At 41.9% G+C, this 144179-nt stretch overlaps 5 protein-coding genes and 1 non-coding gene across 14 annotated transcripts in view; 2 read left to right on the forward strand and 4 right to left on the reverse strand.

Annotated features, from left to right (window-relative positions):
* The first annotated feature begins 10992 nt into the window (after positions 1–10992).
* LOC120051021 (clavesin-1-like) lies at positions 10993–26893 on the forward strand. The gene is made up of 5 exons (XM_038997603.1): positions 10993–11381; positions 11770–11944; positions 18568–18678; positions 19215–19447; positions 26812–26893. The coding sequence occupies exons 1-5, from the start codon at positions 10993–10995 to the stop codon at positions 26891–26893; spliced, it is 990 nt and encodes a 329-aa protein (XP_038853531.1).
* Positions 26894–27573: 680 nt separating this feature from the next.
* LOC120051019 (aspartyl/asparaginyl beta-hydroxylase-like) lies at positions 27574–81052 on the reverse strand. 5 transcript variants are annotated; one of them, XM_038997599.1, is made up of 22 exons: positions 80799–81052; positions 72120–72365; positions 70036–70104; positions 44444–44512; positions 43581–43678; positions 42717–42780; positions 42484–42516; positions 40506–40559; positions 40257–40355; positions 40045–40092; positions 35297–35338; positions 34689–34774; positions 34478–34564; positions 34096–34246; positions 33674–33810; positions 33290–33388; positions 32062–32151; positions 31698–31835; positions 31296–31431; positions 31050–31141; positions 30647–30780; positions 27574–29957 (listed from the first exon to the last, which is right to left on the reverse strand). In XM_038997599.1, exons 1-22 carry the CDS (start codon positions 80836–80838, stop codon positions 29807–29809), a joined length of 2163 nt encoding a protein of 720 aa, XP_038853527.1. In that variant the 5' UTR covers positions 80839–81052; the 3' UTR covers positions 27574–29806. The 5 variants fall into 5 exon arrangements, with proteins under 5 accessions (XP_038853527.1, XP_038853526.1, XP_038853529.1 ...); XM_038997598.1 differs by lacking the exon at positions 80799–81052 and adding an exon at positions 76115–76256; XM_038997601.1 differs by lacking the exons at positions 43581–43678; positions 80799–81052 and adding an exon at positions 76115–76255 and having other exon boundaries at positions 42717–42758.
* Positions 47584–55858, reverse strand: LOC120051018 (uncharacterized abhydrolase domain-containing protein DDB_G0269086-like). Of its 2 annotated transcripts, XM_038997596.1 has the most exons (3): positions 55401–55858; positions 50649–51169; positions 47584–50603 (listed from the first exon to the last, which is right to left on the reverse strand). In XM_038997596.1, the coding sequence occupies exons 1-3, from the start codon at positions 55486–55488 to the stop codon at positions 48843–48845; spliced, it is 2370 nt and encodes a 789-aa protein (XP_038853524.1). In that variant the 5' UTR covers positions 55489–55858; the 3' UTR covers positions 47584–48842. The 2 variants fall into 2 exon arrangements, with proteins under 2 accessions (XP_038853524.1, XP_038853525.1); XM_038997597.1 differs by lacking the exon at positions 55401–55858 and having other exon boundaries at positions 47584–51695.
* On the reverse strand, positions 74144–74217 carry trnae-uuc. The gene has a single exon. It is a non-coding gene; the product is annotated as a tRNA-Glu (tRNA).
* Positions 81053–84787: 3735 nt separating the features above from the next.
* On the reverse strand, positions 84788–95096 carry LOC120051022 (WD repeat-containing protein 48). Of its 4 annotated transcripts, none has more exons than XM_038997608.1 (19): positions 95034–95096; positions 92513–92653; positions 92024–92099; positions 91236–91318; positions 90902–91031; positions 90391–90479; positions 90086–90187; positions 89617–89841; positions 89214–89288; positions 88914–89016; positions 88188–88285; positions 87983–88090; positions 87791–87887; positions 87581–87673; positions 87331–87436; positions 87104–87191; positions 86894–86970; positions 86523–86715; positions 84788–86425 (listed from the first exon to the last, which is right to left on the reverse strand). In XM_038997608.1, the coding sequence occupies exons 1-19, from the start codon at positions 95079–95081 to the stop codon at positions 86330–86332; spliced, it is 2028 nt and encodes a 675-aa protein (XP_038853536.1). In that variant the 5' UTR covers positions 95082–95096; the 3' UTR covers positions 84788–86329. The 4 variants fall into 4 exon arrangements, with proteins under 4 accessions (XP_038853536.1, XP_038853534.1, XP_038853535.1 ...); XM_038997606.1 differs by having other exon boundaries at positions 90086–90208; XM_038997607.1 differs by having other exon boundaries at positions 92024–92102.
* A 40720-nt stretch (positions 95097–135816) lies between these two features.
* Positions 135817–144179, forward strand: part of LOC120051023 (sodium channel protein type 4 subunit alpha-like) — a 158403-nt gene continuing 150040 nt past the window's right edge. The window contains exons 1-2 of the mRNA XM_038997609.1: positions 135817–136083; positions 139335–139453. Coding sequence (XP_038853537.1) covers positions 135817–136083; positions 139335–139453 — 386 coding nt within the window. The remainder of the gene's footprint in view (positions 136084–139334; positions 139454–144179) is intronic.

Consider the following 144179-nt stretch of genomic DNA (forward strand, 5'->3'; position numbering starts at 1 on the left):
GCGAGTATTTCCTAGCCACCGTGCTTCTATATCTGCATTGCTTGCTGCTTGGGGTTTTAGGCTGGGTTTCTGTATAGCAATTTGTGGCATCGGCTGATGTAAAAAGGGCTTTATAAATACATTTTATTGATTGATTGCAGCATGAACTGACATGTTGTCCACCCAATCAAAGGATTGGATAACTATTCTAGTACTGAAACCATAAACTACAGCTAGCTAGCACTGCAGTGTATACAATGTGGTGAGTAGTTGACTCACAAAGAGAGAGAAAGACAATAGTTGAACTGTTTTGAACAAATTAATTTGATAGAGCGATTGTCAATTTATTTTCTTTTTACTTTCAGTTTCACTTACTTAGCACGCAAATGCAGCTAGCTAGTTTAGCCTACTCAAACACCCTGCTCAAACAGAGGGATGCTATGTTAGCTAGCTGGCTATGACTCTCCAACACAACACTGGAACACTTCCAAGTCAAGGTAAGCTTTTGGTATTACTAATTTATTACCACTGGGGACTGCCGGTGTCACTGCTTACTGACTGTACACTGTAATGTTACTGCATGATTATAGGGGGTTTACTAATGTGTTAGTTCTATTAGCTATGCTGACTATGACATTACTTTAGCTAATATGGTGACAACAATGTAGGCTGTGTGTTTGGCTTGCAAATGTTTTTTCGCCTGGTCACATGCAGCTGATGTGTTGTGCTAGTCCAAAAGGGAAGGGAAGAGGTGAGAGGAGAGAGCAGAGAGGAGAGAGTGCATAGATGCGATAAGGAATACAACGTGGCTGCTATGAAAGTGAACTGTGTTAATGAGTGATCAGGGGTGTATTCATTCTGCTGATTCTGTTGAAAAACGTTTCTTAAATGGAATCAAACAGAATAAATGGGGATAAACATACCTGAATTTGTCCAATAGAAACTCTCGTTTGCAACTGTTGGACTAATGATTAAACCCTATTTCAGCTAGTTACAGGCAACAGTGTGCAAGGCTGTATTGAATGTCACTGTCTGTCCATGTGTCCCTGTCTGTCACCTTAAATTTGTTTCTCGACCTGTGTGCACCTACAGTACCAGCCAAAAGTTTGGACACACCTACTTATTCAAGGGTTTTTCTTCCTTTTTAATATTTTCTAGATTGTAGAAAAATAGTGAAGACATCAAAACTATGAAATAACACATATGGAGTCATGTAGTAACCAAAAAAGTGTTAAACAAATCAAAATAGATTTTATATTTGAGATTCTTCAAAGTAGCCACCCTTTGCCTTGATGACAGCTTTGCACGCTCTTTGCATTCTCTCAAACAGCTTCAACTGGAATGCTTTTCCAGCAGTCTTGAAAGAGTTCCCACATATGCTGAGCCCTTGTTGGCTGCTTTTCCTTCACTCTGTGGTCCAACTCATCCCAAACCAGCTCAATTGGGTTGAGGTTTGGTAATTGTTGAGGCCAGGTAATATGATGCAGCACTTCATTACTCTCCTTCTTGGTCAAATAGCCCTTACACAGCCTGGACATGTGTTGGGTCATTGTCCTGTTGAAAAACATATGATAGTCCCACTAAGTGCAAACCAGATGGGATGGCATATTGCTGCAGAATACTGTTGTAGCCATGCTGGTTACGTGTGTCTTGAATTCTAAATAAATCACAGACAGTGTCACCAGCAAAGAACCCCCACACCATCCACTTCCTCCTCCATGCTTCACGGTGGGACCCACACATGGAGATGATCCATTCACCTACTCTGCATCTCACAAAGACAAAAATCTCACATTTGGACTCCTCAGACCAAAGGACAGATTTCTTCCGGTCTAATGTCCATTACTCGTGTTTCTTAGCCCAAGCAAGCCTCGTATTATTATTGATGTTCTTTAGTAGTGGTTTCTTTGCAGCAATTCAACCATGAAGGCCTGATTCACACAGTCTCCTCTGAACAGTTGATGTTGAGATGTGCCTGTTACTTTAACTCTGTGAAACATTTATTTGGGCTGCAATTTCTGAGTCTGGTAACTCTAATGAACTCATCCCCTGCAGCAGAGGTAACTCTGGGTCTTTCTTTCCTGTGGCGGTCCTCGTGAGAGTCAGTTTCATCATAGTGTTTGATGGGTTTTGTGACTGCACTTGAAGAAACTTTCAATGTTCTTGAAATTTTCCGCATTGACTGACCTTCATGTTTTAAAGTAATGATAGACTGTAATTTCTCTTTGCTTATTTGAGCTGTTCTTGCCATAATATGGACTTGGTATTTTACCAAATAGGGCTATCTTCTGTATACCACCCCTACCTTGTCACAACACAACTGATTGGCTCAAACGCATTAAGAAGGAAAGAAATTCCACATATTAACTTTTAACAAGGCACACCTGTTAATTGAAATGCATTCCAGGTGACTACCGCATGAAGCTGGTTGAGAGAATGCCAAGAGCGTGCAAAGCTGTCGTCAAGGCAAAGGGTGGCTACTTTTCCGAATCTCAAAAATAAAATATATTTTCATTTGTTTAACACTTTTTTGGTTACTACATCATTCAATATGTGTTGTTTCATATTTTTGATGTCTTCACTATTTTTCTTCAACGTAGAAAATAGTAAAAATAAAGAAACACCCTGGAATGAGTTTGTGTGTCCAAACTTTTGATTGGTACTGTATATTTAGCTATAACAAACAAGAAAAAACATGTATCATCTGCTATAACAATACAGTGACTCAAAAACAACCTTCAAATGGCTACATCTTAGCTAGCTAGCTAGTCAATTGATAGGCACACTGTGGCTAACAGTAGTTTGTTTACTAGCATAAAAATGTGTGTATAAATAGCTGTACAATGATGAAAATATGACTAAAACATTGATAACTTTTTCAGGAAACATAAGGAAATAAATACTGTGCTCACAGTTCTTGCATTCACGCACATTGAAGGATATAACAGTTAGAATAATAATAATAGAAAACCGGAGATTCTCTGCACAGACACAGTTCGGGAGCTGAACTTGGGAGTTAGGCTAATTAACACTGCAAGCTCATGCTCTGTGAAGTCATCTGTCACTCTTAAAGGGACAGGCTTTATTAAAGGTCAATTAAACCGAAATGAATATAGAACTGTCTATTCCAATCAACAAAAATGCTGTAGTTAATGATGTTGTGTTGTACTGGAACAAACTATAATTTAATGGGTTAAGAAAAAAAGTCCAATAGGAAAAAAGTACTCCAATAGGATTTTGATAAAGGTGAGACAAAATCCTACATAATTGTGAGAATCCTATGGGATTCTATTGGAAAAATCAATAATCCTATGGGAATATTTTTTGCCAGGGACATACCTATCCAGGTCAATACATTACTTTCACCATAATTCAAGATATGCAGCAAAATATTGGTAAATTATTGCAATAAATTCTAGTTTAATTCAGGGGTCAGGGTTTAGGTAGAAGGTATCTTGGTTTGCAGTTCCAGGGTTCAAACTTTGGTAGATGGTGTCTTGGTTTGCAGTTTCAGGATTCAGGCTTTGGTAGATGTTGTCTTGATTTGCAGTTTCAGGATTCATGCTTTGGTAGATGTCTTGGTTTGCCATGCTGGGTTTCAGATTTTCATAGGTTTCCTAAAAATCTATGGAAATAACGGGCTGTAAAATAAAGGGTTACAAAGAAAACAACATTTTATGAAGTATTTTAATGGTTTCTCTATTCTATTCTCACCCCTTCAGTTTTTCCTGTGTATGTGTTTTATTTGCTAGACTTCTGTCTGCTGGGAGAGACCTACCCTGTAGAAGTGAGTGTGTGCTCGTAAGCATGCACATATGTATGTGTGTTTCCATGTGTAAATACCTTGCTCCTTGTTACATTTCCATCTGTAGACTATTAGCAGGCTGACTACTAGCAGCAACACAGCCAGACTCACAGTCACCAGTGAGATACTTAAAACTGAGTTACCTGAAACTGAACACGAGAACACAAACCAGTTAGCACAATCAAATAGAATGCACAAATGTGAATGAACCTTGATCGGTTTCAAAGTAACTTTTACCATTCCTAGAAAATATTTAGCATTGAAATACTCTCATGTACAAACCTCTTTCCACAGTGAGCCTAATTTGAATCAGTTTATCTAATCATGATCATGATTCATGAATCATGATTCCACTCCACACAATTATGTCCCAGCATCCTCTAGGTTCAGGTTATCAATGGTCATAGTGAAGACTCTTCTCTCTGTGTCGTCATATAGTGCATATCTCCCTTTATAAGTCCATACTGGACTTTAATGAGAATTTAAATTCCGTAATCTCCTTTAAAGAGGTACTTTGGGAATGCCTCAGAGTCCTGTTCACAAGTACAGTTGATGTGAGTGTTTCCTCCCTCCATACCTCTCCATGTGATGAACCCTGACCCCACTGACCCCAGCTACACAAGGAACACACAGAAACACATAAGGTCCCAATCAGATTATCAGTAATGTAACTTTGTCTCCAACGACATCCTCCAAACCATGGTGGTATGACAGAGGGACTTTCTTAACAGACATTTTCTGCACTTCAGGGTGTCACACTGAAACAAGCAGGGTCAGACACATTTTTTTAATGAAATATATACAGTATATATTATATATACAGTATATATTAAATATGTAATAAATATATATAGATTTTTTTTACTGCAACGCCAACCACAGGAGCATTTAGGAGCCCGCTCTCAACGAGTGTAGACAGCCTGCTGCTGCAGGCTGTTTTTAAGCATTCTTATACAGTCGTATGAAAAAGTTTGGGCACCCCTCTGAGGCTGCATAATAATTTACTCTGTCGTCACAGAAAATGATCACAGTGGCATGCCATTCATTTTCTAATAAAAGCTGAGTACTGGGGTATTGTCCAGACAAAGATGTTTAGTGTAGCAATATTAAGTTGTATGAAATTAAATCAGATGTGAAAAATAGGATATGCAAAAATGTGGGCACCCTTGTCATTTTGTTGATTTGAATACCTGTAACTACTTAGCACTGATTAATTGGAACACACAATTGGTTTGGTGAGCTCATTAAGCCTTGAACTTCATAGACAAGTGCATCCAATCATGAGAAAAGGTATTTAAGGTGGCCAATTGCAAGTTGTTGTTCTCTTTGACTCTCCTCTGAAGAGTGGCAACATCGGGGGCTCAAAACAACTCTCAAATGACCTGAAAACAAAGATTGTTCAACATTATGGTTTAGAGGAAGGCTACAAAAAGCTATCGCAGAGATTTAAGCTGTCAGTGTCCACTGTGAGGAACATAGTGAGGAAATGGAAGACCACAGGCACAGTTCTTGTTAAGGCCAGAAGTGGCAGGCCAAGTAAAATATCGGAGAGGCAAAGGCAAAGGATGGTGAGAACGGTCAAAAACAGCCCACCTCCAAAGACCTACAACATCATCTTGCTGCAGATGGTGTCACTGCATCGTTCAACAATTCAGCGCACTTTGCACAAGGAGAAGCTGTTTGGGAGAGTGATGCAGAAGAAGCCTTTTCTGCACATGCCACAAACAGAGTCGCTTGAGGTATGCAAACGCACATTTGGACAAGCCAGCTTCATTTTGGAATAAGGTGCTGTGGACTGATGAAACAAAGATTGAGTTATTTGGTCATAACAAGGGACGTTATGCATGGCGGCAAAAGAACACAGTGTTCCAAGAAAAACACTTGCTACCCACAGTAACATTTGGTGGGGGTTCCATCATGCTGTGGGGCTGTGTGGCCAGTGCCGGTACTGGGAATCTTGTTAAAGTTGAGGGTCGCATGGATTCCACTCAATATCAGCAGATTCTTGGGAATAATGTTGAAGAATCAGTCACAAAGTTGAAGTTACGCTGGCGCTGGATGTTTCAACAAGACAACGACCCAAAACACTGCTCAAAATCTACCCGGGCATTTATGCAGAGGAACAAGTACAATGTTCTGGAATGGCCATCCCAGTCCCCAGACCTGAATATCATTGAGAATCTGTGGGATGATTTGAAGCGGGCTGTCCATGCTCGGCAACCATCAAACCTAACTGAACTGGAGATGTTTTGTAAGGAGGAATGTTCCGAAATACCTTCATCCAGAATCCAGACACTCATTAGAGGCTATGGGAAGCATCTTGAGGCTGTTATTTTAGCAAAAGGAGGCTCTACTAAATATTGATGTGATTTTTCTATTGGGGTGCCCAAATCTATGCACCTGTCTAATTTTGTTTTGATGCATATTGCACATTTTCTGTTAATCCAATAAACCTAATTTCACTACTGAAATATTACTGTGTCCATCAGTTATTTGATAGATCAAAATGAAATTGCTGATCCAAACACCCAATTATTTATAAATGGAAATCATGGAAATTGTCAGGGGTGCCCAAACTTTTTCATACGACTGTATTGGTACGGTCAACTGCAAGGCTCAGGCTGCATAAGGCTTCCACTGCTACTCTATCAAACTGGACCAGAGCTGCTCATTTTGGACTCTATCCAACTCAATCTGTAATATTTATTTATTTATTTAACAACTCCCCCCTTTTGTTGAACATGTCAGTTTGTGTTGATGTTTTTTGTTGTTGTCAAATCCGTAAAAAAATAAATTTACAAAAAAATACACAAAGAAAAAGAGAACTTACCTTTGACTACCTCCAGTCTGATTTCTGTATCGATGTCTGTCAAGGTTCTCCTCACTGTGCACCAGTATGCCCCAGCGTCTTCTAGGGTCAGGTTGGTGACATTTAAAGTGAATAATCTTCTCTTTGTGTCACCATACAGAGAGAACCTGCTTTTCTCAGTGTGGCGAACACCACATTGAGTTTTAACTACAATATCAGAGTAGTTCTAGTAGTTATCGTACCCACGGCCATAGTAGCACCTGATCTCTGCCTCTCCTCCCTCGTATCCAGATGCAAAGATCCCATCCATAATAGACACACTCCCCACAGCAGCTGGAGAGAGATCACAAGTTCACATCAGACACACAACTGCCCTTTAGTTACTAGCTGGTTCAGCACAAAGAACAATAAGTGAAAAGCAACAGCAAATCTAATGTGTTTAGCAACTGACAGTGTCCATTCAGTGTTCTTCAAATAAGCTTTACTGTATGCTCTGTAGATATGATGATGAACTCACCAGAGAGGAGGCTAAGGAGCACACTTTGAAGACTTTTCATGATGAACTGCTGCCCTCAGTTTGCCTAAAATGACTTTAAGCTGCTGTCTCCTGTATCTCACCAGTTAGGGTTAAGGTACTCTTACTTCTTCTTAGTTAGAGTAGGTTTCAAGAAATAAAATCCTATTTTGAAAAATGGCACGTTTGAAGTCTATTTGGAATTGACTTCATTTAAATGGAATTGACCCTAACTCATGATTAGATCTATATGGTCCCAAGTAGACTAACCTATCCTATATACTTTAATAAAGTATAGTATGCTTATTCTGGCATTGTACAATAGGCTATAATAAGTTGCATTAGGCCAAGTGAAAAGGCAAAGATTATAGGCTTATTTGTCAAATGTGAAAAAAAATCCACTGTGCTTGAACTGGACATGGGATGCGAAGCGCGAGTCCTTCAGAAACCATATTCTAACCAACTGGGCGCAATTGCCGAGAACGGAACTGATGGAGACTACGTACATGTTTTATTGGAGACTTGAAAAGACCAATTGGATGAGAATAGCCTATGGTTTACGTCGTGAGAATGGTGTGATACTTTGCGGCACACGGAATTAAGCACCGCGGGGTGATTCCCCACCTCTGTGAGTCTCCATCACTATATGTTCTCAGTTTGTCTCGTATTCGTCCTCCAGGCAGAGTGCGTACAACCCTCATCGAAGCAGACCCAGCCGCGCATGGCCGCCAATCTGTTCCGTTTATGGGGCACAGCATCCTTTCAGGCAGCCTACACCGTAGAATACATTCAGACAACGCAGTCCTTTAGGCTACAGGATTTCAAATATTTTTTTACTTGATAGCCTTTCAAGGAAATATTATATTTTTCTTTATTTACGTTTTCCTTGCCAACTGGATAAAAATAGGCTATATATTATTTATTGAAACCCCTTTATGGCCAGTATTTATAAATATCAATGGAATAATACTTCTGCTGTGCAGTCCTGCGCTTCATCGGATACCTGGCTGGTTTTACAGGGCGTGGTGTTCATGTAAGTATTTCATTTATCTCAATGTGGATTTATAGCATTTGTATATAAAAAGTGTTTATCAATATGTGGCAGGTTTTCTTTGGGGTATATGGCAGTTCGTCCTGATTCACATTGCGGTCGGTGCGGTACGTCATGTAACGCAATTAATCCGTGAACGGCAGATGGAATAGGACTTTATGTTATTGAGCAATGGCATAATATTTGGCATGTTATTCACAATTGTATCTCTGAATAGCAACGGAGATGAGGTAATGTTTCATAAATAAATAAACAGGGAGAGGCCCTCGCAGCGTTTGACCCGTAATTGGTGAGCGTCACTGTCACCGAGAACCTGCTTGGACCAGCAGGCAATCTAATGTAATGGCATTCGATTGGCTATGTCAGTCTTGCTAAGTCAAATGTAAAATTTAAATAAATAGCAAATAACACCATTGTGATTTTATTTCCGATTATGATTATTACTATTAAATAATAATTATATTAATAACCTCGGTATACAGTGCATTCGGAAAGTATTCAGACCCCTTGACTTTTTCCACATTTTGTTACTTTACAGCCTTATTCAAATATGGGTTAAAGAAAATCCTCAAATCTACACACAATACCCCATAATGAGAAAGTGAAAACAATTTTTTATAAATGTATAAAAAATATTTAAAAAACAGAAATACTTTGTTCCATAAGTATTCAGACCCTTTGCTATGAGCCTCAAAATTGCGCTTAGGTGCATCCTGTTTCTACAACTTGATTGGACATGATTTGGAAAGGCACACGTGTGTCTATATGAGGTCCCACAGTTGACAGTGCCTGTCAGATCAAAAACTAAGCCATGAGGTCGAAGGAATTGTCCGTAGAGCTCTAAGACAGGATTGTGTTGAGGCATAGATCTGTGGAAGGGTACCAAAACGTTCCTGCAGCATTGAAGGTCCCTAAGAACACAGTGGCCTCCATCATTCTTAAATGGAAGAAGTTTGGATCCACCAAGACTCTTCCTAGAGCTGGCCGCCCGGCCAAACTGAGCAATCGAGGGAGAAGGGCCTTGGTCAGGGAGGTGACCAAGAACCCGATGGTCACTCTGACAGAGCTCCAGAGTTCCTCTGTGGAGATGGGAGAACCTTCCAGAAGGACAACCATCTCTGCAGCACTCCACCAATCAGGCCTTTATGGTAGAATGGCCAGATGGAAGCTACTCCTCAGTAAAAGGCACATGACAGCCCGCTTGGAGTTTGCCAAAAGGCACCTAAAGGGAAATAAGATTCTCTGGTCTGATGAAACCAAGATTAAACCCTTTGGCCTGAATGCCAAGCATCACGTCTGGAGGATCCCAGGCACCGCTCATCACCTGGCCAATACCATCCCTACGGTGAAGCATGGTGGTGGCAGTATCATGCTGTGGGAATGTTTTTCAGTGGCAGGGACTGGGAGACTAGTCAGCATCGAGGAAAAGATGAACAGAGCAAAGTACTGAGGTATCCTTGATGAAAACCTGCCCCAAAGCGCTCAGGACCTCAGATTGGGGGCAAAGGTTCACCTTCCAACAGGACAATGACTCTAAGCACACAGCCAAGACAACGCAGGAGTGGCTTCGGCACAAGTCTCTGAATGTCCTTGAGTGGCCCAGGCAGAGCTCAGACTTGAACGCGATCAAACATCTCTGGAGAGACCTGAAAATAGCTGTGCAGCAACGCTCCCCATCCAACCTAACAGAGCTCGAGAGGATCTGCAGAGAAGAACTGGAGAAACTCCCCAAATACAGGTGTGCCAAGCTTGTAGCGTCATACCCAAGGAGACTCGAGGCTGTAATCGCTGCCAAAGGTACAAAGGTACTTTTTTATTTCAGTTTCTTCTTCTTCTTATTATTTTTTAAACATTTCTAAACCTGTTTTTGATTTGCCATTATGGGGTATTGTGTGTAGATTAATGAGGAAAACAAACAATTTAATATATTTTAGAATAAGGCTGTAACGTAACAAAATGTGCAAAAAGTGAAGGTGTCTGAATACTTTCCGAATGCACTGTATTTTCATAATATTTGGGTTTTTCACAGTGCAAAATCCATAGCTGGTAGGCTTATTGTTGGTTGGGAAAATGTACTGCCTGTTATATTTGAACTCTGACCTGATGACCATGCACAAGAAAATGTAGCTCATGGGTTTGTCCATGATGTCAGCAATACCCGCCTTCCCAACTTGAACAGTGTATGTTGTTGAAATGGTCAGCCCTTATGCATTTCCCAAACCAGGGCCCTGTTCGACTACTTTAAAAATGTAACCTTTCTTTGTCCCTTCCTTGGAACATTTACTGATCTGACCTGATTGGATCTGTGATAGATATAAAGTGGAACAAATATTTTCTCCTATCCAGTTGTGTTGGATCAGTGCTTAGCCAATTGGATTTATTAGGATCCCCATTAGCCGACGCCAATGGTGACAGCTAGTCTTACTGAGGTCCGACATATAACGAAAAAGACATTACAGACAAAAGACTTTACAATTTACATACATTTAAACACATTAACATGTAATGTGTGTGCATCAATCAGTTACACATACATGTCAGTACATACACACAACAAGTAGGCCTACTCTAAAGAAGAGAAGAAGGAAGGATGAATGTTTTTAGTCTACTGGTGGACCAGTTACTCTAAATCTTCCATATCTTTTCTTCATAGGCTAAACACTACAGGTGACACAGTTCAGGAGGTGGTGTACTGGAGAGACGCGTGTGCCGGTGAGACGCCACCAAAAATGTACAGAACAGAAATCAAGACTGTTTACTAAGGAGATCTCTACAATAATATTTAGCCAAAACCCAGATATAGAGAGAGTGTGAACTTGACTAAAGCCCAAAAAATGACTCACTTGCAAGCGGGCCTGAGCTCCGAGACCACAGAGAAAGCTCGTCAGGAGCTCAACGAGAACCCTGACACCCTCCATGCGGACATCCAGCAGGTGCGCGACATGATCGTGACGCGGCCCGACATTGGCTTTCTGCGCACGGATGACGACTTCATCCTGAGGTTTCTGCGGGCGCGCAAGTTCAACCAGGCAGAGACCTTCCGGCTCCTGGCCCAGTATTTTCAATTCCGCCAGCAGAACCTGGACATGTTCCAGAGCTTCAAGGTTGACGACCCGGGAATCAAGAGGGCTCTGATGGACGGCTTCCCAGGTGTCCTGGAGACCCCGGATCAGCATGGCAGGAAGATACTCATCCTATTTGCTTCCAACTGGGACCAGGGAAGGTGAGTGCATAGATATTTTAGTAGGCACATTTGTCTCACTGAAATGGCTTCTTTGTGGTAATTGTTTCATTAATCAAGTAAACAATTGTACTGTAGCTACTGATCGATACTGATTTGATAGAATACTTAAAACATTTAAATTTGAAACTAAACAGCGAAACAACAACCACTCTCTTGCCCAAAGACTTTACTCCGGCCCTTTTCTGGCCCACTCAATGGTCAGACCCAGCAGACCCGGGACAGAAATAATTGAATTATTGTAATAGTCTTGATACAGAACAGTGCTGGATTGTCCTGGATTGAACTATTGTAATAGTCTTGATACAGAACAGTGCTGGATTGTTCTGCATTGTATCCCAATCTGATGTATCTTTCTCTCTCTGTGAAGGAGCTCTTTCACAGACATCCTCCGAGCAATCCTCCTCTCCCTGGAGGTTCTCATAGAGAACCAAGAACTCCAGATCAACGGCTTCATCTTGATCATCGACTGGAGTAACTTCTCCTTCAAGCAGGCATCCAAGCTCACGCCCAACATTCTCAAACTGGCAATCGAAGGCCTGCAGGTAGGCGTGACCAGGGTTGTGTTCAGTATACATTAAACAGAACAAAACGGTCTGAAACAGAGTGAGGCGCTACAGTATCTGAACATGTCCAATAAGAAATGCTACATTTCATGTTGCTATGGCGTGCCCTAATGATCACCACCCAGCACTGACTGGGTTGAATCGATCCAAAGCAGATAAATGTAGCTAAGTAATCAGCATTAAGGTGAATTAGATCATGGTTGCATTGTGCAGTTGGATTGTACTCTCTTACCTCTATAATTGGTTAGCTGTAGAGAGAAAATGTGGAAAGTGATGGGTATCATCAGCACCTATTGTCCTGATCATATAAGTGCCTGTTCTGAATGTTGAAATGAAGATGGATTTTATGGTTTAATGTGTCTCTATGCTCTGGTCTGAATATTCAACCCAAGTCTATTCCACTGGATTTTTGGACAATTGCAATTTGACACATGCAATATGTGGAGCCATCACACCACATATGGCCGATTCTACAGTTAACGTTTTTATTGCATAATTTCAGGGTCCTTCTTTATCAGTTCTAAGGACAGATATAAATAGACAGTATTCTGCCTTGCAGTGCATATGACTACCAGTAAATAAAGATTACTCGACAATATGACGATAGTAGGCCTACATAAAGATGGGATGTCCTGTTGCTAAGTAACAAGGTAAAGCACAGTGGTTAGTGTATGCCCTGATCTCAAATGCTATGCTACTCAGACACTGAGTGATGTGGACACATTATATGGGCCGATCAGCAAGCAGACAGTGGAGATATCAGGGAATATGCTTTTTTGTCTGAATTTCATTACAAAATTGTGTTGTGTAATAGAAACACCAAATGCTTATGGCTTATGAGGGAATTATTTAGCAATGGCAATAAGTCAGAGACTGTACAATCAACTGGGTAGTAGTTTACCTCTTTGCATAAAACTATACTGAACAAAAGTATAAACAACATGCAACAATTTCTAAGATTTCACTGAGTTACAGTTCATATAAGGAAATCAGCCAATTGAAATAAGTTCTATATGGATTTCACATGACTGGGAATACAGATATGCATGTTAGTCACAGATCCTTGCGACATGGGGCTGTGCATTATCATGCTGAAACATGAGGTGATGGCGGAAGATGAATGGCACGACAATGGGCCTCAGGATCTCATCGCGGTATCTCTGTGTATTCAAATTGCCATCGATAAAATACAATTGTGTTCGTTGTCCATAGCTTATGCCTGCCCATACCATAACCCCATTGCCACCATGGGGAACTCTGTTAACAACGTTGACATCAGCAACCGCTCGCCAACACGACTGTACTGATCACGATGGGAGACAGAGAACTGGTTTCAAGCGCAGGGCGCAGCAGGCGTTTATTTGTAAAGGACCACAGGAGGAGGCAGGTAGCTGGGACCAGGGGCAGTCAGAAGGTTATACACAGGGGGTCCGTAAAGGCAACAGTACAGGCAGGGAAAAGGCTAGTAACGTAGTCCGGGAGATCAGGCAATAGGTTGATAACAGGAAATCCAATAGGCTAAAGTACAGGCAGGGAATAGGCAAAAGGCGTCGTTAGTGAGGCAGGCAAAAACTATCATACACGTGAGGATTAAATTACGGGGAAAAACAGAGCTCCGAATGGAAGTGTGTCACAAAACAAACAATACCTCACAATGACGGGGTGCAAAGAACTGAACTAAATAGTGTGTGATACTGACATACAGGTGTGTGAACAGGTGATCAGAATTCAGGTGATTGGGATCTGGAGAGTGAGATGCGTTCAGGGGATCTACGTGTTTGAGAGTGTAAGTTGGAAGCAGACATTACAACGACACAATACACGCTACGCTGTCTGTCATCTGCCCGGTACAGTTGAAACCGGGATTCATCCGTGAAGAGCACACCTCTCCAGCATGTCAGTGGCCATCAAAGGCGAGCATTTGCCCACTGAAGTCAGTGACGACGCCGTACTGCAGTCAGGTCAAGACCCTGGTGAGTAAGAAAAGCACGCAGATGAGCTTCCCTGAGACGGTTTCTGACAGTTTGTTCAGAAATGTTTATGTTGTGCAAACCCACAATTTCATCAGCTGTCCGGATGTCTGGTCTCAGACAATCCTGCAGGTGAAGAAACTGGATGTGGAGTTCCTGGGCTGGCGTAGTTACACATGGTCTGCGGTTGTTAGGCCGGTTGGACGTACTGCCAAATTCTCTAAAACCATGTTGAAGCAGCTTAAATCAAATTAAATACAATTTTTTTGTCACATACACATGGTTAGCACATGTTATTGCGAGTGCAGCGAAATGCTTGTGCTTCTAGTTCCGATGGTGCAGTAATATCTAACAAGTAATCTAACACATTCACAACAACTACCTTATACACACAAATTTAAGTAAAGGGATGGAATAAGAATATATACATATAAATATATGGATGAGCGATGACCGAGCGGCATAGGCAAGACGCAATAGATGGTATAAAATACAGTATATACACGAGATGAGTAATGCAAGATATGTAAACATTATTCAAGTGGCATTTATTAAAGTGGCCAATGATTTCAAGTCTGTATGTAGGCAGCAGCCTCTCTGTGTTAGTGATAGCTGTTTAACAGTCTGATGGCCTTGAGATAGAGGCTGTTTTTCAGTCTCTCGGTCCCAGCTTTGATGCACCTGCACTGACCTCGCCTTCCGGATGGTAGCGGGGTGAACAGGCAGTGGCTTGGGTGGTTGTTGTCCTTGATGATCTTTTTGGCCTTCCTGTGCTGTAGGTGTCCTGGAGGGCAGGTACTTTGCGCCCGGTGATGCATTGTGCAGATCACACCACCCTCTGGAGAGCCTTGCGGTTGTGGGTGGTGCAATTGCCGTGCCAGGTGATGATACAGCCCGACAGGATGCTCTCAATTGTACATCTGTAAAAGTTTGTGAGGGTTTTAGGTGACAAGGCAAGTTTCTTCAGCCTCCTGAGGTTGAAGAGGCACTGTTGCGCCTTCTTCACCACACCATCTGTGTGGGTGGACCATTTCAGTTTGTCCGTGATGTGTACACCAAGGGAACTTAACACTTTCCACCTTCTCCACTGCTGTCCCGTTGATGTGGACGGGGGGGTGCTCCCTCTGCTGTTTCCTGAAGTCCACGATCATCAACTTTGTTGATGTTGAGTGAGAGGTTGTTTTCCTGACACCACACTCCGAGTGCCCTCACCTCCTCCCTGTAGGTTGTCTTGTCGTTGTTGGTAATCAAGCCCACTACTGTTGTGTCGTATGCAAACTTAATGATTGAGTTGGCGTGCATGGCCACGCAGTCATGGGTGAAGAAGGAGTACAGGAGGGGTCTGAGCACGCACCCTTGTGGGGCCCCAGTGTTGAGGATCAGCGAAGTGGAGATGTTGTTTCCTACCTTCATCACCTGGGGGTGGCCTGTCAGGAAGTCCAGGACCCAGTTGCACAGAGACCCAGGGCCTCAAGCTTAACGTTGAGCTTGGAGGGTACTATGGTGTTGAATGCTGAGCTGTAGTCAATGAACAGCATTCTTTCATAGGTATTCCTCTTGTCCAGATGGGATAGAGCAGTGTGCAGTGTGATGGCGATTGCATCATCTGTGGACGTACTGGGGCGGTATGCAAATTGAAGTGGGTCTAGGGTGGCAGGTAAGGTGGAGGTGATATGTTCCTTGACTAGTCTCTCAAAGCACTTCATGATGACAGAAGTGAGTTCTACGGGGCGATAGTCATTTAGTTGAGTTACCTTTGCCTTCTTGGGTACAGGAGCAATGGTGGCCACCTTGAAGCATGTGGGGACAGCAGACTGGGATAGGGAGAGTTTGAATATGTCCGTAAACACACCAGCCAACTGGTCTGCGCATGCTCTGATGATGCAGATAGGGATGCCGTCTGAGCCGGCAGCCCTGCGAGGGTTAACACGTTTAAATGTCTTACTCACGTCGGCCACGGAGAAGGAGAGGGAGGGCCTGCAGTCCTTGGTAGCGGGTCGCATCAGTGGCACTGTATTATCCACAAGCGGGAAAATAAAGTGTTTCGTTTGTCTGGAAGCAAGACGTCGGTGTCCGTGACGTGGCTGGTTTTCTTTTTGTAATTCGTGATTGCCTGTAGACCCTGCCACATACATCTCGTGTCTGAGCCATTGAGTTGCGAATCCACTTTGTCCTTATACCGGCATTTCGCTTGTTTGATTGCCTTGCGGAGGGAATAACTACACTGTTTGTATTCAGCCATATTCCCAGTCATCTTTCCATGGTTAAATGCGGTGGTTCGCGCTTTCGGTTTTGTGCGAATGCCACCATCTATCCACGCTTTCTGGATAGGGTAGATTTTAATAGTTACAGTGGGTACAACATCTCCAATGCACTTCCTTATAAACTCACTCACCGAATTAGCGTATAAATCGATATTATTTTCTGAGGCTGCCTGGAACATTTCCCAGTCCACGTGATTCCGATTAGTCAGACCACCGTTGAATAGTTCTCGTCACGGGTACATCCTGTTTGAGTTTATGCCTATAGGACGGGAGGAGCAAAATGGAGTCGTGGTCAGTTTTGCCAAAGGGAGGTAGAGAAATTAACTTAAATTCTCTGCCAACAGCTCTGATGGACATTCTTGCCGTCAGCATGCTAATTGCATGCTCCCTAACAGGGATGTAAACACATTTGTGCACAAAATTTGAGAGAAATAAGCTTTTTCTGCATATGGAAAATGTATGGGATCTTTTATTTCAGCTCATGAAACATGGGACCAACATTTTGCATTTATATTTTTGTTCAGTGCATATAAACTCAGCAAAAAAAGAAATGTTATTTTTTCAGGACCCTGTCTTTCAAAGATAATTCGTAAAAATCCAAATAACTTCACAGATCTTCATTGTAAAGGGTTTAAACACTGTTTCCCATGCTTGTTCAATGAACCATAAACAATTAATGAACATGCACCCGTGGAACGGTCAGTAAGACACTAACAGCTTACAGACGGCAGGCAATTAAGGTCACAGTTATGAAAACTTAGGACACCAAAGAGGCCTTTCTACTGACTCTGAAAAACCCCCAAAGAAATATCCCCAGGGTCCCTGCACATCTGTGTGAATGTGCCTTAAGCATGATGCAAGTGGGCATGAGGACTGCAGATGTGTCCAGGGCAATAAATTGCAATGTCCATACTGTGAGACACCTAAGACAGCGCTACAGGGAGACAGGACAGACAGCTGATCGTCCTCGCAGTGGCAGACCATGTGTAACAACACCTGCACAGGATCGGTACATCCAAACATCACACCTGCGGGACAGGTACAGGATGGCAACAACAACTGCCCGAGTTACACCAGGAACGCACAATCCCTCCATCAGTGCTCAGACTGTCCGCAATAGGCTGAGAGAGGCTGGACTGAGGGCTTGTAGGCCTGTTGTAAGGCAGGTCCTCACCAGACATCACTGGCAACAACGTCACCTATGGGCACAACCCACCATCGCTGGACCAGACAGGACTGGCAAAAGGTGCTCTTCACTGACGAGTCGCGGTTTTGTCTCACCAGGGGTGATGGTCGGATTCGCGTTTATCATCGAAGGAATGAGCGTTACACCGAGGCCTGTACTCTGGAGCGGGATCGATTTGGAGGTGGAGGGTCCGTCATGGTCTGGGGCGGTGTGTCACAGCATCATCGGACTGAGTTTGTAGAACTTGCAGGTGCCTTGGTGGAAGAGTGGGATAACATCTCACAGCAAGAATTGGCAAATCTGGTGCAGTCCATGAGGAGGAGATGCACTGCAGTACTTAATGCAGCTGGTGGCCACACCAGATACTGACTGTTACTTTTGATTTTGAACCCCCTTTGTTCAGGGACACATTATTCAATTTCTGTTAGTCACATGTCTGTGGAACTTGTTCAGTTTATGTCTCAGTTGTTGAATCTTGTTATGTTCATACAAATATTTACACATGTTAAGTTTGCTGAAAATAAACGCAGTTGACAGTGAGAGGACGTTTCATTTTTGCTGAGTTTCTGTTTTAAAAAAAAAACGCTTTCACAAAATGAAATCTTGCGAGACTCATAATCTGCTGAATGATTCAGCCTTTGTCTTAATAACTGACCCATAAGCCTTGTATTTACATGGTTTTGTCATGGGGATTGCATTGTTGATGCTACACCGCAATCGTTAAAGGTGTCGATTACAAGGGTGGAAGGGGCATCCCCAAGCAATGCACTGTAGCAGTATTGCACACTGTAGATGGCCAGCAGAGTTTTAAACAGCAACGGAAATCCTCCTAATCAGTATCTTGGAAGCTCTGTCATGATCTTGCGCTGCTCCCCTTTGTCCCTTTTGCTGCAGGGTACTGTACTGTTCTGTCCAAACACCTCTTCAATAAAATAATGAATACCATTTAATTTAGCTATAACGATAGAGAAGGACAGAGGAACTGGCTTAGCCTACCATTTTACCATATTATTTCATATTAAGATTTTAACTTTTTTTAAATTATTATGCTATGGTATTTCAAGTCTCTATTGTAACTAAAATAATAGAGTTCAAAGCAAGTAGAGTTAATGAAACAACCTATGAAATCATACTTTACTTGAGTATAACTCAACCTATATTCCCCTCCCTACTTCACTACAGGACAGCTTCCCTGCTCGCTTCGGTGGGATCCATTTTGTGAACCAGCCCTGGTATATCCACGCCATGTACACCATCATCAAGCCTTTCCTCAAGGACAAGACTAGGAAAAGGGTAATTGTCTTTTTCACTACTTCAGTTACATTCTCTGTGCCCCACCATTTTCTCTCCACCCCTTTGTAACTGTTGCAGTCATATTGAGTGGTTAAGCTCAGGGCTGGTAGAGGTGGAACACTACTGAGCTGACAAAGCCAGATAGAGAGATGTCATTAAATATCTTTGCTAGTTGAATAAAATGTAAGTTTACACAAAGGGGATATATCATTTAGTCAGCACTTATAGAGCTAAGACGTAGTAGGAGTATTTGAGATTCACATATTTTGGGGTAGTTTCAACCTAATCTTTTCCTCAGGATAGTGCAGGTTAGATTAATGGGAAAACGAAAAGATATTTGTAATACAGCTTCTAGCGTCAAATGTTTGAAGGGGTGTCTGATGACACTGGTTAAAAATAAGAAGTAAGAGAGTTATGAAACGTATTGGCCAGGGCTCCCTTGAATAAATGTGAACACCAGATAAATAAATACATTAAATAAACAAATGTGAATACAAATTTAAATAAATCAGATTTTTAAAAATTCTTCCCAACAGATTTTCCTCCACGGGAACAACCTCAACAGTTTACACCAGCTTATCCTACCCGATTGTCTGCCGTCTGAGTTCGGTGGCACGCTGCCGCCCTATGACATGGGCATCTGGGCACGGACCCTCTTAGGGCCCAACTACAACGACGAGACGGAGTACACACTCACCTACGACGCCCTCCATGTCAAAGGGAGCTATGGTGGCGGAGATAAGGAATGTGCCAACAAACTTATGAAAAGGTGAGCTACAGAAAAGGTTGCAAAATTCCAGGAATTTTTCTGATGGAAAATATCCATCGGAATATATGGGATTTGGGGGGATATAAAAGAATTTGGGTAATATTCCCCTTTTTGCAACACTAGCTATAGTATAGTAATGCAAGAAGTTAACAAAAAGCGAAACAGAAAGTTAGAGAACACAAACGGATCAATCCAGTGTCTCGCTGACATTCTTCTTCATTAGTATCGACCGATTGTTTGAAGTCTGCCAGAGCAATTACGCAGTCCACAGACTTTCAGATAATGACCTCTATGGGGCTGACCACTGACCAGTGGCTAGTGTGAATCCTCAGAAATACCAATTTTAGTCTGAGGTGATCATTAGGCCTGAGTCTTGCCCACTACTGTCCACCAAACAGCTCACTCAGTCAGAGAGCCACTGCAGTTTGACATTCACCCCCCCAGCTAAAAAAAGACATTCCTTTTAGGTTCAGAGCTATTCGAAATTGTACCCTTTTACAAGTTAAAGGTTTATCTATAAGAGACTGAACATGAAAACAGTATACAGTATTGTAGATGGATTCTTTGTCCTCAAGCAAAGGGGAAGGTCAGAGAGAGAGGGAGAGAGCGAGAGAGAGAGCAGTCATTAAAATAGACAAACCTCCTCCACGGTAGCAGGCCGCATGCACTACTCTCTTCCTCTGCAATCAACAGAAAGTCATGTAGGATCAGGTCTCAGGAGAGCAGGCTTCTCGGAATTGATATAATTAAAAAAGCACTTAAGAGACCCTCTCATTGACCCCGGCCAGTGTCTGCTCCAATCCCAGGGATCCCCAGTCTCATTTGTTTGCCACGCTCCCACTAATTAGGAGCCTAACCCAGGGGACAGCATCTGGAGGGGACGGGCCTGGATGGGGGATTGGTGCAGAGAGCATGAACCTCCCTCTCATGATGGATAGGATAGATGAGGACTCCATCTATGTGGCCAAGCTTTAAAGTCAAAATTGACTATATTGTGAAAGTGTATGAGTACAGAAAGTATCTTTGAGGTCTTAGTTAAAGGTTAGAGGTAGGCACATGGTCAGGAGTATGGTTGAGTTTAGGGTTCATTTTCAAATCAGATTTTTTTTGTTGATATCTTGTCGTACTGGTGATAGTGACAACCATCGATAAGGGATACTGGGAACGCTTGTGTGTTATTGGTCATCTGAGATCGTCCTCAGAGCATCCAGTGAAGAAATACCAGCCGTGATTGTTGACATGTCATGAACCTACTGATGGCCATGATCGGATGGCTAAGGCAGATTATAGACAATTGGGTCGATTGTGGGTTTGTTGAATATTCTTAGTGTTTAGTGTTGTATCAGATCAAGGAGGTTGCATTAGCCTTTGATTGCTGCTGTTTCACTTCAGTGTGGAGTAGGGCTGGGCGGTAAACCGTACTTTACTAAACTTCTAAGATAATTCATAAAAATCCAAATAACTTCACAGATCTTCATTGTAAAGGGTTTTAACACTGTTTCCCATGCTTGTTCAGTGAACCATAAACAATTAGTGAACATGCACCTGTGGAACAGTCGGTAAGACACTAACAGCTTACAGACGGTTGGCAATTAAGGTCACAGTTATTAAAACTTAGGACACTAAAGAAGCCTTTCTACTGACTCTGAAAAACACCAAAAGAAAGATGCCCAGGGTCCCTGCTCATCTGCGTGAACGTGCCTTAGGCATGCTGCAAGGAGGCATGAGGACTGCAGATGTGGCCAGGACAATAAATTTCAATGTCCATACTGTGAGACACCTAAGACAGCGCTACAGGAAGACAGGACGGACAGCTGATCATCCTCGCAGTGGCAGACCATGTGCAACAACACCTGCACAGTATCGGTACATCCGAACATCACACCTGCGGGACAGGTACAGGATGGCAACAACAACTGCCCGAGTTACACCAGGAACGCACAATCCCTCCATCAGTGCTCAGACTGTCCGCAATAGGCTGAGAGAGGCTGGACTGAGGGTTTGTAGGCCTGTTGTAAGGCAGGTCCTCACCAGACATCACTGGCAACAACGTTGCCTATGGGCACAAACCCACCATCGCTGGACCAGACAGGACTGGCAAAAAGTGCTCTTCACTGACGAGTCGCGGTTTTGTCTCACCAGAGGTGATGGTCGGATTCGCGTTTATCGTTGAAGGAATGAGCGTTACACCGAGGCCTGTACTCTGGAGCGGGATCGATTTGGAGGTGGAGGGTCCGTCATGATCTGGGGCGGTGTGTCACAGCATCATCGGACTGAGTTTGTTGTCATTGCAGGCAATCTCAACGATGTGCGTTACAGGGAAGACATCCTCCTCCCTCATGTGGTACCCTTCCTGCAGGCTCATCCTGACATGACCCTCCAGCATGACAATGCCACCAGCCATACTGCTCGTTCTGTGCGGGATTTCCTGCAAGACAGGAATGTCAGTGTTCTGCCATGGCCAGCGAAGAACCCGGATCTCAATCCTATTGAGCACGTCTGGGGCCTGTTGGATCGGAGGGTGAGGGCTAGGGCCATTCCCCCCAGAAATGTCCGGGAACTTGCAGGTGCCTTGGTGGAAGAGTGGGGTAACATTTCACAGCAAGAACTGGCAAATCTGGTGCAAAGCTGGTGGCCACACCAGATACTGACTGTTACTTGGTCTGTTACATGTCTGTGGAACTTGTTCAATTTATGTCTCAGTTGTTGAATCTTGTTATGTTCATACAAATATTTACACATGTTAAGTTTGCTGAAAAAAAACGCAGTTGACAGTGAGAGGACGTTTCTTTTTTTGCTGAGTTTATATACCGGTATTGATGCACGGACCGGTTTGGTTTTTACTTGACCTTCTATAACGGTATTTGAATGTTTGGTTTGTTAAATGTGATACGCCATGTGTAACGTCCATTTGCATAGTTCACTCCGCTACTTGAGTCATCCCTCTCCACTCTCTCCATGCCATTTTCAATAGACCTAGTCCCACCCCGTCACTCAAGGAGCGCAGTTGTTGACCATGAGACACGTTCGTTCAGTCTGCATGGTCAATGCAGCACATGCAACAATGTTGATGACAACAATGTTGTTTCCACTTTGATCTTAATATAAATCCACAAGCGTTCTATAATTATAATATTAGTTTGCAAACAGCTAGTTTGTATTTTCTTAGCAAGTTAAGCTAAATAGTGTTAGCCACTAATGCTAATCACTAGTTAGCTGGCTAACTAGCTAATAAAAGTACTGAGTCAGAGCAAACGTAGCTAGCTTATACAGCCCTTATACCAGTGCTGGTGGAGGCCTAAATCAGCATGTTGTTTGTGCAACAGTATCCTCGAAATCAAAGAGGAATAGGAAAAGCATGAATATGTTGGCTACATGAATAAAGATTTAATGTAGCCAAAGATTATAGGGTCCCCTAGGAAACACTGAACATCACTTTGGTTCCTACCCTGTCACAATAACTCATCCATGACATTTTCATTCGTTGTCATGTCAAACAACACTGTATTCAAAGTAGCCCACTATTATTTATATTTTAACTATAGAATTAGAATTTATATTATAGAATTTCCTCTTTTGTTCTCTATTGCTACTCAAGCAAGTGGGATTCTACCAACTTTGCACTACTCTTACATGGAACCCAAACCGGCTGCGCGCGTGCGCCATCTAGCGCCATCGCGCATACATTTATTTTGTCCCCCCACACCAAACGCGATCACGACACGGAGGTTAAAATATCAAAACAAACTCTGAACCAATTATATTAATTTGGAGACAGGTCAAAAAGCATTAAACATTTATGGCAATTTAGCTAGTTAGCTTGCACTTGCTAGCTAATTTATCCTATTTAGCTAGCTTGCTGTTGCTAGCTAATTTGTCCTGGGATATAAACATTGAGTTGTTATTTTACCTGAAATGCACAAGGTCCTCTACTCCGACAATTAAACCACACATAAAACGGTCAACCGAATCGTTTCTAGTCATCTCTCTTCCTTCCAGGCTTTTTCTTCTCTTGACTTTATATTGCGATTGGCAACTTTCATAAATTAGGTGCATTACTGCCACTGACCTCGTTCGTCTTTCAGTCACCCACGTGGGTATAACCAATGAGGATATGGCACGTGGGTACCTGCTTCTATAAACCAATGAGGAGATGGCAGAGGCAGGACTTACAGCGCGATCTGCTTCAGAAATAGAACTGATTTCTATTTTAGCCCTTGGCAACGCAGACGCGCGCAATAATTGAATAACATAGATTTCTGAATTTATTTTGCCATGCTCGCGCACGCGACGCGACGGTGTAGTCAGCCTGTTAGGGCAACATACAGTATATCCATTGTTTTTTCTCTCTCCAAAATTGCTCAAGCTCAATACATTTGGTTGGGGATCATTGTTGGACAGCAATATTCAAACAATGTCTTTGATTTTCAAGCAGATCTAAGTCAGGACTGTGACTAGACCATTCAGGAACACTCAATACCTCTTGGAACGCAATTCTGGAATGAACATTTATTTAATTGTCCCGATGAAAAATAAAACACTATCCCAGGTTAGGTATCCAGAAGACTGAGACAGGGTTTCTTCAGGCTTCGCTTCTGGGCTTTCCTCAGACTTTTTAACCCATAACAGGATGCCTCCACCACAATACTTGAAAATACAGAGGATCAACAACATTGCATTCACTATACATTACTGGCCTGTATGACAAAGTGAAAAGAAGGAAGCCTTTGTTAAAAAATCCACTCCAAATCAACCATTCGGTTTGCCACAAGGCCGTTGAGTAATACTGCAAGACAACATCAATGCAAAAAGTGAAATCTAAGCAAGCCTAAATATCTCATATTGATTGATAATTCACATTATTATTTTTTCTTATCAAGCTAAATTATCTAACATCAGTGGCATGTAATTCAACTCATTTTAACCTAAAAAAGGCTTAATACATGTAATTTATCTAATTTCAAGATATTTTTCCAGATATTTTACCTTAATCATTAATCAAAGTAAAATATTTGGAAAATGTAATTGAAAGAAGGTGTGAAGACATACGCAATAAAGACATTTTAGATTTATTATGAATTAGGAGAATATTATAGAATGTTTCTTTATTTTTGAAAATGTGGAGTAGGTTGTGTAGATCGGTAGGAAAAAATCTAATTTAATCCCTTAGATTTAATTTTAAAGCAGCAAAATGTGTAGACTTTCACTAGGTACTGTATGTAGTATAGAATTACAGTTCCATATACATGATCTGTGAAGCATCTATAGTGAAAAAATATATAAACGCTACACGCAAAAATTTCAACGATTTTACTGAATTACAGTTCATATAAAGAAATGTCAATTTAAATAAATTCATTAGGCCCTAATCTATGGATTTCACATGATTGGGCAGGGGCGCAGCCAGTGGGTGGGCCTGGGAGGGCATAGACCCACCCACTGGGGAGCCAGGCCCAGCCAATGTTTTTCCCCACAAAAGGGCTTTATTACAGAAAGAAATACTCAGTTTTATCAGCTGTCCGTGTGGCTGGTCTCAGATGATCCCGCAGATGAAGAAGCCAGATGTGGTCCTGGGCTGGCGTGGTTACACATGGTCTGCGGTTGTGACGTTGGAGGCGGTTTATGCTAGAGAAATATCATTCAATTCCCTGGCAACAGCTCTGGTGGACATTCCTGCAGTCAGCATGCCAATTAGACGCTCCCTCAACTTGAGACGTCTGTAGCATTGTGTTGTGAGACAAAATTGCACATTTTAGAGTGGCCTTTTATTGTCCCCAGCACAAGGTGCACCTGTGTAATGATCATGCTGTTTAATCAGCTTCTTGATATGTCACACCTGTTAGGTGGATGGATTGTCTTGGCGAAGGAGCAATGCTCACTAACAGGGATATAAACACATTTCTGCACAAAATGAGAGAAATAAGCTTTTTGTGAATGTGGAAAATATCTGAGATCTTTTATTTCAGCTCATTAAACATGGGAGCAACACTTTACATGTTGTGTTAATATTTTTGTCCAGTATACAGTATGTACGCCTGGTAAATGGTTTATGGAGGCTTCATTAAGGCTAATGAGCTATACATTATGAAAAATCTGAATTGGGAACTTTCACTGGCATATAAGCATTTCATTTTGAAAGTTGCATACATGTGCACGAAGTATACTAAATATTAGGAATCCCTTTCTAATATTGAGCTGCACCCCCCCCCCCCCCCCCCCATTTCGCCCTCAGAACAGCCTCAATTCGTTGGGGCATGGACTCCACATGGTGTCAAAAGTATTTTGAATAGGAATACTGGCCCATGTTGACTCCAATGCTTCCCACATTTCTGTCAAGGAAACTGTTGAGCATCAAAAACCTACTACCATACCCTGTTCAATGGCACTTTTGTCTTGCCCTTACACCCTCTGAATGGCACACAAACAATCCATGTCTCAATTGTCTCAAGGCTTAAAAAGCCTTATTTAACCTGTCTCCTCCCCTTCATCTACACTAATTGAAGTGACATCAATAAGGGATCATAGCTTTCACTTGGATTTACCTGGTCAGTCTGTCATGGAATGAATACATGTTCTTTATGTTTTGTATACTCAATGTATATATTTGAAGCAACATTTGAATGGGTAATCATGCAATGCAATGCAAAACTCATCATCACATCAAATCTGAAAGATATTAAACTAAGCTAAATTTGGAATATCTAAATCTCAGTAGACAGAAGGACATGTTTGTGCCACTCTCTCTTTCCTTAGCAGAGTGAGCTCTGGGTAGGCTCCATTTTAATCTGCTGGTGATTTTAATCAGTGGGCTTACAAGGGGAGATGAGGGGAGGGGAGCGCTAAGCTCCCCCACTGGTGTTAAAGCGCTCTAAAAAGCACAGCACAGAGCAGGGAATCAGGGATTTAGTCTAGCCTGATCCCCATTGGATTGCCCTCCTCAGCTGGACTGTTGAGCTCATCTTTAATGGACCAGTCATAACCTAGCATATTATGAGTACTTCCTGGTAGCTAAATGAGACAATAACACAGGGAGGCTTTGTGTTGACGCATGGATATGAGTTGAGAGGAGTATTATGTCATGCATTTTACCATTGGTAGTCAAATGTGTTTTTAGGATATAAAACAGTGTGCTATTTTCCTAATCTGGATTACCCCCCAAATGGTTGGTTCTCAGTTTATGTTTAGACATAGTAAGAGGGGTGATCCATGTTTAGTCTTGTAATGTATTAGAACCGCATCATGACCACAGATACTGTATGACTAGTTCTCGCTTTGATCAATATTACCCTGGTCCCTGCTAAACGTTCTCCATTATACTGCTGATAGTAATTATCATCTCTTACTGTTGTTGTTGTTTAACTCAGGTCCGAGTCAGCCGTGGAGCCGGGTACCCTACGGCAAGCTGACAGGGACAACACGGCACAGCCACTCCTGGCTCTGGACTGATCACTCCGATCCGTCCACATTGTATCCAAAGCACTCTAATTTGGATTCCAACCCCACTGACTCCAAAACCCTAAACTGAACTTTGAGAAAGTCAAAAACGCAGGCACTGACCCAAAATGGAGACTAAACCCTTGTTCACATGGAGCTGCTGTACTGAAACCCTCTCATCTCTTGACTGTGAGCCAGTGCCAGTTTCAGTTCAGGACCTTCAAAAGCTGTGCCATCCACTTTCACTGGCAAAACTATAGGTCACCAGCCATCCAAATCAATGCCGATAAAAGTAGAATGATTAAACTAATGTTTGTTTTAACAGTACCACTAGGAAACACTGACTGGCCGAGTTAAATTTCCAAAAGCCCCGCAAACAGAATGCCAAACTACTGTATCTTACTGTTTTAGGGGCTGTCGTTTCTATGAAAGTCAATATATTTCAAGATTGTATATTTATCAGGGCTACTGCACTATCAGTGTGACCTCCATCGAACCAAAATGTATTTAAGTCAACTTTAAAAGAATGTATAGGAAATGTATTTTAAGTTATGTGTTGTGTTCATTACGTGTGTGTGTTAGTGTCTCGGTGTGTGTGTGTTCAGGTTGTCATCGAAAATCACACAACGGAGTATAATTTCAAATGAGATTAATCACATTATTGTTACACTATACAAATGAAGCTACCTATGTAAATAAACACAACTTTCTGTTTATATCACTTGACACCATTTTGACCTCATTTTTCATTTACTGAAAAGAAGCTATTCAGTTTACAATTATTCAGTGCAACTAATTACAACATACAAAATAGAATTGAAAGATGCATTACTTACTTGGCAGGCCAAGTTACAACAGATGGAACAGCTCAGTGATTTCAACACTACAAAAAGTGATAAATTCATAACAGAGTACCACAAAATGTGAAATAATTCTCAAACGATGTGGCTTTTGTGAACGTGCTTGATTTACTACCCCATTGTAACTAAGAAACAATTTTGAAGCCAGGAGGATAACTTGAATATGTTATCATCACAACCCAAACAGATAACCCCAAAACACCCATGTCCATGACAGACAGCCACACTTGGGTGAAAAGTTCATCCTTTTTTGGGCAGACAGGATGACATCCAATAGTCCTAACGAATGACTCCGACCCATGGCATTATGATGTGTTTACATACTCCTCTGAAGTAGGAAACGTGGGGTACAATGATGTTACCCCAGTTTCCCACTCGTATTTCCTACCTGTAAGATCAGTATGAGCGGTTTTGGACATCTGAAACAGGTAGCTATGATGAGTCCGTGGGCTTGCCAGGAATTTCTTAGTCCTGAGTTTCTGATTATTCTGATAGCACATGAACTCAGCATAATACCACTGGACTGATTTGGACATGATTTCATTGCTGCGATGAAGCGGATTACCAACGCACATAGAGAGTGATTAAATAACATCTAGAAGAATATGCTTCGGCATTTCTTTTTCCTTTTGAATATCAACACTGGTCAAGCAAAGACCCCTTCTAGTCAGCTTTGCTATACCTGGAATGCAGCAGACCTGGGTGAAATACTTTCTAATACTCAAGTATAGCCTATGTAGTGCACTTTATTTAGCTCGGAGTTCTCCTTTTAGGGACTATTCCATTGTACATGGCAAACTAAATGAAGCGCATTTGAAGTATTGGGAAGTATTTGACATATGTATTTGACCCAGGTTTGGAATGCAGTGTGACAAGACTGGGGTACATTCAACATGCTCCTGCCTAAGTTTTACACAGGTAAATTAGCATTTTATAAAACATTCAAATGTTATGCATGTACAAAATATATCCCTTCAGTAAAATGTTCATATTTGATACATTTAAGAATGTAAATACACAAGTTTGGCAGGACTTTAAATTACAAAGACAAGCCTGTTGAGTATAATGGGCAGTGTGTGTGCTCCCAGGTCAAGGCACAGTTGAAAATATATTGTCAGCGTACAAAAATGTTATTTTTTTTTAACAATATTAATTCTGCAATAAAAACATTCTTGGCATTGTGATGTCCCATCCATTAATCTAAAGTGACATGCAAAAATCATACGAGTGAAATGGAATGACCTAATAAGCAGTGTTTCTGTATTACTAAAAATAGAACCCCCAAAAAAGTAAGAGGCAGATTACTGTATAAAGCTATGGAAGTAACATGAAGTTAATGCATGACCATTACATGCAATAAGAGCTGTGTAATAACCAATCAAGTGTTAGAGAAACAACAGCTAGCAGAGTTTTAGCTAGCTTAGCAACATCTTAACGGGATAGTTTCCCGTGTTACTCTAATCTTATTTGTGTTCTTACCTTACGTTTTTGAAGACTTGAACATGAAAATCATCAAATAACTTTTCTTGAGGAAAGAAAACGATTAAGATTGGGATAAAAACCAGAAATTACATCAGTAACTATACAACATTAAAATCACTAGCTGCAATACTAAAGTTTTGTTCAGTTACCGTTTGTATGTTAGGTATGTTTCAGACACATGGCACTTTGGTTGACTAATGAAAAACAAGAATGCACTTGTGATACATTTACAACACAGCCTATGTGATATTAAACCCACACCTTACCGTAAATCCACATTTTGGCCTAAACACCTAGTTGGCGAGTACCACATTTAGCAGTCAGTGTTCCAAAGTGTCACTAAGGCTTTTTCCAATCTGACAGGGCCTTCAGTAACTCTTCTAGACGGTTCCAAAATGGAGCCCTTGACTGAGCAAGGGCAAGTGTCACATTTGTCACCTTTGACCTAAAATGGCCAACTGTGAAGGAATGGGTGGACAGACAGAGACCAGATACTATGGACCCTTCCGTTCTTATGGGTCAAGAGTGTTAACCCCAGCACTCCAGTAGGTGACAGTCTGTCAGTCATTTTGCCGTACATTCTTTAAATGGGGGAGAGAGTCTGCCGTTGGTACTGGGTGAGCTCGGGGTGCCACACATCCACGATGAAGATGAGCCGGTAGCTGTCAGCGTCCTGCCACACCTCGTGCTCAAAGGAGTCATCAAAGATGAGCACTTTCCCCTCCTCCCAAGCCCTGGAAGAGAACAGCAGAGACCATAGCCTTTGTGTTAAAGCTAGAGTCCTTCATTGAAACAATAAAGTGCCACCACGGCTCTGTGTTGGTAAAAAGCTGAGGGATGGGCCTGGAGAAAATGTAACCACTGTCAAGTTTATAGACAGGGACTGACCATCTATGATATCATAATGATTGTTTAACCATGTTTTGAAGCTATATAGTGTTTGTTTACACTTACATGGTTTACAAACATTGGAGGTAAACAAGCGTATATTTTGGGTTCTGATGTGGTACGACAGTTGAACTAAGCTCACGAGGCATTTATAAGTTCTAATCTTCAAAAATCTATGGGTTTATATCCTTAATTAATGATTTGAAAAGTGGATGTAACAACTAAGAATTATAGCTTTAATGAAGCCACATGCATGAGTTTTTATTTAATGGCAGCTCGTCAAGTTCGTTTGGTATAAAGCTGAGAGGGTTGGGGCCGGGGAAATGTAACCACTCAAATTCGTAGACAGAGCTATGGATGCAAGGACTGACAGTCCACAAAATCGACATAACATATTTTTCAGCTACACTTGGTCTTGAGTGACAATCAAGTACAGAGCACTCAAATGTTCAGTCTTACACTGTACCAAGAACTAACAAGTGGGTGATGTTAGATGTAACAAGGGGATGACGTTGATGGCTGTGGAAGATGTTACCTGGTGTCGTTGGTGCACCTGATCTTGCAGCCTGTCTTTGGGATGACCAGGCCCAGGTGCATGCGCAGGCGACAATTCGTGGGCCCCGTGTGGGGCCAGACGTGAGTACCAGGCTGCATCACCGAGAACTTGATCTGGAACCCAGGGAGAAATAGGTAGGGAGGGAGAGAGAGAGCGAGAGAGAGCGAGAGAGAGAGCGAGAGAGAGACAGAGAGAGAGCGAGAGAGAGAGAGAGCGAGAGAGAGACAGAGAGAGAGAGAGAGAGAGAGAGAGGCAGTCATACACCCAGAGAAAGTGAACAGAGCTGAAATTAAATATGAATTATGTTTAAAAAATGGCCAGGCTGTCTGTCCATCTGTCTGATAGTTGGCATGTCAGTCACGTCTGTGGTGGGGTGACCTACCTGTCCTCTCTTGCAGCCTGTTGCCTCTGGGTAGCGTTCCAACAGGCCACAGGTCTTTGGAACACTGTGGCAGGACTCCCCTGCCTTTTTGCCTGCAAGGAACAGGAGAAGAGAAACAAGGAATTAGAGGCCAGGTTCAGACACCACTAAACCTTTACTTAGGATTATTTTCATTCAATTACATTTAGTGTATTTCTGACATAGGGACTTGCCAGGTGCTAGTTGTGAAGGGTTTGATTGGTTTACCTTGCTGCCAGAGTGTGAACTGGCCCCACTCCCCTTTTTCTCTGAGGTTCTCCTCTTCTGGAACAAAGAGGCCGGTGCTTTTATCTATCACTGACAGGGCCTCGTCTCGAATGGTCCTCCAGTTCCTCTCCAGGGTCTATGACATAGACACACATTATTCATATTATATTATATTCATATTATTCATACTATGGTCAGTCCAAGCACAGCTTTACACCAGGTCAAAACTCAAATGAAGAAGAATTGACTATTTTAAGATGGGAGCCCTCCATGTTTGCCCACGCTGTCACAGAACAGATCAAAGGAAAAGAGAGGACGTGCTCCCTCTAGACATTATCGAACTCCGTGACTATCGGGGAGAAAAGACAACCAGATGAGACAAGTTGTCATCATCTACAGTACCTTGACTAGATCCATATAGCCAGTGTCCTTGGGCGTCCACCATGGCTGGGCTTTGAGACCGTCCACATTGTAGAGAGATCGCTGCCATACGGAGGCAAAGTGACCTCTCTGGTGCCCTCTCTCATACCACTTGTAGGCCTGGAAGAGGAGAAGACCATTGTGCTTGTAGTATTTCAAAACCAACACATTTGAACTCATATTATAAAGTTACATTTAAATACTCTGTTTTATCTTATTGTCAGAGGAAAAGTACTATCACGATAAGTCATACTGATATCATACTCTGTGAAGTTACTACATGTATGTTGCTGTGGAGTCAGTATTGGTGTTAAGCTTGGTGTCGGTGAGTTTGATCTTAACTCACACTGTCGTCTCCCATTCTTTGCAAGGCGTCTCCGAGGTGGAAGTAAAATCTGCCGTCGTCTGTGCCAGGGTCTCCTGATTCCAAACCATCCTGCAGTGCAGAGAGAGGGGTTTCAGTGCAAAGAGAGGGGTTTCAGTGCAGAGAGAGGGGTTTCAGTGCAGAGAGAGGGGTTTCAGTGCAGGGAGACGGGTTTCAGTGCAAAGAGAGGGGTTTCAGTGCACAGAGAGGGGTTTCAGTGCACAGAGAGGGGTTTCAGTGCACAGAGAGGGGTTTCAGTGCACAGAGAGGGATTTCAGTGCACAGAGAGGGATTTCAGTGCAGGGAGGCGGGTTTCAGTGCACAGAGAGGGATTTCAGTGCAGAGAGAGGGGTTTCAGTGCAGAGAGAGGGGTTTCAGTGCACAGAGAGGGGTTTCAGTGCACAGAGAGGGGTTTCAGTGCAGAGAGAGGGGTTTCAGTGCAGAAAGAGGGGTTTCAGTGCAGAGAGAGGGGTTTCAGTGCAGGGAGACGGGTTTCAGTGCAGAGAGAGGGGTTTCAGTGCAGAGAGAGGGGTTTCAGTGCAGAGAGAGGGGTTTCAGTGCAGAGAGAGGGGTTTCAGTGCAGAGAGACGGGTTTCAGTGCAGGGAGACGGGTTTCAGTGCAGGGAGACGGGTTTCAGTGCAGGGAGAGGGGTTTCAGTGCAGGGAGAGGGGTTTCAGTGCAGGGAGAGGGGTTTCAGTGCAGAGAGAGGGGTTTCAGTGCAGAGAGAGGGGTTTCAGTGCAGAGAGAGGGGTTTCAGTGCAGAGAGAGGGGTTTCAGTGCAGAGAGAGGGGTTTCAGTGCAGAGAGAGGGGTTTCAGTGCAGGGAGAGGGGTGTCAGTGCAGAGAGAGGGGTGTCAGTGCAGAGAGAGGGGTTTCAGTGCAGAGAGAGGGGTTTCAGTGCAGAGAGAGGGGTTTCAGTGCAGAGAGAGGGGTTTCAGTGCAGAGAGAGGGGTTTCAGTGCAGAGAGAGGGGTTTCAGTGCAGGGAGATGGGTTTCAGTGCAGGGAGACGGGTTTCAGTGCAGGGAGAGGGGTTTCAGTGCAGGGAGAGGGGTTTCAGTGCAGGGAGAGGGGTTTCAGTGCAGAGAGAGGGGTTTCAGTGCAGGGAGGCGGGTTTAAGTGCAGGGAGACGGGTTTCAGTGCAGAGAGAGTGGTTTCAGGATCAAAAGAGTGGTTTGAATCTGTGGGAGCATGATTGGTTACAGTACTTACCCTGAGGAATGGGATGCTCTCTGCTATCTTATTTTCTGATTTGAGGATGAAGCCGTAATGGACTTTAGCAAAGCCGTTACTTGGTGCAATGGCCAACACCTACCAGGGGACACATCATTTAGAAATCGTCAATTGTTAATCAAACATTCAATCGTGACACTCATTGACATTTCCCTGCTGAAAATGTCACGCTAGATACATTTCATTTACGTGTAATCTTGCAAATTACAATTCTGTTAGTAATGTGTTTACTGAAGCAGACCAGCTGAAGATGTGTTGCAAAGCAAAATCACGACATTTTCAACACATTATTTCCCAGAAAGAAAAGAATGCTTGGAAACCCCAAAGCAGTCAAGAATGGTGATGACTTGGACCACGGCTCACCTCCTCGTAGACCCTCTTGGCGCTCTTGTTGTCTCCGATGAGCAGGTGAGCCACGCCCAGATCGTTCTTCAGGGCCACGTCCTCAGGGAAGATCTGTACCAGCTTCTCCAACGTGGCTAAGGCACCCCTCATACGACCTACACCAGAGAGAGAGAGAGAGAGAGGGAGGGAGTCACAACACACTCTATGCACACAACCACAATCCCCAGTAATCTCAATTAGAGAAAGTATTTCAAAATACTGAATGAATTATATTAAATACTACATTAAATCGAAAAGACAACCACTACAACAACCACTTTACCAAATGACATTAATCGGAGTCGCGTAATGGTCTTCAAACTAAGTACACAAGAAAAATGTACGGTGTAATTTGTGTGTGTGTGTGTAGGCACTCCAGCATGCTTGGCCCTGTAGGTTACCTAAGAACTGCTGACGTTCGGCCCGTTTCTTCAGTGTGGCCTTGATGAGGTCAGGCGTGGCGTTGGGCAGCTCTGACGCCTCCTTGTACGTGCTGAGGGCCTTCTGTAGCATGTCGTTGCTGCGCATCTTCTCTGCCAGGTCATCTTCGGCCTGAACATACATAATGGGCCCCAGAACATTTCAGGCGTTTTCCCTATTTTTACATGGGTGCAATTTTCACCCACTTTTTAGGATCATAGTAAACATTATTTAAGATTTGAAGTTTAGTTAAAGTGATAAACACACTTAGTGTTTAACTTGTTAAAGGGTTAATATTTGTTTAATCAGTTCAAAATAAACCAGGAGAATGGCATGCTACAGTATTTAGACTGTGGTTCTCACCAGGGCTTTCCCATAGCGACACCTTGGACTCTGGGGGTACTGCTGAACTAGAGTGTCAAAAGCCCGGACAGCCTCCTCCACTTTCCCCTGGGTGGTGAAACAAGACATGGGAAACAACAGATCAGCATTGATTCATCCATTTACTTTCAAGATAAGAGCATGTTAATTAAAAACATCACACAGTGTTATAAATAGGACAACATAAGACTACCTTTTTACGTAACTTCTCAGCCGCGTCAATTTCTGTCTTGATCGTTTTCTCAAATTTATTCAGGAGTTTAGGCTTCTTCTTTTTGGCTGAAACGAAGAACAGAAAGTCATAAAAGTGAGCTATTGGGTGTATCACTCAACATGTGTGTGTGGGTGGGTGCAACCTCAGAAAATTACAATGTAGTCTCTCAATGAAATTGCAGACCAAACTGTAATCCCTCTTATTTTCAACTCTAAACGTACTTCCAGATGCGTCACTCATTGTGACTCAGTGGGTAGACATTTAAATGACTGTATTCAGAATGAAAAGCTAGACAGTTTCAGTGGCAGGGCTAGGTGGGACGACACGAATGCCAACTGAGGAGAATAAGTACAATACTACCGTGCTGGGGTGGCCAACCATCCTGGAGAGATTCTGAGTGTGAAGGCTTTTGCTCCATTTCTACACGTAAACACCTGATTCAGCCGATTAGTAGAATAAGTAGGTGTGTCAGAGTAGGGCTGGAACAAAACCCTGCGACAGGCTAGCTCTCCAGCAGGGTTGGCCACCCCTTGCTAATCTAGAAAGCTCATGTTCACCATAGGAATCCATATCAAAAGAACACGTACCTTTGTATTTGAGCATATCCTCTGGTTGGTCCTCTGCATTGCCTGAAAGACATAATAAATGGTCATTCCATGTCATTTCAGCAAGCCATGACACCCACCATCTCTGATTGTTCTGAAATCGTCTCTGTAGTTAGAAACCGATAAGATTAGCATTCCTGCAACATTATTTTGTTGAAATATAATTTGATCTCTGAGAAATTAAGCTAATTGATTGCACCCAAATTATACGATTCATGTAATATTCAATAAATCTAGTACATAACATCCAATTTGGACCACCACATTTTTTAAATAATGAGTAAGACATAAGGATTCCAAAGAAATGGTCAAAAGCCACCAAACGCCCCATGTCAATCTTACCCCAACAACACGTATACAGTATCAGTTCTCTATGTCTGACCAGAAGTATGGAGCTGTGGCTCAGAGTATTGTTTCTTCATCTTATGTGTCCTATGTGTTGTATTCTGATGAATTTGGGAATGTTTTTTTTCCCCTGCAGAGAAATTAGTAATTGAAGTGGTTAGGTTTATGTCCCATCCTACATCCTTACATTATCAGGTTCTGACCACTAGATGGTGCTGTTCCTGCTATTAGTTAAGTATTTCTTAAAGTATGGGTCACAAACCACTTATGTTAACGGTTGGTTGCGAAATGTCAGAGTAAAAACAAAATATTATATATACAGTACCAGTCAAAAGTTTGGACACACCTATTTATTCAAGGGTTTGTCTTTATTTTTTACATTGTAGAATGATAGTGAAGACATCAAAACTATGAAATAACACACATGGAATCATGTAGTAACCATAAAAAAGTGTCAAACAAACCAAAATATATTTTCTATTTGAGATTCTTCGAAGTAGCCAAACTTTGCCTTTATGACAGCTTTGCACACGCTTGACATTCTCTCAACCAGTTTCAACTGGAATGCTTTTCCAACAGACTTGAAGGAGTTCAGACATACGCAGAGCACTTGTTGGCTGCTTTTCCTTCACTCTTGAGGTCCAACTCATCCCAAACCATCTCAACTGGGTTGAGGTTGGGTGATTGTGGAGGCCAGGTCATCTGATGCAGCACTCCATCACTCGCCTTCTTGGTCAAATAGCCCTTACACAGCCTGGAGGTGTGTTGGGTCATTGTCCTGTTGAAAAACAAATGATAGTCCCACTAAGCGCAAGCCAGATGGGATGGCGTGTCGCTGCAGAATGTTGCGGTAGACATGCTGGTAAAGTGTGCCTTGAGTTTAAAAAAATATCACTGACAGTATCACCAGCAAAGCACCTCCACACCATCACACCTCCTCCTCCATACATCACGGCGGTGGGAACCACACATGTGGAGATCATCCGTTTAACTACTCTGCGTCTCACAAAAACACGGCGGTTGGAACCAAAACCTCAAATTTGAACTCATCAGACAAAGTGGTTTCTTTGCAGCAATTCGACCATGAAGGCCTGATACACACAGTCTCCTCTGAACAGTTGATGTTGAGATGTGTCTGTTATTTGAACTCTGTGAAGCAATTATTTTGGCTGCAATTTCTGAGGCTGGTAACTCTAATGAACTTATCCTCTGCAGCAGAGGTAACTCGGGGTCTTCCTTTCCTGTGGTGGTCCTCATGAGAGCCCATTTCCTCATAGCGCTTGATGGATTTTGCGACTGCACTTGAAGAAACTTTCAAAGTTCTTGACATTTTCCGTATTAACTGATCTTCATGTCTTACAGTAATGATGAACTGTCGTTTCTCTTTGCTTATTTGAGCTGTTCTTGCCATAATATGGACTTGGTCTTTTACCAAATAGGGCTATCTTCTGTATACCACCCCTACGTTGTCACAACACAACTGATTGTCTCAAAAGCATTAAGAAGGAAAGGAATTCCCCTTTAACAAAGTTAACACCTGTTAATTGAAATGCATTCCAGGTGACTACCTCATGATGCTGGATGAGATAATGCCAAGAGTGTGCAAAGCTATCATCAAGGCAAAGGGTGGCTACTTTGAAGAATCTAAATCTAAAGAATCTAAATCTTTATTTGGTTACTACATGATTCCATATGTGTTATTTCATAGTTTTGATGTCTTCACTATTATTCTACAATGTAGAAAATAATACCAAAAAAAGAAAAACCCTGGAATGTATATAGATATATATTTTTTATGAACTCAGTCGGGGTCTTAACTTACTGGTTAGAGTTAGAATAGTAGAATACACAAGGTGCAATTTCGAAATTTGGTTGTGCATCAGTACTTTTTCTATTGTTATGTCAGTCACTGACAGTCACTCAATCAGCCATGTCAGCTAACAATGTTTAGATTGGTCAGTTAGTCTAGCCAGTCATCTAAACATGTAGTAATCATGGCTGAATACTGACCGAAAACGCAGGCACTCTCACTCAGATATCATTAACATGGCATACATCATGGAAAAATGTGCCTTACCTAACAGAAGAAACAGCACCATCTAGTGGTCAGAATCGGGTCATAAACCTAACGACAAATTTCTCTGAATAGAAAAAAAAAACATCACCAAATTCACTGAGAATGCATTATATAGGATAAAGAAAAAATACTCAGAGCCGCACCTCCATACTACTTGTCAGACATAGAGAACTGATACTCGTTGTTGGGGTGGGATTGGTGTGGGATGTCGGAGGTCCGTGGGTGGATTTTGACAATTTCTTTGGAAATCTCGTCTTATTTATTATTAGAATTTTGGGGTCCAAATCAGATATCGGGTACTATTTTTATTGCATATTATATGAGTCCTATAATTTAAAATATGAGTCCTATAATCTACCTTCTTATTTATCATCACTCATCAACATTAGAATTATAATTCCTAAAACCAGGTCTCAACATGGATTACACTTGAGGCCCATGCGATTTCCACAGAGTTGGCTATGGCTGCCTTTTCCTGTTACGCTCCTTGCCTATGGAATAGCCTGCAGACTAAACTTAAACTTGAGACTCTTGTCCCCCTTGCCCATTTTAAAAATTTATTGGAGGATTTTTATTTTTGTAATGCTTGTAACTGTTTCAGGTAATGCAGGTTCTTGTGCTGCTAGGGGAATAACCTACGTGTAAATGTAATCTGTTGCTGTATTTTTTTTTGTGTTATCTGTGATGGTTTTGTTTGTCTTGTGTAGTTTCTTAATCATTGTACCTCAACTGTATGTGTAAACATGTATACGCAGGGCCTAGCTGTAAAAGAGACCGTGGTCCCAGTCTGTGTTCCTTGTAGAAATAAAGGTATATATTTTTTTTAAGTCCAATTTGGGTGCAATCAATTAGCTTAATTTCTCAGAGATCAAATTATATTTCCACAAAATAATGTTGCAGGAATGCTAATCTCATCTGTTTTTAACTACTGAAACGATTTCAGAACAATTGGAAATGGTGGGTGTCGAAATCCTCTTTCTTGTGCTTTTTGAGGTGGAATGACCCAAAAGGGAAGAAAATGACAGCTAGAAGAATGCTATGAATGCTATCAACACACAGTAGCAGCGCAAATAACAAATATTAAATAAAGCTTTTCAGATTCATCAAACTAAAGCATGGTTGAAAAAACATTACACGATAAAGGAAGACACATTTGAGCCCCAAAAACACATCTGGCTTAAAAAGCATAATGACTTTCTGAGAAAAAACAAAAGGTTTATATAAAAGATTGGATAGAGAATAAACTAGTGCTCGCCAATTCAGTAACAAAAATCATGACGTCAACAGCAGTAACACTCTGAAATACTAGAAACTTGAAATCGTAGAGGTCTGCTTTTTTCATGACTGTATGGATTGCTCATATTTTACAAATCTCACAGATTAAAATAAAAGTGACGTCTCACGCAACCAGGAATAAACTGAATAAAGAATTCATTTTAGGTTCTGACCTGAGCTTACATTTCAGAGCAGTGAAATGAGAAGAGTGGTTATGTCACAATTTACCAGGCAAATTGGATAAATACCATAGGCCAGGGATCTGTGGGGCTTTTCAAACTGCACCCCACTTTCTACCTTCAGAACAGTGTTTTCCCTACTGCTGTATAGGCAGGGTTACTCTCACCACAACATTGCCCTTGCAGTTAATAACCAGAAGAGGGTGCTGATGGGTCGTATATCAGTCAAGGCTTATTAGGAGAAACTGAGCGACTTTGATACCTAGTCTTGTAGTGTTACACACCACGTCTATTGAACATCGAGACAACTCCACGGTTAAGAGCCAACTCATTTGTGTCAATCAGTGACACAAATGCACTCTCAGCAGCCAATACCACAGTTTCCAAGCGCTTGAGTCACAAATCAAAGCAAGAACCACCCAAAAAGGAAGCCGGAACATTCTTAAAACCAAATGGCAAAACGCGCAAACTCACACAACCCTAGACATGCAGGTGAAGCCCTCCATAGAAATGACAGTCACATAAGTGGCCTTTGAGGTGGCCTTGAATGACTGGAAGCACTGGGAAACGCCAACAGGTGCTATAATTACATACACAGCTATATGTGACAGCTGCATTGAGCCGCCACCACGTCAAGCCTGCCTGTCAACAGCAGCTGTAGACGGCTGATCTGACGTATATAAGGCTACTCTACAAAATAGCCTGGTCTCCATCAGAGTACTATTAGAGTACCTAAAGTCCCATGTTATTTGACTGCCAACCCTAACGGATTTAACTGTTGGCATACGATGTGATTATGTCTGTTCAAATGTTTACTGTGAATAAAGCATAAATGTGTGTGTTGGTAAACCCACCTTCTGAATCTTCCTGTGTTGTTTCCTCCTCTACTGCCACTGGCTCCTCTGCAAGAAACCAACATGCACAGGCAGGTAGGTACAGCACAGTTAGGAAATCAACATTATTCAATACTGCCTTGTTTCAATGAGACACAGGCGCTCTAACTGAGAATGTTCCTTTAAAAAACAATGGTTTAAGACTATGGTACAAGACTTGTTATACTCCTAACCTTTCAGTTCTGGGACGGCTTCATCTTTCAGTTGTGGGACAGCTTCCAGGTCCGGAACAGATTCCACGTTAGCCTCCGGTTCTGGGACTGATTCAGCCTCTGCATTGTATTGCAATTGTAATCATACTAAAGATTTGATTTCAGTGCCATATAAGCATGTTTATATGGTACATGGTTAAGGAGGACTGATCTAAGATAACGCATTGGTTTGTGTGTGTGTGTGTGTGTGTGTGTGTGTGTACAGCACACCTGCTTCCCGTGTCTCCTGGGAGCCTGGCCGGTCAGTAAATTGCTTTGACTCTTCTGCAAGACAAACAAATAAACACTTCATAAATACACTAACTAACTATTCACAGACCATTCAAAACGTCTAATAAACACACTGCAATAAGCTATGCTTACTGGTCAATGCAAGGTCACAGTTAACCAAGACCAGTTAACCAAGGAGAAGGCAGGGAAGGACAGAGTAAAAAACTATGTTTGGCCAATGAATAATGAAAACATACCGAATATCTCACCTTTCATGTTAATGGCATTGATTTCATCCTCTAAACAAATGTCATGCAAAACTGACTCATGTAAGTATGAATGTGCGTATGAGTTACAAACACACATTGTAATATATATATATATATATATATATATATATATATATATATATATATATATATATATATACACATACATACAGTTGAAGTCAGAAGTTTACATACACCTTAGCCAAATACATTTAAACTCTTTAAACTTTTTCACAATTCCTGACATTTAATAGTAAAAATTCCCTGTCTTAGGTCAGTTAGGATCACCACTTTATTTTAAGAATGTAGAATGTCAGAATAATAGTAGAGAGAATGGTTTCTCAGCTTTTATTTCTTTCATCACATTCCCAGTGGGTCAGAAGTTTACATACACTCAATTAGAATTTGGTAGCAGAGCTGGTGTAACTGAGTCAGGTTTGTAGGCCTCCTTGCTCGCACACACTTTTTCAGTTCTGCCTACAAATGTTCTATAGGATTGAGGTCAGGGCTTTGTGATGGCCACTCCAATACCTTGACTTTGTTGTCCTTAAGCCATTTTGCCACAACTTTGGAAGTATGCTTGGGGTCATTGTCCATAGACCCATTTGTGAAGCTTTAACTTCCTGACTGATGTCTTGAGATGTTGCTTCAATATATCCACATCATTTTCCTGCCTCATGCCGCCATCTATTTTGTGAAGTGCACCAGTCCCTCCTGCAGCAAAGCACCCCCACAACATGATGCTGCCACCCCTGTGCTTCACGGTTGGGATGGTGTTCTTCAGCTTGCAAGCCTCCCCCTTTTTCCTCCAAACATAACAATGGTCATTATGGCAAAAGAGTTTATTTTTGTTTCATCAGACCAGAGGACATTTCTCCAAAAAGTACAATCTTTGTCCCCATGTGCAGTTGCAAACCGTAGTCTGGCTTTTTATGGCCGTTTTGGAGAAGTGGCTTCTTCCTTGCTGAGCGGCCTTTCAGGTTATGTCGGGGTATGACTCGTTTTACTGTGGATATAGATACTTTTGTACCTGTTTCCTCCAGCATCTTCACAAGGTGCATTGCTGTTGTTCTGGGATTGATTTGCACTTCTCGCACCAAAGTACGTTCATCTCTAGGAGACCGAATGCATCTCCTTCCTGAGCGATATGACGGCTGCATGGTCCCATGGTGTTTATACCTGCGTACTATTGTTTGTACAGATGAACGTGGTACCTTCAGGCGTTTGGAAATTGCTCCCAAGGATGAACCAGACTTGTGGAGGGCTACAATTATTTTCTGAGGTATTGGCTTTCTTTTGATTTTCCCATGATGTCAAGCAGAGGCACTGAGTTTGAAGGTAGGCCTTGAAATACATCCACAGGTACACCTCCAATTGACTCAAATGATGTCAATTAGCCTATCAGAAGCTTCTACAGCCATGACATAATTTTCTGGAATTTTACAAGCTGTTTAAAGGCACAGTCAACTGAGTGTACAGTATGTAAACCTCTGACCCACTGGAATTGTGATACAGTGAAATAATCTGTCTGTAAACAATTGTTGGAAAAATGACTTGTGATTAGATGTCCTAACCGACTTGCCAAAACTATAGTTTGTTAACAAGAAATTTGTGGAGCGGTTGAAAAATGAGTTTTAATGACTCCAACCTAAGTGTATGTAAACTTCCGACTTCAACTGTGTATATACAGTATATACACATACACTAACCATAAGGTTGTGTTGCTTCATCTCTACTGTCATCTAAAGGAGAGATATCAAACATCATATTATTTGTTGTAGCTATCATACTAAACACACAGCAGCTAATGAGGCTACAGGTATGGTAAGTAGTTACAGTATGAGTTAGTCTATTTTGTGATTCATTATAAAATATTCTGATACACAATGTAATATCAATGGCTATGTCGTCACTTTTCATTAAGGGAAGATCCAAAACATACCTGGGACAAAATCATCTGATATCGGCGGGAGATGGACAGCAGCTGAAATGACATTGGCAGGAAGCTTGAGGAAGAGGGAATACATTCTTTAAACTGTGTTAAACCGAGTTAATTGGAATTCAAACTATGTGCCTTCTCTAGCCCCATCCCTCAGCATGTTACAAAAACCTTGGTGTTACCCTTTGTTATTATAAAACCCTTTGTTACTGAAATACAGATTGCCCCTTTAAGGTTGTCGCACGAGTTGGTGCAGTTGCCATTCAGCTTTAGAAACGCTCCTGCTGCCTTTTCGGGTGGTCCCTGCTTTTCTTTTTGACCAACCCAACCGCAATTTCTTTTTCCATGTGGTTTTCATGGCCCCCAAATCAACATCCAGGTCCTATTTAACCAACGTTTTTAATTGGAATATGAGAGGGGGCACTGGGCCAAGCAGGTTTATGCAATAGCAGCTTTTGATTGCATTCCCCTCAGGATAAGCCGTCACATGAAACTTAATGGATAATTCTGTAATGAAGCACAGCAACAGAATGGATTTTTTATGAATGGACACAGTATGCATCTCCCCTCAAACTGTTTGCCAACAGATGGGCACATTGGTGGGATAGTGCATAGCTACACATGGAGGAAATTGAACAGCAGTTGGTATGAGCCGTGGCAATATTTACCAGGTGATACTGGCACTCTTTGTAATCTTGGTGGGAGAAGGATGAACAATGTTTTCTCAAGAGGGGTACTCACTATCCTCTACCTGGACAGCAGCCTCAGCCTCAAACAATCCTGCCTCAACCGCCAGTTTCCCCTCAAAAGCTTCCTCAGTTGCATCTTCTGATTTGGCTGGAGTTCCCACTGCGTCCGGACTCTCACCTTCAGGGCCTGCTGCTCCTGTGACGGGTTCGGTGGAAGCTGCTCTTCTTCCTCAGTCCCCTCTGTTGTCTGGATGACTTCCTCCACAATGGGCTCGGCTAAAAGTTGAATTTTACAATCAAAGGATTTAGGCCAAGGACTATATCCTTATGAAGCCATGATTGTCGAAACGCATCGGTCTTAAGGGGGAGTTTTACTGATCTTCAAGATACAAATCACAAGTTACTTTGCTTTTGGACTGTATGTCAGGCAGTGTAGCACAACCCCATCGTAGTTTGTCATTGTAGCTCTATGGGATTCTGCCGGCCGGAAGTCATGCATACGTTTGTCATTGAAATATGTTCCTACCGTGATGGACTCTGACCAAACACCCGCACCAGACCAGAGAATGTGTGTACAGGTTGTGGGTCATTTCATTGGTCCTAATCTAATCCGAGCGCACCTATTCTACCCTTGGTGGCGTTTTAAGATGTTTTTATGATCAACTGAGAATATGTGGTCAATGGATGGTTAGCTGTAGGACAGGACAAATGCCTTTTCTGAAAACAAATAAGCCCATATGCCAAGAGGGTGTCATTTGAGTGACCTTTACAGCCACCCTAACCCATTCTACACCCACTCTAACCGGTCTCCTAAAACCCCCCCAAAAGAAACAATACTGGTGAGGATATGTCCACAGGCATCTTTGACATCACACCCTCATTGTCGCTCACATTATGCATCTGTGTTTTTGGAGTAAGAAGAGCATGTCTGGGTATGTGCTATACGGAAGATAATACCTTGCTATATGCAATGTGAAGGGACATTTAAGTTTGTGGGATTCAGTGCAGGGACCAATCAGTCTCAATAAGGTGTGTTCTTACTTTGTTCTTCCACAGCAGATTCCTCCTTGGCTTCCTTCTGCACCAGAGAAACCGGCCTCTCCTTCACTCCTGTTCGTTTGGAAATGTTCATGTGGGCATGTGAAACATTACGTCAAAAAAATATCCCATTTCTCACCACCACACAGCTCTAGAATTTCCAATCCAAAAAATAACTGCATTTCACAAGGGTATCAATTTCAACTGTCAGGAATATGATTGATTTGAGAACATACATACGGTACATTTTACAAGAAGTGATAATGACCAAAGAGGAAAGAGAAAGGCTAAAAAAATGAAGTAAATAAATGACTGAGGAACATGAAAAGGAAATGAAAGAAGTCATATGAATACAACTGACTTGGGTTTACAGTTTGTTGTAACAGTGCCTGATCCAACAAGTATGGAAATACTTCCATGGGCCATCAGTCCCATAGCAGAATCTATGGCATCTTCAACTCCATGACATTCTGAACTATTAACGCCCCCTCATCGTGTTTGGATTATTGGATGGATATTTTAAGGGGACCCTACACAGTCCTGGCCTGCCATAAGTAATGTCAACGTTGACAGTTAATTAATCACATATCACAGCTGTTGGCAATCTGAGAGAATAGGTCACTACTACTACTCAAGTGAAGAACATATAATACATACAGTACCAGTCAAAAGTTTGGACACACTTACTCATTGTAGAATAATAGTGAAGGAATCAAAACTATGAAATAACACACATAGAATCATCTAGTAACCAAACAAAGTGTTAAGAAAAATCTAAATATATTTTATATTTGAGAATCTTCAAAGTAGCCAGTCTTTGCCTTGATGATAGCTTCGCACACTCTTGGCATTCTCTCAACCAGCTTCATGAGGTAGTCACCTGGAATGCATTTCAATTAACAGGTGTGCCTTGTTAAAAGTTAATTTGTGGAATTTCTTTCCTTCTTAATGCTTTTGAGCCAATTGGTCGTATTGTGACAAGATAGGGTGGTATACAGAAGATAGCCCTATTTGGTAAAAGACCAAGTCTATATTATGGCAAGAACAGCTCAAACAGGCAAAGAGAAACGACAGTCCATCATTATTTTAAGACATGAAGGTCAGTCAACACAGAAAATTTCAAGAACTTTGAATGTTTCTTCAAGTGCAGTCGCAAAATCCATCAAGCGCTATGAGGAAATGGGCTTTCTTGAGGACCGCCACAGGAAAGGAAGACCCAGAGTTACCTCTGCTGCAGAGGATAAATTCATTAGAGTTACCAGCCTCAGAAATTGCAGACCAAATAAAGGCTTCACAGAGTTCAAGTAACAGACACATCTCAACATCAACTGTTCAGAGGAGACTGCATGAATCAGGCCTTCGTGGTCGAATTACTGCAAAGAAACCACTACTAAAGGACAATAATAAGAAGAAGAGACTTGCTTGGGCCAAGAAACACAAACAATGGACATTAGACTGGAGGAAATCTGTCCTTTGGTCTGATGAGTCCAAATTTGAGATGATTGGTTCCGCAGAGTAGATCTACAGATGATCTCCGCATGTATGGTTCCCACCTTGAAGCTTGGAGGAGGAGGTATGATGGTGTAGCGGGTGCTTTGCTGGTGACACTGTCCGTGATTTATTTAGAATTCAAGGCACACTTAACAAGCATGGCTACCACAGCATTCTGCAGCAATACGCCATCCCATCTGGTTTGCACTTAGTGGGACTATCATTTGTATTTCAACAGGACAATGACCCAACACACCTCCAGGCTGTGTAAGGGCTATTTGACCAAGGAGAGTGATGGAGTGCTGCATCAGATGATCTGGCCTCCACAATCACCCAACCTCAACCCAATTGAGTTGGTTTGGGATGAGTTGGACCGCAGAGTGAAGGAAAAGCAGCCAACAAGTGCTCAGCATATGTGGGAACTCCTTCAAGACTGTTGGAAAAGCATTACTGTTGAAGCTGGTTGAGAGAATGCCAAGCGTCTGCAAAGCTGTCATCAAGGCAAAGACTGGCTACTTTGAAGAATCTAAGATCTAAAATATATTAACAGTTTTGTTGGTTACTACATGACTCCATATGTGTTAATTCATAGTTTTGATGTCTTCACTACTATACTACAATGTAGAAAATAGTAAAAAATAAAGAAAATCCCTTGAATCAGTAGGTGTGTCCAAACATTGACTGGTACTGTACATATGAAACACGTTGGGCTTGGGCTACAACATATTGTATGAAAGTTGCCATAGATAGTTATTACTGCTATTTAAAGAGCACACACGCCAATTTGAGGAAATCTCTTTAATAATCAAAGTGGCTTGAGGACAAAAGCTTTACTTATCTGGCATCATTGCAATGTCAGCAATGACACGATTTAACAAAATACACCAACTTCATCCATACTGCCAGTACCTAGTGAGATTTTAGTTTCACCAAAGCAAGAAAAGGCCTACATCATATTATGAAAATACACCAAGGCTGTTTCAAACAACAGACAAACATAAAAACAAAGATTTAGAAAGGTAGTATTTTTTCTGTCATGCAATTTCTAAATATTAACTTTATAGCAGTAAAAAAATACAGCAAAGGTACCATTTACAACTGGTAAATGACAAAAAGAGTACTCCAAGAAGTTGGTATGTTGTTTCAAACAGAGTTTCACACTTGCACAAAAAAGGCATCATCAAGTCTCTAAGAAAAGAAAATGTAGCTACGGCCTTGTTTCATGAGATGTTTCAAGTAATATGTAAAGAAGTGCCCAGGCCATGCTGAAGATTCTTCAGAAAGCAAAAGTAAATCTTATTGTCATCATACAAAAACACCTATCAAGTTAACACAAAACAGTATTTAACCAGCATATAACTGAAAAGCAAGTAAAGAGTAGAAAAACACTAATTTGTTTCAATTCAAAACGAATGAAAGAAAGAAAGACAGCTTATAGGACACATTTGATAGTTTTCAATTAAGCATTAAGGCCTGAGGGGGTGTGGTGTATGGCCAATATACCACGGCTAAAGGTGGATCTTAGGCACGACGCAACGCCTGGATACAGCCATTAGCCGTGGTATACTGGCCATATACCACAAACCCCCGAGGTGCATTATTGCTATTATCAACTGGTTACCAACGTAATTAAAAATAAATGTTTTGTCATACCTGTGGTATACGGTCTGATATACCATGGCTGTCAGCCAATCAGCATTCAGGGCTTGAACCACCCAGTTTATAGCACTCATTGTTTGAAAATCTGTGTGGCAATGCATATTTATGATAGCCATTTGAACTCACTGAGAAACACCTTATACCAGGGGTGTCAAACTCATTCCATGGAGGGCCTAGTGTCTGCTGGTTTTTGTTTCAGTTAAGACCTAGAAAACCAGGTGATGGGAGTTCCTTACTAATTAGTGACCTGAATTCATCAATCAAGTACAAGGGTGGAGCGAAAACCCACAGACACTCAGCCCTCCATGGAATGAGCTTGACAGCTGTGCCTTATACTAACATAAATATTCTGTTTCATTTTCTAATCTAAAAAAACAATCACTACAAGCCAATGAGCATACCTTGTCTTTAGTCTGTATATAATTCAATATCTTTTGACATTATTATGACATTAACACAGAAAGTGATAGGATGATGTTAAAATTTGTAGCAAAGTAAAAAATACAGTAAAACACACAAATGTCAAAATTGCATTTTATTGCATTGTAACTAGTTTCAAAGTAGTGTATTCAGTGACTTGCAGGTGAAGGGTACAGAACGTACACTAATGAAAGAAAGACAGAAAGAAAGACTCACACACTAATGAATGCTCCCACAATTTTAATGAATGCTTCCGCAGGTGTATCTATGGGAGCATTTATCAGTGTGCAGGTACCCATCTTTCTTTAATGATTATACAGTATGTATGCATGCATGTATGTATGTGTATATATATATCAGGGTACATGTTGGACACAAGTGGAATCTCTATAACATGTTATCCGCTGGGTTGTACTCGGTGCATATTTTTCCCAATAAATCAATCAATCATTCGTATTGTATTGTGCCATAAAAATATACCAGAAAGGGGAGGACAAGGCTCTGATTTGTAAGAACCAAAGACCAAAACCAAAGTTGATTATCACAGATCAGCCATAACATATTTAGCATTGGCATGAACGTGATTTAAATTTAGCACCATCAATTATATTGGCTCAATTGTAAATCAATTCCTAGCCCCTCCTCCTTAGACACATTTGTAGATCTGAAGGGGTTGGAAAGGTGTAGCAATATGGCAGAGAATCCATCCAGCCTATCAGAAGGAAAATGTGAAGCAAGCACTGCATTGCTTAGCTCTTTCCAATCCCTTCAGATCTACAGAAGTGCCTTTAGGGAGGAGGGGATAGTTGTCGGTTTTGTAATTGAAGGATCATCATCCTGTGAAGTTCCATTTCTTGTTCACCTTGGTGGCTTTAGGCTTCAGAAGGTCTCTTATAGCCATTATTTTTTCCTTCTTGCTTGTAGTTGTGAAGTTGTTTGCATTCTTCTCTGGCATCTCCTCTTTTGCCTGTTTGGCTCTTTTCTCTTTCACAACTCTCTCCCCATCTATCTTTTCTTTGAGTAGACGCTCTTTTTCTGCTCTCTCCTTCCCTGCCTTCGCCTTAGGTAACTGTTCTCTCTCTATCTTGGGTAATTGCTCTGTCTCAACCTTGGCCTTTGCAGTCTTTTCTTTGACTAAGTGTCCTTTTACCGCTGCTCTCTCCTTTTCTTTAGCAGCTAACTCTTTGGCTTGTTGCTCTTTCTCTGCTCTCTCCTTCTCTGCCCTCTCTTTGGCTACCCGTTCTCTCTCCTTTCCCTTCGGTACCCTTTCTCTCTCCATCCTCTCCTTTTCAGATTCCTTTGCTACCCGTTCCTTCTCTGCTCTCTCTTTGGCAACACGCTCTTTCTCCACCCTTTCGCTGTTTTCCTTTTCCTTCTTTGCGTTTTCCTTGGTTAGCCGTTCTTTCTCCAGTCTCCCCTTCTCTTTGGCTAGCTGTTCTTTCTCCAGTCTCTCATTCTCTTTGGCGGCCCGTTCCTTCTCAATCCTCTCCTTTTCTGCTTTCTCTTTGGTGGCCCGTTCCTTCTCAATCCTCTCCTTTTCTGCTTTCTCTTTGGCGGCCCGTTCTTTCTCAATCCCTTCCTTTTCTGCTTTCTCTTTGGCGGCCCGTTCCTTCTCAAGCCTCTCCTTCTCCGCTTTCTCTTTGGCGGCCCGTTCCTTCTCAATCCTCTCCTTTTCTGCTTTCTCTTTGGCGGCCCGTTCTTTCTCAATCCCTTCCTTTTCTGCTTTCTCTTTGGCGGCCCGTTCCTTCTCAAGCCTCTCCTTCTCCGCTTTCTCTTTGGCGGCCCGTTCCTTCTCAATCCTCTCCTTTTCTGCTTTCCCTTTGGCGGCCCGTTCCTTCACAATCCTCTCCTTTTCTGCTTTTTCTTTGGCGGCCCGTTCCTTCTCAAGCCTCTCCTTTTCGGCTTTCTCTTTGGCGGCCCGTTCCTTCTCAATCCTCTCCTTTTCTGCTTTTTCTTTGGCGGCCCGTTCCTTCTCAAGCCTCTCCTTTTCTGCTTTCTCTTTGGCGGCCCGTTCCTTCTCAAGCCTCTCCTTCTCCGCTTTCTCTTTGGCGGCCCGTTCCTTCTCAATCCTCTCCTTTTCTGCTTTCTCTTTGGCGGCCCGTTCTTTCTCAATCCCTTCCTTTTCTGCTTTCTCTTTGGCGGCCCGTTCCTTCTCAAGCCTCTCCTTCTCCGCTTTCTCTTTGGCGGCCCGTTCCTTCTCAATCCTCTCCTTTTCTGCTTTCCCTTTGGCGGCCCGTTCCTTCACAATCCTCTCCTTTTCTGCTTTTTCTTTGGCGGCCCGTTCCTTCTCAAGCCTCTCCTTTTCTGCTTTCTCTTTGGCGGCCCGTTCCTTCTCAAGCCTCTCCTTTTCTGCTTTCTCTTTGGCGGCCCGTTCCTTCTCAATCCTCTCCTTTTCTGCTTTCTCTTTGGCAGCCCGTTCCTTCTCAATCCTCTCCTTTTCTGCTTTTTCTTTGTCGGCCCGTTCCTTCTCAATCCTCTCCTTTTCTGCTTTCTCTTTGGTGGCCCGTTCCTTCTCAATTCTCTCCTTTTCTGCTTTCTCTTTGGCGACCCGTTCCTTCTCAAGCCTCTCCTTTTCTGCTTTCTCTTTGGCGACCCGTTCCCTCTCTAGTCTCTCCTTTTCTGCTTTCTCTTTGGCGACCCGTTCCCTCTCTAGTCTCTCCTTTTCTGCTTTCTCTTTGGAAAAGGATTGAGCAGCCAGTCTCTCTTTTTCCATCCTTTCCAGCTCTGTCTTCTTTTCTATCCTCTCTTTCTCTAGCTTTTCCTTCTCCAATCGCTCTTTTTCTGCCTTCTCCTCAGCTTCCCTCTGTTTCTCCAGCCTCTCTTTCTCTTCTCTCTCCAACTGCTCCAGTTGCTCTTTCTCCAGCCTCTCTTTCCCTGCTTGCTCATGTGCTCTTCTCTCAGCCTCTCTTTTCTCTTCTTGTTCTCTTTCCTCTCGAAGTTGAGCCTCTAACATTTCCTGGGCTTTTTGGGCCACCTCTTGCCTCTTGAGTTCCAGAGCATTGACCAATTGTCTCTCTTCCTCCTCTTTGGCCAGTATACTCCTCACTTCAGCCAAAGCCATTTCGGCAATTTTTTGGGCTTCAATCTTCTCATGGATCATTCTCAACTGTTCCTTTAATGCTGACTTTAATTTCCTCCCAAGTTCTCTTGTTGGGTGCTCTGGGGGTTTGAAACTTGTTTTAAAGGGCAGTATGTCAACACTCCTATTTCCCACTGCCAGTGGCACATGCCAGGAGGTTTGTTATTATTGTTATGTATGTGCCCCAGTATCTGTGTCTTCGCGATGTCCCTAACGCCTAGGAAGCTCCAATTCAAACTCCCATTAGACAGCTCCGCAATAATTGTTATGTCAAAATATGTTTGTTACTCACAAAATATGGATTTTTGCTGAGCAACTATCTTAATTTACTCCCGTTACGGCCGGTATGCACTTCCAATAAAAAATTTTTTTTTTTTTTTTAAATGTACAAGCAACCGAATAATTGCCTCTTCGGCACTTCCAATGTATTGAGTTGTTGTAGACTTCGACCTGTGCTTGGGGGTAACGAATAGGCTTCTTTTTCTTTTTGGTTTCTTGTACATTTTTATTTAGAACTTTTAGGAAGTACATTAACAGCTGTAATGGGAGTAAATGAAGACTGTTGCTCAGCAAAAATCCACACTGTGACTAAGAAACGCATTTTGACATAACGCTTGCAGAGTTGTCTAATGGAAGTTTGTAACGGCGCTTCCTGGACATTAGAGGAGAGCCGTCATAATCAACGTTGACATCTAACGCACAGATACTGGAGCCTGTTCTATGGTAACTCAAGTCTTATTTGAATTAGTCGCTACCTTTGAGACTCTTCACAATTGTCACACAAATTATTTGAAAATACAACATTTCCCGCCATGTTCATTTTGAAAACATCCAAAATTTGTTGGAGCAGAAAAAACTTTCTGAATTAAATCGGGTTAGGTGTAAGGTTAGCAGTATAGTTAGGTTAGTTTTAAAATCCGATTTCTTGGGGAAATTATAGAAGTTTCAGCTATTCAAATTCAAAGACATCACTCTTGATGCAAGGATTATGGTGTTGAATCAGGTATCCAAATCATGCTGTAATTGGGTATTGTGGTTCTGCCATGACTCTTTCGCGTGCATGCACTTTACCAATCGGCTATCTGATCATTTGAAAACATCTAACCTGCATGAGAAAAGCCATTGATCACTAAAGTGTGTTTACAACATTGCTAATGAAATTTAAGAAAAACTCCAATATGCAGGCTATAGTTCGGTGATGCTTTATTGTAACAACCAAACCAGTGTAGGAAATGTATAGTCTACAGTTATTCAGCCTCTTTTTCTTCTCCCTCCTTGAACTACTTCAAAACGCTCTCTTCTCTAGCCTTTCTTTCTCGGCTTACTCCTGCGCTCTCCTCTCAGCCTCTCCCGAGTTAAGCCTCTAGCATTTCCTGGACTTTTGGGACACCTCTTGCCTCTTGAGCTCCAGCATTCTGGCCAATTGTCTCTCCTCCTCCTCTTTAGCAAGAATATTCTCAGCCTGTCTTTTGTCTTCACGTTCAATTTCCTCCCCCACTTTCTCCTCATTGAGTTCAGCATGTAACATTTCCTCCCCCACTTTCTCCTCATTGAGTTCAGCATGTAACATTTCCTCCCCCACTTTCTCCTCATTGAGTTCAGCATGTAACATTTCCTCCCCCACTTTCTCCTCATTGAGTTCAGCATGTAACATTTCCTCCCCCACTTTCTCCTCATTGAGTTCAGCATGTAACATTTCCTCCCCCACTTTCTCCTCATTGAGTTCAGCATGTAACATTTCCTCCCCCACTTTCTCCTCATTGAGTTCAGCATGTAACATTTCCTCCCCCACTTTCTCCTCATTGAGTTCAGCATGTAACATTTCCTTCCCCACTTTCTCCTCATTGAGTTCAGCATGTAACATTTCCTCCCCCACTTTCTCCTCATTGAGTTCAGCATGTAACATTTCCTCCCCCACTTTCTCCTCATTGAGTTCAGCATGTAACATTCATTGGGTTCAACATGTAAAAGCCGCCCAGAAAGCATGAGGCGGCTTTCTGGGCCGCCTCATGCTTCGAGCTGCAGAGCATTGACCACCTGTCTCTCCTCAGAGGCTCTGGTCGGGCCGGGCTTAAAATGTTCACGCTCGACTAAAACTCTAATTTCCCTGCTATCTTTATTTTCTCCTGATTGAGTATTAATTTCTCAATTTCCAGCTGCAGTCTCTTCTTCTGGAGTTTGAGGACTTCCCTCTGCAGCTTTGCTACTTCTGCATCCAGACTGGATGGCTTGCTTGTCCTGCTATTACAATACATATGACATATTATAGTTGATCAAATAGCCTTAGGACAATAGGCTAAAACAAGGCTGAGATTGAACATCTACAGTTTTCACCTTGTTGCTGCTGGTACTACGTTAGCACATTCCGGGTTCTTTTCTTATTACATGACATCCATGGTAATAAGTGTTAAGAAAACACACCGACCGGACTAGAGTTCAACATGTGAATCAACATGCTGCACATCTTATGGCGGATGATTCCACAACTCTTCATGGAGTTGATTCATCCTAACAACTCACTCCAGTCATTTCAACACCACTAAATCAAACGAATCAAATCACATCAGAAAAACAAGGTTATTCAGATTATGGCACACATTAGTATTAGGATTAGAGGTCGACCAATTATGATTTTCCAACACCGATACCCATTATTGGAGGACCAAAAAAAAAGCAGATACCGATTAAATTGGCCGATTTTTATATATATATATTTGTAATAATGACAATTACAACAATACTGAATGAACACTTTTATTTTAACTTAATATAATACATAAATAAAATCAATTTAGCCTCAAATAAATAATGAAACATGTTCAATTTGGTTTAAATAATGCAAAAACAGTGTTGGAGAAGAAAGTAAAAGTGCAATATGTGCCATGTAAAAAAGTTTAAGTTCCTTGCTCAGAACATGACAACATGTGAAAGCTGGTGGTCTTCAATATTTCCAGTTAAGAAGTTTTAGATTGTAGTTATTTTAGGAATTATAGTACTATTTCTCTCTATACCATTTGTATTTCATATACCTTTGACTATTGAATGTTCTTATAGGCACTTTAGTATTACCAGCCTAATCTCGGGAGTTGATAGGCTTGAAGTCATAAACAGGGCAATGCTTGAAGCACAGCGAAGAGCTGCTGGCAAACGCAGGAAAGTGCTGTTTGAATGAATGCTTACGAGCCTGCTGCTGCCTACCACTGCTCAGTCAGACTGCTCAATCAAATATCAAATCATAGACTTAATTATAATATAATAAACACACAGAAATACGAGCCTACGGTCATTATTAATATGGTCAAATCTGGAAACTATAATTTCGAAAACAAAACGTTTATTCTTTCAGTGAAATACGGAGCCGTTCCATATTTTATCTAGGGTGGCATCCCTAAGTCTAAATATTGGTGCAACGACAGTGCTTATTTCACGAATGCGCTTGTTAAATCATCACCCGTCTGGCGAAATAGGCTGTGATTCGATGATAAATTAACAGGCACTGTCACGCCCTGACCTTAGATATCTCTGTTTTTCTATATATTTTGGTTAGGTCAGGGTGTGACTAGGGTGGGTACGCTAGTTTTTGTATGTCTAGGGTTTTTGTATGTCTATGTTGGCCTGATATGGTTCCCAATCAGAGACAGCTGTTTATCGTTGTCTCTGATTGGGGATCATATTTAGGTAGCCATTTTCCTCGTTTGTGTTGTGGGATCTTGTTCTATGTTTAGTTGCCTGTCTGCACTATTCGTAGCTTCACGTTTCGTTCGGTTGTTTGTGGTTTTGTTAGGTGAGTTTCAGTTGATTAAAATTATGTGGAACTCTACTCACGCTGCGCCTTGGTCTCATCTTTACAACGATCGTGACAGGCACTGCATTGATTATAGGCAACGCAGGACAAGCTAGATAAACTAGTAATATCATCAACCATGTGTAGTTAACTAGTGATTATGTTGGAGATTGATGGTTTTTTATAAGATAAGTTTAATGCTAGCTAGCAACTTAACTTGGCTCATTGCTGCACTCACGTAACAAGTAGTCAGCCTGCCACGCAGTCTCCTCGTGGAGTGCAATGTAATCGCCCATAATCAGCGTCCAAAAATACCGATTGTTATGAAAACGTGAAAATCGGCCCTGATTAAATCGGCTATGCCGATTAATCGGTCGACTAATTTGGGTAATCAATCAATCTTAAATTTCATTATCAATACAGCGTTTTGTCAAGTTTAATAACCAAGAGGGATGCAAGTCAGGCAAAACAATCACACACCAACGAAGTTCACTTTCGTCTAACAACCAAATGCAACATGCTGATACCTTTTGTTCTGTTCTTTTTAGAAGCCACCTCTCCAGGACTCTCATCTGATTTGGGAGAGGAAGAACAGTAATAAAACACCAAGGACATTAGAGCTACTTCACAATAAAATTACAGCCATGGTTGATAGAATTCAGGCACCTTTAAAGCTACAATATGTACCTTTTCGGGCGACCCCATTAAATGCACATAGAAATGTGAGTTATAGATCTGACACTTTGCTCTGACACTCATTTAAAGCAAGTCTAAGAAGCGGTAGATCTGTTCTATGTTCTATGCTTCCCATGCTTAAGTTTTGTTTTTGCATCTTTTACTTTCGGATTTGTACACCTGCTTCGAACAGCTGAAAATACAATATTTTTGCTTTTGTAAAAATCATTGATACACTTGCTTGTTTTGTCACAAACTGAAATTAGGCTAACTATTAGAAGGGCTTCCGAGTGGCACAGCGGTCTAAGGCACTGCATCTCAGTGCAGGAGGCGTCACAATAGTACCTGGTTCGAATCCAGACTGTATTACATCCGGCTGTGATTCGGAGTCCCATAGGGTGGCACACAATTGGCATTTAGGAATGGATTAAAGATGTAATGCGAGTGAGTGAGTAATGAAATGGTTGCATATCCCAGAACCAATGTATTGCTGTGAGGGCTTTCAATGTTGTTCAGATGATGGATATACTTTTATAATGAATTATATGTCTTATTTATTGTCCTATTATGGTGGAACAGTTTTAAAATAAATTATACATTTAATTATTGTTCTATCATGGGGAACTACAATTTTTAAATAAATATATCTAATTATTTATTTATGATCCTATTTTAATGGTACGGTCCATGACCCTATACACCCACCTGAATGACCCAGATACTAAGCAGAAGTCCCTAACTGTTTTATGTGCCTGCTGTAAGCGGTCTGTATGCAGCCAAAATGAGGTCAGAGACCAAGAGCAGCACTGCCCCCTCAATATTCTGAGTCTGCTTGGCAGGGTTGGTCCTGCAAAGCCAAAGCCCCCTAAAGGGAGAGCATACTACACAAGGAAATTCTCAAAGCTGCTAATGAGAACCTTGAAGACCTTGTACCTAGCCGGTGGGGATTCCGGTGGGGTGCCCCCACCCAGGCAGTGGCAGTGCTGGCAACACTAGCTGCAGTAACCCATGGGGAGGGGGTCACACTCGGACATTCAGAGAGGGGGTACATTATTGTGGTGGCACAAAATCAAAGTCTGACTGCATGGAGATGCTTGGGAATATGGTCAATATGGGTGACCGTATTGTGGGTGTTTCAATGAAAAGGTGTACATTTGACCTCCATCATCTAGGATGTGACAATGGTTAATAAAATCTCTCAATTTCTGCCCATTTTTTGCATGGTCTTGCAGGCCTTCTCATGCAGCTGCAACTGTAAGTGCATTTGTAAATCAAGACCTATCTTGAGTTGGGCTCTGGGATGGTGCAATTGTTGAGAATGTGAACTTATGGTTGTGTGGGGGGTATGGGTTGAGTGTGTGTGGGTGTATGTGTGTATCCCACAACTGTTGCGAAGGAGTAAAAGATGTTAGGGACAATAGAGGATGATCCACAGCTATATATAATACAAATCGAGGTGAGGGCGATGGAAATGCATTTGGCAGTTGATCTACTTCAATTCGGTAAATGGCACTGTGTGCTCTTTTCAAAGGATAGATCCCAGTCGGTTCAGGGCTATGGGATACAGGGGGTCGAGGGTGGTCTGCCGGGCATTGGGATGACAACCCAACTCGGGATGAGGAGGGCTTTTAGCAGATGGAATAGTAGGGACCAATTGGAGGTTTACTTAGTAGCAATGCAAATATCATGGTACAGCTATATTGTCACGTTCCTGACCTGTTTTCTCTTGTTTTGTATGTGTTTAGTTGGTCAGGGCGTGAGTTGGGATGGGCAGTCTGTGTTGTTTGTTCTATGTGGGAGTGTGTTGGTTAATTAGCCTTATATGGTTCTCAATCAGGGACAGGTGTTATTCATTTCCTCTGATTGAGAATCATATATAGGTAGGCTGTTTTACACTGTTAGTTTGTGGGTGATTGTCTTCCGTGTCTGTGTATGTTGCGCCACACGGGACTGTTTTCGGTATGTTTGTTCGTATGGTTTTTGTGTAGTCTGTTTTCCCGGTTCGTGCGTTCTTCGTGTTACATGTAAGTTCTTACGTTCAGGTCAGTCTACATCGTTTATTGTTTTGTTAGTTAGTCAAGTATAGTTTGTTTTCGTCTTGTTTAAATAAATATCATGTCATATCACAACGCTGCGCCTTGGTCGAATCACTACTCCTCCTCTTCGTATGAAGAGGAGGAGGAACACCGTTACAGAATCACCCACCAACAAAAGATCAAGCAGCGGTGTAACGGGAGTAAGGGACAGCGCAAGAAGGAGGAATGGACATGGGAGGATATTTTGGACGGAAAGGGTTGCTACACATGGGAGGAGATTCTGGCTGGTAAGGATCGCCTCCCATGGGAACAGCTGGAGGCAGCTCGGAGAGCGGAGGAAACCGGAGAGAGGAACCGGCGTTATGAGGGGACGCGTCTAGCACGGAAGCCCGAAAAGCCCGTGAGTACTACCCAAAAATTTCTTGGGGGGGGGGCTAAGAGGTAGTGGGCCGAGGGCAGGTAGGAGACCTGCGCCCACTTCCCAGGCTAACCGTGGAGAGCGGGAGTACGGGCGGACACCGTGTTACGCAGTAGAGCGCACGGTGTCTCCTGTACGTGTGCATAGCCCGGTGCGGGTTATTCCACCTCCCCGCACTGGTAGGGCTAGATTGAGCGTTGAGCCGGATGTCATGAAGCCGGCCCTACATATCTGGCCACCAGTACGTCTCCTCGGGCCGGCTTACATGGCACCAGCCTTACGCATGGTGTCCCCGGTTCGCCTATATAGCCCGGTGCGGGTTATTCCACCTCCCCGCACTGGTCGGGCGACGGGGAGCATTCAACCAGGTAAGGTTGGGCAGGCTCAATGCTCAAGGGAGCCAGTACGCTTGCACGGTCCGGTATTTCCGGCGCTACCTCCCCGCCCCAGCCCAGTACCACCAGTGCCTACACCACGCACCAGGCTTCCAGTGCGTTTTCAGAGCCCTGTTCCTCCTCCACGCACTTTTCCTATGGTGCGTGTCTCCAGCCCAGTGCCTCCAGTTCCGGCACCACGCACTAAGCCACCTGTGCGTCTCCAGAGCCCTGTACACACTGTTCCTTCTCCCCGTACTCGTCCTGATGTGCGTGCCCTCAGCCCGGTGCCACCAGTGCCGGTACCACGCACCAGGCAAATAGTACGCTTTGAGAGTCCAGTGTGCCCTGTCCCTGCTCCCCGCACTAGCCTGAAGGTGCGTGTCCTTAGTCCGGTGCCTCCAGTTCCGGCACCACGTACCAGGCCTACAGTGCGTCTCAGCCGGCCAGAGTCTGCCGTCTGCCCAACGGCGCCTGAACTGTCCGTCTGCCAAGCGCCGCATGAACTGCCCGTCTGTATTGAGCCTTCAAAGCCGCCCGTCTGCCATGAGCCTGCAAAGCCGCCCGTCTGCCATGAGCCTACAGAGCCTTCCGCCAGACAGGAGCCGCTAGAGCCTTCCGCCAGACAGGAGCCGCTAGAGCCTTCCGCCAGACAGGAGCAGCCAAAGCCTTCCGCCAGACAGGATCAGCCAGAGCCATCCGTCTCCGCAGCGCCATCTGAGCCATCCGTCTCCGCAGCGCCATCTGAGCCATCCGTCTCCTCAGCGCCATCTGAGCCATCCGTCTCCCCAGCGCCGTCTGAGCCATCCGTCTGTCCCGAGCCATTAGAGCCGCCCGTCTGTCCCGAGCCGTCAGAGCCGTTAGTCAGTCAGGAGCCGCTAGAGCCATTCGTCAGTCAGGATCTGCCAGAGCCGCCAACCAGACAGGATCTGCCAGAGCCGCCAACCAGACAGGATCTGCCAGAGCCGCCAACCAGACAGGATCTGCCAGAGCCGCCAACCAGACAGGATCTGCCAGAGCCGCCAACCAGACAGGATCTGCCAGAGCCGTCAGCCAGACAGGATCTGCCAGAGCCGTCAGCCAGCCATGAGCGTCCAGAACCGTCAGCCAGCCATGAGCGTCCAGAGCCGTCAGCCAGCCATGAGCGTCCAGAGCCGTCAGCCAGCCATGAGCGTCCAGAGCCGTCAGCCAGCCATGAGCGTCCAGAGCCGTCAGCCAGCCATGAGCGTCCAGAGCCGTCAGCCAGCCATGAGCGTCCAGAGCCGTCAGCCAGCCATGAGCTACCCCTCAGCCCAGAGCTGCCATTAATCCTGAACTGCCCCTCAGTCCAGAGCTGTCTCTCTGTCCGGAGCTGCCCTTCAGTCCGGAGTTGCCCCTCTATCCTGAGCTATCTCTCTATCCTGACCTACCTCTCTGTCCTGAGCTATCTCTCTGTCCTGAGCTACCTTATCCCGGTGCTGCCCCTTATCTCAACGGTACCCTTTAAATTAAGTGGGTGGAATAGGAGGGTTGTCATTCAGAGGGGAATACGGAAGCTGGGATTGACTATGGTGGGGTGGGGACCTCGCCCAGAGCCTGAGCCACCACCGTGGTCAGATGCCCACCCAGACCCTCCCCTAGACTTTGTGCTGGTGCGCCCGGAGTTCGCACCTTAAGGGGGGGGTTATGTCACGTTCCTGACCTGTTTTCTCTTGTTTTGTATGTGTTTAGTTGGTCAGGGCGTGAGTTGGGATGGGCAGTCTGTGTTGTTTGTTCTATGTGGGAGTGTGTTGGTTAATTAGCCTTATATGGTTCTCAATCAGGGACAGGTGTTATTCATTTCCTCTGATTGAGAATCATATATAGGTAGGCTGTTTTACACTGTTAGTTTGTGGGTGATTGTCTTCCGTGTCTGTGTATGTTGCGCCACACGGGACTGTTTTCGGTATGTTTGTTCGTATGGTTTTTGTGTAGTCTGTTTTCCCGGTTCGTGCGTTCTTCGTGTTACATGTAAGTTCTTACGTTCAGGTCAGTCTACATCGTTTATTGTTTTGTTAGTTAGTCAAGTATAGTTTGTTTTCGTCTTGTTTAAATAAATATCATGTCATATCACAACGCTGCGCCTTGGTCGAATCACTACTCCTCCTCGTCGTATGAAGAGGAGGAGGAACACCGTTACATATATAGACACTCAATCATCATGTTACTTTTTAAATGGTACGTTTACAAACATATATTTTGATAAAAATAATTGAAAGTTGTGTCTCATTATGGTAAGTGGTGAAATAAGTATAGCCAGTTACAATTGTAATGGCTTAGCAGATAAGAAAAGACGATCAGTATTTACCTGGCTAAAAGAGAAGGAATATAATATCTATTGTTTACAGGAAACCCATTCAACAGTTTTAGAAGTGTTTTGGAAAAAGAACTGGGGGGGAGAAATATATTTCTCCCATGGGCAAAGAAATTCAAAAGGGGTGATGGTTTTAATTAACAATAATTTTGATCCAAATGTGCAAATTGTCCAAACAGATCCTCAAGGTATATGGATTATTTTAAATATGTTATTGGACAATAAACAGATATGGCTTATTAACATATACGGTCCGAATAATGATGATCCAAGCTTCTTTGAAAATATATATAAGAATTTATCAACATTACAAGCAACACTAGACTCTATTATTATGGTTGGAGATTTTAACACAGTCTTAAATACCTCTATGGACCGGAAAGGAAATCACACTACAAACTATCACCCTCAGGCACTTAAGGAAATCATGAATGTCATGGATATATTGGAATTAGTGGATATGGAAACTTAAATACCCTGACCTAGTGAGATATACATGGCGGAGGCTTAATCAAGCTAGTCGTCTTGACTACTTTCTTATGCCATTCTCTCTGGCACCAAAAGTTTAAAAAGTGTTGATGAGGGACAGAATGCAGTCGGATCATCACATAATTGGCATATATATTACTCTTACAGAATTTCCACGTGGGCGAGGATATTGGAAATTTAATCAAAGCCTACTAGATGATAGTGTTTAGAACTAGGACAGAAGAATTTATAACTGACTTTTTCAGACATAACATAGGTACAGCAGATCCCCGTATAGTATGGGACACTTTTAAGTGTGCCTTTAGAGGCCATGCAATTCAGTACTCATCTATAAAACAAAAGCAATTTAGATCAAAAGAGTCCATATTAACAAAGGAAATTGAAGGACTAACAGTACAGTTAGATAGCAATAAAAACGGTACCATAGAGGCACAGAATAAGTTAGAGGAAAAACAAAAAGAAATGGAGGAACTTATTCAAGAAAGATCCAGTGTAATATATTATAAAAATAAAGCGAACTGGATGGAATATGGGGAAAAATGCACCAAATTCTTTTTCAATCTTCAATATAGAAATGCTACCAAAAAAAAAGTATTAAAACTTGTTACAAATGATGAAGTCACTCATGAATCACCAAATTATATTTTCAAAGAGGAAGTAAAGTACTTTAAGAATATGTTTTCGTTTCAGGCTCCTCCATCTCCACTAACTGAAACTAATTGTATGGATTTTTTTCCTAATAATAATGTAAAATTAACATCTGTACAAAAAGACTCATGTGAAGGCCAAATTACAGAGAAGGAACTGCTTGATGCAATTGGGACCTTCAAGGATGGGAAAACTCCAGGGCTGGATGGTATACTAGTGGAAGTATACAAAACTTTTTTTTATATACTCAAAGGACCATTATTAACATGTTTTAACCACTCCTATATAAATGGTAGATTATCAGACACGCAACAAGAAGGTCTGATATCATTATTACTGAAACAGGACCCAAGTGGTATATATAAAGATCCAGTCCATTTAAAAAATTGGAGACCTCTTACACTTCAGTGTTGTGATGCAAAAATCCTAGCAAAATGCTTGGCGCATAGAATTAAAAAAGTAATGTCAGATATTATTCATCCTAATCAGACAGTACTGGAAACAATAGAATACTATGAAATATCGGGGACACCAGGCCTGGTTTTCATAGCTGATTTTGAAAAGGCCTTTGATCAAGTACGACTGGAGTTTATATATAAATGCCTAGAATAATTCAATTTTGGGGAATCTCTTATAAAATGGGTTAAAGTTATGTATAGTAACCCTAGGTGTAAAATAGTAAATAATGGCTACATCTCAGAAAGTTTTAAACTATCTAGAGGAGTAAAACAAGGTTGTCCACTATCAGCATATCTATTTATTATTGCCATCGAAATGTTAGCTGTTAAGATTAGATCAAACAATAATATTAAGGGATTAGAAATCCGTGGCTTAAAAACTAAGGTGTCATTGTACGCTGATGATTCATGTTCTTTTAAAACCACAATTAGAGTCTCTCCACAGCCTCAGGGGATCTAGATACTTTTGCTATCCTCTCTGGATTAAAACCAAATTATGATAATATTACGTATTGGATCACTAAAAAATGCTAATTTAACATTACCATGTAGTTTACCAATTAAATGGTCTGACGGAGATGTGGACATACTCGGTATACAAATCCCAAAAGAAAGAAATTCTCACTCCAATACATTTTTATATTAAGTTAGCAAAAATAGATAAGATCTTGCTACCATGGAAAGGAAAATACCTGTCTATCTGTGGAAAAATCACCCTGATTAACTCTTTAGTCATATCACAGTTTACCTATTTGCTTATGGTTTTGCCTACACCCAGTGACCTGCTTTTTAAATTATATGAACAAAAAATATTCAATTTTATTTGGAACGGCAAGCCAGATAAAATTAAAAGGGCCTATTTATATAACGAATATGAATTCGGAGGGCAGAAATTATTAAATATTAAAGCATTAGACCTCTCACTAAAGGCATCAGTCATACAAAAGTTATACTTAAATCCAAACTGATTCTCTAGTAAATTTGTACGAATGTCTCATCCTATGTTCAAGAAGGGTCTTTTCCCTTTATTCAGATTACACCTGCTCACTTTCGGTTGTTTGAAAAGGAAATCATGTCCAAAATATCTTTATTTTTTAAGTCATTAGATCATTTATTTTGGTATTGTCCATATGTAGCTTGTTTTTGGTCACAGGTCCAGGAATGGCTGAAGAATTGCAACATTTGCCTAGAACTAACGCTACAGATAGCAATACTGGGTGATTTGAAAAGCCATAGTCAATCAATCAATAATATAATAATTATTTTAGCAAAAATGTTTATTTTTAATTTACAATCTGTAGAAGCTATGAGAATAGAAAGGTTCAATTATTTTGTGAAGCATCACAGCACAGTTGAAAAATATATGGCAAATAGAAATCCGAAATGGATGATGTTGAGAGATAGATGGGAGGGGTTGGGAGCTGAAGGGTGGGACTAATAAGATAAACAATGTAAAACATACGGGATCTGTAAAATGTATATAGGTTCGGAACTTTTGTGAAATAGCACAGTTACAAATAGAAATCAAACTGGATGGACATCAGAAAGAGAGGAAGGACTAAGAACAAACAAGAGAGAACTATTGTAAAGTAGACTGTGTCTGTAAAATGTGTATAAGATGTATAAATTGAAGGTAAAAGCCGAAGTGTTTATTAGTTTACTCCAATTGGGGGATCGGTGGTAGGGTTTGCGGGGAATAATAATAAAGGTATATTCTTTTAAAAAGTATGTATGTCTATATAGGTATGTGTATGTATATATGTGTATATGTATGCATGCGTGTATGGATATATATATTTACCCCAAAAATATATGGGGGACAGGAAATTATGCAGACAATTACATTGATGGAAGCAACATTCTTTCCACAATATTAAGCTGATCCACCCCTTAGAAGAAGAAAAAAAAAAAAAAAAAAAAGATGTAACGCAGTAATTAGCAAGAAAATGTGTGTGAAAATGGTGGAACACATCTACGCAGTTAGGCATATGTGAATTATGTCAGGTATGTGAACGAATGTTATCATAATATGCCATTTAGCAGACGCTTTTATGCGTGCATGCGTTTTGCGTATGGGTGATCCTGAGAATCGAACCCACTACCCTGTCGTTACAAGCGCCATGCTCAACCAACTGGGCTACAAAGGACCACAAAGCCTATAAACTACTCACAAGTAAGACAATGGTGAGCTCTACTGTTAAACAACTACTCACACTAGTAGCTTTACAATAGCCACCCTCTTCATCCCCCTAACCCAAAATCTCTTAAGAATATTGAGAAATTAGACCCAAGTATGCGAAGTCGTCCTGGATGCAAACAAATTTGCTTTAAGGTGACCTGGAGCAGAAGGATGTCTCCATCGTATAGGTGTCAACAGTCATGGGTTTTAGGTCATTAAAAAGACTTTCTTTCTCAACAGACATCATTAGCATTAGGCCAATGTACCTCTGACCCTTGTCCATGCCCCACAGAAAGTTTGGGGCATGAATACAGGTGTCCTTATAACAACCACTACAGATTCAAAACTCAACGTCTTGAAAGTATGACTGATGATTATATTAATGATAAACCACACGCATTAGCAACACACATTACAATTTTCCTGACAGATTAAAACTCAATAAAACTGGACTTAAACTAAATATCAGTTAAAGTTCCTTCAGGTTTGACTTTTTTCATAGCATCCACAGGCTTGTTTAAAAAAAAACAAATGAAGAAAGGAAGAGCTTTTTAGCTCCATCAATGGTCAACAAGAATTGACTCATACAACAGACTCACCACCATTCAGTAGTAGGCTACCTTTTGTCTTTTCTGTTTTTGGAACAGGAACCTCTACAATATTCTCAGCTGAAATTTTTTCAGGGGACAAAGAGAAACGAAAGTTAAGTGTGTGTCACATGAAGAAGAAGTGATCATGCTATTCCAGAGTGCAAAGTGCATCATCAAACCAAAGTCAACAGTCATTCAGTCTCTGAAAACACATTTAAGTTAATCAAATACGTTGTGCCTAGTTTATGGTCTTTCATGTAGGCTTGTGAAAAAAAGTCCAATAAGACCCAAAAGTAACCAAACTATATATTATTATATATATTTTTTTAAATAATGAGATCTATTCTGAACAGGGAACAACTTCAATCCACTAATGAGATTTAATTTTGCCTTACAACAGCCTGTACGAGTAGCAGATCGTCTTATCCAAGCGGTTAGGAGCATTGGGCCAGTAACCGAACAGTTGCTGGTTCAAATCTCAGAGCCGACTAGGTAAAAAAAGAATGGCTGATCCCTGGCTCTGACCCCACTCTTCTGAATGGAAATAACAGATGAAAAGTGAGATATAAAATTGACGGTAAACAATTATCCAACCTCTATACCCATTTGAACAACAAGTTTAAACTCAGGCCTTGGTTGGCTACACACAAGACACAACTCTATCTTCTCTCTCTTCAAAATGAGAGGCAACAGTGCAACACAAGCTAATTTCAATCCCAGTTTTGACCGAGGTGTTGCATGAAGAGGCCTGCTTTTTGGTCAAAAACACCACGTGAGTGATACAATATTTCCACGTATGAAGTCTTCTACCTCTGATCCCTGACTGCTGCACTGTCCGTCAAAGGGCTGTTTAAAAATCCATGGTGCACACGCAAACAGAGCGAAGAGCCACAGTCCAGAGAAAGTTGATTCTCACACAAAGTGTGACCATGTCATGCCCACCAGAAATCAATTTCCAACTTAAACACACGTACACACGTGCACACACACAGACAAATGATACTTTTATTCCCAAAGAGAATAAAATCATTCTGGAAAAGACATTCAAGGAAGATACCTTTTTTCTTGTCCTCTAATTATGTCAAAGGAAAGAAGAACCATTAGCAATAGTGACACATATTTCGACACAGTGTGTTTTTTTGTTGAGGGTTGGTCCATTTACTAGGCAATATTAAGGGTCATGAGGGAGTTTAGCAAAAAACTCCAAATGTAGGCCAAAGTCAACACGCACAGGGAGAAACCAACCGGGGGGGAAGTACCTTTTTTCAGCGTTTCCTTTTTGGGAGCAGCAATTTTGACCTCTTTTTCGTCTAACATACAAACAAAAACAAAAAAAGATATTAGCCACAGCATGGACCATGTCGGAGGGGACTGTACGTGCCATTTCAAAAGAGTGCATCATACCGCAAATATGACACAGTCGCTCAATCTATATGAAACAGAAAGAAGTCACTTATTCCTGTCATGATCCACTCCTGTACAAAAGGCATAACACTTCATCGATGACCATAATCTTTGATAGTGCCCATGTTTGTAGATAGTAGACACTATACATAAAATAGTTCCATCAACACTGCGAGTCATATTTATTAGACGGATGCTAAAACTTTACCTCACCACATAATAAACAAAATGCAGTGTTCAGATATTTTACATCAAGATATTAATAGACTAGTACTACATATTGCAATAGGCCTACTTAAAATAGTTTTTTCCCCCAAAAATGGCCTAAACTCTGGCCTATTGTCCCTCCAGTCTGGAACAGAAATACACCCCCTCTTGGTCATCGTGACCTTCGGTAAATAAAGAAACTGAAAACAGAGTCTTAAACCCCTCCGTAAATACTTAGCACACATGGCTTAAAGTCAATGTGGACGACATTCCTAAACTCTGGGGTTCAGGCTGAGCTTTGTGGGGCTGTTTGGCAATAGATGGGTGAACTTTGAGAACTTCTCTTCAATCCAATAATAACATGGTGGTTGATTAGCAGTTACAGTTTAACACACATTTCCTTCAAATAGAAATGCAAAAACGCTGCAGAGTTGCAAATCCAGTGGTCATTTGGTCATTCACAATGCATTTGTGCAACATTCCAGCATCACGCCAACAACACACTCAGTGTTAGTCCTTTCCAGATGTAGGCCTAATACCATTGAGTCAAAGGAATTTAGACAAAGTAGTCATCCTTGCTAAACTGAATGAACATACTACTGCTGGGAAAAGCGAGGCGACTGCTAGACATAGTCTTAGAATAGACAGTGCAAATAGATACAGCATGTTTTGAATAAAGATCACATCACTACAAGTAGCCCAGCAAGCTAATCCAACAAAGGTGAACATTGGTGACATAAGCTTTTGAGGATAGAAAACGGCATGTACTGCAGTATCCAATGTTGCACTGCTAAAAGGATACATGACATTATACTTTTTGAGAGACACAAACTGCGAAATACAACGTTATCAGAAGCCTGAACAGTGTTATGTGGATGGTCAGTGGTTGGTTCTAAAGATAAAATACTAAATTGACATTTCTGATTAAAGGGAATTACTGTAAGGCTTTTAAGAGTATAGATTAACTGATTACATTCAAATCCCTTCTTTTTTTTTTCTTTTTTTTTTACCAATGGTCTAAAAGCAGAAATGACAAATTCTGTTTAAATGACAAAATTAAAAGATTTAAATAGCACATAAATAATTAATTCAGCCAGAACAAAGATGTGCAAAGAATATGTGCATCACAACGACGATGAGTAGTGCAAAAGCTTAGAAAAAGTGAAAAGCATAAAAGTCCAGGCCAATATTCCCAATGGCAAGCACCATAGCAGCAAGTCCAAAGTCGAGGACAAAAACATAATATCCTCTTTTCAGACATTCTTTTCACAGAGACACTGTCCTTCCTTTGACACGACCAGCGCAATTTTCAATTTCCTCCAGTTAGAGTTGAGGGGTGAGGTGACCTTTGGGTGATCTTAGACCTCACCCAGTAGACTAGTCTCGTTCTGCTCCTCATGGATGGGAAGCTAGGAGTGGAACGCTCAGGAGCTTTTGACTACTGATCCTGTAGGTCTAATATAACGCCCTGAACCCCAGCACCGTTCTGGGACGTACCAGCATCACCCTCCTCCTCTGCTGTCTCACTCTCTGGATCCTCCACCTTCTCTACGGGAGGAGTGATCACGTCATAGAGAAACGTGAAGAAGCCGTGAAACCAATCTGAGCCCTCCTCGGCTAAAATACCGAAGATTTCCTCTAGGGAATCTGCGTTTTCATTAGTAATTTCACCGCCCTCTTTGGTCAAGCCTGACGAGAGAGAGGAGGAAAACAAGGGGGAAGAGAAGAGGAGAGAGAGGATAGAGGATGGAGAGAGGGAAGGGAAGAGAAATGAAGAGAGTGGATGGTAATGCAGGAAAGAGAGAGGCGTATAAGAAGAGCGACAAGAAAATACCCCCTTTAAAAGTTGAGTGTAGCCGTCTGAAAGTGTAGAATTTTGAAATGTCGCTGTCAGCTATGGACAGAGGTACTGTAACCAATCCTGCTCAGTGTTTTTAGTCAGTCAGGGACAGTCATTAGTCCTTGTCTTTGATTGGTTAAGTCTTTATTAGTCCCTTTATTAGGCCACACAGGACAAAAGCTATTAGGCTAGGCATTATGTGAACTGGAAAGTGTCAGTGATGAGCCAGTATTGTAGATACAGTGCCTTCAGAAATTATTCAGACCCCTTGACTTTTTCCACACTTTGTTACGTTACAGCCTTATTCTAAAATGTATAAAATTAAAATAAATCCTCAGCAATCTACACACAATTTTTTTGCTACATTTATAAAAAATATAAAAAACTGAAATACCTTATTTACATAAGTATTCAGACCCTTTGCTATGAGACTTGAAATTGAGCTCAGGTGCATCCTGTTTTCCATTGGTCATCCTTGAGATGATTCTACAACTTGATTGGAGTCCACCTGAGGTAAATTCAATTGATTTTACATGATTTGTAAAGGCACACACCTGCTATATAAGGTGTCAGAGCAAAAGAGAGCGCATGTCAGAGCAAAAGCCAAGCCATGAGGTCGAAGGAATTGTCCGTAGAGTTCAGAGACAGGATTGTAACGAGGCACAGATCTGGAGAAGGGTACCAAAACATTTCTGCAGCATTGAAGGTCCCCAAGAACACAGTGGCCTCCATCATTCCTAAATGGAAGAAGTTTGGAACCACCAAGACTCTTCCTAGAGTTGGCTATCCAGCCAAACTGAGCAATCGGAGGAGAAGGGTCTTGTTCAGGGAGGTGACCAAGAAACCAATGGTTACTCTGACAGAGCTCTGGAGTTCCTCTGTGGAGATGGGAGAACCTTCCAGAAGGACAACCATCTCTGCAGCACTCCACCAATCATGCCTTTATGGTAGAGTGAACAGACAGAAGCCACTCCTCAGTAAAAGGCACATGACAGCCGGCTTGGAGTTTGCCAAAACACACCTAAAGACTCTCAGACCATGAGAAACAAAATTATCTGGACTGATGAAACCAAGATTGAACTCTTTGGCCTGAATGCCAAGCGTCACGTCTGGAGGAAACCTGGCACCATCCCTACGGTGAAGCATGGTGGTGGCAGCATCATGCTGTGGGGATGTTTTTCAGCGGCAGGGACTGGGAGACTAGTCAGGATCGAGGCAAAGATCGACGGAGCAAAGTACAGAGAGATCCTTGATGAAAATGTGCTCCAGAGCACTCAGGACCTCAGACTGGGTCAAAGGTTCACCTTCCAACAGGACCCCAACCCTAAGCACACAGCCAAGACAACACAGGAGTGGCTTCAGGACAAGCCTCAATGTCCTTGAGTGTCAGTCATGCACAAGTAACATAACATCAAGTCAGTCATGCACAAGTAACATAACATCAAGTCAGTCATGCACAAGTAACATTTACTGTAGAGGTCACAAAAAGGTCATTATTAAAAATGCACTTGCCGAGTAGTACTTTGGCGTCCTCCACATCGAAGTCACCATCGCCATCTGCGTCATACACTGAAAGTTTACCTGCGAAAAAGTCATAGATAGGGTCATGCCATAAAAAACATTCAGAGTACAGTCCTTTCCACAAATATGCCTATTCTTGGGCTATCCATGAAAATCATTGCATGACATTAACTTCCTCTGTAATTAGAAACAGTTAACAGATCATTTGCTTTCTTTAATGTGATCCTCTGGGTTTTAGTGATACATCACTACTTGCCAATGAAGTCATACTATGGTGCTCCGTATCATATTTACAGCCTGCATCTCACCTCTGAATTCTTTCTGAATTCATTTCTGAGGGGGACATGGGGGGGGGGGGGGGGGGGGGGGGTCAAGCTGATTCTGCTGAACTGCATACTGAATACAGTATACAAAGCAGCAGCCACTCGACTCTGACTGCACTCTGCAGACATAGCTGTACCACAGACTGACTTCCTGTAGTTACACACACGGCCCGAGTGAGGTCACACTGACCACACACATATTTATTCAGTACGGAGAACTGATCCTTTAAATAATCAGGGAGTTCACAATCACAGTAAAACTAAAAATGTTTGGAAAATTAAGTGAATTTTCTGGTCAAACGGTTGGGAGGTGAGGGGATAAGAAAATGAAGCTATAAGTAAGCCTAAGTAAGTAAGCCTTGTCTGAGCTGAAGTGACCCATAGGCTCATGTTTATGTAGCGTGAGGCAGCATGATGTACAAGTACGCCCCCTGGATAGGACGCTAGTCTGTCGCAGGGCCTTGATGAAATGGAGCTATACTTTCAATTCAAAGAATTCTGAGATATGAGAATGAAGAACTTTCAGTAGGAGTCAAAGGTGGATTTTACAGTATGGTGCACGCAACATCGGCAAGCCAAGACAAATACGTTGTTACTGCATATTGTTAAATCATTACTTTGAGGCATATTATAATGTCAACTATTCAGAACTAATAACAGATAGAATTGAATATATTTTTGTGAAGTATGACAGATGGGTTTGAGTTGTTTGGTGATGCATGCAAGCAAAGACCATAAATACCTTGTAAAACCTCTGAAAAGTTAAAAGGGAATTCCTTTGCTCTCGCTGCATGCAAGATTAAGACACACAGGCACATTTTGTTTTTAGGGGTACCATCCAGATCAAAAGTTAATTAAACAGTGTCAGTATTGTGCCTACTTCACACTACACATTAAATTGGTTACTAAATTATAATTTTTTACAAAACCTCTTACTAATATCAGTACTAATTCATCTTTCCCCTTTCCCCATGGCTTCCTGTCTGGTATGTGTTCCTGTCTAAACCACATGCAACATTTTGGTTTCTGTATGAGTCAGAGAAGGCATGAAGTGCTGTTCCTACGTGTCTACAGTAAGCTATGAGGACAGAACATCATCTAGACCAGTGTTTACCAACTCCAGTCCCCCCAACTGCACACGTTTCTGTTGTAACCCCAGACAAACTCACCTGATTCAACTCACCCAGGGCTTGATGATTAGTTGACAAGTTGAATCAGGTGAGTGTGTCCAGGGCTACAACAGAAACATGTGCTGTTGGGGGTACTGGTGAACTGGAGTTGGGAAATACTGGAGTAGGGGGCTATACTCAATTTAGGCTAAACATGTACTGTAGCATACTAACACCCAATACCCTATTCATGATAGAAAACCATTACCTGCTCTACACAATATATATCAATACAAACATTAGTAACGTTGTGCATTCTTATCTTGAGAGATAAAACGAGGCAATAGTTGTATCAGATAAAGGTTACAGCCTGCCAATACTGTAGTTATTTGTTAAAACAGTAACCTAATAAAATAATAATAGCATTGGAATTACACTGTGGTTTCTTTGGGATTCATTGACATAAGCGTCACTCCCATTTGGAACCAGGTAGTTACCAATTGTGTTGAATTCTATGAGGTAAGTATTGTTACAGCATAGTGTATTCTTAGTAACATGTAAATACCAGGTACCAGCTTAAACCGGGCTGTAAAATAAAGCATTACTGTTTATCATAGGAATGAGGGGAGGTCAGGTGACTCACCAATGACGTTGTCGTAGTCCACCAGGTCTAACCACACCACGGCCACGGAGCTCCACACCCCCAACAAAGCCAGAACCATGAACCAGGTGAAGATCTTAGTGCCGCTAAAACCACTAGCAGCACCTCCACCCCCACTAGCAACACCCCCACTAGCAGCACCTCCACCCCCACTAGCAACACCCCCACTAGCAGTAGCAGCCTCCGCTTTCACACCATTCTTATTCACCACTGCTGTGGGCTTCACCTCTGGAAAAGAAAGAACACAATGAGCATATGTCAATTATTCTCACTGGGGCACAGGGTACTGGACAGATTGCAGTCATTTTGGAAGATGTACTTGCTACGACTGTGTTATGTTGTTTTCTCGCCTTAAGGTGAATGCACTAGTGTAAGTCACTCTGGATAAGGGCATCTGCTAAATGTCTAAAATGTAAATATAATTTTGACTGGACTTTCAGTCACTGTGATTGACAGGACTGAAAGAAACAGGAGCCATTCTTAGCCCAGTGGCCTTCCACAGAAGCTGTGAGTTAGTGTGTGAGCAGATCTGAATAGAGGACGAGTGAGGGGGATGCTGAAGTGCGGTTAGAAAATAACCCTGCCTGGATCAAATGACTGAATGACAGAGGCAGGCAGAAGACTTAAAGGCCCCAGGCCCTGACTAGTCCGACAGGCTCAACTCAAGGTTGCCCATAGTAGCACCAGGCAAGACAAGCTTTATTATGACAGGTAGGCCCAAAAGTTGTTGTTGTGCCTTTGAAATGGAACCCGTCCCAGTATGAAACGTGATATTGGTTAACTAAATTATATGAGGAACAAGGTGTATGAAACACCAAGACAGATCTGGTTCTCCCTGGTCTGGACCCCCCCCCCCCCCCATTACCTAGACATGTTTAAAGTGAGACCTAGGAGGGGTATTCCACCTCTAATAGTAGAGGGGTAGTCTCAAGTTGGCATACTTCCTAGTGACATAGGCTATTCACACGAGGAAACTCCATAGGCTCGCAGAGAGGTGATGTCTGATGGTATAACTCGACATCATAGGCTCTTGTTCTGGATGTGTAAAGAAAGAAATGTCATACTCTCCACTATAAAATAACTGGTTGATTGCCTAAAGGTCATGCTGGATCCTCGAAAGGTTATAGATTTCTCTCTTGGGTTCTTCAATGAAAAAGTGTATGAAACAGAGATGTAAGATATGACTGCATCGGTCCACAGACCCTAAACCGATCCAAACGTAGCACGCATCGGTCAGAAAGTTGATTCAAATGTTACGATTCGCCATTTGATTTGGCTCATATTACTTTCTTTCTACCTTCCGAAAATACCTAATCTTATGTGACAACTTATGCATCCTCTCCTTCAGTGTGGAACTAAGCATGTAACTGTGTGGACAGTCATTGATCTACAAGTCATTTTGCATTACATTTGACATTTTAGGCATTTCGCAGACGCTCTTATCTAGACTTGCAGTAGTGAGTGCATACATTTTCAAAGTGGTGGAAAAAGTACTCAATTGTCAGACTTGAGTAGAAGTAAAGATACCTTAAGTAGTATTTTACTGGGTGACTTTCACTTGAGTCATTTTCTATTAAGTATCAAGTATACTACTTAAGTATCAAAAGTAAATGGAATTGCTAAAATGTACTTTAGTATCAAAAGTTAAAGTATAAATAATTTCAATTTCGTAATATTAAGCAAACCAGACGGCACAATTTATTTATTTACGGATAGCCAGGTGAACACCAACACTCAGACATAATTTGTGTTTAGTGAGTCCGCCAGATCAGAGGCAGTAGGGATGACCAGAGATGTTCTCTTGATAAGTGTGAGAATTGGACCATTTTCCTGTCAAAATGTAACAAGTATTTTTGGGTGTCACGGAAAATGTATGGACCATGTACACCATTTTCTTTAGGAATGTAGTGAAGTAAAAGTTGTCAAATTTTAAACAGTAAAGTACAGATACCCCCAAAAAGTAGATCTTTAAAGTATTTTTACACCACTGCATATTCATTTCTACTAGTCCCCCGTGAGAATTGAACCCACAACCCTGGCATTGAAAGTGCCATGCTCTACCAATTGAGCCACACGGGACCATGCCAAACAACCCTAAGGAATATCAGTATCCTAGTCAAACTGCGCACCGTGCCCAGCTTCACGCACTGACCAACGCTAGGTAGGCAGCCTGTTCCTTATCTTGCACATCTGCCTGGCACCTTCAGCATTAAAATTATAAAATGGTTTGCACAATATTAGGCTTTATTAGTTAAGTGACAACCTATGTAAATTTGCCAGGTTATTGTTATCTATTCGCTGTTGAAAATTTAGGTTTACCGTAATAAAAGTAAGCTACCGGGGACAACTCTCATCTGGCTATACCTGCTGATCGGGACTTACAACAGATTTTATTTTGATTGTTCAGGTTCACCATGAGCAATAGATTTGGTAGTTTTGCTTTAAACAATCAGTGTATATGTTATTTTTAAATATACCAGATAAAGTTGATAATTTCATAACGAGGAATCAAAGCGGGAGCGGGAGGAGAAAATAAGCTCACTAAAAACTTCCCAATGGTCAAAACAATTAAATTTTGAGATGGGGTGAAATCAAAAATGGTGCTATATATTTAATGCCTGTCATAGCTAATCTGAAAGCAATCAATATTGATACCCCCCCCCCCCCCCCCCTCTGATAGTGGGGTGGTAGATGCCTAGTCTCCTTTATGGCTCAAATCAGGTACCTACATAGTATACACCATAGACACACACAACAGGTCAGACAGATCTAGCTCAGAGAGGCCCAGCTCATGAGCTCCAACAGTAGCAGATTCATTTTGAATGGAAAATGTGTGTTTATGCAACAAATGTTAGTTAGTGCATCATATCGCGTCGAACGGAATCAATTCGTTCTCTAATCAAACCGAATAGCACCGAATCGTTTCAAATTAAAACATATCTTTCCTGTATCGTATCGGAGGCCATGTATCTAGATAAGTATTAAATCGAATGATGCACTACTTTCTATTGCCATTTCTGGGAGTGTGATATTCACACACCAAAATAGGCCCATCTCAAACTGGAGAAATCAATTAGGTTAACGATATCTAAAATTAGCTTTAGACAGCTTTCACAAAAATTGCTCATATGGAAGACAGACTGTACACAAGCACAAGTTCTGTAGGATAAGGTGAAACCAACGAGAGGCGTTGCAATGGCTCACAAGAACCAGCTGGGCTTACAATCACAATGTGCCCTTGAGCAAGGCACTTAACCTTAATTGGTCCTGTAAGTCGCTCTGGATAAGAGTCTGCTAAATGACTAAAATAATGATTTAAATGTAAGGAGTAGTTGGGACATGGAAACAGTGATTTGTTTCCACAACATAAATATGGACAGGATTCATTCTGTAAATTGATAAGATAAAACCAGGAATAGAGAGAGTGATGGTGACAACATAACCGGCAGGGGGGTAGGGAGAACTGGAGCGAGGAAGATCGAGAGAGTGTGAACAGGTGGTTATTCAACTACTAAAGCCTCCAGAGATACAGGTTTGGAACGAACACACAGCTACCCTACTGTAACTGTAAAAGTTCTAAAGCATTGCTGTATACGAGGTAACACTCTATAGTTACAAGCAATATACAAACATACACTAGCCTAAGTCACAAACAACAACCTAGCCTACGTTTGCAACAGTACGCATGCTTTGACAAGTCACCATGTTCTATATTCTTTAGTCCTTTAAACCTTTAGGACTTTTACAAGTAGTTTGAGCTTTTAAATAGCTACCCATTTAGAATAGGTTGCTGGCCAAGGTTGCTCTGTCTACTACCTTTTGTATAAGCCCTACGTTACTGCCGACACTATCACACACTGCTCCGTTACCCAAAATGACAACTCAATCCTCCCACTGTCGGTTGCCATTCCACATTTCTGAATGAAGCAGTTAAGCAGAACCATTAGACTATCATTTACAAATTCCCTTGACCCTACCTGGGATTTCTTCAGCGAATATGGCTTCTTCACAGATAGGTTCCTCCATCAGGTCAGATGAAGTGGGATCCACGATGAGAGAACTCCTCGATTTTTCCTAGTTTCTGACAAATCCCCCCTGCCTGTATCAGTTGTAGAAGTCAGCTGGAACTTGATAAGGCCAAACTGGTCCGGGGAACTATTTTTAGAGCTGTCAAACAAATATGGGGAGGGCATGCCGAGTGTGTCACTACTCTGCCATTGCCAAATAGGACGGAGGGGGGACTGTGCAGAACGAAGTGCGCACAAAGACAGTGGAGCAGAATTGGCAATTGTCCAAACAGAGACAACGTAACAACATGAGAGTTGCCTCTTGAAATGTCTGCATGCTTAACTATCTTTAGAGAGAATCTGCTGCAGAGGTTGAACTTGAACTTCTCTTGAATTTGAACATGTCATTACACTTCAGCAGGTATTCCCAAACTGGGGTAGGCGTACCAATGCCGTCGGGAGTACGCCAAAGAAAAATTTGATTCACATTTTCAAACAGTCCATTTATATTTTCCAACAAGGCTATACATTTGGGTGAGTCCCCCCCCACTCGCAGCTTCGTTTCACTGCCAAAAATAAAATTAAACCATCTAGTGTTCAGTGAAATAGCAATGTCAAATACAGGTAGCCTAGTCAAATAATTAACATACAATCACATTGACCGTTACGCTCTCGCGGGAATTCCACTAACGGTCCGTATGTAGCCAAACGTAGCTTCTGCTCATGTTGGCATCTGTACTGATGGCGCAAAAGCCATGACAGGGAGACATAGCGGAGTGGTAACGCGCGTGCAAGCAGTTGCTCCTGCAGCATCCACCGAGAGGCTCTTGGTGCCAAGGGAATGCCTGACAGCTTGAAAGTGAAAACGGTTAACTTTGTTAAAGCAAGGCCCCTGAACTCTCATGTATTTTCTGCACTATGCAATGATATGGGCAGCGACCATGTAACACTTGTGCAACAATCAGAAGTGTGCTGGTTATCAAAGGACAAAGTATTGACACGTTTTTTTAAATTGAGAGATGAGCTTAAAGTTCTCTTTACTGACCATTATTTTCACTTGTCTGACCGCTTGCATGATGACGAGTTTCTCACATGACTGGCCTATTTGGGTGATGTTTTTTCTCGCCTGAATGATCTGAATCTAGGATTACAGGGACTCTCCGCAACTATATTCAATGTGCGGGACAAAATTCAGGCTATGATTAAGAAGTGGGAGCTCTTCTCTGTCTGCATTAACAAGGACAACACACAGGTCTTTTCATCATTGTATGGTTTTTTGTGTGCAAATTAACTCAAGCTTACGGACAATGTCAAATGTGATATAGCGAAGCACCTGAGTGAGTTGGGTGCGCAATTATGCAGGTACTTTCCCAAAATGGATGACACAAACAACTGGATTCGTTATCCCTTTCATGCCCTGCCTCCAGTCTACTTACCAATATCTGAACAAGAGAGCCTCATCGAAAATGCAACAAGTGGTCCTGTGAAAATTGAATTGAATCAGAAGCCACAGGCAGATTTCTGGATTGGGCTGCGCTCAGATTATCCTGCTTTAGCAAATCGTGCTGTTAAGACACGGATGCCCTTTGCAACCACGTACCTAAATGAGAGTGGATTCTCGGCCCTCACTAGCATGACAACTAAATACAGGCACAGACTGCGTGTGGAAAATGATTTAAGACTGAGGCTCTCTCCAATACAACCCAACATTGCAGAGTTATGTGTATCCTTTCAAGCACACCCTTCTCATTAACCTGTGGTGAGTTATTCACAATTTTCAATGAACAAATAAAGTTTTATATGTAAAATGGTTAAATAAAGAGCAAAATTATTGATTATTTTTATATTATTATTTGTCCTATAAGAGCTCTTTGTCACTTCCTACAAACCGGGTTGTGACAAAAACTCACTCATTCTTATGTTTAATAAATGTATAGTGTGTGTGTGGCAGGCTTACAATGATGGCAAAAAACAACATTTGAGAGTGTGTTGACCCTGGTGCTAGAGGGGGTAAGCAGCTGGACTATAAAAAGTTTGGGAACCGGGACAGTACTGGAGAGGGTAGTAAGTAGTTTTATGTTCCTCGGCGTACACATCACGGACAAACTGAATTGTTCCACCCACACAGACAGCGTGGTGAAGAAGGCGTAGCAGCGCCTCTTCAACCTCAGGAGGCTGAAGAAATTTGGCTTGTCACCAAAAGCACTCACAAACTTTTACAGATGCACAATCGAGAGCATCCTGTCGGGCTGTATCACCGCCTGGTACGGTAACTGCTCTGCCCATAACCGTAAGGCTCTCCAGAGGGTAGTGAGGTCTGCACAACACATCACCGGGGGCAAACTACCTGCCCTCCAGGACACCTACACCACCTGATGTCACAGGAAGGCCATAAAGATCATCAAGGACAACAACCACCCGAGCCCCTGCCTGTTCACCCCGCTAACATCCAGAAGGCGAGGTCAGTACAGGTGCATCAAAGCAGGGACCGAGAGACTGAAAAACAGCTTCTATCTCAAGGCCATCAGACTGTTAAACAGCCATCACTAACATTGAGTGGCTGCTGCCAACATACTGACTCAACTCCAGCCACTTTAACAATGGAAAAATTAATGTAAAAATGTATCACTAGCCACTTTAAACAATGCCACTTAATATAATGTTTACATACCCTACATTACTCATGTCATATGTATATACTGTACCCTATACCATCTACTGCATCTTGCCATCTTTATGTAATACATGTATCACTAGCCACTTTAAACAATGAAACTTTTATGTTTATATACCCTACATTACTCATCTCATATGTATATACTGTACTCTATACCATCTACTGCATCTTGCCTATGCCGTTCTGTACCATCACTCATTCATAAATGTTTATGTACATATTCTTCATCCCTTTACACTTGTGTGTATAAGGTAGTTGATGTGGAATTGTTAGGTTAGATTACTCGTTGGTTATTACTGCATTGTCGGAACTAGAAGCACAAGAATTTCGCTACAATCGCATTAACATCTGCAAACCATGTGTCTGTGACAAATAACATTTGATTTGATTTGAACCACTGCACAACAGTATTTAGAGCTTGCTGTAAAAAAAAAAAGCAGCTCATGAACAGGCAGACACACCCCTTTTACTGTGCACTACACTACTGTAATAATAGAGTAATAATGTATTGTATCATGTATTGTTTAATGATGTAGGCTGTTACCTTTTGTTGTAATGTAATTGTTTTAATCCTGTTTGGACCCTTGGCATCAGCTAACGGAGATACTACAATTTTCTCACTAGATGGGTGGAAAAATGCATTACAAACTTCCAACAATGTAACCTAGTCTAACATGTTTGATCCCATACATTAAGGGAGGACGCTGTACTGTACATGGCACTCTCTCGTATGCTTCCAACAATCGGGCACGCAATATGCTAGTTACCATGATACAGAAGCCATCACAGGCATCATTACATTTTAAATGGTGGTGGACAACTCTAGTATTTTTGGAGTCAACTCTGACTCCTGCTATCAGTGTCATTGGAATCGACTCTCTCTCTTGAATCCAATTGGACAAAAATGACCCAAATTATCTAACATTAGCTACAGCTGCAATGTCAGTGTGTGCATGCACACTGATGAATTGGGTGATTGATTAGCAATGCATAGAGCAGTCTGAAAATCTCCACTAACAAAAATATTCAATATCTTACGTCAGGAGCCTATTAATGACTCTTTGAATTTCTGGAGTCGACTCCGACTCCCCACCACTATTTATTACAGACCATTATGACAACAACTGACATGTAAGGCTATCCGTTAATCTTAGTTTGTGTTTAACATAATATCCTCTATAATAGATGAGTGCATCATGGTAGTAGGTACATAAAAGGCGGGCCAAAGGTTTCTTTGGTTTGGGCTGCAAGCAACCATGAAAATGAGGAACTGTCAAGCATGCACAAGCCTTCAAAATATGTCTAGAGGTGGTTGATGTTGCCTTGGCTACAACCACTGGCACCAACCGCTGTCACTCTAGTGTAGACTCAGTGTCTCTTTTGCAATACCAGCACTAACAACCCATTGAGTTCACAGCACGACAAACAGGGCCAAGCATTAGTAGGCTATGCCTTTCTATCAGATATTACAATCACAGTACATGCTTACTTTTATGATACTTCAGATAAACCAAGCAAGTCCGTGCAACTGTAACTGTTATCAACCACTCACTTTCAACACAGGGCACTTTCCACTTGTTTAGACTCAGTGCTTACAATGACACTCTCCAACGATATTTTATGAGGAGTAGACAGGCTTTTTACCAGATATGCGTGTCCAGGGATGGTCTGGGTGAATTACATGGTGTCCACTGAAGGAAATAATTTTATAACTATGAGAGAAATTCCCCCGTATTGCCATACACATCAACATTATTCATCACAATTTGACCAACCACCGAAGGCAAGAACATTATCAAAGTCTTTGCCTCCTGCTCGTGCAGTTGCATAACTGGCAAATACATATTGAACTGGTTGCAACCTGAAATACTCTGAGACCAGGTTGTTAAACTAGCTATACTTGTATATTAGCCTATAATATAGTTTACTAGATATGCTGTTAGCTAGTTAGCATAGGGATTAGGGAAGGGTACCGACCTTTTTTGGATTGGTTTCTGGAATTCTTCCTTGGAGCCATCGTAAATGCACGGATGCTTACAGTTCAAAGGGTTAGAAATGTTCAAATACTTAGCCTGTACGCCTTCTTGTTCGCTAAATAAAATGCTGATACCTCCTTATTAGTGGAAGCTCCTACTGCTGACTATCATAACACAAATAACTTCCTCATGGATACTGACAAGCTAAAATGTACTAATGAGTGATCTCAAATTCGACAGGGAACGAGGTCATGGGCGGAGTTTTCAACCGGATGATTTTTTGCTGTAATTCTACAGCGTGGACCACTATGGTTGGGAGCGCCTAGAGAATCCGCCTTGAAGGTTTTGATACATTGCCTGGCGACACGACTCCTGGCTCCAGAGAAACGCTACGCCACGCCCACGGATGTACATTTCTTCTACGTAGCGAACTACAGTGCAGCGGAATAATTTAGTGTAAATTATCAGGCTATTTGATAACAACAAAAACGTGGCAAAAAAAGGGAACGTGTCCTCTCTATCGCGAGATTTTAACAATCAAAGGTTTAGGTGGCTGCTGGCTGGAAACAAGAGGGCTCCTATCCCCCTCATCACCATTATATGTGTCTTTCCTTTCAGATAGAGGCGGTGGATCTGGGAGGGACAGAGGGGACTGTGTTGTATCTAACCTGAGAGGGGGGGGGGTCTTCTCCGTGTCGCTGGTAGTGCCTCAGTGTGCTGGGGGATTCCTGCAGTATCTTCTGGGGGTCAGATTTTATGGGATTATAGCAGTTTCCTGGAGAGATTAATCTGGAGAGAGAGAGAGAAATACTGTACATAGCCATAATAGGACATTTGACATATACACTCACAAGAACTACAGTGCATTCAAAAAGTATTCAGACCCATTGAATTTTCCACATTTGGTTACGTTACTACCTTATTCTAAAATATATTAAATAAATAAAATCCTCATCAATATACACATAATACTCTATAATGATATATACCTTATTTACATAAGTATTTTTACTCTTTGCTATGAGATTCGAAATTGAGCTCAGGTGCATCCTGTTTCCATTGATCATTCTTGAGATGTTTCTACAACTTTATTGGAGTCAACCTGTGGTAAATTCAACTGATTGGACATGATTTGGAAAGGTGACAGTGCATGTCAGAGCAAAAACCAAGCCATAAGGTTGAAGGAATTGTCCATAGAGCTCTGAGACAGGATTGTGTCAAGGTACAAATCTGAGGAAGGGTACCAAAAAATGTCTGCAACATTGAAGGTCACCAAAAACACAATGGCCTCCATCATTCTTGAATGGAAGAAGTTTGGAACCACCAAGACTCTTCCTAGAGCTGGACGCCGGCCAAACTGAGCAATCGGGTGGTGACCATGAGTTACTCTGAGGAGATGGGAGAACCTTCCAGAAGGACAACCATCTCTGCAGCACTCCACCAATCAGGCCTTTATGGTAGAGTGGCCAGACAGAAGTCTTTTGCTCAGTTGTGCACCGGGGCCTCCCACTCCTCTTTCTATTCTGGTTAGAGACGGTTTTGCGCCTTCAGTTTCTTGGCAATTTCTCGCATGGAATAGCCTTCATTTATTAGAACAAGAATAGACCGACGAGTTTCAGAAGAAAGTGCTTTGTTTCTGGCCATTTCCAGCCTATAATCGAACCCACAAATGCTGATGCTCCAGATACTCAACTAGTCTAAAGAAGGCCAATTTCATTGCTTCTTTAATCAGAACAACAGTTTTCTGCTTTGCTAACATAATTGCAAAAGGGTTATCTAATGATCAATTAGCCTTTTAAAATGATAAACTTGGATTTAGCTAACACAACGTGCCATTGGAACACAGGAGTGATGGTTGCTGATAATGGGCCTCTGTACGCCTATGTAGATATTCCACTAAAAATCAGCCATTTCCAGCTACAATAGTCATTTACTACATTAACAATGTCTACACTATATTTCTGATTAATTTGATGTTATTTTAATGGACAAAAAAGGTGCTTTTCTTTCAAAAACAAGGACATTTCTAAGTGACCCTGAGCTTTTGAAGTAGTGTAGTGTATGTGCTTTTCTTTCAAAAACAAGGACATTTCTAAGTGACCCTGAGCTTTTGAAGTAGGGTAGTGTATGTTGCACGTCGCTACTTCACAGGAGCAGCATTTGAACGTAAACATGTATTTTTTATCATGTGCCTTAATAACAAACTTGTATTCCATCGATAAATACAAATACAATTGTTTAATTAAGAGCCTAGTTGGTTTGGCCATGGAAAAAGTCAGGAACCTTCCCACTAGCCATGATTGGCTGAGATAATGTATGGGCTGGACATGCCGGGAGATGAGTTTGGATTGGTCTGCCATGTAGCACACTTCTGTCTATAACGTGAGCTGTTCAGTATGTGTTGACATTCCTTTCCACTGTGCCATTTTTGAAAGATATAACATTAGGCTTTGAGAACTACAAAAGTTTTGCTACTTTTCTCAACGACATTGTTGCCATAAATTTAGCAGGCACTGTTGACAGATCAGTAGGAAAAAGTGATGGGCTACTGCACACGCCACGGTCAGTGTGAACCGGAGACAAACAAGATGTAGCTGCAAACAAAGCAGAGTTAAATGGTTCCAGTCTCCCGTGAAGCGTTCATCCATGTATACGGGTAAGAGTCTAAGTACATTTTCCAGATATAAGTTTCTAATTTTGTCAGAAAGTCATTTTTATTGCAAGTTAATGCATACTGTTAGTTGGCTAGCAAACGTTAGCTTGCTGGCTCGCTAGCCAATGTTACATGTATGATCTGTGTAGTAATATTATTCTAATCAGAAATCCATTTGCATTGTTAGTTATAGCCTAACATTAGTTAGTTAACGTTGAACCTAGTTTGTTAGCTTTAGCTAACAGCTATGACAATGTTTGTATTGGTAGTAGTATGAGTTAGGGTTATGCCGGTTCATTGTGTAGCTAGCTAGCTACTTAGCTAGCTACATGTCTAAACAAAAGACTCCACTTTGGCCGGATTATTACATGACCCTTTAGCAGGTGTGTCTGAGGGTGATTACGGCCATCAATTGTATTTCATGAACGTGTACATGTCTAAACAGTAGTGACCCATCCACTTAGCTAGATGTGCGCGACGGGTGGTTATAGCATTTCCTTCACATGACCCATCAAAGTCTGTCGGGTAAGTGTCGGTTAATAAAGATTAAAAAAAACTCTAAAATATTTTAATCTGGACACTTTCTGTTTTTGATAATGCTACTATGCAAGTACTTTCACTGTACCGTTTACAACTTCTGTATCCTGTACATGTGACAAATAAACGTTGATTTTATTTGATATAACGTCACCGTGTTTACCACATGGCCTCACATGTGAATCCTTAAAGAGATGGATGGGATTAAGGTTTAAGAGGGTGTAAACAATGCTGAATGGGTGTAGACAAAGAAGATGTCTTGTCTACTGGAGACTGAATCGAGGCAGTAGGTCACATCAAAGTGAGAATAACAAAACCAATGGGGTGCCCTGGAGGTCATGACCCCTGGGCACATTCCCTGCGTGCCTGGTCAGTTTTCGGTCATGATTACGGATTTTTGTTGTTGTTGCTGACATGGCTAATTGAGTGACTGTCAGTGACTGACATAAGAGGAAAAACTGCTGACACACAAATGTCAAAATTGCACCTAGTGATTCTGCTATTCTTACTCTCAATAGTAAATTGAGACCCCGACTGAGCGTATGTCGCGTATGCCTGGAACCTGCCCTGTACAGACCCACAGATGACAGGTCTCAGACCATGACAACTGCAGGACTGCTTCCAGCACCATTTGTATTCCAACTCGGTCAAATACACTATAGAAAAGGGTGGTCGAGAAGAAACACTAAATCATCACACAAATATCACATCAACATTGCAATTGGTAGCCTGTTGTGTCCTGGAATTATGCAATATGATTTGTGACCGCAAGTCTCTGATCAATGCAATTCATCGTCCTCTGAAATTCAAAAGCATTTTATTCTCGTTGTCATGTTGGTTAATTTATTAAGCACTTATTTACCCAAAATATACTACATTTAATTGCATCAACACGTGGGAGCACAGGGGTTGTGGATATGGAAGCATATAATTCTGTAGTAGCTTTTTTCATGTAGAGCTTTTTCAACAACCAGACAAAGCTTATCTTTCAACTAAAACCAAATAAATGATTTATTATAATACATTTGCTATAGCACTGTGCAATTCACATTGTTGGAGTAATCAATTTAGAGTTGTAGAGCACAGTCTTCATTTTGTTTGCATAAATAAAATAAAAAGTTGTGATTCCCTCCACTTCCCTCAAGAATATCTCCCCCTAGACCTTCGTCATTGTATTTAAAGTAGATTTAGCTGCAGACTGTCATGGGTAATGCCAATGACAACAAATGTAGCTTTCCTCTCAAATACAGAACAGTAGCCTATAAACAGCCTGATTCCGTGGGTGAGATCCTTTAGTCGTACATATACGTTGCTTCTTGACACGTGGTTTTTTCCCCTCTTTTTAACATGAGAAAGCAACCTTTTGAAAATAACAGGGTTCTCAAAAAAATAAAATGTTCCTGATGAGGTGTACAACTTGTGCCAAGTTGCCTACAAAATAATGACAGTCTATTTACAAAAAGAAAGATAGGGTCAGTAATTTAATATCAGCGTTCGTAAGCTAAAGAGATTCAGTTTGGGGGATGTGTCCTTGTATGTGTCCATTTGGTGAGAGAAAAACTTCACCCAGCCGCCTTCAATACATCAGTCAGTTGCCAAACTGAGGAAAATGAAGGATATCACACATGCATACTATAGAGTCATGTCTTTACATTCTGTCAAGTCTTTGATTGGTCGCCTGACAATCCAGAAAATCTTCCTCAATGAACCGTTTCCTAAACATGGATTGGGATGAAGGGTAGTGATAGGTGGTTGGAAACCAAGCGTGTTCCTGGAATGTATAGGGGGAGAGAAAAAAGAAAGAAACGTGTGCAGTCTACTAATCAGGTCACAAAGTGAACCCCCAAGCATAGCGACTTTCTCAAGATGAAAGGGCACGCCTTCGCTCTCTGAAGATGGGCATTGCAATAAAACATATTTCTTACTAATAAGGGGGGGGGTAAACAAAAGGAGGCAAAGACATTGAATAAAAATAAACCTAAATGACAAAAACCTTAAAATGCCCTGGAATATTCCTCAGTCCATTCACTGTACAGTGTACACAGCAACAATTGTTTCTCGCCTTTCTCCTTGCGTGTTCTCACGCCTCTCTACATGGCTGGGTGTAGAACGTTGATTTTATGTGACGCTCAGGCTACGGACCTTTTTGAGGGGTTATTAAGGTGTTGTGGCCTCTTATAAGATCTCATAAGGAGTCGTTGAGCAAAGGTTTGTGTTACTAACACATGGATCTGGTGGGATGAGTTGAACAGTCCAGGTTTGGTGCCAGAGGAAGAAGAAAGGAGGAGGAAGAGGAGGGCAGGCTAGCAGAAGATGAGCCTTCTTCGCCGACACCGGCGACCTCACGTGGACTTCTGCCGGTAGTGAAGGGTTAGGTCTCCACCGCTCTTCCAGATAAAATGCTTGACGGTCCGCAGGTCCATGTTGGGATCCAATACCTATAGACAACGAAAAGTGATTTTGGGAACATATATTAATACAAGATCTAACACAAAGGCAAAAGATGGGGACTGTACCATATAAGCTGCACAGTACCTGGTCCTGACAGAGCAGCTCAATCTTCTCCTCGGCCAGCACGGCCACGTCCTCCTCCTCCTTCTGCTCGCTGGGCTTGTCGTTGTTCCCCGAGGCCCCCGTCTGAGACTCGTTGTCCAGGTTGATGATCTTCTCGTATACGTGCTCCATCACCTTCCTCACCTGGAGCATGTCGCTGGCCGACAGGCGGTCCCTATTGGAAGGACCACAATGTTGGAATATAACCGCAAGCTTGGAACATTGAACGGTGAGATAAATAGTTCCAAGTGAATGATCTCTTTAGCAAAATGTGGTTTGCAGGGAAGGATGAACATGCAACACGAATCGGAACAGAGAAACTGGTTCAATCGTTATAAAAGTGTTTGACTTACTTCTTTAAGGTTTTTGCACCAGAAGAAGAATGAGGCTGGAGGTAGAAGGGGATTTTGTTGAATTTGGGCATGTTTTTCTAAAAGACAGGGAAGAAAAAGTTGAAAATCATACATGAGAATCAAAATGTATAAACACTACACAATTAGCTATAGTACATTACTCTAGAAAGACATTTATATTGATCATTAAATTAAAGGACGAGAGCTCACATCCACGGTGATGTCGATGACCCACTGTGGCACGGTCTCGTTGAGCAACATGGACTCAGTCTCACCACCGGAGTCTCGACACAACAACCTGGAGAGAGAGAGAGAAGAGAGAGAGAGAGAGAGAGCCTTGAATAAGCCTGCCGGGATGGCCAGGTGGGTGGGGTTTGCACTTTTAGTACTATTTCATGCTACACTGTAATAGACAGAGATAGCGTTGTGTATTTTACCTGAACAAGGTCCTTCCCCCTGCCTCTCCAAAGATGACTGGCGTGTGAGGGGGAACATGGAAGTAGCCGTTACCTTTCTGTATCCTGCTCTCATGCTCCCCGTTCACTGAACACACACACACACACACACATCAGAACATAGAATATCACTGATAGATTTCATTCAACTTAATAACTTCAGAAAATATCACAAAGGCTGTCTGCATTATACTGTTAGTAAATGTGTGTGTATATGCGTATAGCAGCTCACTGTGGTTCATCTCTGTCTCTTCATCCATGGGGTTGATGTGGGTTCGGGGCCAATACTCCAGTAAGGCCTGCAGCAGCAGTCCACCCAGGTTCACTAGAAAAGAACAGAACACTGTAGGAATGATACTGCATGTACGGTAACACTGTTTGGATAATAAAAAAATAAAAAGTCAACCATATCTTACAAGGCAGTAAAAAAAGTATCACTCACACTTGGGGTCAGACCCATCAGGACTGGAGAAGCCTGCATCCTTGGCTGACACCCATGCAGCAAAGCAATCGCTCTCATCCAGCGTGATGGTCAACATCTACCCAACAGAATATATGTATTAAAATGAGGACAAATCACTGTTCCACCGACTGTCCAAAGCTTACAATGTAAAAAAGCGCAGGATCAGCTTACCCCAGTTTTAAGATCCACTGAGAACCAGTTTGGCACATAGACCATTTTGAACCTCTTTTTAATCTCTTCGTCAAACTCCATCTTTCCCAGGTCTTCCCCTTTACACGCCTGGATGAGGACAAGAGGTATTCAATCATACAATATGACAAACAATGGAGAGATGGAAGATAAATGATCGATAGAAGAGAGAGCAAAAGGCACGCACCTTTAAAACATCCCAGTATGCAATGTTGTTGTTTGTGTCTTTGGTTAGTATGTGTCTCTTGTCGTTCAGAATGTGGCACTGGATAATGCTGGCTCCCCCTAGTGGACAGAAATACACACAACACTCATTTAAGCCTAGAATATGTTTGTTTTTTTACTTAACTAGGCAAGTCAGTTAAGAACAAATTCTTATTTACAATGACGGCCTACCCTGGCTAAACCCGTACGATACTGGACCAATTGTGCTCTGCCGTATGGGACTCCCAATCACGGCCGGGTGTGATACAGCCTGGATTCGAACCAGGGACTGTAGTGACGTTTCTTGTACTCTTGCCTTAGACCGCTGCGCCACTCGGGAGCCCAAAATACAGAAGGTGTTTAAAGTAGAATAGATATGTGGGCTCCTGAGTGGCGCAGCGGTCTAAGGCAAGAGTACAAGAGACGTCACTATCCAGGATCCAGGCTGTATCACATCCGGCCGTGATTGGGAGTCCCATACGGCGGCGCACAATTGGTCCAGCATCGTCCAGGGTAGGCCGTCATTGTAAATAAGAATTTGCTTTTAACTGACTTGCCTAGTTAAATAAAAGGTAAAAAAAAAAAAAATATGTAATTACAAAATTTGCAATGCAGTTTATTGGGAGATTTATGAAGTTTGAATCTATCAATCATTTTTAATGATTAATGGATCATAAAAAAATAAGACGTGTGTGTGTGGTGTTTTTACCTGTAACGACCTGCTCGGGTTGAGTACAGAGAGGCGTCAGGGGAGCAGTGCAGTCGTTGTCGTAATCGCCAGATGCTCGGAAATTATGAATGCCCTTCAGAGACTGCAATGAGTCATGACGGGAAACATAATCAGGGAGTGAACATTGCATTAAAAGTATACAGCGACAGACAGGCCTCACTGAATCCTGTTTTTTTCCCTGTGTTATATTTTTTACAGTAATTCTATGTCTATTTAATATGAACATATCCATTATTCATATAAAAACCCTGTTGTTCCAACTTCAGCTATGCTGCTTACCCATTTGTTGACGGTGGACTTGGTGGTGGAGACCCAGAGGGCCGTGGGGGGGTCTGCCGAGCGGTCCAGCTCCATCTGAACCAGGGAGACAAGAGGTCATTCAGATAGGAAAACTGTGATGGGTAAATGTGTTGTTGACAGAAACACTTAAGGAGGACTTCACCTTGATATTACTTGCTGATTATCTTTAAGATTTCTCATTAATGCGTTCCTGACTCTACTAATTATTATACTAGCGTACTTTCTTGTATACAACAGTCTTAAAAAAACATTTGAGTTAATGTTACAAAATACTTAAGTCCAATAAACATCTAGGCCTAATATCTACAAGTTAAAACATTTTCAACTACGTTTCCCAGCATGGCATCGGCTAGGCGTATCGCAGTAACCCCACCCCTTTCACCTTGAGGACTGGGGCTTTCTCCTCGCAGATGAGAACGCGGAGGTCTGGATTTCTCAGGTCGGTGCAGTAGATCTTGCGGTCGCGTCCGCCGGAGTAGACATGCGTGAAGGCTTCGTTGACCTGCAGGGCCCACACGCCCTCATCGTGCACCCGGTAGGTAGCGATGCACCGCTGCTGCCCCAGCGACCACAGACGGATGGTCCCGTCTGAGCTGCCCGAGAGACACTGGGGGGAAAAGCAGAAGTAACATTAGGAATACAACATTTTCAAAACTTTCACAAAAATGTCTAGGTTGTTCGAAATCCAAGTTGCAAAATTCCAGGTAAGAGGCTTCCCTCGCAGCTTATTGCCAGCAGATTCCAGAAATTACTGAAAAAGTCCTCTCCCTCCTATGAAACATAAGAGAGCCATCGCAGCTGACATTTTTAAGGGTGAGCAACGAGATGAGATTTCTAAGAGCCTTCCTTACCTGAGTGCCATCCCTGTTTAGCAGTAATGATTTAACGTTGTCTGTGTGGCCTTTCAACTTCATCAGCTTGGCACAGGTTCGAGGATCCCAAACTCTCAGCACCTGTAGCAGGACACATTCACTCTATGAGGTATATGAAAACACAGGTTTAGGTTTTTGTTGGTGGCACACTCTGTTCTTACACACATCTTACTTTAGAACATGGAGGTGAAGTAACATGTTCAGTTAGCTGGAAGTATACCAATGTCATCACACCACTAGAAACATTACAGCTATATCAATACACATGTGATTTAAGAACCCACCTTTTCAGTGGACCCTGACACAATGACGGTGCCCATCTGATTCATAGCCAGACTGTAGATGGAGTCTTTGTTCCCACTCAGTGAGGAGGCTGGGAGACGACAACAACAGCATAGTTACTACAACACTCAGGTCTGTCTCAACAGTCTACTCGTCAGTAACCAGAAAGGTCTCACTGAGACACAGTGTATTTTACATATTTAAGATATCCATCCTTCAAATTGACGTGTACTACAGAAACAAGAACATTGTCTTCAATGATGGTCCTCCAGATACACATCTATCTCATGTCTTCATTCCAAGTAGCGCAGTGAACATTTACAATACTCAGTCTAGGATATGCCTGTGACATGATATAGCTGGGTCATGTTCATTAGGGCAAGCAACGGAAAACACTTTATGCAACGGGAAAAGAAAATTATCGTTTCCAGGTAGTTCCTCCCTGTTTCAGTTCCTTGTCTTCAGTTTGGTGCCCAATGACTGAACAGGACCCAGATGAGAGAGCATACTCACTGGTGACAGTATTATTGGAGGCGGTCAGTGCCGTTAGTGTGTTGACGTCCCATAGAAAGATCTGTCTGTCCAGCCCTGCTGAGGCCACCAGTTCCTTGTCCTTAGCATAGGCTAAGGCTTTGACATAGTCCTGTACAGACAAAACCATAGGGGGTTACATCAATCTGATGCCAAGTCAGTGCTTTTGAGTAAGATTTTGGTTCTGATTGTGCTTCAGCCTATACCTTGAAATGTGCATGTTAACTCTAATGTAGCAGTAACGTTATGCGTATGTATCTTAAGTTTGGCCTTTGTGATGATTTTGGAGCTCAGTACATAGTATGCTATTACATACCTTATGTGTTCGCAATGTGGACATGCAGAATCCCTTATGCGCATTCCAGACTTTCACTGTGGTGTCTGAGGAAGCAGATATCACTGGAATACAGAGTAAGATGTGTCTTTATTTTTCAGACACAGGATAACTAGGAACAGACAATATGCTATTAAAAACATACATTTTCAAAGGCAAAAAAACAACAACTATTTATATCAATGGCTTGCAGGCTTAAGTAACTGTCCAGTGTTTCCAGATTTCTATGAAATATGACCTATAATTAATTACAATATGAGTGAAATAGTTTTCCTTTCAAAAAAGGGTAATTAAGTATGTTAAAAAGCAGCTTTCTGTGTTGGAATGATGTGGGCATACTGTATACCGGTCATTAATAATATTAATGTGAGTAGACCGATGATTGGCCAGCTCAGGAGGATGACGGCATCCTCTATGACAAAATATTAAGTATTTTTGAAATGGTCTGTTTGAGGTACAAGTTTGAGGTATTTTTTTTAAGTGTTTTTTTCTCCAATTTATGCTTTGGCCACAAATACGAGTATAGGATGAGTCAACAACATTATTTGGGTATGAGTTAACAGAATAATAACTTTTAAAAGTGAGATTTTCCATGGACATAGGAGTAAATATCCATAAACAGGGTTTTGCCAATTTGCACATGATGGAAATGTCCTAAAATCTGGTTGCTTTTCAGTGATAATTCTTAAATAAATATATGCTTTCCATTCTGAGGGGTAGGGCTCAATTTAACCCCTTCAGCTCTGGATTAATACATTACACTGACTCACATGTCTTCCCATTGCAACAGAGGACGATGTCATTGACCCAATCTGTGTGGTGTTCCATAGACGCAATGTACGGGTCCTGCTGCAATAAAGAGAGTTTACGCTGCAAAATCAGTGGGTTTATGCAAGTATTCTATGACAATCAATTACAATAACAGCACAACAAATAAGTCTGGATATTTTCATTTGAACATTGACCATAGGCATTGGTCTGTACATCTATGCATCTAAAACATTAGCTCTTTCTCAATTCATCTTTCCTTGACACCTTTAACATCCCCTCTCTTCGCCTCCTTCTCAAAACAGTGGATGGACCGTGGACCTTCTCCTCCAATACCGTTGAGAAGGAGACGATAGGATGTTAGGAATCAAGGAAAGATGAGTGATAGAGCCATCAAAACCACAGTGTGACCTCGAGGGAGAGGGGTCAAGGGGTCATGATGATAATATGGCATTCTGCCAGGTGGAGTGTTTAGGTGACGGACAGGTTACCTTGTGCTGGTTGACGCTCCATATCCTAATAATGGAGTCTCGGCCAGCCGTGAAGAGGCGGTTCAAGGCCGGGTCGAGCTGCAGAGCGTTCACCCCATTGCGGTTATACTTCTCCACCTCATCCCTAATCACATAGGATACCTGCAGAGAGAACTGGATATGAGTGCACTTTGAACCATATGACAATAAAATGAAGATAGATTGGTATTGTTTCTGGTGAATCCTTGACATTGTCCTGTATACCTATAATAACATATAGGCACTGGTGTTGGCACTGTTGCTGAAACCTTTCAAGTGTCATAAATGGCTTGTAAACACTGGTAATGTATATCGGTCAAGGATATCTGTTGAAATGGATGATGGTACCTGTGGAAATGAATGATGCTACAGCAGGAGTGTCAGGTGAGTCCTGGAAACACTAGCCCTTCATCACCACTCTCAGTTCCATTACACATAAGAGTCATTGGACAAAGGTCCCTTCTGTAGGAGGGAGTTTTATTAAGAACCCCGACACTCAATCTGAACATTAACACGCATCGCTTGCAGTACGGTATTGGAAGCATAAGGACCTTATCTTTCATATCAGCGAGAATTAATAATAATAGAAAAATAGTTAAATTGATACACACCTTGATAGGTTTAGTGCTCCCACACAGCCATATCTCTGTGTTACAGCGCTTGTTTACAGAAAACAAACAAGACGAGTTGACCGCCTGTGCTAATTAAGCAATAAGGCCCGAGAGGGTGTGGTATATAGTCAATATACCACAGCTAAGGGATGTTCTCATGCACGACGCAAAGCAGAGTGCCTGGATACAGCCCTTAGCCGTGGTATATTGACCATATACTACAACCCCCAAGGTGCCTTATTGCTATTATAATTAGAGCAGTAAAAATAAATGTTTTGTCATACCCGTGGTATACGGTCTGATATACCACGGTGCCAGCACATCAGTATTCAGGCCAATTTATAAATAGCTTTCTAGCATGTTCCGAGCACCTGCGTGGAAGCGTAACTCTGGAAGTGTAGTGGATATGTAGTTTCAAATAAAATTATTGGATGGAGGCAACCATAGGTGTATAGATCTGTGCAAAACTGCTACAGTAAGTGTATCCTCTTTATTTGAAGGATTCTTTCTCACTGATGAATGATAAGGTCCATATGTTTCAAAAGCCGTATCGCAAGCAATGATTATTGACGTTTCTAAACGTTAAAACACAGCGTTGGGATTTTAGTTCACAAGGCAGTCTTGGGCGAAGCTAATAGAGCTCACCAGTCCTTGTAGTCCTAAAACCACAAAATGAGTTACCTCTGGTTCGTTCACCCATCCCTATGGGAAAAATTGGGTTTTGGAATAAATGCAGAAAATAAGGTCTGAGTTTAACACAGGCTTAGGAAATCTTATACGTTTTGTTGTATTTGATAATAGCAGTCAGTTAACATGACCTTTATGAAGCCTGTATGTGCTTCGTGATTCTTTTTATTACAAATTCTTCAAAATTCAGAGAAAGTGACATTAGCTGATTAAGTTTATCTCATAGAACAAAACGTATAAATTCTCCTAAGCCTGTGTTTACCACAGACCTTATTTTTGGTATTTATCCAAAACGACATTAATTTTTCCCATAGGCTTTGTCCAACGATCCATTGTGGAGTTAGTGCCTACAAAAAGACAACCATTAGTATTTCTCTCTATGGCTGAGAACTGCAGGGAGAAGGCAGAATGCCGCCTAGAGTTTGAGAGTTGTGTAAATAATAGCCGTCCCATTAAACACAGCCTAAATGTACGTTCTGAGAGACCATAGCCTGCTGACAAACAGTGAAATTGTTTTTATTTCACTATATGCAAAATTGCAGTGGCTTTGCAATGCAAATCTGGAAAATTCAATGCAAATGGTTTTCCAGGTGCAGAATACACATGTGCAGATATCTACATACACACATTATATTGCATCAACAGGGGACAAGGAGACTTGTTGACCATCTATAATACTGTAATGCAGCACTCAACACACTGCATGCCATCATTCGTCTTGCATATGTGTGACTACAGTTTGATGACGTCGGGCAAAATAGGATCAAGCCTATCAAATTGTAATCAGACAAAAGATAATTGCACCATCCAACTGGTTGCATACAAGATAGAAAATCACGTCCTTCAGTTAGCTATCTCGTGACGTGAGGGTGGGCGCGGGGGGAATTCTTCCATCTCTAGCCGCAATAACACCCCATAATCCCACTTTCACATACAAATATCTTGACAACCCATTAAACTCGAAACACGGTCTCGGTCAACCGAATTGAGTAATTTGCAGCGGATCGCAAAATCTTTTGAGTAGCTGTAAGCTAAACTAGCTCTCTGCTAGCGGTGCCAGAGCTTGGGACTGACCGGCTGCACTTGCCCGCCACACGTTGAGTGTTTAAAGACATCCATGGATAAGCAGGCAAAATATACATTTCCGCGGCCATGAATGCAACTTGAAAAATCCTTACTCTGCATGACAATATAGATACATTTACCTGGACTTTTCTCCGCCCAGCAGCATTTTGCCTGTGAAGAGTCGCCATCTTACATGTTGACAGCTTGACGTCACTTCCATAAGGCGCAAAGGAGTATACTTCCGGAAAGTGAGGGCCCAATCTTCGAGGCTCCGCCTACAAAATTGATAAGCACCTTAATACATGTATTGCACAGAAAGAATATATTTACACTAAACAAAAATATAAACGCAACATGTAAAGTCCAAAAAATATAAATTATGTAACGACCCGGTATTGTGTTCTGTGTTTGTGGGTGTGTTATGGTTCTCATGGCTACTAGCAGGGGTTAAATATGTCAGGACAGATGGAAAGGTTGGGGGGGTATGATGGGTAATCCCGCGGGATTTGGAAATGCATAAAGAGGGATTAGTGTCTCATATCTCTCTCTTCCGTTCGGGCCTTGATCTGTTCATATGAGAGTGACCCTTAACCCGACAGGGTAACATTGTGTACGTTCGGCATTTAGCGGCGTGGGCTGTGGCCTGAACAATAGCCCAGTTTAGGAATAAACCTGTGTTCTAACCTGTACACCTAGAGTCCGTCTCTTTCCTCTTTAATGACCCAGTCGGGTCATTACAATATAAATATTCCTTACCCCAGGATACTTCAACTGGTGACTATCCGAGAGAATAAAGAAAAAGGAGCACTGTTGCTGCATAAATCTGATAGATTTACAATCGGCAACATGTAAACAATCGGCAACATGTAAAGTGTTGGTACCATGTTTCATGAGCTGACATAAAAGATCACAGAAATGTTATAAAAAGCACAACAAGCTTATTTCTCTCACATTTGTTTACATACTTGTTAGTGAGCACTTCTCCTTTGCCAAAATAATTCATCCACCTGACAGGTGTGGCATATCTGTCACGAATCCCGTTTCCTGAGTCGGTTTTTTGCTTGTGTTCTGTCCTGGAGTGTTTTTTCCGGCGTCCTGGAACGCACCCTGTCTGGTTGCCGGGCAATGTAGCCAGTTGGGAGTTCTGATTACCCGCACCTGTATCCCATCAGCTATCTGCACACCTGGTCCTGATCATCATCTCTCCTCTTCATAAGCCCGGACCTGACATCCATTCCCTGCCGGATCGTTAGCCATGAACAGTATGTTGTGCCATAGTATCAGCCTCAAGTTGGATAGAATTTGTTTTGTTGTTTTTTACTTATTGCTTGCCTTAAACTTACCTCCGTTTGTTTTGTCTTCAGTTACTCACCCGGATCATTTACCCCATTCCCGCCTGGTCGTCGGAGGATTCTGCTACCCCATTGGATCCACCTATTTACTCCCATCAACTCACCACCGCTGCCCGCTACGCCACCTGGATATATCTACCCATTCACATTCACTTGTAAATAAATACTCACCTTCTTCCTACTCTCCTTGTCCTGGTCTGCTTCTGGGTTCGATTTTGAAAGAACGTGACAATATCAAGAAGCTGATTAAACAGCATGGTCATTACACAGGTGCACCTTGTGCTGTGAACAATAAAAGGTCCCTCTAAAATGTGCAGTTTTGTGTCACAACACAATGTCACAGATGTCTCAAGTTTTGTGGGAGCGTGCAATTGACATGCTAACTGCAGGAATGTCCTCCAGAGCTGTTGCAATATAAATTAATTTCTCTACCATAAGCCACCTCCAAGATCGTTTTAGAGAATTTGGCAGTACGTCCAATCGGCCTTGCAACCGCAGACGGCCTTACAACCGCAGACCACATGTAACCACGCCAGCCCAGGATCTCCACATCCTGCTTCTTCACCTGCTGGATTGTCTAAGACCAGCCACCCGGACAGGTGATGAAACTGTGGGTTTGCACAACCGATTAATTTATGCACAAACTGTCAGAAACCATCTCAGGGAAGCTCATTTGCGTGCACCTCCTCCTCACCAGGGTCTTGACCTGACTGCAGTTCGGCGTCGTAACCTGCTTCAGTGGGCAAATGCTCACTTTCGATGGCCACTGACACTCTGGAGAAGTGTGCTCTTCAAGGATTAATCCCAGTTTCAACTGTACCGGACAGACAGTGTGTATGACGTCGTGTGGGCGGGCAGTTTGCTGATGTCAACATGGTGGCGGTGGGGTTATGGTATGGGTAGGCATAAGCTACAGACAACAAACACAATTGTATTTTATCAATGTCAATTTGAGTGCACAGAGATTCCGTAATGAGATCCTGAGGCTCAATGTCATGCCATTCATTTAAAAAAAAAAATGTTTTATTTAACCAGGCAAGTCAGTTAATAACAAATTCTTATTTACAATGACGGCCTAGGAACAGTGGGTTAACTGCCTTTTTCAGGGGCAGAATGACAGATTTTTACCTTGTCAGCTCGGGGATTCAATCTGGCCCAACGCTCTAACCACTAGGCTACCTGCCGCCCATTCATCCGCTGCTATCACCTCATGTTTCAGCATGATACTGCACGGCCCCATGTCGCAATGATCTGTACACAATTCCTGGAAGCTGCAAATGTCCCTGCATACTCACCAGACATGTCACCCATTGAGCATATTTGCGATGCTCTGGATCGACGTGTACGACAGCGTGATCCGGTTCTTGCCAAAATCCAGCAATTTCACAGAGCCATTGAAAAGGAGTGGGACATCATTCCACAGGCCACAATCAACAGCCTGATCAACTCTATGCAAAGGAGATGTGTTGCACTGCATGAGACAAATGGTGGTCACACAAAATACTGACTGGTTTTCTGATCCACGGCCATACTTTTTATTATGTGTCTGTGACCAACAGAGGCATATCTGTATTCCCAGTCATGTGATATCCATAGATTAGACCCTAATGAGTTTATTTAAATTGACTGATTGCCTTATATGAACTGCAACTCAGTAAAATCTTTTAAATTGTTGCATGTTGTGTTTATATTTTTGTTCAGTGTACATATATTATCACGTAATACATGCGTGGTGAAAAGCAATGTAATTACAGTGTTATTGTAAGTTACCTAACTTTTTTTAAAATTATTTTGTAGCACCTTCATTTTAGTAGTCTGATGCAGAGCTGAGTGGTGACAGATGGGCACCTCACCACACAACAATCAAAACACAGAGATTAACAAGGAATCATGAAACTCTCCTGGAATCATGCCTGGTTTGCAATCTCAACAAAAGGCCTACATTTGTCTGTGTCCTGTCTGAATTTTATCACAGATATCTGTCTATTAATTTCTGTCTAGGACTATTTATCCAGTCCCTGTAAGATCTCAAAGGGTACTGGGAATTTAGTGACCATAAATGAACTTACATTCAACCCCTTGACCTGACAATTGGTCAAGGGTGCCTTGTTTTGTTATTTATCCACCTGTCTGACATATTTGGACCTGCTGACAAAAAAACAGTCTAGGCCAGCATAGGTTACCAGCCTTTGCTGTGTTTTTGCTGATGACCAACCTTCGCTGTGTTTTTGCTGGTGACCAGCATCTGTTTTGGACATTGTGACAAGCATCTGCTGGTATAGTGGTCACCAACTAAACCAGCATCAAAGTACTTTGAGGGCCTAGTTTTCCCCTTAGACATGCAAGTCACATTATGCTGGCTAGAAAAGTGATGTTTAATTCCTATCAGAATCCAGAAAGAGTAGGGATATCCCATTTTTTTTTATTTTAGTCACCCACAATATGCATTCAGAATGACTGCCAGGGTTAGAAAGATAAGTACATGAGATTACCTAAAACATCTAAACTGGAACAACCACTTCAGTAATGGGTACAATAAATCCAACTACCAGATTGAATTAGTTTAGAAAAATGTATCTTATTTATCTTTGTGTAGCATAAGATTAATTAATCAAGCAATGTACATACTGTCACGACTTCCGCCGAAGTCGGCTCCCCTCCTTGTTCGGGTGGCGTTCGGCGGTCGACGTCACTGGCCTTCTAGCCATCGCCGCTCCATTTTTCATTGTTCCATTTGTTTTGTCTTGTTCCGCGCACACCTGGTTTACATTCCCTAATCACACTGCATATATATATTCCTCTGTTCCCCCCATGTCTTTGTGTGGAATTGTTTTGTTTTGTGTTTGTTGTATCGCGCCAGTCTGGTTTTTCACCCTGGGCATTGCCTATACCCTATTTGGGGAATTATTGGTGAACCTTATTGTTATATTATTGACGGTATTTTGCGCTTGTCACTTTTGCCGGTTGGCTTGAGTTGTAGCTGTTTGCGCCCGTTAGTTTGTTGCTCTAGGCTAATAAAGTCGCCTGATCACCTATTCTCTGCTCTCCTGCACTTGACTCGAATGACCAGCAGCGAAAACCCTGACACATACAAAAATACAACAAACAAAAACGATATTGAAACAAACAATTCCCCAAAAATCTAACTGCAATAGAGCATGCTGGGAAATATGATAATGATGGGCGTGGTTTTGCCAGACTACCTTGACTAGCTACCATGCTGGACCAGCATAGACCGGCATGGACCAGCTTGGTCATCAGCATACCAGCGTCACCAGCATTCCAGCATAAACTGGTCACTAGCATCCCCAGCTTGACCAGCTGGTTGGCCGGCCTAACCAGCTAGACCATGCTGCTCGGATCAGCTTGACCAGCACTGACCAGTATTGACCAGAATGGGCCAGCTTGAAATTTAGGCCGGTCTATGCTGTTTTTTTCAGCAGGTTATACTGCTAGTGACAGATATTAATGTTTAGCCTCCCTTGTATCAGCTTGACCTAACCAGCTAGACCATGCTGCTCGGATCAGCTTGACCAGCACTGACCCGTGGGTTTAGAGTAAAATCATTCTGGGAACATGCCACTGTATAATTACCAGGAATTCAGCTCAAAAACGTTTTTGGTCATACCAAGATGACTGTGTCACTCTTCAAGTCCGCCCCTGCTTCTATCACAATAAAGCATGAATTTAGTGTTATAGTGTAGAGGTGCTAGTGTAACGGATGTGAAATGGCTAGCTAGTTAGCGGGTACGCGCTAGTAGCGTTTCAATCAGTTACGTCACTTGCTCTGAAACCTAGATGTAGTGTTGCCCCTTGCTCTGCAAGGGCCGTGGCCTTTGTGGAGCGATGGGTAACGATGCTTCGTGGGCGACCGTTGTTGATGTGTGCAGAGGGTCCCTGGTTCACGCCCGTGTCGGGGCGAGGGGACGGTTTAAAGTTATACTGTTACATTGATGCTGTTGACCCGGATCACTGGTTGCTGCGGGAAAGGGGGGTGAGTGTAACGGATGTGAAATGGCTAGCTAGTTAGCGGGTACACGCTAGTAGCGTTTCAATCAGTTACGTCACTTGCTCTGAAACCTAGATGTAGTGTTGCCCCTTGCTCTGCAAGGGCCGTGGCTTTTGTGGAGCGATGGGTAACGACGCTTCGTGGGTGTCAGTTGTTGATGTGTGCAGAGGGTCCCTGGTTCGCGCCCGTGTCGGGGCGAGGGGACGGTTTAAAGTTATACTGTTACACTAGTCTCTCTAGTCAGATGGATTGCTTCCCACAATGTACCAATGGCTCTGAGTTTTTGAGACTATAGAGGTGCCTCTATTACTCTAAGTGAACTGGAATTTAAACGTATTGGTCCTTTTCAATTCATTATCTGTGTGTTCTAAAAGGTTGCAGATGTAACTCTGGAGAATGCACATGTTTCCTACAAAATGATTGTGCATTTTGTACTCTGTAATGAAACCATCCACAGCGGTGTTTATTTGCTTGGTATTTTAAGCTACCACACAACATTCTTTGAAATGTCTGTCCACCACCTCAAGCTCAACCTCGACAAGATGGCGCTGGTCTTTCTCCCGGGGAAGGTGTGCCCACTCAAAGACCTCTCCATCACAGTCAACAACTCCACAGTGTCCCCCTCCCAGAGTGCAAAAAACCTTGGCGTGACCCTGGCCAACACCCTGTCGTTCTCTGCAAACATCAAAGCAGTAAGACAAGTAGTCTTAGTAGTAGGCCTTCTGTAATATATCCTAGTCGGTGCAATACACAAACGGTTGTTCTTACCGTTTACCAGCAGAGGGGGCAATGAACCCAGATTTGGAATACATTTGTTGAGACAATGCAAGGCATCAACACACATTATAGGCTACTGGATTGGTGGGTGAACTCAATAAAACATTGTATTAGTGATTCATATTGTCCTAACCATTTAAACTAAGTTATAGACCTACTTCTAAATCAACCCAGAATTAAAAACAAAGCATTTTGTTGTCATGAAAACATCATAATCCCCATTAGACTCATGATCCTATTGAGTCTAGCTTTTCAAAATAACATCCTAATGTTCACTTTCTGAAGAGCAGGTGGTTACATAAATAGGCTAGTTATGTGGTTAGCTTGCTAATTAAATGGGGAAAATCGACTCCATAAATCACTATACAGTCTCCATCAGGATGAGGCATGCATTCACTGATAGTTGAGTTAATAATAATATTCAAGATCAATCAAATGTCCTAATCCTTTATCCCATAGGGCTAGGCCTACATTTCAACTGTAGGCTATTTAAAAGCATAATTGACTAACCTAGGCCTATCTGAGGGAATAATGTTCTGTAGCACATAACGTGTGACAATGTGTGACACATCTAAAGACAGCAAGATTACAGACTCGTCAAACGAGGAGTTTTTAATAATACTGTCTCACTATCCAGACACCTTTGCTCATCCTCATTCCGTCTATACATTGTTTAAACGTAGTAGCAATAGCATATTATTGCATGCTCGACTATCATTTTATTATGCCCTCGTGGGATGCACAGCCGGTGATGTGATGTGCTGTCCGAAAAGTACAGACGAATCTGAGTAGGCGTTACCTTGGGAAATCTTAGTTCCTCACTTCGCGGCTCAAGGGCAATCAAAATGGTTCGGACTGGTTTTTCGGAGAGAGGTTACAGAAGATGTTCAAAACGTTCAATCTCTCACCGGCGCGCGTATGAAGTTGTTACAGCCTACTTGGACTAAATCAACAGCTGTGTGGACAACGACTGTTTCTGGACGGAGCACATTAAATCATTTATTTGGAGTCAATTTATTGGAAAGTGCTATAAAATATGAATTGGTCAAATCAGAACCGTAAAAAATGTGCCTAATAAGGAGTTGGGTTAACAACTGGTAGAATTGAGTCCGCGCGTTTTTTTTCATCCAACATGGGATGCACCTTGCATTAATACTTTAATTATAATGCTTTTCAAATAAGGTGTTTCGGATGGTCTGGAATTGTCTAAAGACTGTTTGACAAGGCCTTACTTCGGGTATCTCTACCAGTGGATGGAAATTCTTAAATGTATTGAAGTAGACTGGGGGAAGCAATGCTGTAAATAAAGGAGTTTCACATGTAAGTAGCCTATTTTCATCTACCTTTGTCTAGTGCCGGTTCCTAACCTCAACAAAATATGTCATTAGATGCCTACTGGCCCTACAATTTTTCTTTAATCAAACACAGCCCATTTAAACTACAATTCAGCTAAAGTGTATAGGCTATCGTTAACATGCGGCTATTGATTGTAGTTGACTCATAGCCTAGTTTGAACCTTTTGGAGGGGCCAATAGGCTATTTTATATTTCAAATAGGCTAATTAATACATAATATGGGATTAAATTCATGGTATTATATTTAGGCTTATATATTTTAGGTTTTCATTATAGCCTAAGACTATAAGTCATATGTCATATGTCCTGTATTACGCAGTTGACTTGGCATACGAAGTTGTGAAACAAAACTTGTGCTTTCAATTACAGTTAGAAGATTATAGGGTTGACTACTATTCATAGTTGTTCGTTGAAACATTGGTAATTTGGGAAAGGGTCTTCGAAATTGTGCGAACCTTACCTTAATGCGTTGCATATGTTGTTTGGAAATCACGGTGGCGCGCGCACGGGGGATTAGTTCCCCCACTCGGTAATCATGTTTAGAACTTCTCTTTGGTTGATTACTTGGGTTGAAATGATTAGGGCGCGGGAGTGAAACATTAGGAGCAAGTCTTCCTAGCGGTATCGTGGTTGTTCTTTTCACATTTGCCCAAAATATTATTTAAGATTTGTGTTAGTTAGGTTTGTGTTACACATTGCCCCTTCTCAGTGTTTTCAATGTAGGCCAGCGCTTAACCCCTGTGTCCTTTCTATATGTAATCCAAAGAGTGATTCCAAACTATATAGGCTACAGTATTTTTTAATTAGCAAACATCAAATGAGAGCAGCATTAGATACACTGCGCAAGACTACTTTAACCCAGGGACAACAGGTGTCCGCAGGCTATGCCTCGCATGCAATAGCCAGGGTACATCTGAGAGTAGGCCTACCGTCGCAGTTCAAAAGCCACGGGCGCTGAGATGTTTGTTCAGTGTACTAGCGTGCTATTCTCCTGAATAACTGACCTTTCGAGATGTAGTTGGCTAAGCAGACGCGGAAGCTGTCAGGGCCCCCGAGCGCGCGGTGGTTTTGATCAGCAACACGGACCGCTGAGCTCTTGTCCAAGGTCCTGAAAGTCAAAACAATAAACTGGTGATTCAGTTAAAGTCTAATTTCGGACTACGTTAAAGCCCTTTAAAGTGTATATACGTGTATATAGGCCTAACAGAACTGGGAGGAATATCGTTTTTTTCTACCTCACTTTCAAAAAGCATTTGCTCCAACAGCAGCAAAATAATATAGAGTTTAATGAAGATAAAAAGAGAGGAAAAACAAGAACTCATCAATGTTTACATATATATATATATATACAGTACCAGTCAAAAGTTTGGACACACCTACTAATTCAAGGGTTTTTCATGTACTATCATGTACTAACCAAAAAAGTGTTAAACAAATCAAAATATATTTTAGATTTGAGATTCTTCAAAGTTGCCATCCTTTGCCTTGATGACAGATTTGCACAATCCTGGCATTCTCTCAACCAGATTCATGAGGTATGCATTTCATGGAATGCATTTCAATTAATATGTGTGCCTTGTTAAAAGTTAATTTGTGGAATTTCTTTCCTTCTTAATGCATTTGAGTCAATCAGTTGTGTTGTGACAAGGTAGGGGTGGCATACAGAAGAAAGCCCTATTTGGTAAAAGACCAAGCCCATATTACGGCAAGAACAGCTCAAATAAGCAAAGAGAAACAAACAACAGTCCATCATTACTTTAAGACGTGAAGGTCAGTCAACATGGAACATTTCAAGAACTTTTAACTCTCATGAGGACTGCCACAGGAATGGAAGACCCAGAGTTACCTCTGCTGCAGATGATCAATTCATTAGAGTTAACTGCACCTCAGATGGCATCCCAAATAAATGCTTCACAGAGTTCAAGTAACAGACACATCTCAACATCAGCTGTTCAGAGGAAACTGCGTGAATCAGGCCTTCATCAGGCCTTCAAGTTATTGCAAAGAAACCACTACTAAAGGACACCGATAAGAAGAAGAGACTTGCTTGGGCCAAGAAACACGAGCAATGGACATTAGATCGGTAGAAATCTGTCCTTTGGTCTGATGAGTCCAAATTTTGAGATTTTTGGTTCCAACCGCCATGTCTTTGTGAGATGCAGAGTAGGTGAACGGATGATCTCCGCATGTGTGGTTCCCACCGTGAAGCATGGAGAAGGAGGTGTGATGGTGTGGGGGTGCTTTGCTGGTGACACTGTCAGGGATTTATTTAGAACTCAAGGCACACTTAACCAGCATGTCTACCACAGCATTCTGCAACGATACCTCTTCCCATCTGTTTTGTGCTTAGTCCCACTATCATTTGTTTTTGAAAAGGACAATGACCCCAAACACACCTCCAGGCTTTGTTAGGGCTATTTGACCAAGGAGAGTGATGGAGTGCTGCATTAGATGACCTGACCTCCACAATCACCTAACCTCAACCCAATTGAGATGGTTTGGGATGAGTTAGACCACAGAGTGAAGGAAAAGCAACCAACAAGTGCTCAGCATATGTGGGAACTCCTTCAAGACTGTTGGAAAAGCATTCCTCATGAAGCTGGTTGAGAGAATTCCAAGAGTGTGCAAACCTGTTATCAAGGCAAAGGGTGACTACTTTGTTTAACACTTTTTTGGTTACTACATGATTTCATATGTGTTTTTTCATAATTTTGATGTCTTCACTATTATTCTCCAATGTAGAAAATAGTAAAAAAAATTAAGAAAAACCATTGAATGAGTCGGTGTTTCCAAACTTTTGACTGGTACTGTATAAAAATGTGTGTGTATATATATATACAGTACATATATATATATATATATATATATATATATATATATATATATATATATATATATATATATATATATATAGGGCTACAGTATATATCAACATCCAATATATATATTAGACTTGTTAATATTATTATCCCAATTATATTTCATCTTTATTTGATGATAATAGTACACAATGATACCGCCCAGATTATCTAAGACATTTGGAATTAAAAACAGAAAAGTGCAACAAGTTTGGATGTGCTATGTCTAGATGGATGTTATGGCTGTAGCTTTTGCTTGTATTCCTTCAAACACACACCATGTTGCCCCTAAGTCAGGTAGCCAGAAGTGAAGCCTCTGACTGGGCTATGGGGGGTTTGTTGGTAATATAACATGCCTGGCTCATGTATGCATGCTATGTGGCTGCACATGAATAACAGTCATTGAATTTAAATAACACTGTCGAAACATCATCAAAGTCGTTATCAAGAGATCCACAACTCACACTGCCTCATTTGACTGTGCCTTCAGAAAGTTTTCACATCCCATGAATTGTTCTACATTTTGTTATGTTACAGCCTGCATTTAAAATGGATTACATTGAGATTTTGTGTCACTGGCCAATTCGCAATACCCCATAATGTCAACGTAGAATGAGGATTTTAGACATTTTTACAAATGAATAGAAAATGATAGCAGAAATGTCTTGTGTCAATAAGTATTCAACTCCTTTGTTACGGCAAGCCTGAATATGTTCAGGAGTAAAAATGTGCTTAACAAGTCAGATAATAAGTTGCATGGACTAAGTACAATAATAGAGTTTAACATGATTTTTGAATGACTACCTCATCTCTGTACCCCACACATACAATTGTCTGTATGGTCCCTTAGTTGAGCGGTGAATTTCAAGCACAGATTCAACCACAAAGACCAGGGAGGTTTTCCAATGCCTCGCAAAGGGCACCTACTGGTAGATGGGTAAAAAATTTAAAAGCAGACATTGAATATCCCTATGAGCATAGTGAAGTTATTAATTACATTTTGGATGGTGTATCAATACACCCAGTCACTACAAAGATACAGACATCCTTTCTAACTCAGTTGCCGGAGAAGAAGGAAAACACTCAGGGATTTTACCATGAGGCCAATAGTGACTTTAAAACAGTTACATAGTTTAATGACTGTGATAGCAGAAAACTGAGGATGGATCAACAACATTGTAGTTACTCCACAATACTAACCTAATAGACAGAATGAAAAGAAGAAAGACTGTAAAGAATAAAACTATTCCAAAACATGCATTCCGTTTGCAAAAAGGCACTAAAGTATTACTGCAAAAACGTGGCAAAGCAATTCACTTTTTGTCCTAGGTACAGAGTGTTATGTTTGGGGCAAATCCAATACAACACAATTACTGAGTACCACTGTACATATTTTCAAGCATAGTGGTGGCTGCATCATGTTATGGGTGTGCTGTACTTGTTAAGGACTGGGGAGTTTTTCAGGATAAAAAAGAAAAGGAATGGAGCTAACCACGGGCAAAATCATAGAGGAAAACCTGGTTCAGTCTGCTTTCCACTAGGCACTGGGAGATGAATTCACCTTTCAGAAGGACAATAACCTAAAACAAAAATCCAAATCTACACTGTAATTGCTTACCAAGAAGACTGTGGATGTTTCTGAGTGGCCGAGTTACAGTTTTGACTTAAATCTACTTGGAATCTATGGCAAGACCTGAAAATGCTGTCCCTCTGTCTACCAATGATCAACAACCAATTTGACACAGCTTGAAGAATTATGAAAAGAATAATGGGCAAATGTTGCACAATCCAGGTGTGGAAAGCTCTTATCGACTTACCCAGAAAGGTGCTTCTACAATGTTTAGACTTTAGAATACTTATGTAAATGAGATATTTCTGTATTTCATTTTCAATACATTTGCAAACATTTCTAAAAACATGTTTTCACTTTGTCATTATGGGGTATTGTGTGTAGATGGGTGAAAAAATATCAGTTTAATCCCTTTTGAATTCAGGCTGTAACACAACATGTGGAATAAGTCAAGGGGTATGAATACTTTCTGAAGGCACTGTATATAGAGAGAGATAGTTATGAATTCATAGTTATGAATCTAATCAAAAGCTTTGCTCTGTTGAAGTGTTATTATCAGCAATAGGCGCATCTGGAATATTCTCTCAAAGCTTGCCTCTTATCGAAATGAGGACAAATGCAGTCTCGTACTCTCATTTCATTGCTATTGAACAAGTTTAACTGAATATCACTTATCATTTTAGCCTGTTTGTCTATAGCCTACATAAGGGCTATAGCCTGTGGGGAGGATTTATCCAAGTGTTTTTCCAAAGGCATCACTGTGCCATGCTATGAATGATAGGCTAATACTTTATTGCTCTGGTGACGCAAGGGAGTCCAATCAGTCACATATAATGTGAATGCCTACATCACATCTCCTCATCACAGAATCTCTGAACATTTATATAATATAACCCGCTCAATGGTCTTTTACCTAACTTGACACCTCGAGATATCCCCTACCCTTTTTGCTAAATAGTGTTATTACAATTATAAAGCAATCTTGATATAGCATATAATGAAATAATTACTTTTTTTGTATAAGGCCTACATTTCAAGACGTGTCAGTATCAATCCACTCACATGTCAAGCTCAGATGAACTGATTTATGGGTAATATTGTAAGGCTTCTGGATAGGTTACATGGATGACAGACCAGGCCTGGTTGTTGTGAAACACTCTATCCCACATTTATGTGTTTGTTGTGGTTTTCAATGGTAGAAACATAATCCTCATGATTTTGACTTGACCAGTGGCTGTTTCGCTAAAGCAAAGCAAGCCATCCAACTGAGCACAGACGTCAGTTCAACGTCAAGTTTTGATTTACATTTGGTTGAGTTGTCAACTAACGTGAATTCAGCGTGAATCAACAAAACATTTCACCATGTCATTGTATTTATGTTAAAAGTTAGGTGAAAAAAATACGAGATGCCCTTACCTTAATGACTTTTTGCAAATCCAATCAGTTTTCCACGTTGATTCAAAGGTATCACATAGATTTTTGGAGTTGAAATGACTTGGAAACAACATTTCTCTCTCCACAGTTTAACAAAAAAATGTGTCTTTATGTTATATTCGTAGCCACCAATGGCGTGAAGTGCAAGTGAATGTGTGAATAATACAGACATTTTTACTGTGATTTATCAGACATTTTTACTGTGATTTATCAGACATTTTTACTGTGATTTATCAGACATTTTTACTGTGATTTATCAGACAATGCTTGGTTTTCCTTGTTGTCCCTCTGTATTTCATTTTAAAGGCCCAGTGCTTTCAAAAACAACATTTCCTGTGTTTTATATATGTGTCTAGAAAAAGTTTACACCCCATTTCACTTTTTTTCACATTTTGTTGTGTTACAAAGTGGGATTTAAACACATTTAATTGTACTTTTTTGTCATTGATCTACACAAAATTCTCCATAATGTCAAACTGAAAAGAAAATTGTATATATTTTTACAAATGAATAGATATTAAATAACTAAAGTATAGTTGTTGAATAAGTATTCACCCCTTTGTTGGGCAAGGCTAAATTAGTTCATAAGTAAAATTAACAAATCATATAAGTTATAAGTTATATAAGTTATATGAAATAAAAGGGGTTGACTTGAATTTTGAAAAACTACCCCTTCCTCTGCCCCCCTATACATATAACATCTGTAAGGTCCCTCAGTCATATATTGAATTTAAAGCACAGATTCAACTACAAAGACCAAGGAGCTTTTCGAAAGCGCCATAAAGAAGGGCAGTGATTGGTAGATGGGTAACAATAACATGGTCATGTTAATAATTATGCTATGGATTATGTGGTAAACCTCCCAGACACATCAATGATGCAGTTGTCCTTCTGAACTGACCTGGCTCGGGCGGCAAAGGTCAAGTCATGCATCCTACGAAACATAACCTGCCAAACCGCGATTCTTAACACTTAACCTGGAAGCCAGCCGCACCAATGTGTCGGAGGAAACACCGTTCACTTGATGACTGAGGTCAGCCTGCATACGCTCGGCTAGCCACAAGAAGTTGCTTAAACGCAATGAGCCAAGTAAAGCCCCCCGGCCAAACCCTCCCCTAACCCGGACGACGCTAGGCCAATTGTGCGCCACCCTATGGGACTCCCGATCATGGTCGGTTGTGATACAGCCCGGGATTGAACCCAGGTCTGTAGTGACGCCTCTAGCACTGCCATGAGGTGCCTTAAACCACTGCACCACACGGGAGGCTGTCTCCTTATTTTCAAGGATGGTGGTGGCTGCATCATGGTTTGGGTATGCTTGACATTGGCAAATACTGGGGAGTTTTTCAGGATGATAAGAAACAGGGTGGAGCTAAGCACAGGCAATATCTTAGAGGAAGTCCTGCTTCAGTCTGCTTTACACAAGACACTGGGAGAGGAATTCACCTTTCAACAGGACAATAACCTACAACACAAAGACAGATCTACACTGGAGTTGCTTACCAACAAGACAGTGAATGTTCCTGAGTGGCCAAGTTACAGTTTTGACTGCCTTAACTTGACTGCTGTAACGCTGCTTGAAAATCTATGGTCTAAGAATTTAAAATTGCTGTCTAGCTCCATAACCTTGACGTAGCTCGAAGAATTTTGAAAAGAATAATGGTCAAATAATGCACAATACAGGTGTACAAAGCTCTTATGAGACTTACCCAAGACGACTCACAGCTGTAATCACTTGCCAAATATGTTTCTAACATGTATTGACTCACGGGGGTGAATACTTATCTAATCAAGGTATATTAGTATTTTATTTTTCATTAATCTTTTAAAAAATGTAAAGATTTTCTTCCACTTTGACATTACAGAGTATTTTGTGTAAATCGTTGACAAAAAAATGTAATCCCACTTTGATACACAATAAAATGTCAAGAAATCCAAGGGGGAAGTATACTTTCTATAGGCACTAAGAGCTGTTTGAAAAGACTGCCTGAAATTTCTTCCTGTTTTGGAGGGATGGAGTTTTGGCTAGCCTGGTGACATCACCACGTGGTAAATTAGTTAATAGACCAATAATAAAGAGAGTTCCAAACCTCTCTGCCAATAACAACTTGTTTTCAGGTTTCCCCTCCCGACTCAGATCTCTCCCAGACAGTCCTTGCTACATTTTTGCTTGAGAAATTGCTCTTGCTGAGAAGCTATTTCTATTTTATACCATTTTGATTGAAACCAATCACAGTAAGGTACTTACTTGTTACCCAGAAATGATTTGATATTGAGAATAAGAAAAAACAGCTGCATTCGGCCTAACAGAAATAAATCTTTCCTCTAGTTATGCCTATTTATATTCTGGTGAAATGCCTAAATATATATATATATTTTTTAGCGCTAAGTCTTAGTATTTCACAGCTGCCTAGATGTATACCCCAAACTATAGGTCTGACTGCTTTTTGGTACACTGTGAGCCCTTCGTTGGCTGCTATCACCATATGATGTACTGACTTCAGCTGCTCTGGGTCATATAGGTTACACAAGCTGTCAGCAGATCTTTCGTCACAACCCTCATTGCTAGAATTAACAGTGCACCATATCAAGAACCACATTTGCATAAATAGATTTTCATTACTTTTAAATGGATTTGAGCATTTCCTCCCTCTGTTGCAACTTTTGCCTTGATGCTACACAATGGAGCGGCAGGTAGCCTAGTGGTTGGAGCATTCGACTAGTAACCGGAAGGTTGCAAGATTGAATCCCCAAGTTGACAAGGTAAAATTCTGTCGTTCTGCCCCTGAACAAGGCAGTTAACCCACTGTTCCTAGGTCGTCATTGAAAATAAGAATGTGTTCTTAACTGACTTGCCTAGCTAAATAAAGGTTCAAAAAAATCACATCTATATTTTTTACTGGGTTGGGATGTGGTGTATTGTGGTGGGGCCATTGCATTGTTGACCTGTCACTAATCGCCTGGGACATGATTGTAAACAACACCTTGCCTTATTTGTCAAGCCCCTCTATCTTTGTTGCTCTTCTGTAATGACCCCATCCCTTTTGGGTGGCCAATAAATTATCTCTTGAAGAGACCCATTTAAAGCCCAAATGGAGTGTCAGTGTTTTGACATGTGCCTTCTGGAGGAGCCTCAGGTGGTTGACACAACGAATGGTTTAAAGGATGACCTTGATGCCCATCTCATTTGCCCGAGGTGACCCCCTTGTCAAGGGATTTGTCGGCAGCTTAAGTTTAGTTATGGGTCCGTTTGATCTGAGGTATCTCAGTGGCTAAGAGCACCCATTAGCCAATGGCCACGTGGTAATCTTGAATTTGAATGGTTCCCCCTGGGAAAATGGCCGCCGGTGGCAGACTGCTCTATCTGGGTGTATATTGTTCATGCAGCTTCTCACGTCCTTTTTTAAGAGACAAGTCTTCGTCAAGGGACAAAGAAATGTGAATAATTTGTGGTATGGCCCCTTTTTACCAGAAAAGAAAACATACGTAGCAGTGTTTCGATGCTGTATTTAGGGTATAGCACAAACTCGCATCTCACTTCGTCCCATGAGACCATGTGTGTCTAATACGGTCTCATGAGACGAAGGAAGATATAAGTAGACCTTTTTGCCTGTGTATACAAATGGAGTTGGGATTTGAGCAATGACAGTTTTTGTTGAACTCAGTCCCATAAGAGCCCAATTAAGCAATAAGACATGGGGGGGTGTGGTATATGGCCAATATACCATGTCTAAGGGGTGTTCTTAGGCACAACGCAATGTGGAGTATACCACAAACCGCCTAAGTGCCTTATTGCTATCATAAACTGGTTACCAACGTAATTAGAGCAGTAAACATAAATGCTTTGTCATAACTGTGGTATACGGTCTGATATACCATGGCTGTCAGCCAATCAGCATTCTGGGCTCAAACCACCCAGTTTAAAAGACTAAATAAACACTGGGTGTCAGACAGCAAGAGATGTGCTACCACTGTTCTAACCGGTGTTGAGAATGTAATGTCTTTGGGAGATGGCCAAGTCTCACCAGCAGTAACAGCAATCAAAGTCCCCTGCCTTTTCATTTGAGATTGGCAGACAGACCGGCATTCAGTCAGAAGGTTCAAGCGCGGTATGACCTTACAAGAATGAGTTGGAGATTGGTGGCTTTGATAATGCTCAAAGGCAGTGATAATGTGCTATAAATGAATGATAATGAAACATCAACATAAGACGCAGCAATGAATGCATTTGTGTCGACAGATGAAGTCTATTGTGTGATTCCCTGTGTTGTTTACCTTACAGAATGCCGACAGAATAAAGAGAAGAAAATGTTCATGTACCACTGACACTCAAGTTTGAGCCAAATATCTTGTTGGAGTGAATTAAAAGGCTGTTCTTGAGGTTTCAACAGTTCCCTCTTCAGTAAATAATTTCTCAGTACCCATATTGATGTTTAAACCAAGTTACAACGAGGAGCAGAGGGGACCCTTTGCTTTCAGTCTATACATCACTGGTTTACCAACAGGACTGCTAGTGTGCTATCAGATATTCCAAGCTCCATTACTAGTTGTGGTTCAGTTGTGCTCGTTTTGCAGTTTCCCTTGGAATAGCTCCTATTAAACAGGTTACTTATTTTAGAATTTAGTTTAGTATCTTTTTTAGTTCATCTTACAAAATTATGTTTATTTTGAGAATCATTTATTTTGAGACTTTTTCAGAAACGGAAGGATAATTGAGGGTTATGAAGAGCAAAGGAGGAATGTTTTGTCAGCGTAAGCCGTCAATCATACAGCACATACTTTGAACAGAGTCAAATGAAGCAGGAACATAGGGGGGGATCCTAAAATATCTCCTGGGCCGTCCGTCCCTGTGACGCTCCGTAGATTGTGGCATCACCTCCATTGTACAGGAGCAGAGACAACACAACTATTATTGAAGGCCTGTTTGGATGCATTATGAATTACACACACATTGATTCTGGCAGGAACCCTGTCCTATTTGGGCCTCTGGGGCAATATGGGTATCACACTTGTAGTAGCTTGCTGTGCTGCGCTCCAACCTTCTTTGGTCAAGCTCTTTACCATATCTGACAGTGGAGGTGCACAGGCGTCAATACTAGAAATCTTACATTCTGTAGAAACGTGCAACAGCAATGTATGATTATCATGTGTGTATGTGAGATTGAGTGTGTGTGTGTGTGTGTGTGTGTGTGTGTGTGTGTGTGTGTGTGTGTGTGTGTGTGTGTGTGTGTGTGTGTGTGTGTGTGTGTGTGTGTGTGTGTGTGTGTGTGTGTGTGTGTGTGCGCGCGCGCGCGCGTGAGGGTGTGTGTGTGTGTGCGCGTGAGAGTGAGGGTGTGTGTGTGTGTGCGCGTGCATGCGTGTTCAGTGTAGCAAGAAAGTGTATCTTTGACCAGGAAGTATTTTTAACACGTTGCAAATCTATTCATACTACAGATGCAAATTAAACAAATGACAAATGTCAAGTCATGCAGAAGACCAAATGAGTAGTTTGAACAACCCCCGAAAAACTGAAAAACAGCGTGAGACCGAGCCTCATGACAGTACACAAAGCCTTAGCCCTGCATGAGCTTTACCAAGCCACTGAGTTCTATTAAAGAGGCGACGCTGCTCTTTTAGCAGGAAACAAATGTGACAAGGTGCAGGGAGAAGAGGATCTCAAACAAGATGAATCTAAGTGGGTCGCGAGAGCGTGAGGCAATTCTGCATCCACAAAACAGACGGAAAGAGAGTGAATCAATGTAAAGGCTATTAGGATGATGAAGATCATGTCATTTAAGGAACAGATCGGGGCCAAAACAGAGTCTGTTGAATAGGCAAGGCTTTCTGCGCTGTTGCTTTGTCTCAGATATGCACATATTATGTCAAATTTAATGTTGGGGTTTGAATTTCCTGTATTTTTCAGCTATTACCAACTCTAAATATGTATTCGATCTGTATGTAGTGGTGTTTGACTATGTGTAACGATGTTGTGCAAAGGAAATGAACAGAACTAACTAGCAGTGAGATTTGTTTGATTCAACATTGGCTTTTGTAGGCCTGGTTCTAGCCTCTGGGGAATCCAATAAACATTATTACTAAGATGCACAATTGAATCATTTCTAATGAAGTGGATTATGAATTGCCTCAAAAGTGAAGTGCGTGCTTTATTATCACGTTACATAAAGAGAATAAGGATAAGGAATAAGGAATATCAAAGAGGGAAAAATCTGAGCATGCTGTGCCGCTTCACTTACAGATCATATTGCGCTGCCACATGGGAGGCAGTGAAAGGTATGCTTTCAAGTTAGCTATCGCCCGTGTAAGCTTTTCCATGTAAACTCAGAATATGATGGAATGTGTTCCCTCCTGTTACCTTCTCTATGGTAGATAAGCATTGATAAATAGATGACTAACTGTTCTATAAAAATACACCCTTTGAGTGCTTGAACGTGTGTGTGTGTGTGTCGGCAGGTGACTGGAAATGTCCCTCACAGTCGTCGTGTGTGTGTGTAGTCATGTCTTTGGTCTTATTTGGTAATGAAGTAATGAGAAGTCATATCAACCAACGGCAACAAAGATGGTAATAAAATGTAACTCGAACCTTGGCTATGCTAACCTACATTAACAGTGCCCACTTCCTCTTCTCACATCCCTACCTGTAGTACAGTGCATTTTGTCATCCCTTATAAAACACTAATGTGACAGATGGGTGTTCGAACCTGGGTGTCCTACGTCTATATATAACGCAAGTGTATATGTCTCAGGAATGGTTACTCATCAGGCGAGTGTTTCTGAAGTCAGGACTAACAGGAGGCAGGGCTGTGTACAGTATGCTAATTTGCTTGTTTTGATTTACTGTGATAGATGTGTTATTATGGTTGACACTTCTGTTTTCTCTCTCTCCATCTGTCTACTGTAGTCTGAACTTTGATCTCATTGTTTCCCCCGTGGCTCTGAAAGTACTGTGATGGTGAGTGGAGACCACAGGAGGTTGGTGGCATCTTAATTGGGGAGAACAGGCTCGTGGTAATGAATGGAGCAGAATTCGTGGAATGGTAACAAATAGATCAAACACATGGTTTCCAGGTGTTTGATGCCATTCCATTTGTGTTGTTTCGGCCATTATTCTGAGCCATCCTCCCTTCAGCAGCCTCCTGTGGCGGAGACTCATCCTGAACTACAGCAGACAGGTTGACAGGGTTTCTTCCCATTACACTATCACTCTGCTGCCTAGTTGACGTTCAAGGCTGCACAAGTAATTGGCAAAGACAGGGAACGTTGAACGATGATTCATATATCTCGCACGGTATCCATATCTGTGGAATTAGATCTAAATGACTGTGGAGTGTGGATCCCACACAATAGCGAATAACAACCTGTCCTTTCTGACCTATTTTCAAGATGAATTAAAATGAATTTGAACATTGATGCCTAATGAAGAAGAACTGGTACTGTACAGTGGAGTCTTAAAGTGGAGCACTGTGAAAATACTGAGCTACAGGTACAGTATGTCTGAGAGTCTCAGAGCCAGTAAATTATTTTGCAATGTGGGGAAGGCCTCATTAAACCACTATATGTGACCAGCTGTCTTAAATAGGGCTCAACAGCTGATTTGTTTATTTATTTTTTTGCAGTTGTTTTAAGTACATTCAAAATTGTTTATCGTACTCTTTATTGGCAGTTTTGAGGAACAAACCTCAAGCTGTTTTTGGGATGGTTGAGTACAGGTATTAGAAACTGCATCCTTGGCCTAAATCTGAAGCAGTACAAAAGACCAGCACCATTGTGATTTTCTGACCATATCTGGCATGCCAAGGGACACATATACACTGCTGTAAACTGCCATCTGTGGACAGGAAGGAGATTATGGATTCCATCAGCGTTTCCTAACTGATTGGTTAGATGAATCACTGTCGCTGCCTGGATGATTTGCAAGAGAGAGAGACAGAGAGAGAGAGAGACAGAGACTGAGACAGAGATAGAGACAGAAAGAGAGAGAGAGAGACAGAGACTGAGATAGAGACAGCGAGAGAGAGGAGAGACAGAGAGAGAGAGAGAGAGAGAGAGAGAGAGAGAGAGAGAGAGAGAGAGAGAGAGAGAGAGAGAGAGAGAGAGACTGAGACTGAGACTGAGACTGAGACAGAGAGAGTGAGAGAGAGAGAGAGAGAGACAGACTGAGACAGAGATAGAGATAGAGACAGAGACAGAAAGAGAGAGAGAGAGAGACTGAGACAGAGATAGAGACAGAAAGAGAGAGAGAGAGAGACTGAGACAGAGATAGAGACAGAAAGAGAGACTGAGACAGAGATACTGAATAAACTCGCCTGCATACACATACAATCTGTTATGATTCCCAAAGAAAGAGAGAGAGAGAGCGAGACTGAGACAGCGATAGAGACAGAAAGAGAGAGAGAGACAGAGACTGAGACAGAGATAGAGACAGAAAGAGAGAGAGAGACAGAGACTGAGATAGAGATAGAGACAGAGAGAGAGAGAGAGACTGAGACAGAGATAGAGATAGAGACAGCGAGAGAGAGGAGAGAGGAGAGACACAGAGATAGAGACAGAGAGAGAGAGAGAGAGAGAGAGAGAGAGAGAGAGAGAGAGAGAGAGAGAGAGAGAGAGAGAGAGAGAGAGAGAGAGAGGAGAGCTACTCATTTGAGATGGATGGATGTCAGGAAGAGGAGAAAATGGAAGGAATATATTGCAGAAATATATAGCTCTAGGTAGTGATTCATCTATATGAAAATTGGACCTAGCCAGTTCAATCTCTCTCACTTTTACCAGTGTTAACCGGCCGGCACATTTTGAGATAGCACATCGTTTTACCCTTGTTTTTAACCATTGAGTAGGCTTTTTCCTGTGTAGAATTGAAAAGAGACACCTAGAGGCCTGTGGTTAAGAGTTGGTGAGACAATGTCTGTGTTCCATTGTCCAAACTAGCGTACCATATACACTTGAAATAAGCAACGTATTCGGCATGCATTCTAAGTTATATGCTAGTTCTGGTATTGGAACTGACTGTTCTGTGTTCCACTGGAAAAGGCCCCCTGTTCTGTTGGAACAGAGCCTATGAAAATGGACAATAAGAGTACACCTGTCACTGTACTCCAACTGACCCCGCAGCAACTGTGTGTGTGTGTGTGTGTTATTTACTGTAGCTAGCACATGCAGTGTCTGTTGTGTTCAGCAGGGCTCTATCAGCACGTCTAATAATATCAAGAGTTTGCCTTGTCCACCACAGAGGTCCTGAGATAACTTGTGGGTGGCTTTGGCCAGGCATGGTGCGAGAGTGGCTGAAACAACACCCCCCTGAAGGGCGAGGGTCGCGGGTGGTGGGTGAGCCGCTGGTTGATCATTTTTTGACAGGAGGGCTGCTGTTATGTCCTACTTTGAAAGTGACAGCTGAGTGACGGAGCGCTACCACAGGCGAGATGGAACTGAGGAGGCTGAGGATATGTTTTTTTATTTTTTTTATTTGAACCTTTATTTAACTAGGCCAGCCAGTTAAGAACACATTCTTATTTACAATTATGGCCTAGGAACAGTAGGTTTACTGCCTTGTTCAGGGGCAGAACAACAGATTTTTACCTTGTCAGCTCTGGGATTTGATCGAGCAACCTTTCGGTTACTGGCCCAACGCTCTATTCTACCTGCCGCCCCACGCCCAGCGCTGTAACCACTAGGCTTTCTCCCTCTCTCTCTCTATAAGGCTGGAGCTAGGGCCAAACCCAGGGCCGGGGCTGACCCAATTCCTTTCAACACATTCAAGGGCTTGATGAAAAGTTGAATCAGGTGTTCTAACTGTAGAATAGTTGAAATACATGGAATGGCTTGGTAGTTTGGAGAGGCTGGGGAGGTTAGAAAACCCCTGATCTACACGTCACCCTCACAACCTGTTGCCACCTGTACGGTGTCCATTTTAGGACATCCTCAGCCTCACGCCTCATGCCTCACCCCTCCTTGAGTCAATGAGCGACTCTCACCAAAAAGCAATGACATTTACATTAGCTTCCATCATGGAAGAGCAGCCAAACAGATCCAGATGGCAGAACAACAGTCACTGTACAGTGGCGGGGCATCCGTGGCTCGTGACATCCTTCTCTGGCTCCATGGCAATCCGTCTGGTCTGTGGTCTGACTCCCAGCTGCAACCGGGAGCCTCCATGCTCTAATCAGCATATTCATCACTAATTGCCTCCCTGTCTGTGGGAGAGGGGAAACGGGAGGGTGGGGGGTAAGAGAGAGAGAGGGGTGAGGGAGGATGGGAGGTAAGAGAGAGAGAGGGTTGAGGGAGAGCAGGCAGGGAATGATTTACATGTGATGGGCTGCTCTGGGTTAAGCAGGTTGGTTGGTCGTAATCACAGAACTACTGTATAGGCATGTAAACGCTTGCTCTCTCCCTCCCTTGCTCCCTCTCTCCCTCTGCCTCTCTTCATCTTTCTTCCTCTACGGTTGTCTCTCTCTTCTTTTCTCTCTCTCTCTCTCTCTTTCTCTTTTCTTTTCTCTCTCTCTCTCTCTCTCTCTCTCTCTCTCTCTCTCTCTCTCTCTCTCTCTCTCTCTCTCTCTCTCTCTCTCTCTTTCTCTTTTCTTTTCTCTCTCTCTCTCTCTCTCTCTCTCTCTCTCTCTCTCTCTCTCTCTCTCTCTCTCTCTCTCTTTCTCTCTTTCTCCTTCTACATCTTTCTCCCTCTCTCTCCCTCTCTCTCCCTGTATCTCCACTTCTACACACCGACTAGGGATTGACTGAGATGCTGCGTTTTTTATTGCCGTGATTCAACCCATTTTTTATTCTAATGTGTTTTCACCTCTTAGCACAGTCACCCTCTCTAAATTTGTGAATAACAGTCAAATTAATCAGAGCAAAATTATGCGGCAGCATTCATATCATCATAAAATTGTGTGAAACAAAAATTATATTTAAGAACCTCCAGAGTGGAAGGAGATCAAACCCAACCCAACCATCTGCTCAGGTGGTCTTCATTATTTACTGTCCCTGTTTCCCGCTCTGACAGCGGTAATTTCTTTAGCGGTGAGATGGATGGCTCAAATGTTTAACCAAACGAAGTTGCGGCGAAGCGCAAGCTGCCCCATTGAGCTGTGAATATCCCTGTCAGTCAGGCGACCTTAATGACTCAGCTAACAAACACACACACACACACACACACACACACACACACACACACACACACACACACACACACACACACACACACACACACACACACACACACACACACACACACACACACACACACACACACACACACACACACACATATGTTGGCATAAACGAATAAACACACACACTCACCGGCTACAGCACCTATTAATTAATCCTCCCTTCCCATGGTCACTGGCCAACTCCCAGGCCTGCTGTCTCTGTATGATATCTCAATGACAAGATTACTGGAGTATTCCACTGTAACATTTAGCATTTGGTTGTTTTTTTGGTTGTATAAGGCTTTGTTTGTCTGGTTTTAAAGATGTCGGATAACAACCAGACTACAACCAGACTTTTCTGTGATGTCATCAAGACGTTAGGGAAATAAATTATTTATTTTATAAATCAATGAATATATTAGAGGGTTCCGTCATCAGATAGATGTACAGAATATAATACAAAATGTAAATTAAATAGGGAAATTCGATTTGCAGCACAACACAGGCATACTTGACATACAAAACAGACATAGACATCACATAAGACATGAAGGCAAGCGAGGCATACATAAATATAGTAAATAGGTGACAAAGTATACTGTACAGTCTTTGTTTGTGTATCAAGTGACACCATCCACAGTGCACAACCTGCCTGTCAGCCTGTACGTTTGGTTGACCTACTCCTGTGAGTGAAACAGTAAATGAGGGAGGTCTGTGAGGCGTGAAACAGAGGCTTTCCTTCCCAGGAGTAATTTATTTAGGTGGTGGGTTATACACCAATACTCACTGCTTCCATCAGTCATGTTGTGACATTCTATGGTACATAAGGGAACTCAAATCCTAGCTTGGCGGTCCAGTATTGCTGTCCCCCCCAATAGTTAATTGATTGATTTATTCCATTGAATGGTCTAGCTTTTATTGTTTAAAAGTCTAAGCATTTCTACCAGGGAAAAGCTCCTTTGGTTTTAGAAGTGGGGCAGACATAACCTGGCGGGTGTTCTGGGTGTTCTCCCCCAGAATTATTTTAGGCATCTAAAGCTAAATTCCTGCTTTTTTACACAATCCAATATGCCATCTCTATTTAGAAAGAAAAGGAAGCAAAAATGCCCACAGTGATCAAGTTAGATAAGAGATCATTATTAAATATGTTTCAGTGATTAATAAGACCTAACTAGATCAAAGGTAATTCAATAGTAAAGAACCAATAGCCTAACAAATTAACAACTCTTTAAAAAATGCAAAGACTTTTGATTGACTTTATTAAGACTTCCTCTATATCAAATTTCATCAAGACTGACCAGTCTACCCAAGCCACCTGCACGCCCGAAGCCCACCAGTCTAGTCAATAACTCAACTCTCTCCCTGTCAAGGGTGTGAGTTGGGATGGGTATTCTATGTTCTATTATTTGTATTTCTATGTTTTGGCCGGGTAGGGTTCTCAATCAGGGACAGCTGTCTTTCGTTGTCTCTGATTGAGAACCATACTTAGGTAGCCCTTTTTCCCACCTGTCTTTGTGGGAAGTTGACTTTGTTTATGGCACTTAGCCTTTAGCTTCACGGTTTGTTTTGTAGTGTTTATTGTTTTGTTCGGCGTCTTTTCTAATAAAAAGAAAATGTACGCTAACCACGCTGCACCTTGGTCCAGTTCATTCAACGGCCGTGACACTCCCAACACAATTTCCTTCCCAGTTCACACCTTACACTTTTTTTGGGAAAGGTTTAGAAACAAAAAATGAAACAAAAACCCCCACATATACCTCAAATATACATTAACACACAAAAACAGCACATCCTCCATATAATTAATCTCATAGGACTAATAGAACTGTAGAGCTCTTTTTACTTGCACACAATATAGCTGGGCCGCCCCATCCTGTCCCCATGGGTCCACCACACTGCAGCGCCCCAAACCAACACAGCCCACTCAGCTTTAGGATCTTAGTGAAGCGTTCATTATTGGTGTCGGGTGTGTTAGGTCAAGGTGAGAGAGACAACTCACAGGACGGCAGACCCCAAGGGCCAGGACTGAGCAGCCCGGCAGCTAGGGATTGCCTAAAGAGGTATCTCCCTTGACTTGGGCATGTTTTCACTACAGATGCCTTAAGTCATACTGTATTCCATATGAGGCCTCCAGAACTTATGAAACTTGCCCAGTATACCCTTAATCAAATCTAGTGATACATAACTTGACATTGTGGGAGGAACCAACCTTCCAATTAATGGCAATGCATTTCCTAGCCGCTATAAATGCTTGGTTACACAGTTTCGTCATATAACAGTCTCCAGTATCAACATTTCCAATCAAACAAAAACTGTGAGAAGGGAGAATCTATAGACATGCTGAGATAAAATAACATAATCTTTGACAGAATTCAGCCAGCCTTCATAATATGTCCCCTTTTGTGTTTTACACCTCCTGCATAGGAATTACATTTCTGAGTGCATGTAATTCAGTTTCACTGGTATATAGTACTTTATATGGATGATCTTAAACTGAACATGACTGGGCATTCAAACACATCTGTATCCATTCATTATCATCAATAGCTTCTACCAGGTCTTCCTCACATTTTTGTTTTACATGTTTTGTGTCATCGGGAAAAGCGTCCATCAACCCTTGATGCAGTTTGGAAATCAACTTTGGAGGTTTGTCAGATTGCCTTAAAATAGCATCTGGCTTGTCCAGTGTTTGCCGCACAGAGAAAATAAAGTGTGCTAAAATTCACCTCACCTACTCAAAGACTGGTCTTCCCTGGCTGCCTGACCCTGCTGAGACCCCTGTCACCATCTGATCCTCCTAAAATGAGGCATGACAAAGAATTCCCCTGAGCTTCATAGACTGGTCATCCCTGGCTGTCTGACCCTGCTGGGACCCCTGTCACCTTCTGATCCTGCTAAGACCTGATGAGCATAAGATCCTGCTAAGACCTGATGAGCATACGATCCTGCTAAGACCTGATGATCTGATGAGCATAGTGTTGTGTACTGACTGCACTAGAGGGCTGCATTCCCGCGGAAAACCTGCAGGACCTGCGGGTCTGACAGAGATCATTTGGGCGCGGTCTGCATTTTTCATGCTGTGGGCGGGAGCAGGCGGTCAGACAGACGACTTTGGGATGATTTTTTTTTTTTGTCCCACAGATTATTTGGAAACGGTCCTCTTTCTGCTTTGTATGCATTAGCCTACCTATTGTATTAAAAACACATATTTTTGCATTATTCAAAAGTTCTACTAAACTAAAATATGGAATTGTTTTATGATGGTCGTACCATGGATAATTTTTCTATTTGATTCAGAATTTTAGGACCCCTGTAGGTATAAAAAAAGTTAGAATATATATAGTTGAAGTTGGAAGTTTACATACACTTAGGTTGGAGTCATTAAAACTCATTTTTCAACCACTCCACAAATGTCTCGTTAACAAACTATAGTCTTGGAAAGTTGGTTAGGACGTCTACTTTGTGCATGACACAAGTAATTTTTCCCAACAATTGTTTACAGACAGATTATTTCACTTATAATTCGCTGTATCACAATTCCAGTGGGTCAGAAGTTTACATACACTAAGTTGACTGTGCCTTTAAACAACTTGGAAAATTCCAGAAAATTATGTCATGGCTTTAGAAGCTTCTGATAGGCTAATTGACAACATTTGAGTCAATTGGAGGTGTACCTGTGGATGTATTTCAAGGCCTACCTTCAAACTCAGTGCCTCTTCGCTTGACATCAGGTGAAAATCAAAAGAAATCAGCCAAGACCTCAGAAAAAAATTGTAGACCTCCACAAGTCTGGTTCATCCTTGGGGGCAATTTCTAACCGCCTGAAGGTACCACGTTCATCTGCACAAATAATAGTGTGCAAGTATAAACACCATGGAACCACACAGCTGTCATACCGCTCAGGAAGGAGACGTGTTCTGTCTCCTAGAGATGAACGTACTTTGGTGCGAAAAGTGCAAATCAATCCCAGAACAACAGCAAAGGACCTTGTGAAGATGCTGGAGGAAACAGGTACAAACGTATCTATATCCACAGTAAAACGAGTCCTATATCGACATAACCTGAAAGGCCACTCAGCAAGGAAGAAGCCAGTGCTCCAAAACCGCCATAAATAAGCCAGACTACAGTTTGCAACTGAACATGGGGACAAAGATCGTACTTTTTGGAGAAATGTCCTCTGGTCTGATGAAACAAAAATAGAACTCTTTGGCCATAATGACCATCGTTATGTTTGGAGGAAAAAGGGGAACGCTTGCAAGCCGAAGAACACCATCCCAACCGTGAAGCACGGGGATGGCAGCATCATGTTGTGGGGGTGCTTTGCTGCAGGAGGGACTGGTGCACTTCACAAAATAGATGGCATCAAGAGGAAGAAAATTATGTGGATATATTGAAGCAACATCTCAAGACACCAGTCAGGAAGTTAAAGCTTGGTCGCATGCCCATAAAAACGCATTGAATAAAAGATTCATACATGGCAAAACAGATAGTAAAAAAGGAAGTTTGTTTTTAAGTGTCTGTCCTATATCTGAGAAATATAAGAAAGATCAGGATTTTTAATAATTTTTTACCCATATTTAAAGCGTAGGTAACATAAACATCACTACATGTAACATCTGGATTTGCAGTAGAATACACATCAAAAGTCCCAATGCAAAATTACACCTCACTTTCCTATTTTTCAAGTTATTACATAAAATTGATCAGAATTCAGAAGAATGCCGAAGTCATGCCGGAAAAAAACATTTGCGGGGTGTGATGTAATATGGAGGACCCGGCAAGCCAGCCTATTCCCTATAATGTTAACTCCAACAGAAATAACTTCAAATGTATAACTTCAAATTAAACCAAACCGTTTGCGCTCATGACTACTGGTTTAAGTAAAATTTTCAACCAATTTACAAGCAAATACTTTATCAGCTTGCACAGTTGCTAGCCAACTAGCCTGCTAACGTTAGCCCTACTAGCCTGTTAATGTTAGCTCTACCAACCTGCTAACGTTAGCCCTACTAGCCTGTTAATGTTAGCTCTACCAACCTGCTAACGTTAGCCCTACTAGCCTGTTAATGTTAGCTCTACCAACCTGCTAACGTTATGTTAGCACAGCGTGACTCAGACAGTTGCTATCAACACCTATTTTGTAGCTCAAACGGTTCGGACGCTACAGATGTTTTCGAGAGAAGACCAATTTTCAGGATGTCTCCTGGTCTGAAACATCGCTGTAGCTCTGCCACCTTTCACCGCAGATGCGGAAGGCCGACATTGGCGGATGAGGTGGATTGAGACGCAGCCCATGCAAAAGCATATATCTCTATCTTAAACAGATGGACTTTGATGGGGATTATTTTATTATGCTAATTCAATTTGTATGCGGGCACGGACATCGACTCTAGAGGGTTATGAAAGGGGTTGTTGGGGTTGTTCAATGACCAACATGTATTTCTTTAAAATCTATCACTTGATGGTTTAGTTTCAGAGACAAATAATTATGTTATTTTGCTAAATGCTATAAATCCACCTCACTCTCAGAGAAATGAGTAGTACTGCTAGGTTTTACACAGTTAAATGTGACAAATAACTACAATTTTATAAAGAAATGTACAAATGATTTGTGACAGTATTTAATTTAGCAGATGATTTTATCCAGAGCAATTTATAACAAGTGCATTAATCTTAAAATAGCTAGGTGAGACAACCACATATCACAGCCAAATATACAGGATACAAACATTCTAGTACAGATAAACAATGGATATATACCATTTTGCAACAAAAAAAAAACTTTCATACACATCTAAAAATCTATGAATTAAAAATCTTATAACATCAATATTTTACACACACATGAAGGTACTCATACGCAATCATGAATATATATAGGTATAGCATTTTGGATATTGCGTTTTGGAAATACACTCTTCAAATACATAGCTTAAGTATTAGGTTGACAGTTCATTTAGTTGCCAGATGTGGCTACCTACTTTGTCACAGTTGTCCCCTTGGTGAAGGGCCTGTATTGGGTTGGGTCCCCCTTTCTCGCTAATCTCCTCTTGTAGTGTACACATTGACATCTTGAGCTAACACCATGGACATCTTGAGCCAACACCATGGACATCTTGAGCCAACACCATAGACATCTTGAGCCAACACCATGTACATCTTAGCCAACACCGTGGGCATCTTGAGCCAACACCATAGACATCTTGAGCCAACACCATGGACATCTTTAGCCAACACCGTTGGCATCTTGAGCCAACACCATGGACATCTTTAGCCAACACCGTGGGCATCTTTAGCCAACACCATGGACATCTTGAGCCAACACCATGGACATCTTGAGCCAACACCGTGGACATCTTGAGCCAACACCATGGACATCTAGATCCAATCCCATTGACATCTTGATCCAAAGCCATGGGACATCTTGAGTGAGGGACAAAGAGATAAAAAGATAAAGGGAGAGAGAGAGAGAGAAAGATAGAGAGAGGGAGATGAGAGAGAGACAGTCATGGATCGTGAAAGACAGAGAGGAAAGGAATAAAGAGGTGGGGCAAAATCTTCCCACATCATTACACAACAACTCAGCCTCCCAAAGCCTCATGGGACCAAGCAAGCTGAAAAAAGAAGGAAAAAACCCTGTCAAACAAATCAACAATCAACAATGAAGCAACATGTTGGCAAGAACACCAAGGAAACATTTGAATAATCAAACAGTGATTATAAACGCACACGCAAGCTGCGTCGGAGGCCAAATTTCAGAGAGTCTGACTTCCCAAATCAACTACCCCTACGTGAACCCCCCCCCCCCCCCCCCCCCCCATTCACAACGTGGTCTCGGGGTATTTCGTTTTAATCTGTATGTAAATCCATTACGTTAGTTATATCATGAAAGGAATAGCAGTCACACAAAATCATATGAATTAGAGGACGGTGACTAAGTATACCAAACATTAAGAACTCTTTCCATGAAATAGACTGACCAGGTGAGTCCAGGTGAAAGCTATGATCCCTTATTGATGTCACTTGTTAAATCCACTTCAGTTAGTGTAGACGAAGGAGAGGAGACAGGTTAAAGAATGATTTTAAGCCTTTAGACAATTGAAACATGGATTGTGTATGTATGCCATTCAGATGGTGAAAATATTTAAAATGGTAGTAGGTGCCAGTTGCACCGATTTGTGTCAAGAACTGCAATGCTGCTGGGTTTTTCACACTTAACAGTTTCTTGTGTGTATCAAGAATGGCCCACTACCCAAAGGACATCCAGGCAACTTGACAGAACTGTGGGAAGCATTGTAGTCAACATGGGCCAGCGTCCCTGAGGAACGCTTTCAACACCTTGTAGAGTCCATGCCCCGACAAATTGAGGCTGTTCTGAGGGCAAAAGGGGTGGGAGGCATCTCAAAAATAGGAAGGTGTTGCTAATGTTTGGTATACTTAGTGTATAATATTTTACGTCTTACCCGGTCGCACAATAGCGTACGAATTGGATGAAGTAATTTATCATATGTCTTGGAGGGCGTATAATATTATAGCTTTCTCTGAGACCAGGTTGCTTCTTGCGTCATAACAACGAAGAATTACGGGGAGAATTTACGTTGGCGGTTAGGGGTACTAACGAAAATGGTTAGGTGAATTTATGTAGCAGGTTAGGTGAATTGGGTTAAGTTTAGAATAAGGGTTAGGGGAAATGTTAGCTAAAATGCTATATTTGTCCGCGACACGAACACTCAACCTTTGGATTGCTAGATGGTCACGAATTACACCCACCCATCCTCCGCGACCAACCTCCCTTCTTTCATTTCTGTCTAAAGTAACTACCTACTATCGGTAGGTATTATACATCTTACAGGTGCTCAGAAATACGTAAAGTGTGTTTCGTATGGCTCTGAGGCCAGGTTGCCCTTCAAGCCTCTTTGTTTCTTAATTTACTCTCAATTCTCATCTTTTCCTCTCCTCCCCTCTTTTCTTCTCTTCCCCTGTGGTCAAAGCAAAGGAGTTGATTAGACAGAGGGTTCAGTTCGGGTGCAGTTGTCTTGCCCAAATTAATAATCTGTCACGAGGGGGTCACCAGTCATCGATGACAGTGTTTTTGCCTCCATCCCCTTGTTAATTAAGCATGTAACGGTGTTGGGGGAGGGTCAGGTTGTGTATGCACTGTGCATGCATTTGTGTGTATCTGTGTGTATGCGGTTTGTGTGTGTGTGTGTCTTGAAAGAACGGAGATAGATTAAAGACAAGCTGTAATCCTATAGGGACATAAGGTCTCAATAATAACTAACTGATGATGAAGAAGCCGTCGGTTAAGACGCCGGCAACATTGATTAACCATAATCCCTTTTTCCCCCTCATCACAGTGACTATGGAATCAATTCAACAAAGCCTGTATTTTGTGGGCTGATTTACAGCAACGAAAGGCTCAGTGTTTTTCCTAATCACTGGTTTCTTTGAAAACTGAGCATCAAGGTTAGAGGTGCACCACACACTTATAATGAAGGATAACTACTCTGTCAATCTCTGTTGACCGTGGTATGTGAGTGTGAGAATGTGATGTGTGCACGCACATGCACCCAAGCCTCTGTCCATTGCCCTTCCATCTCAAGAGATATCTAGAGTGGTTTACTCGGTTTGAATCCTAGAATAAATCGGCAATTGCACAATAACGCTACAAATAATGGTTCTTATCAACAAACATCATTTTTTCCCGGTTTATATCGAACACATCCCCATCCAGGCTACCATACGATGGTGAGACATGAATGACCAAAGGTCTAAAGACGAGTCATGCTACAGGCACATTCAGTCCCCTCAGGCTGATGACTCTTCTTACATCCCAGTTGTAATGGTCTAATAGGAAACCTAGATGAATAATGCTGACAGCCTGTAAAGTGACTCTATGCTTCAGCTGGATATGCTGGATAGAGGCCCTGACTGGGCCCTAGGCTGACAGTCTCTGGCACCGCTGGTACACTGCTCCTCCATGTGTTGCTCTTTATTGCTGATTTCCCAAAAGGATACCAGGTCAATCCCCAGTCTCAGTCTAGGCGGGTTTGGGGTGAGGGCAGAGGGTTTGTGGGGTAGTGGGGTGGTGGGCTTGACCCGAGCGCTGAAGTTAGGGGCCAGGTCTCCCTTGCAAAAGCGGTATTTTGACCTCGATGGGACAGCCTGTTAAAATAATGATTATATAAATAATGAATTTATGTCTGAGGTTCATTTCTGATTTAATAGGGATTCCCTGGGTTATGGAACAATAGCTAGGGTGTGTTCAATGAAGTGAAATGTTCATAACATTTCGGATAGAAATGTAGCTAACATGATTCCTAATTCTAGAGAGAGAGAGAGAGAAAGAAACAGAGAGAACATACACGTGTGTGTGTGTGTGTGTGTGTGTGTGTGTGTGTGTGTGTGTGTGTGTGTGTGTGTGTGTGTGTGTGTGTGTGTGTGTGTGTGTGTGTGTGTGTGTGTGTGTGTGTGTGTGTGTGTGTGTGTGTAGTAGGCAAGCTGTTCTAAACCCTCAACATCAGGGCCACAAGCTACATGTTCCTATCCTCAGGTAAACCCTATCTCCCCCCTCTCCCTTTTGTTCAGTATTCTCTTTAGACGCCTGCGCTCAAGTGCTGCAGCTGAAAGTACCCGAGTGGCGCAGGCAGCCAGCCTTTGAAATGAATCCGAGGCCCATTTAACTTGTTCAATACCCCTAGTGACCTACATAGTGCACTTTAGTGGATCAACCCTATTTTTGGAGGGAATTGCATTTGCCTAAACGGGCTCTTGGTCAAGCCTGACGAGCTGTCCTTTACATTTCATTAACTCCAGATATGCTGAGTGCTGGTCCTACAGGGTGCAAGACTACAGAGTGCTAGACTACAGGGTGCAATACTACAGGGTGCTAGACTACAGGGTGCAATACTACAGGGTTCCAGACTACAGGGTGCAATACTACAGGGTTCTAGACTACACGGTGCAATACTACAAGGTGCTAGACTACAGGGTGCTAGACTACAGGGTGCTAGACTACAGGGTGCAATACTACAGGGTGCAATACTACAGGGTGCAAGACTACAGGTCACTAGACTACAGGTCACTAGACTACAGGGTGTTAGACTACAGGTCACTAGACTACAGGGTGCAATACTACAGGGAGTTAGACTACAGGTCACTAGACTACAGGGTGCTAGACTACAGGGTGTTAGACTACAGGATGTTAGACTACAGGTCACCAGACTCCTGGGTGTTAAATTACAGGGTGTATTTACATGGTGTTAGACTACATTGTGTCAGACTACAGGGTGCTAGACTACAGGGTGTTAGACTACAGGGTGTTAGACTACAGGGTGCTAGACTACAGGGTGTTAGACTACAGGGTGTAAGACTACAGGTTGCTAGACTACTGGGTGTTAAATTACAGGGTGTATATTTACATGGTGTTAGACTACATTGTGTCAGACTACAGGGTGCTAGACTACAGGGTGTTAGACTACAGGGTGTTAGACTACAGGGTGCTAGACTACAGGGTGTTAGACTACAGGGTGTTAGACTACAGGGTGCTAGACTACTGGGTGCAAGACTACAGGTGTCTAGACTACAGGTTGCTAGACTACAGGGTGCTAGACTACAACTCACTAGACTACTGGGTGTTAAATTACAGGGTGTATATTTACAGGGTGTTAGACTACATTGTGTCAGACTACAGGGTGCTAGACTACAGGGTGTTAGACTACAGGATGTTAGACTACAGGTCACCAGACTACTGGGTGTAAAATTACAGGGTGTTAGACTACAGGGTGTAAGACTACAGGTTGCTAGACTACTGGGTGTTAAATTACAGGGTGTATATTTACATGGTGTTAGACTACATTGTGTCAGACTACAGGGTGCTAGACTACAGGGTGTTAGACTACAGGGTGTTAGACTACAGGGTGCTAGACTACAGGGTGTTAGACTACAGGGTGTTAGACTACATTGTGTTAGACTACAGGGTGCTAGACTACAGGGTGTTAGACTACAGGGTGTTAGACTACAGGGTGCTAGACTACAGGGTGTTAGACTACAGGTTGTTAGACTACAGGGTGTTAGACTACAGGGTGCTAGACTACAGGGTGTTAGAATACAGGGTGCTAGACTACAACTCACTAGACTACTGGGTGTTAAATTACAGGGTGTATATTTACAGGGTGTTAGACTACATTGTGTCAGACTACAGGGTGCTAGACTACAGGGTGTTAGACTACAGGGTGTTAGACTACAGGGTGTTAGACTACAGGGTGCTAGACTACAGGGTGTTAGACTACAGGTGTCTAGACTACAGGGTGCTAGACTACAGGGTGTTAGACTACAGGGTGCTAGACTACAGGTCACCAGACTACTGGGTGTAAAATTACAGGGTGTTAGACTACAGGTCACTAGACTACTGGGTGTTAAACTACAGGGTGTATATCTACAGAGTGTTAGACTACAGGGTGTTAGACTACAAGGTGCTAGACTACAGGTCACCAGACTACATGTCACTAGACTACAGGGTGATAGACTACAGGTCACCAGACTACAGGTCACCAGACTACAGGTCACCAGACTACTAGTCACTAGACTACTGGTCACTAGACTACAGGTCACTAGACTACAGGGTGCTAAACTACAGGGTGCTAGACTACTGGTCACTAGACTACTGGTCACTAGACTACTGGTCACTAGACTACAGGTCACTAGACTACAGGTCGCTAGACTACAGTGTGCTAGACTACAGGTCACCAGACTTCAGGTCACCAGACACCAGGTCACTAAACTACAGGGTGCTAAACTATAGGGTGCTAGACTACAGGAAACTAGACTACAGGTCACTAGACTACAGGTCGCTAGACTACATGACACTAGACTACAGAGTGTTAGAATATATGTCACTAGACTACAGGGTGATAGACTCCAGGGTGCTACACTACAGGTCACTAGACTACAGGGTGCTAGACTACAATGTGCTAGACTACAGGGTGCTAGACTACAGGATGCTAAATTACAGGTCACTAGATTACAGGTCAGTAGACTACAGATCACTAGACTACAGATCACTAGACTACAGGGTGCTAGACTACAGGGTGCTGGACTACAGGGTGCTGGACTACAGGGTGTTAGACTACAGGGTGTTAGACTACAGGGTTCTAGACCACAGGGTGCTAGACTACAGGGTGCTAGACTACAGGGTGCTAAACTACAGGGTGCTAGACTACAGGGTTCTTTACTACAGGGTGCTAGACTACAGGGTTCTAGACCACAGGGTGCTAGACTACAGGTGTCTAGACTACAGGGTGCTAGACTACAGGGTGCTAAACTACAGGGTGCTAGACTACAGGATGCTAAATTATAGGTCACTAGATTACAGGTCACTAGATTACAGGTCACTAGACTACAGGGTGCTAGACTACAGGGTGCTAGACTACAGGATGCTAAATTATAGGTCACTAGATTACAGGTCACTAGATTACAGGTCACTAGATTACAGGTCACTAGACTACAGGTCACTAGACTACAGGTCGCTAGACTACAGGGTGCTAGACTACAGGGTGCTAGACTTTACATTAACAGAGCAGAAATAACGCTGTTTTTATAATGCCGTAAACAAAGTGTTGTGGTATACTTACGGGATTCAATCATCTGGACTGGCCTAGGGGGCCCTGGCGGTAGCTTCCCAAATAATGAACACAGAGGTTGTGTGTGTGTGTGTGTGTGTGTGTGTGTGTGTGTGTGTGTGTGTGTGTGTGTGTGTGTGTGTGTGTGTGTGTGTGTGTGTGTGTGTGTGTGTGTGTGTGTGTGTGTGTGTGTGTGTGTCTTTCTCTGTGTCTGTGCTCTGACACCTCCTTGGGGGTGACCTGTGATTGGGTTACCAGGGTTACCAGGTCTCTGATTTGTGTTGGGAACAAAGGCAGCCCTGACCACCAGGCACTAGTGACAATCAATGTAAATAATACATTAAGGTAATTGGACACACAGTATTTGGGCACGTTTTTTAAATGTTTTGCAACAGAAATTGAAAATGAGTGTTTCTTATTGAATGAGTCCAAGTAGGCCCTCCCCGTTTCAAATCGTTTTCTTCCGTTTGTTGACCACTGACCCTGGCTCTCCCGTCTGCTTGGCTTCGTGTTGTGATGTTAGAGTCAGTGATGACTGCATGCACACAATCACACATAGTAGGCCTGTTACGCAAATGCCTATACACAGTACTAGATATATTTTTTACTGCACTATAAAAAGAAAGTGCTATCTAAAACCTCAAAGGGTTCTTCGGCTGTCCCCATAGGAGAACCCTTTTAAGAACCCTTTTTGGTTCAAGGTAGAACCCTTTTGGTCTCCATGTAGAACCCTTTCTACAGAGGGTTCTACATGGAGACCAAAGGGTTCTACCTGGAACCAAAAAGGGATATCCTATGGGGACAGCCAAAGAACCCTTTTGGAACCATTTGTTTCTAAATGTAGACCTGAGAAATTACAGGAGAAAGTAAATAAGCCGTGCATTTGTTTCTTGTGTTGAATGTACAGTACAGTACAGAACAGTACAGTCATTCTGCGTCAATGTTGATGTGTTATCAGGATATCCAAGTCTGGGGTCCCTATTCTCTTCGCTCCGTTAGGTGTCTTGTCTCTTCAGATAGCATCTCTGGGCTCCATAACTACAAAGCATTAGAAGCTGACGCGTCCATTTATTTACACTGTACATGCACACGCTTAACAATTTCATTTATGATACACAACAATACATTATTAACTCTTTGAATTATCTTTATCTTTAATATTTTCCCAAATACACATGAATCCTGTACTGGTGGTTACTAAGATAATTATATAGGTCATAAAAATGGGTATCGAAAAGAAACATGGGAATAACCAGTGCTGGTTGTGAAAACATGGACACATGAGAGAGGCAGAATTCTGTCAAAGCAAAGGCAGATGCAAAGTTGGTTGAGATTATGCTGCGAGAGAGAGAAAAGCAACCCAAGCGTACTGGCGTTTTGTTCAGCCCTTCACAATGTCCGTTGCATCAGGGTCCGGGGCAGTAAATAGCTGAAATGGTATGGAAGTAAAAGGCGAGACTTCACATGCATGGTGTACAGGCGCAGGGGGCCACACAAAGGCCATGGAATCACACACAGATTGATTTAACCTGTTTATAAAGCTGCAAAACACGAGGGGATATTTATGTCATAGGCTTTAATGCAGGTCAGGCCTGATATATTGTATAACATGTATAATATCTTAATGTACGGTTGACACTCATTGAAGTACTGCATTTTATAGATTTTTTTCATGGGGTTATTGACCCAGAAAGTGATTTCTGATTAAAAACATTCAGTAACACTTTATGAGCAGTTATTGTCACCTATGTAGTGCATTAATATAAGACGTTATGAATGTGTTTGCATTATATGAAAAATGTTTTTCATGGGATGTGTTACCAAATAGTCTATATTTTCAATGAAGTTGTCATCTTCTGAGCCTGTATTAATATGGAATCGGATAGGTAAGGCTTTAGGCAGGTCTAAAGTGGCGACAGTGATTATTTCAATATTTTATTCTCTAGTGAGCAGGTAGCTACCTGGTTGAAAGACTGTATAAGTCTCCAGACTCTGATGGACTGAGGTTGTAAGCTGAGGTAATGGGACATCAGGTGCTCTTTTGATGTGGACTCTCACAAGGAATAACGTGAAGAAACGCATGAATGGATGAAAAATGAGGCCTGTCCAATCATTCAATTAGAATACAAAACAGATGGCATAGTCTGTTTGTGCACGGAAGTTTGTGCACCCACACAAACACGCGTACAGGCATTCACGCACACGCACACAAACACACACACCAGTACACACCCACACCACGCATAACACAATAGTGCCACAATCTTTTTTGGCGACAGAATAACTGTCCTCGGCTGAAGTGATGATGTGAGTGAAGGGGAGGCAATATCAATGACAAAGACAACCGTTTCGTTATGATAACCCCCCCAAGCTTGGTCTATCTGTACATTACAATAGCAACCAAATAGGACCCTTTGCTGCAGTGGGCTAAATCAGGGTCACACAGTGTTTCTTGATAGTCTTAAACAAATCTACTTTGAAACAAAAGTATACACCTCACACACATGGTTATGAGCTTAAAGAAAATAAGACACTTGTACCATGTCAGATATAGAGTTGAAAATGTATTACGTTTTGAGTTTGCATCCCAATATTACATTTTGTACACGAAAAGTTTTCAGACCCCTTGACTTTTTCCACATTTGTTACGTTACAGCCTTATTCTAAAATGGATTTAATTTTTAAAGATTCTCATCAATCTACACAAAATACTCCATAATGACAAAGCAGAAACTGTATTTTTTTAAATTTTTACAAACGTATTACAAAGAAAAAACAGATACCTTATTTACATAAGTATTCAGACCCTTTGCTATGAGACTTGAAATTGAGATCAGGTGCATCCTGTTACCATTGATCATCCTTGAGATGTTTCTACAACTTAATTGGAGTCCACCTGTGATGAATTCAGTTGATTGGACATGATTTGGACAGGCACACACCGGTCTATATAAGCAAAAACTAAGCCATAAGGTTGAAGGAATTGTCCGTAGAGCTCCGACACAGGATTGTGTCGAGGCACAGATCTGGGGAAGGGTACCAAACCATTTCTGCAGCTTTGAATGTCCCCAAGAACACAGAGGCCTCCATCATTCTTAAATGGAAGAAGTTTGGAACCACCAAGAAGAATGGGAGAAACTCTCCAGATACAGGTGTGCCAAGCTTGTAGAGTCATACCCAAGAAGACTCGAGGCTGTAATCGCTGCCAAAGGTGCTTCAACAAAGTACTGATTAAAGGGTCTGAATACTTACGTAAATTGTATATTTTTTTATGAATTTGCAGAAATGTCTAGAAACCAGTTTTTGGTCTGTCATTATGGGGTATTGTGTGTAGATTGATGAGGGGAAAAAACTATTTATGTAATGTAATGTAACAAAATCTAAAAATTCAAGGGGTCTGAATAGTTTCCGACTGGACTGTACATCACAAAAGACTGACATATAATAAAAGCGTTTTACATAGAAACACCAGATTTTTTATGTTTATTTTTTAAATGTTTATTTATTATGAAGTTATGAAAAAGATTAATAACATTCCACCCATGAGGCCACCAGAGGGCGATTTGGTTATTTGACTGCAGGAAAGAGGTCTATGTTAACTCAGGTCTGCATTTAGGAGTGATACCCCTGTGTGACTGTCCTGTTGATTACCTCTCTCTGTCTCTTTCTATCTCCCCCTCCCTACTCCCTCTCCCTATCACCTCCTCCCTACTCGCTACTCTCCCTCTCTCTATCTCTCTCTTTCCTTCCCCTCTCCCCCCCTGGTAGCTGGTGAAGTCAACCCTAGGACAGGTGACTCAGGATGAGAAGATGGCCACCCTGCTGCTACCACCGGGTCCTGACAGCTTGCACCGGTTCACCCGGGAGTCCCTGGCTGCCGTGGAGCAGCGGATCGCTGAGGAGGAGGCCCGGCGTACCAAGCACTACCAAGAGGACCTGGGAGACGTGGAGCTGCCCCGGCCCCGGGCCGACCTGGAGGCCGGCAAACAGCTGCCACGCATCTTCGGCGACATCCCTGCCGGCCTGGTGGGCGTCCCACTGGATGACTTTGACCCATTCTACTTCAAGAACCAGAGAGTGAGCACTGGGGGGTGATGGTTGGTGGGAGAATGAGAGAGGCTGTGTGGGTGTGTGTTTGTGTGTGAGCGTGAGGTGGTGGGTGTCTCTTTCAAGGGTCCTTATACTTGTGTTCGAATGCCTGTGTTAAATGTGTTTCTAAGAGCATGTCACTTCTTATATCATCACTGACATCGCTTCCTTTGTCTATTGGAACTCCTTGAAGGATTTCCTCTTTAGTACCATTCCAATCACTGGAACATCTTCCTGTGTTCTTTTATTCATTTGAACCAATTTCCCCTTCTGAAACACATCTCTGGTGTACTCACAGTGACCCTCCTTATATAAAGCCTCTGAAATGGTGTGTGTGTGTGTGTGTACATGTGTGTGTGTGCGTGTGTGTGTGCGTGTGTGTGTGCGTGTGTGTGTGTGCGTGTGTGTGCGTGTGTGTGTGTGTGTGTGTGTGTGTGTGTGTGTGTGTGTGTGTGTGTGTGTGTGTGTGTGTGTGTGTGTGTGTGTGTGTGTGTGTGTGTGTGTGTCATCCGTCCTAATGGAAACTGTCTGTGGCCTTTGAGGCAGGTTGAAAGGATTCCCCATACCCATTTTTGGGTGTGTACGTGCATGTGCGCTCATCTGCACGTGTGTGTGTTCTTAGGATGCAAAAGGTAGGACTGATTTACGAATAGAAGGATCAGGCAGACAGGCAGACAGAAAAACAGAAAGAGAGTCAGACAGACAGACAGACAGACAGACAGACAGACAGACAGACAGACAGACAGACAGACAGACAGACAGACAGACAGACAGACAGACAGACAGACAGACAGACAGACAGACAGACAGACAGACGATGGTTTACTGTTGCCACCATTATCTGTTTCTCACACAGTCCTTCTTCCTTAATAAGAATTTTGAAATGGGTTTGTGTCCCCCCACTGTGTAGACTGGAGGGTGCCTCATCAAGTCATTCTATACAGTATGCATTACAGTATACCTCCCAGAGTGGCACATTTTTGTTCCAAGCCGCTTGATAAGTTGAATTAGGTGTGTTAGTGCTGGGCTGGAACAAGAATGTGCAACCCTGGGTGTACTGTAGGACTGTAGATAAAAAAAACATGAATTCCAGGATGTAAATAATAATCTTTTAAGCTGGTGGATAAATCAAATTGAACTGACAGCTATGGCTGTAGTTGGTGTGGCATCTGTTGGATTTAAGTGATTTGAGTGTGTAGCAATTGAGGAAATAACATTTGATTTGATTTAATCAGTTGCCTAGGGAGTGGAAATTGTACCGGTACAGTATGTGAAAAGGACAGAGGCTAGAGTACTGGTTTTAAGGTGCTAAGTTTTAAAATTGGCCTTTCAAAATTCATCAGTCTGGAGCTTTGGTTGGTTTGCTGGAGGATACAGAGGGAGGCTGAGGTCTGAAGAGCTAGTTCTCCTGGGGATAGATAGTTCTCCTAGGGATATATAGTTATTCTGGGAATATATAGTTCTCCTGTGGATAGACAGTTATTCTGGGGATAGCTAGTTCTCCTGTGGATAGATAGTTATTCTGGGGATAGATAGTTCTCCTGGGGATAGATAGCTCTCCTGGGGATAGATAGTTCTCCTGGGGATAGATAGTTATCCTGGGGATCGATAGTTATCCTGGGGATCGATAGTTCTCTTGGGGATAGATAGTTCTCCTGGGGATAGATAGTTCTCCTGGGGATAGATAGCTCTCCTGGGGATAGATAGTTATTCTGGGGATATATAGTTATCCTGGGGATCGATAGTTATCCTGGGGATCGATAGTTCTCTTGGGGATAGATAGTTCTCCTGGGGATAGATAGTTCTCCTGGGGATAGATAGTTATTCTGGGGATAGATAGCTCTCCTGGGGATAGATAGTTATTCTGGGGATAGATAGTTATCCTGGGGATCGATAGTTATCCTGGGGATCGATAGTTATCCTGGGGATCGATAGTTCTCTTGGGGATAGATAGTTCTCCTGGGGATAGATAGTTCTCCTGGGGATAGATAGTTCTCCTGGGGATAGATAGTTGTTCTGGGGATAGATAGTTGTTCTGGGGATAGATAGTTCTCCTGGGGATAGATAGTTCTCCTGGGGATAGATAGTTCTCTTGGGGATAGATAGTTCTCCTGGGGATAGATAGTTCTCCTGGGGATAGATAGTTGTTCTGGGGATAGATAGTTGTTCTGGGGATAGAGGACATGTCAGCTGGATACAGCTGTGGGTCCTCACCTCACTTTCCTCTCTCTTCCTGAATGTTTCTGCCTCCCCCTCCCTCTCTCTCTCACTTAATCTCTCTCTCCCCATCCCTCCTACACCCCCCTCCCTCTATCTCTCTCTTTCTCTCTCTCTTTCTCTCTGACTCTCCCTCAATCTCTCTCTCCCCATCCCTCCTGCACCCCCCCCCCCTCTCTCTATTTCTCTCTCTTTCTCTCTATGACTCTCCCTCAATCTCTCTCTCCCCATCCCTCCTGCCCCCCTCTCTCTATCTCTTTCTCTCTCTCTCTGTCTCTCTTTCTCTTTCTCCTACCTCTCCCCCAGAGGATAAGAGCTCCTGCTAATTTCCCAAAGGTTTTGTAGAGGAATGGAACAAATAAACCAAACCAAACCAACCTCTCATTGTTTACCTTAACCGGCACAGGCCATTTGATAATCCAATAGATCTATGCAAGCCCACACCGACAGACTGAGAGAGAGTGGATAAACTAGCTGGTACTATATGAACTACAGTTTAAGATATGTTTTCAGATGACTATGAAGGCTTGGGATGTGGACTCATCTTGAAATTAGTCTGTTTTGAGGTCTAAATACATTGGACTAGTGTTGCAAAACGAATCCCTGTTGTAACATTCCCGGAATCAGGATGGAATAGGCAGGAAATTTACTATTTCTAGAAAAGATGGGCTTTTTGGGAAAGTTATGCAACCCTACATCGGACACACTTTGAGTGTAAAGACATTTTACAGAGCAGAGAGTACCAGCATGGGGGACTTGCAATGTAATCAGTGATTTTGTTTGTTTGTGTATGTGTTCGTGTGTGTGTGTGTGTGCGCGTGTGTGTGTGTGTATGTGTGTGTGCGTGGATGTACTGTCAGTGTGTGGTTGTTGCCACTGCAAGTTTATTGTACACGTTTATTGCCATGCCATATTGCCCTTAACCATGATGCATCTCTCTGTCTCTTTCAATCTCCCTCACCCCCTCTCTCTCACGTTATTCCTCTCTCTCTTTGTCTCTCTCGCTTCCTGTTTCTCCACAGACATTTATAGTACTGAACAAAGGGAAGGCCATCTTCCGATTTAGTGCCACGTCTGCACTCTATATTTTTAACCCCTTTCATCCTGTTAGAAGAGCATCGATTAAAGTTTTAGTACACTCATATCCTTTCTGATGGAACGCTCACAGCTCCACCAACACTTGTTTTAGGGTTTCAAAATGAAAATCAATGAGCAGAGACTGAACAACATTTGGGAGGGAACCAAAGCCTTAGAATGTACTCTGGTTCAGTTTGTCTAGTTAGATTGTCATGTCATTTTCGTTGTAATCATGTTGACATTGTGTACTAATGGGGGTAAATAGAGACAGGGGAGGGAGCTGAGCTGCTCAGAATTGAGCCGTTGGTATTGCCTGCTGTCTCTCACTATCAGTGAAGAGAGAAAATGTCAGTCCCACTATTAGTTTGTATTGTACTGTTTTATTACGCAAAATCAAGGAATGAGAGGAGTCTACACAGGACTAGACTTGTCCTCTGCCTCATGTGCATTAGACTCATCTTAGAGGTCGTACTCCAAAACAGATTTCATCTCAAGCTGTCACTGACTCATAGACTCAGTGGATGGTTACTGTTAGGTTATGTATAGACTGAATGGTTACTGTTAGGTTATGTATAGACTGGATGGTTACTGTTAGGTTATGTATAGACTGGATGGTTACTGTTAGGTTATGTATAGACTGGATGGTTACTGTTAGGTTATGTATAGACTGGATGGTTACTGTTAGGCTATATATAGACTGGATGGTTACTGTTAGGTTATGTATAGACTGGATGGTTACTGTTAGGCTATATATAGACTGGATGGTTACTGGTAGGCTATATATAGACTGGATGGTTACTGTTAGGCTATATATAGACTGGATGGTTACTGTTAGGCTATATATAGACTGGATGGTTACTGTTAGGCTATATATAGACTGGATGGTTACTGTTAGGTTATGTATAGACTGGATGGTTACTGTTAGGTTATGTATAGACTGGATGGTTACTGTTAGGTTATGTATAGACTGGATGGTTACTGTTAGGCTATATATAGACTGGGTGGTTACTGTTAGGCTATATATAGACTGGATGGTTACTGTTAGGTTATGTATAGACAGGATGGTTACTGTTAGGTTATGTATAGACTGGATGGTTACTGTTAGGTTATCTATAGACTGGATGGTTACTGTTAGGTTATGTATAGACTGGATGGTTACTGTTAGGCTATATATAGACTGGATGGTTACTGTTAGGTTATGTATAGACTGGATGGTTACTGTTAGGCTATATATAGACTGGATGGTTACTGTTAGGTTATGTATAGACTGGATGGTTACTGTTAGGCTATATATAGACTGGATGGTTACTGGTAGGCTATATGTAGACTGGATGGTTACTGTTAGGCTATATATAGACTGGATGGTTACTGTTAGGTTATGTATAGACTGGATGGTTACTGTTAGGTTATGTATAGACTGGATGGTTACTGTTAGGCTATATATAGACTGGATGGTTACTGTTAGGCTATATATAGACTGGATGGTTACTGTTAGGTTATCTATAGACTGGATGGTTACTGTTAGGTTATGTATAGACTGGATGGTTACTGTTAGGCTATATATAGACTGGATGGTTACTGTTAGGCTATATATAGACTGGATGGTTACTGTTAGGCTATGTATAGACGGGATAGTTACTGTTAGGCTATATATAGACTGGATGGTTACTGTTAGGCTATATATAGACTGGATGGTTACTGTTAGGCTATATATAGACTGGATGGTTACTGTTAGGTTATCTATAGACTGGATGGTTACTGTTAGGTTATGTATAGACGTGATGGTTACTGTTAGGTTCTGTATAGACTGGATGGTTACTGTTAGGCTATATATAGACTGAATGGTTACTGTTAGGTTATGTTTAGACTGGATGGTTACTGTTAGGTTATGTATAGACTGGATGGTTACTGTTAGGCTATATATAGACTGGATGGTTACTGTTAGGTTATCTATAGACTGGATGGTTACTGTTAGGCTATATATAGACTGGATGGTTACTGTTAGGTTATGTATAGACCGGATGGTTACTGTTAGGCTATATATAGACTGGATGGTTACTGTTAGGTTATCTATAGACCGGATGGTTACTGTTAGGTTATGTATAGACTGGATGGTTACTGTTAGGCTATATATAGACTGGATGGTTACTGTTAGGTTATATATAGACTGGATGGTTACTGTTAGGCTATATATAGACTGGATGGTTACTGTTAGGTTATCTATAGACTGGATGGTTACTGTTAGGTTATGTATAGACTGGATGGTTACTGTTAGGCTATATATAGACTGGATGGTTACTGTTAGGCTATATATAGACTGAATGGTTACTGTTAGGTTATCTATAGACTGGATGGTTACTGTTAGGTTATCTATAGACTGGATGGTTACTGTTAGGTTATCTATAGACTGGATGGTTACTGTTAGGCTATATATAGACTGGATGGTTACTGTTAGGTTATGTATAGACTGGATGGTTACTGTTAGGTTATCTATAGACTGGATGGTTACTGTTAGGCTATATATAGACTGGATGGTTACTGTTAGGTTATGTATAGACAGGATGGTTACTGTTAGGTTATGTATAGACTGGATGGTTACTGTTAGGTTATGTATAGACTGGATGGTTACTGTTAGGCTATATATAGACTGGATGGTTACTGTTAGGTTATGTATAGACTGGATGGTTACTGTTAGGCTATATATAGACTGGATGGTTACTGTTAGGCTATATATAGACTGGATGGTTACTGTTAGGTTATGTATAGACTGGATGGTTACTGTTAGGTTATGTATAGACTGGATGGTTACTGTTAGGTTATGTATAGACTGGATGGTTACTGTTAGGCTATATATAGACTGGGTGGTTACTGTTAGGCTATATATAGACTGGATGGTTACTGTTAGGTTATGTATAGACTGGATGGTTACTGTTAGGCTATATATAGACTGGGTGGTTACTGTTAGGCTATATATAGACTGGATGGTTACTGTTAGGTTATGTATAGACAGGATGGTTACTGTTAGGTTATGTATAGACTGGATGGTTACTGTTAGGTTATCTATAGACTGGATGGTTACTGTTAGGTTATGTATAGACTGGATGGTTACTGTTAGGCTATATATAGACTGGATGGTTACTGTTAGGTTATGTATAGACTGGATGGTTACTGTTAGGCTATATATAGACTGGATGGTTACTGTTAGGTTATGTATAGACTGGATGGTTACTGTTAGGCTATATATAGACTGGGTGGTTACTGGTAGGCTATATGTAGACTGGATGGTTACTGTTAGGCTATATATAGACTGGATGGTTACTGTTAGGTTATGTATAGACTGGATGGTTACTGTTAGGCTATATATAGACTGGATGGTTACTGTTAGGCTATATATAGACTGGATGGTTACTGTTAGGCTATGTATAGACGGGATAGTTACTGTTAGGCTATATATAGACTGGATGGTTACTGTTAGGCTATATATAGACTGGATGGTTACTGTTAGGCTATATATAGACTGGATGGTTACTGTTAGGTTATCTATAGACTGGATGGTTACTGTTAGGTTATGTATAGACGTGATGGTTACTGTTAGGTTCTGTATAGACTGGATGGTTACTGTTAGGCTATATATAGACTGAATGGTTACTGTTAGGTTATGTTTAGACTGGATGGTTACTGTTAGGTTATGTATAGACTGGATGGTTACTGTTAGGCTATATATAGACTGGATGGTTACTGTTAGGTTATCTATAGACTGGATGGTTACTGTTAGGCTATATATAGACTGGATGGTTCTGTTAGGTTATGTATAGACCGGATGGTTACTGTTAGGCTATATATAGACTGGATGGTTACTGTTAGGTTATCTATAGACCGATGGTTACTGTTAGGTTATGATTAGACTGGATGGTACATGTTAGGCTATATATGACTGGATGGTTACTGTTAGGCTATATATAGACTGGATGGTTACTGTTAGGCTATGTATAGACGGGATAGTTACTGTTAGGCTATATATAGACTGGATGGTTACTGTTAGGCTATATATAGACTGGATGGTTACTGTTAGCCTATTATAGACTGGATGGTTACTGTTAGGTTATCTATAGACTGGATGGTTACTGTTAGGTTATGTATAGACGTGATGGTTACTGTTAGGTTTGATAGACTGGATGGTTACTGTTAGGCTATATATAGGACTGAATGGTTACTGTTAGGTTATGTATAGACTGGATGGTTACTGTTAGGCTATATATAGACTGGATGGTTACTGGTAGGCTATATGTAGACTGGATGGTTACTGTTAGGCTATATATAGACTGGATGGTTACTGTTAGGTTATGTATAGACTGGATGGTTACTGTTAGGTTATGTATAGACTGGATGGTTACTGTTAGGCTATATAGACTGGATGGTTACTGTTAGGCTATATATAGACTGGATGGTTACTGTTAGGTTATCTATAGACTGGATGGTTACTGTTAGGTTATGTATAGACTGGATGGTTACTGTTAGGCTATATATAGACTGGATGGTTACTGTTAGGCTATATATAGACTGGATGGTTACTGTTAGGCTATGTATAGACGGGATAGTTACTGTTAGGCTATATATAGACTGGATGGTTACTGTTAGGCTATATATAGACTGGATGGTTACTGTTAGGCTATATATAGACTGGATGGTTACTGTTAGGTGTATAGACTGGATGGTTACTGTTAGGTTATGTATAGACTGATGGTTACTGTTAGGTTATGTATAGACTGGATGGTTTACTGTTAGGCTAT

The sequence above is a fragment of the Salvelinus namaycush genome, chromosome 7 (genome assembly GCF_016432855.1).
Source record: "Salvelinus namaycush isolate Seneca chromosome 7, SaNama_1.0, whole genome shotgun sequence".
In the NCBI taxonomy this organism is placed as follows: domain Eukaryota; kingdom Metazoa; phylum Chordata; class Actinopteri; order Salmoniformes; family Salmonidae; genus Salvelinus; species Salvelinus namaycush.

What these genes read in the sequence shown, in the direction of transcription:
- LOC120051022 (XM_038997605.1), bottom strand. Translation starts at nt 95,081, where the DNA reads ATGGCGACTCTTCACAGGCAAAATGCTGCTGGGCGGAGAAAAGTCCAG. An exon ending in AGTCCACCGTCAACAAATGG is followed by an intron (nt 89,017 to 89,213) that starts GTAAGCAGCATA and finishes GACTCATTGCAG; the next exon opens with TCTCTGAAGGGCATTCATAA. An exon ending in CATACTGGGATGTTTTAAAG is followed by an intron (nt 88,091 to 88,187) that starts GTGCGTGCCTTT and finishes GTCCTCATCCAG; the next exon opens with GCGTGTAAAGGGGAAGACCT.
- LOC120051019 (XM_038997598.1), bottom strand. Translation starts at nt 76,163, where the DNA reads ATGGAGGAACCTATCTGTGAAGAAGCCATATTCGCTGAAGAAATCCCA. An exon ending in AACACAGGAAGATTCAGAAG is followed by an intron (nt 35,339 to 40,044) that starts GTGGGTTTACCA and finishes TATGTCTTTCAG; the next exon opens with GCAATGCAGAGGACCAACCA. An exon ending in CCAAGAGGGTCTACGAGGAG is followed by an intron (nt 33,389 to 33,673) that starts GTGAGCCGTGGT and finishes GTCCCCTGGTAG; the next exon opens with GTGTTGGCCATTGCACCAAG.
- LOC120051018 (XM_038997596.1), bottom strand. Translation starts at nt 55,488, where the DNA reads ATGTCCTTGGTGTTTTATTACTGTTCTTCCTCTCCCAAATCAGATGAG. An exon ending in TAAAAAGAACAGAACAAAAG is followed by an intron (nt 51,170 to 55,400) that starts GTATCAGCATGT and finishes TCAAACCCCCAG; the next exon opens with AGCACCCAACAAGAGAACTT. An exon ending in AGAGACTAGAGAGGGAACGG is followed by an intron (nt 50,604 to 50,648) that starts GTCGCCAAAGAG and finishes GAGAGGGAACGG; the next exon opens with GTCGCCAAAGAGAAAGCAGA.
- LOC120051021 (XM_038997603.1), top strand. Translation starts at nt 10,993, where the DNA reads ATGACTCACTTGCAAGCGGGCCTGAGCTCCGAGACCACAGAGAAAGCT. An exon ending in TCCAACTGGGACCAGGGAAG is followed by an intron (nt 11,382 to 11,769) that starts GTGAGTGCATAG and finishes CTCTCTGTGAAG; the next exon opens with GAGCTCTTTCACAGACATCC. An exon ending in GCCAACAAACTTATGAAAAG is followed by an intron (nt 19,448 to 26,811) that starts GTGAGCTACAGA and finishes TGTTTAACTCAG; the next exon opens with GTCCGAGTCAGCCGTGGAGC.